Genomic DNA, 142,767 nt, shown 5'->3' with positions numbered 1-142,767 from the left:
CCAACGGTATCACCCTTGAGTCTCTAGGACTTAGGGTTCCAGAGTTATGAGCATTTGAAGTTCCCCCATATAACTGAGTTGGGAGAGTGAAAATTTTCCTGAGAGGCCAAAAATGTTCCCCCAGAAAGTGTTTAGGAGCACGTTTTCAGAGCCTTAGGAGTGGTTTGGACCCCCCTTTTTGTGGTACTTTTTGTCAAGCTGAAGTTGGTGTTAGGGTTGTGGAGTGTACAGGGCTAAGTGTGAGAGGCCAAAAGTGTTCCCCCAGAAAGTGTTTAGGAGCACGTTTCAGAGCATTAGGAGTGGTTTGGACCCCCCTTTTTGTGGTACTTTTTGTCAAGCTGAAGTTGGTGTTTAGGGTTGTGGAGTGTACAGGGCCTAAGTGTGAGAGGCCAAAAATGTTCCCCCAGAAAGTGTTTAGGAGCACGTTTCACAGCCTTAGGAGTGGTTTGGACCCCCCTTTTTGTGGTACTTTTTGTCAAGCTGAAGTTGGTGTTTAGGGTTGTTAAGAGTGTACAGGGCTTGGAGTTTTAACCATTTTGAGGCCGTTCTGAAAAATGACTTTTTTTGTCCGATTTTGACGCCTTACTATACTATGACCATTTTTATGACATTTTGAGGCCAAAAAAAATTTGACTTTTTTTGGCCGATTTTGACGCCTTACTATACTATGACCATTTTTATGACATTTTGAGGATGTGACATTTTTGACCGATCCTCAGTGAAGCAAGATAGAGACATGGGACCTTGTCCTACCCCCCCATTTGTGTGTACCCCGAGTCCAACGGTATCACCCTTGAGTCTCTAGGACTTACGGTTCTGGAGTTATGAGCATTTGAAGCTCCCCAATATAAGTGAGTTGGGAGAGTGAAAATTTGGGGTTTTAACCAGGGTCAGTTTTGACCGATCCTCATGGGAGCAAGATAGAGACATGGGACCTTGTCCTACCCCCTCCCCCCCCCCCATTTGTGGGTACCCCGAGTCCAACGGTACCACCCTTGAGTCTCTAGGACTTAGGGTTCCAGAGTTATGAGCATTTGAAGTTCCCCCATATAACTGAGTTGGGAGAGTGAAAATTTTCCTAAGTGTGAGAGGCCAAAAATGTTCCCCCAGAAAGTGTTTAGGAGCACGTTTCAGAGCATTAGGAGTGGTTTGGACCCCCCTTTTTGTGGTACTTTTTGTCAAGCTGAAGTTGGTGTTTAGGGTTGTGGAGTCTACAGGGCCTAAGTGTGAGAGGCCAAAAGTGTTCCCCCAGAAAGTGTTTAGGAGCACGTTTCAGAGCCTTAGGAGTGGTTTGGACCCCCCTTTTTGTGGTACTTTTTGTCAAGCTGAATTTGGTGTTTAGGGTTGTGGAGTGTACAGGGCCTAAGTGTGAGAGGCCAAAAATGTTCCCCCAGAAAGTGTTTAGGAGCACGTTTCAGAGCTTTAGGAGTGGTTTGGACCCCCCTTTTTGTGGTACTTTTTGTCAAGCTGAAGTTGGTGTTTAGGGTTGTGGAGTGTACAGGGCCTAAGTGTGAGAGGCCAAAAGTGTTCCCCCAGAAAGTGTTTAGGAGCACGTTTCAGAGCCTTAGGAGTGGTTTGGACCCCCCTTTTTGTGGTACTTTTTGTCAAGCTGAAGTTGGTGTTTAGGGTTGTGGAGTGTACAGGGCCTAAGTGTGAGAGGCCAAAAGTGTTCCCCCAGAAAGTGTTTAGGAGCACGTTTCAGAGCCTTAGGAGTGGTTTGGACCCCCCTTTTTGTGGTACTTTTTGTCAAGCTGAAGTTGGTGTTGAGTGTACAGGGCTTGGAGTTTTAACCATTTTGAGGCCGTTCTGAAAAATGACTTTTTTTGGCCGATTTTGACGCCTTACTATACTATGACCATTTTTATGACATTTTGAGGCCAAAAAAAATTTGACTTTTTTTGGCCGATTTTGACGCCTTACTATACTATGACCATTTTTATGACATTTTGAGGATGTGACCTTTTTGACCAATCCTCAGTGAAGCAAGATAGAGACATGGGACCTTGTTCACCCCCCCCATTTGTGTGTACCCCGAGTCCAACGGTATCACCCTTGAGTCTCTAGGACTTAGGGTTCCAGAGTTATGAGCATTTGAAGTTCCCCCATATAACTGAGTTGGGAGAGTGAAAATTTTCCTGAGAGGCCAAAAATGTTCCCCCAGAAAGTGTTTAGGAGCACGTTTCAGAGCCTTAGGAGTGGTTTGGACCCCCCTTTTTGTGGTACTTTTTGTCAAGCTGAAGTTGGTGTTTAGGGTTGTGGAGTGTACAGGGCCTAAGTGTGAGAGGCCAAAAGTGTTCCCCCAGAAAGTGTTTAGGAGCACGTTTCAGAGCATTAGGAGTGGTTTGGACCCCCCTTTTTGTGGTACTTTTTGTCAAGCTGAAGTTGGTGTTTAGGGTTGTGGAGTGTACAGGGCCTAAGTGTGAGAGGCCAAAAATGTTCCCCCAGAAAGTGTTTAGGAGCACGTTTCACAGCCTTAGGAGTGGTTTGGACCCCCCTTTTTGTGGTACTTTTTGTCAAGCTGAAGTTGGTGTTTAGGGTTGTTAAGAGTGTACAGGGCTTGGAGTTTTAACCATTTTGAGGCCGTTCTGAAAAATGACTTTTTTTGTCCGATTTTGACGCCTTACTATACTATGACCATTTTTATGACATTTTGAGGCCAAAAAAAATTTGACTTTTTTTGGCCGATTTTGACGCCTTACTATACTATGACCATTTTTATGACATTTTGAGGATGTGACATTTTTGACCGATCCTCAGTGAAGCAAGATAGAGACATGGGACCTTGTCCTACCCCCCCATTTGTGTGTACCCCGAGTCCAACGGTATCACCCTTGAGTCTCTAGGACTTACGGTTCTGGAGTTATGAGCATTTGAAGCTCCCCAATATAAGTGAGTTGGGAGAGTGAAAATTTGGGGTTTTAACCAGGGTCAGTTTTGACCGATCCTCATGGGAGCAAGATAGAGACATGGGACCTTGTCCTACCCCCCCATTTGTGGGTACCCCGAGTCCAACGGTACCACCCTTGAGTCTCTAGGACTTAGGGTTACAGAGTTATGAGCATTTGAAGTTCCCCCATATAACTGAGTTGGGAGAGTGAAAATTTTCCTAAGTGTGAGAGGCCAAAAATGTTCCCCCAGAAAGTGTTTAGGAGCACGTTTCAGAGCCTTAGGACCCCCTTGGACCCCCCTTTTTGTGGTTCTTTTTGTCAAGCTGAAGTTGGTGTTTAGGGTTGTTAAGAGTGTACAGGGCCTAAGTGTGAGAGGCCAAAAATGTTCCCCCAGAAAGTGTTTAGGAGCACGTTTCAGAGCCTTAGGAGTGGTTTGGACCCCCCTTTTTGTGGTACTTTTTGTCAAGCTGAAGTTGGTGTTTAGGGTTGTGGAGTCTACAGGGCCTAAGTGTGAGAGGCCAAAAGTGTTCCCCCAGAAAGTGTTTAGGAGCACGTTTCAGAGCCTTAGGAGTGGTTTGGACCCCCCTTTTTGTGGTACTTTTTGTCAAGCTGAAGTTGGTGTTTAGGGTTGTGGAGTGTACAGGGCCTAAGTGTGAGAGGCCAAAAGTGTTCCCCCAGAAAGTGTTTAGGAGCACGTTTCAGAGCCTTAGGAGTGGTTTGGACCCCCCTTTTTGTGGTACTTTTTGTCAAGCTGAAGTTGGTGTTGAGTGTACAGGGCTTGGAGTTTTAACCATTTTGAGGCCGTTCTGAAAAATGACTTTTTTTGGCCGATTTTGACGCCTTACTATACTATGACCATTTTTATGACATTTTGAGGCCAAAAAAAATTTGACTTTTTTTGGCCGATTTTGACGCCTTACTATACTATGACCATTTTTATGACATTTTGAGGATGTGACCTTTTTGACCAATCCTCAGTGAAGCAAGATAGAGACATGGGACCTTGTTCACCCCCCCCCCATTTGTGTGTACCCCGAGTCCAACGGTATCACCCTTGAGTCTCTAGGACTTAGGGTTCCAGAGTTATGAGCATTTGAAGTTCCCCCATATAACTGAGTTGGGAGAGTGAAAATTTTCCTGAGAGGCCAAAAATGTTCCCCCAGAAAGTGTTTAGGAGCACGTTTCAGAGCCTTAGGAGTGGTTTGGACCCCCCTTTTTGTGGTACTTTTTGTCAAGCTGAAGTTGGTGTTTAGGGTTGTGGAGTGTACAGGGCCTAAGTGTGAGAGGCCAAAAGTGTTCCCCCAGAAAGTGTTTAGGAGCACGTTTCAGAGCATTAGGAGTGGTTTGGACCCCCCTTTTTGTGGTACTTTTTGTCAAGCTGAAGTTGGTGTTTAGGGTTGTGGAGTGTACAGGGCCTAAGTGTGAGAGGCCAAAAATGTTCCCCCAGAAAGTGTTTAGGAGCACGTTTCACAGCCTTAGGAGTGGTTTGGACCCCCCTTTTTGTGGTACTTTTTGTCAAGCTGAAGTTGGTGTTTAGGGTTGTTAAGAGTGTACAGGGCTTGGAGTTTTAACCATTTTGAGGCCGTTCTGAAAAATGACTTTTTTTGTCCGATTTTGACGCCTTACTATACTATGACCATTTTTATGACATTTTGAGGCCAAAAAAAATTTGACTTTTTTTGGCCGATTTTGACGCCTTACTATACTATGACCATTTTTATGACATTTTGAGGATGTGACATTTTTGACCGATCCTCAGTGAAGCAAGATAGAGACATGGGACCTTGTCCTACCCCCCCATTTGTGTGTACCCCGAGTCCAACGGTATCACCCTTGAGTCTCTAGGACTTACGGTTCTGGAGTTATGAGCATTTGAAGCTCCCCAATATAAGTGAGTTGGGAGAGTGAAAATTTGGGGTTTTAACCAGGGTCAGTTTTGACCGATCCTCATGGGAGCAAGATAGAGACATGGGACCTTGTCCTACCCCCTCCCCCCCCCCCCATTTGTGGGTACCCCGAGTCCAACGGTACCACCCTTGAGTCTCTAGGACTTAGGGTTCCAGAGTTATGAGCATTTGAAGTTCCCCCATATAACTGAGTTGGGAGAGTGAAAATTTTCCTAAGTGTGAGAGGCCAAAAATGTTCCCCCAGAAAGTGTTTAGGAGCACGTTTCAGAGCATTAGGAGTGGTTTGGACCCCCCTTTTTGTGGTACTTTTTGTCAAGCTGAAGTTGGTGTTTAGGGTTGTGGAGTCTACAGGGCCTAAGTGTGAGAGGCCAAAAGTGTTCCCCCAGAAAGTGTTTAGGAGCACGTTTCAGAGCCTTAGGAGTGGTTTGGACCCCCCTTTTTGTGGTACTTTTTGTCAAGCTGAATTTGGTGTTTAGGGTTGTGGAGTGTACAGGGCCTAAGTGTGAGAGGCCAAAAATGTTCCCCCAGAAAGTGTTTAGGAGCACGTTTCAGAGCTTTAGGAGTGGTTTGGACCCCCCTTTTTGTGGTACTTTTTGTCAAGCTGAAGTTGGTGTTTAGGGTTGTGGAGTGTACAGGGCCTAAGTGTGAGAGGCCAAAAGTGTTCCCCCAGAAAGTGTTTAGGAGCACGTTTCAGAGCCTTAGGAGTGGTTTGGACCCCCCTTTTTGTGGTACTTTTTGTCAAGCTGAAGTTGGTGTTTAGGGTTGTGGAGTGTACAGGGCCTAAGTGTGAGAGGCCAAAAGTGTTCCCCCAGAAAGTGTTTAGGAGCACGTTTCAGAGCCTTAGGAGTGGTTTGGACCCCCCTTTTTGTGGTACTTTTTGTCAAGCTGAAGTTGGTGTTGAGTGTACAGGGCTTGGAGTTTTAACCATTTTGAGGCCGTTCTGAAAAATGACTTTTTTTGGCCGATTTTGACGCCTTACTATACTATGACCATTTTTATGACATTTTGAGGCCAAAAAAAATTTGACTTTTTTTGGCCGATTTTGACGCCTTACTATACTATGACCATTTTTATGACATTTTGAGGATGTGACCTTTTTGACCAATCCTCAGTGAAGCAAGATAGAGACATGGGACCTTGTTCACCCCCCCCATTTGTGTGTACCCCGAGTCCAACGGTATCACCCTTGAGTCTCTAGGACTTAGGGTTCCAGAGTTATGAGCATTTGAAGTTCCCCCATATAACTGAGTTGGGAGAGTGAAAATTTTCCTGAGAGGCCAAAAATGTTCCCCCAGAAAGTGTTTAGGAGCACGTTTCAGAGCCTTAGGAGTGGTTTGGACCCCCCTTTTTGTGGTACTTTTTGTCAAGCTGAAGTTGGTGTTTAGGGTTGTGGAGTGTACAGGGCCTAAGTGTGAGAGGCCAAAAGTGTTCCCCCAGAAAGTGTTTAGGAGCACGTTTCAGAGCATTAGGAGTGGTTTGGACCCCCCTTTTTGTGGTACTTTTTGTCAAGCTGAAGTTGGTGTTTAGGGTTGTGGAGTGTACAGGGCCTAAGTGTGAGAGGCCAAAAATGTTCCCCCAGAAAGTGTTTAGGAGCACGTTTCACAGCCTTAGGAGTGGTTTGGACCCCCCTTTTTGTGGTACTTTTTGTCAAGCTGAAGTTGGTGTTTAGGGTTGTTAAGAGTGTACAGGGCTTGGAGTTTTAACCATTTTGAGGCCGTTCTGAAAAATGACTTTTTTTGTCCGATTTTGACGCCTTACTATACTATGACCATTTTTATGACATTTTGAGGCCAAAAAAAATTTGACTTTTTTTGGCCGATTTTGACGCCTTACTATACTATGACCATTTTTATGACATTTTGAGGATGTGACATTTTTGACCGATCCTCAGTGAAGCAAGATAGAGACATGGGACCTTGTCCTACCCCCCCATTTGTGTGTACCCCGAGTCCAACGGTATCACCCTTGAGTCTCTAGGACTTACGGTTCTGGAGTTATGAGCATTTGAAGCTCCCCAATATAAGTGAGTTGGGAGAGTGAAAATTTGGGGTTTTAACCAGGGTCAGTTTTGACCGATCCTCATGGGAGCAAGATAGAGACATGGGACCTTGTCCTACCCCCTCCCCCCCCCCCCATTTGTGGGTACCCCGAGTCCAACGGTACCACCCTTGAGTCTCTAGGACTTAGGGTTCCAGAGTTATGAGCATTTGAAGTTCCCCCATATAACTGAGTTGGGAGAGTGAAAATTTTCCTAAGTGTGAGAGGCCAAAAATGTTCCCCCAGAAAGTGTTTAGGAGCACGTTTCAGAGCATTAGGAGTGGTTTGGACCCCCCTTTTTGTGGTACTTTTTGTCAAGCTGAATTTGGTGTTTAGGGTTGTGGAGTGTACAGGGCCTAAGTGTGAGAGGCCAAAAATGTTCCCCCAGAAAGTGTTTAGGAGCACGTTTCAGAGCTTTAGGAGTGGTTTGGACCCCCCTTTTTGTGGTACTTTTTGTCAAGCTGAAGTTGGTGTTTAGGGTTGTGGAGTGTACAGGGCCTAAGTGTGAGAGGCCAAAAGTGTTCCCCCAGAAAGTGTTTAGGAGCACGTTTCAGAGCCTTAGGAGTGGTTTGGACCCCCCTTTTTGTGGTACTTTTTGTCAAGCTGAAGTTGGTGTTTAGGGTTGTGGAGTGTACAGGGCCTAAGTGTGAGAGGCCAAAAGTGTTCCCCCAGAAAGTGTTTAGGAGCACGTTTCAGAGCCTTAGGAGTGGTTTGGACCCCCCTTTTTGTGGTACTTTTTGTCAAGCTGAAGTTGGTGTTGAGTGTACAGGGCTTGGAGTTTTAACCATTTTGAGGCCGTTCTGAAAAATGACTTTTTTTGGCCGATTTTGACGCCTTACTATACTATGACCATTTTTATGACATTTTGAGGCCAAAAAAAATTTGACTTTTTTTGGCCGATTTTGACGCCTTACTATACTATGACCATTTTTATGACATTTTGAGGATGTGACCTTTTTGACCAATCCTCAGTGAAGCAAGATAGAGACATGGGACCTTGTTCACCCCCCCCATTTGTGTGTACCCCGAGTCCAACGGTATCACCCTTGAGTCTCTAGGACTTAGGGTTCCAGAGTTATGAGCATTTGAAGTTCCCCCATATAACTGAGTTGGGAGAGTGAAAATTTTCCTGAGAGGCCAAAAATGTTCCCCCAGAAAGTGTTTAGGAGCACGTTTCAGAGCCTTAGGAGTGGTTTGGACCCCCCTTTTTGTGGTACTTTTTGTCAAGCTGAAGTTGGTGTTTAGGGTTGTGGAGTGTACAGGGCCTAAGTGTGAGAGGCCAAAAGTGTTCCCCCAGAAAGTGTTTAGGAGCACGTTTCAGAGCATTAGGAGTGGTTTGGACCCCCCTTTTTGTGGTACTTTTTGTCAAGCTGAAGTTGGTGTTTAGGGTTGTGGAGTGTACAGGGCCTAAGTGTGAGAGGCCAAAAATGTTCCCCCAGAAAGTGTTTAGGAGCACGTTTCACAGCCTTAGGAGTGGTTTGGACCCCCCTTTTTGTGGTACTTTTTGTCAAGCTGAAGTTGGTGTTTAGGGTTGTTAAGAGTGTACAGGGCTTGGAGTTTTAACCATTTTGAGGCCGTTCTGAAAAATGACTTTTTTTGTCCGATTTTGACGCCTTACTATACTATGACCATTTTTATGACATTTTGAGGCCAAAAAAAATTTGACTTTTTTTGGCCGATTTTGACGCCTTACTATACTATGACCATTTTTATGACATTTTGAGGATGTGACATTTTTGACCGATCCTCAGTGAAGCAAGATAGAGACATGGGACCTTGTCCTACCCCCCCATTTGTGTGTACCCCGAGTCCAACGGTATCACCCTTGAGTCTCTAGGACTTACGGTTCTGGAGTTATGAGCATTTGAAGCTCCCCAATATAAGTGAGTTGGGAGAGTGAAAATTTGGGGTTTTAACCAGGGTCAGTTTTGACCGATCCTCATGGGAGCAAGATAGAGACATGGGACCTTGTCCTACCCCCTCCCCCCCCCCCCATTTGTGGGTACCCCGAGTCCAACGGTACCACCCTTGAGTCTCTAGGACTTAGGGTTCCAGAGTTATGAGCATTTGAAGTTCCCCCATATAACTGAGTTGGGAGAGTGAAAATTTTCCTAAGTGTGAGAGGCCAAAAATGTTCCCCCAGAAAGTGTTTAGGAGCACGTTTCAGAGCATTAGGAGTGGTTTGGACCCCCCTTTTTGTGGTACTTTTTGTCAAGCTGAAGTTGGTGTTTAGGGTTGTGGAGTCTACAGGGCCTAAGTGTGAGAGGCCAAAAGTGTTCCCCCAGAAAGTGTTTAGGAGCACGTTTCAGAGCCTTAGGAGTGGTTTGGACCCCCCTTTTTGTGGTACTTTTTGTCAAGCTGAATTTGGTGTTTAGGGTTGTGGAGTGTACAGGGCCTAAGTGTGAGAGGCCAAAAATGTTCCCCCAGAAAGTGTTTAGGAGCACGTTTCAGAGCTTTAGGAGTGGTTTGGACCCCCCTTTTTGTGGTACTTTTTGTCAAGCTGAAGTTGGTGTTTAGGGTTGTTAAGAGTGTACAGGGCTTGGAGTTTTAACCATTTTGAGGCCGTTCTGAAAAATGACTTTTTTTGTCCGATTTTGACGCCTTACTATACTATGACCATTTTTATGACATTTTGAGGATGTGACATTTTTGACCGATCCTCAGTGAAGCAAGATAGAGACATGGGACCTTGTCCTACCCCCCCATTTGTGTGTACCCCGAGTCCAACGGTATCACCCTTGAGTCTCTAGGACTTACAGTTCTGGAGTTATGAGCATTTGAAGCTCCCCAATATAAGTGAGTTGGGAGAGTGAAAATTTGGGGTTTTAACCAGGGTCAGTTTTGACCGATCCTCATGGGAGCAAGATAGAGACATGGGACCTTGTCCTACCCCCCCATTTGTGGGTACCCCGAGTCCAACGGTACCACCCTTGAGTCTCTAGGACTTAGGGTTCCAGAGTTATGAGCATTTGAATTTCCCCCATATAACTGAGTTGGGAGAGTGAAAATTTTCCTGAGAGGCCAAAAATGTTCCCCCAGAAAGTGTTTAGGAGCACGTTTCAGAGCCTTAGGAGTGGTTTGGACCCCCCTTTTTGTGGTACTTTTTGTCAAGCTGAAGTTGGTGTTTAGGGTTGTGGAGTGTACAGGGCCTAAGTGTGAGAGGCCAAAAGTGTTCCCCCAGAAAGTGTTTAGGAGCACGTTTCAGAGCATTAGGAGTGGTTTGGACCCCCCTTTTTGTGGTACTTTTTGTCAAGCTGAAGTTGGTGTTTAGGGTTGTGGAGTCTACAGGGCCTAAGTGTGAGAGGCCAAAAATGTTCCCCCAGAAAGTGTTTAGGAGCACGTTTCACAGCCTTAGGAGTGGTTTGGACCCCCCTTTTTGTGGTACTTTTTGTCAAGCTGAAGTTGGTGTTTAGGGTTGTTAAGAGTGTACAGGGCTTGGAGTTTTAACCATTTTGAGGCCGTTCTGAAAAATGACTTTTTTTGTCCGATTTTGACGCCTTACTATACTATGACCATTTTTATGACATTTTGAGGCCAAAAAAAATTTGACTTTTTTTGGCCGATTTTGACGCCTTACTATACTATGACCATTTTTATGACATTTTGAGGATGTGACATTTTTGACCGATCCTCAGTGAAGCAAGATAGAGACATGGGACCTTGTCCTACCCCCCCATTTGTGTGTACCCCGAGTCCAACGGTATCACCCTTGAGTCTCTAGGACTTACGGTTCTGGAGTTATGAGCATTTGAAGCTCCCCAATATAAGTGAGTTGGGAGAGTGAAAATTTGGGGTTTTAACCAGGGTCAGTTTTGACCGATCCTCATGGGAGCAAGATAGAGACATGGGACCTTGTCCTACCCCCCCCCCCCCCCCCCCCCATTTGTGGGTACCCCGAGTCCAACGGTACCACCCTTGAGTCTCTAGGACTTAGGGTTCCAGAGTTATGAGCATTTGAAGTTCCCCCATATAACTGAGTTGGGAGAGTGAAAATTTTCCTAAGTGTGAGAGGCCAAAAATGTTCCCCCAGAAAGTGTTTAGGAGCACGTTTCAGAGCTTTAGGAGTGGTTTGGACCCCCCTTTTTGTGGTACTTTTTGTCAAGCTGAAGTTGGTGTTTAGGGTTGTGGAGTGTACAGGGCCTAAGTGTGAGAGGCCAAAAGTGTTCCCCCAGAAAGTGTTTAGGAGCACGTTTCAGAGCATTAGGAGTGGTTTGGACCCCCCTTTTTGTGGTACTTTTTGTCAAGCTGAAGTTGGTGTTTAGGGTTGTGGAGTGTACAGGGCCTAAGTGTGAGAGGCCAAAAATGTTCCCCCAGAAAGTGTTTAGGAGCACGTTTCAGAGCATTAGGAGTGGTTTGGACCCCCCTTTTTGTGGTACTTTTTGTCAAGCTGAAGTTGGTGTTTAGGGTTGTTAAGAGTGTACAGGGCTTGGAGTTTTAACCATTTTGAGGCCGTTCTGAAAAATGACTTTTTTTGTCCGATTTTGACGCCTTACTATACTATGACCATTTTTATGACATTTTGAGGCCAAAAAAAATTTGACTTTTTTTGGCCGATTTTGACGCCTTACTATACTATGACCATTTTTATGACATTTTGAGGATGTGACCTTTTTGACCGATCCTCAGTGAAGCAAGATAGAGACATGGGACCTTGTCCTACCCCCCCATTTGTGGGTACCCCGAGTCCAACGGTACCACCCTTGAGTCTCTAGGACTTAGGGTTCCAGAGTTATGAGCATTTGAAGTTCCCCCATATAACTGAGTTGGGAGAGTGAAAATTTTCCTAAGTGTGAGAGGCCAAAAATGTTCCCCCAGAAAGTGTTTAGGAGCACGTTTCAGAGCCTTAGGAGTGGTTTGGACGCCTTACTATACTATGACCATTTTTATGACATTTTGAGGCCAAAAAAAATTTGACTTTTTTTGGCCGATTTTGACGCCTTACTATACTATGACCATTTTTATGACATTTTGAGGATGTGACATTTTTGACCGATCCTCAGTGAAGCAAGATAGAGACATGGGAACTTGTCCTACCCCCCCATTTGTGTGTACCCCGAGTCCAACGGTATCACCCTTGAGTCTCTAGGACTTACGGTTCTGGAGTTATGAGCATTTGAAGCTCCCCAATATAAGTGAGTTGGGAGAGTGAAAATTTGGGGTTTTAACCAGGGTCAGTTTTGACCGATCCTCATGGGAGCAAGATAGAGACATGGCACCTTGTCCTACCCCCCCATTTGTGGGTACCCCGAGTCCAACGGTACCACCCTTGAGTCTCTAGGACTTAGGGTTACAGAGTTATGAGCATTTGAAGTTCCCCCATATAACTGAGTTGGGAGAGTGAAAATTTTCCTAAGTGTGAGAGGCCAAAAATGTTCCCCCAGAAAGTGTTTAGGAGCACGTTTCAGAGCCTTAGGAGTGGTTTGGACCCCCCTTTTTGTGGTACTTTTTGTCAAGCTGAAGTTGGTGTTTAGGGTTGTTATGAGTGTACAGGGCTTGGAGTTTTAACCATTTTGAGGCCGTTCTGAAAAATGACTTTTTTTGGCCGATTTTGACGCCTTACTATACTATGACCATTTTTATGACATTTTGAGGCCAAAAAAAATTTGACTTTTTTTGGCCGATTTTGACGCCTTACTATACTATGACCATTTTTATGACATTTTGAGGATGTGGCATTTTTGACCGATCCTCAGTGAAGCAAGATAGAGACATGGGACCTTGTCCTACCCCCCCATTTGTGTGTACCCCGAGTCCAACGGTATCACCCTTGAGTCTCTAGGACTTAGGGTTCCAGAGTTATGAGCATTTGAAGTTTCCCCATATAACTGAGTTGGGAGAGTGAAAATTTTCCTAAGTGTGAGAGGCCAAAAATGTTCCCCCAGAAAGTGTTTAGGAGCACGTTTCAGAGCATTAGGAGTGGTTTGGACCCCCCTTTTTGTGGTACTTTTTGTCAAGCTGAAGTTGGTGTTTAGGGTTGTGGAGTGTACAGGGCCTAAGTGTGAGAGGCCAAAAATGTTCCCCCAGAAAGTATTTAGGAGCACGTTTCAGAGCCTTAGGAGTGGTTTGGACCCCCCTTTTTGTGGTACTTTTTGTCAAGCTGAAGTTGGTGTTTAGGGTTGTTAAGAGTGTACAGGGCTTGGAGTTTTAACCATTTTGAGGCCGTTCTGAAAAATGACTTTTTTTGTCCGATTTTGACGCCTTACTATACTATGACCATTTTTATGACATTTTGAGGCCAAAAAAAATTTGACTTTTTTTGGCCGATTTTGACGCCTTACTATACTATGACCATTTTTATGACATTTTGAGGATGTGACCTTTTTGACCGATCCTCAGTGAAGCAAGATAGAGACATGGGACCTTGTCCTACCCCCCCATTTGTGGGTACCCCGAGTCCAACGGTACCACCCTTGAGTCTCTAGGACTTAGGGTTCCAGAGTTATGAGCATTTGAAGTTCCCCCATATAACTGAGTTGGGAGAGTGAAAATTTTCCTAAGTGTGAGAGGCCAAAAATGTTCCCCCAGAAAGTGTTTAGGAGCACGTTTCAGAGCCTTAGGAGTGGTTTGGACGCCTTACTATACTATGACCATTTTTATGACATTTTGAGGCCAAAAAAAATTTGACTTTTTTTGGCCGATTTTGACGCCTTACTATACTATGACCATTTTTATGACATTTTGAGGATGTGACATTTTTGACCGATCCTCAGTGAAGCAAGATAGAGACATGGGAACTTGTCCTACCCCCCCATTTGTGTGTACCCCGAGTCCAACGGTATCACCCTTGAGTCTCTAGGACTTACGGTTCTGGAGTTATGAGCATTTGAAGCTCCCCAATATAAGTGAGTTGGGAGAGTGAAAATTTGGGGTTTTAACCAGGGTCAGTTTTGACCGATCCTCATGGGAGCAAGATAGAGACATGGCACCTTGTCCTACCCCCCCATTTGTGGGTACCCCGAGTCCAACGGTACCACCCTTGAGTCTCTAGGACTTAGGGTTACAGAGTTATGAGCATTTGAAGTTCCCCCATATAACTGAGTTGGGAGAGTGAAAATTTTCCTAAGTGTGAGAGGCCAAAAATGTTCCCCCAGAAAGTGTTTAGGAGCACGTTTCAGAGCCTTAGGAGTGGTTTGGACCCCCCTTTTTGTGGTACTTTTTGTCAAGCTGAAGTTGGTGTTTAGGGTTGTTATGAGTGTACAGGGCTTGGAGTTTTAACCATTTTGAGGCCGTTCTGAAAAATGACTTTTTTTGGCCGATTTTGACGCCTTACTATACTATGACCATTTTTATGACATTTTGAGGCCAAAAAAAATTTGACTTTTTTTGGCCGATTTTGACGCCTTACTATACTATGACCATTTTTATGACATTTTGAGGATGTGGCATTTTTGACCGATCCTCAGTGAAGCAAGATAGAGACATGGGACCTTGTCCTACCCCCCCATTTGTGTGTACCCCGAGTCCAACGGTATCACCCTTGAGTCTCTAGGACTTAGGGTTCCAGAGTTATGAGCATTTGAAGTTTCCCCATATAACTGAGTTGGGAGAGTGAAAATTTTCCTAAGTGTGAGAGGCCAAAAATGTTCCCCCAGAAAGTGTTTAGGAGCACGTTTCAGAGCATTAGGAGTGGTTTGGACCCCCCTTTTTGTGGTACTTTTTGTCAAGCTGAAGTTGGTGTTTAGGGTTGTGGAGTGTACAGGGCCTAAGTGTGAGAGGCCAAAAATGTTCCCCCAGAAAGTATTTAGGAGCACGTTTCAGAGCCTTAGGAGTGGTTTGGACCCCCCTTTTTGTGGTACTTTTTGTCAAGCTGAAGTTGGTGTTTAGGGTTGTTAAGAGTGTACAGGGCTTGGAGTTTTAACCATTTTGAGACCGTTCTGAAAAATGACTTTTTTTGTCCGATTTTGACGCCTTACTATACTATGACCATTTTTATGACATTTTGAGGCCAAAAAAATTTGACTTTTTTTGGCCGATTTTGACGCCTTACTATACTATGACCATTTTTATGACATTTTGAGGATGTGACATTTTTGACCGATCCTCAGTGAAGCAAGATAGAGACATGGGACCTTGTCCTACCCCCCCATTTGTGTGTACCCCGAGTCCAACGGTATCACCCTTGAGTCTCTAGGACTTAGGGTTCCAGAGTTATGAGCATTTGAAGTTTCCCCATATAACTGAGTTGGGAGAGTGAAAATTTTCCTAAGTGTGAGAGGCCAAAAATGTTCCCCCAGAAAGTGTTTAGGAGCACGTTTCAGAGCCTTAGGAGTGGTTTGGACCCCCCTTTTTGTGGTACTTTTTGTCAAGCTGAAGTTGGTGTTTAGGGTTGTGGAGTGTACAGGGCCTAAGTGTGAGAGGCCAAAAATGTTCCCCCAGAAAGTATTTAGGAGCACGTTTCAGAGCCTTAGGAGTGGTTTGGACCCCCCTTTTTGTGGTACTTTTTGTCAAGCTGAAGTTGGTGTTTAGGGTTGTTAAGAGTGTACAGGGCTTGGAGTTTTAACCATTTTGAGACCGTTCTGAAAAATGACTTTTTTTGTCCGATTTTGACGCCTTACTATACTATGACCATTTTTATGACATTTTGAGGCCAAAAAAATTTGACTTTTTTTGGCCGATTTTGACGCCTTACTATACTATGACCATTTTTATGACATTTTGAGGATGTGACATTTTTGACCGATCCTCAGTGAAGCAAGATAGAGACATGGGACCTTGTCCTACCCCCCCATTTGTGTGTACCCCGAGTCCAACGGTATCACCCTTGAGTCTCTAGGACTTACGGTTCTGGAGTTATGAGCATTTGAAGCTCCCCAATATAAGTGAGTTGGGAGAGTGAAAATTTGGGGTTTTAACCAGGGTCAGTTTTGACCGATCCTCATGGGAGCAAGATAGAGACATGGGACCTTGTCCTACCCCCCCATTTGTGGGTACCCCGAGTCCAACGGTACCACCCTTGAGTCTCTAGGACTTAGGGTTCCAGAGTTATGAGCATTTGAAGTTCCCCCATATAACTGAGTTGGGAGAGTGAAAATTTTCCTAAGTGTGAGAGGCCAAAAATGTTCCCCCAGAAAGTGTTTAGGAGCACGTTTCAGAGCCTTAGGAGTGGTTTGGACCCCCCTTTTTGTGGTACTTTTTGTCAAGCTGAAGTTGGTGTTTAGGGTTGTGGAGTGTACAGGGCCTAAGTGTGAGAGGCCAAAAATGTTCCCCCAGAAAGTATTTAGGAGCACGTTTCAGAGCATTAGGAGTGGTTTGGACCCCCCTTTTTGTGGTACTTTTTGTCAAGCTGAAGTTGGTGTTTAGGGTTGTTAAGAGTGTACAGGGCTTGGAGTTTTAACCATTTTGAGACCGTTCTGAAAAATGACTTTTTTTGTCCGATTTTGACGCCTTACTATACTATGACCATTTTTATGACATTTTGAGGCCAAAAAAATTTGACTTTTTTTGGCCGATTTTGACGCCTTACTATACTATGACCATTTTTATGACATTTTGAGGATGTGACATTTTTGACCGATCCTCAGTGAAGCAAGATAGAGACATGGGACCTTGTCCTACCCCCCCATTTGTGTGTACCCCGAGTCCAACGGTATCACCCTTGAGTCTCTAGGACTTACGGTTCTGGAGTTATGAGCATTTGAAGCTCCCCAATATAAGTGAGTTGGGAGAGTGAAAATTTGGGGTTTTAACCAGGGTCAGTTTTGACCGATCCTCATGGGAGCAAGATAGAGACATGGGACCTTGTCCTACCCCCCCATTTGTGGGTACCCCGAGTCCAACGGTACCACCCTTGAGTCTCTAGGACTTAGGGTTCCAGAGTTATGAGCATTTGAAGTTCCCCCATATAACTGAGTTGGGAGAGTGAAAATTTTCCTAAGTGTGAGAGGCCAAAAATGTTCCCCCAGAAAGTGTTTAGGAGCACGTTTCAGAGCCTTAGGAGTGGTTTGGACCCCCCTTTTTGTGGTACTTTTTGTCAAGCTGAAGTTGGTGTTTAGGGTTGTGGAGTGTACAGGGCCTAAGTGTGAGAGGCCAAAAATGTTCCCCCAGAAAGTGTTTAGGAGCACGTTTCAGAGCCTTAGGAGTGGTTTGGACCCCCCTTTTTGTGGTACTTTTTGTCAAGCTGAAGTTGGTGTTTAGGGTTGTTAAGAGTGTACAGGGCTTGGAGTTTTAACCATTTTGAGGCCGTTCTGAAAAATGACTTTTTTTGGCCGATTTTGACGCCTTACTATACTATGACCATTTTTATGACATTTTGAGGCCAAAAAAAATTTGACTTTTTTTGGCCGATTTTGACGCCTTACTATACTATGACCATTTTTATGACATTTTGAGGATGTGACATTTTTGACCGATCCTCAGTGAAGCAAGATAGAGACATGGGACCTTGTCCTACCCCCCCATTTGTGTGTACCCCGAGTCCAACGGTATCACCCTTGAGTCTCTAGGACTTACGGTTCTGGAGTTATGAGCATTTGAAGCTCCCCAATATAAGTGAGTTGGGAGAGTGAAAATTTGGGGTTTTAACCAGGGTCAGTTTTGACCGATCCTCATGGGAGCAAGATAGAGACATGGGACCTTGTCCTACCCCCCCATTTGTGGGTACCCCGAGTCCAACGGTACCACCCTTGAGTCTCTAGGACTTAGGGTTCCAGAGTTATGAGCATTTGAATTTCCCCCATATAACTGAGTTGGGAGAGTGAAAATTTTCCTGAGAGGCCAAAAATGTTCCCCCAGAAAGTGTTTAGGAGCACGTTTCAGAGCCTTAGGAGTGGTTTGGACCCCCCTTTTTGTGGTACTTTTTGTCAAGCTGAAGTTGGTGTTTAGGGTTGTTAAGAGTGTACAGGGCTTGGAGTTTTAACCATTTTGAGGCCGTTCTGAAAAATGACTTTTTTTGTCCGATTTTGACGCCTTACTATACTATGACCATTTTTATGACATTTTGAGGCCAAAAAAATTTGACTTTTTTTGGCCGATTTTGACGCCTTACTATACTATGACCATTTTTATGACATTTTGAGGATGTGACATTTTTGACCGATCCTCAGTGAAGCAAGATAGAGACATGGGACCTTGTCCTACCCCCCCATTTGTGTGTACCCCGAGTCCAACGGTATCACCCTTGAGTCTCTAGGACTTACGGTTCTGGAGTTATGAGCATTTGAAGCTCCCCAATATAAGTGAGTTGGGAGAGTGAAAATTTGGGGTTTTAACCAGGGTCAGTTTTGACCGATCCTCATGGGAGCAAGATAGAGACATGGGACCTTGTCCTACCCCCCCATTTGTGGGTACCCCGAGTCCAACGGTACCACCCTTGAGTCTCTAGGACTTAGGGTTCCAGAGTTATGAGCATTTGAAGTTCCCCCATATAACTGAGTTGGGAGAGTGAAAATTTTCCTAAGTGTGAGAGGCCAAAAATGTTCCCCCAGAAAGTGTTTAGGAGCACGTTTCAGAGCCTTAGGAGTGGTTTGGACCCCCCTTTTTGTGGTACTTTTTGTCAAGCTGAAGTTGGTGTTTAGGGTTGTGGAGTCTACAGGGCCTAAGTGTGAGAGGCCAAAAGTGTTCCCCCAGAAAGTGTTTAGGAGCATGTTTCAGAGCCTTAGGAGTGGTTTGGACCCCCCTTTTTGTGGTACTTTTTGTCAAGCTGAAGTTGGTGTTTAGGGTTGTGGAGTGTACAGGGCCTAAGTGTGAGAGGCCAAAAATGTTCCCCCAGAAAGTGTTTAGGAGCACGTTTCAGAGCCTTAGGAGTGGTTTGGACCCCCCTTTTTGTGGTACTTTTTGTCAAGCTGAAGTTGGTGTTTAGGGTTGTGGAGTGTACAGGGCCTAAGTGTGAGAGGCCAAAAATGTTCCCCCAGAAAGTGTTTAGGAGCACGTTTCAGAGCCTTAGGAGTGGTTTGGACCCCCCTTTTTGTGGTACTTTTTGTCAAGCTGAAGTTGGTGTTTAGGGTTGTTATGAGTGTACAGGGCTTGGAGTTTTAACCATTTTGAGGCCGTTCTGAAAAATGACTTTTTTTGTCCGATTTTGACGCCTTACTATACTATGACCATTTTTATGACATTTTGAGGCCAAAAAAATTTGACTTTTTTTGGCCGATTTTGACGCCTTACTATACTATGACCATTTTTATGACATTTTGAGGATGTGACATTTTTGACCGATCCTCAGTGAAGCAAGATAGAGACATGGGACCTTGTCCTACCCCCCCATTTGTGTGTACCCCGAGTCCAACGGTATCACCCTTGAGTCTCTAGGACTTAGGGTTCCAGAGTTATGAGCATTTGAAGTTCCCCCATATAACTGAGTTGGGAGAGTGAAAATTTTCCTAAGTGTGAGAGGCCAAAAATGTTCCCCCAGAAAGTGTTTAGGAGCACGTTTCAGAGCCTTAGGAGTGGTTTGGACCCCCCTTTTTGTGGTACTTTTTGTCAAGCTGAAGTTGGTGTTTAGGGTTGTGGAGTCTACAGGGCCTAAGTGTGAGAGGCCAAAAGTGTTCCCCCAGAAAGTGTTTAGGAGCACGTTTCAGAGCCTTAGGAGTGGTTTGGACCCCCCTTTTTGTGGTACTTTTTGTCAAGCTGAAGTTGGTGTTTAGGGTTGTGGAGTGTACAGGGCCTAAGTGTGAGAGGCCAAAAATGTTCCCCCAGAAAGTATTTAGGAGCACGTTTCAGAGCCTTAGGAGTGGTTTGGACCCCCCTTTTTGTGGTACTTTTTGTCAAGCTGAAGTTGGTGTTTAGGGTTGTTAAGAGTGTACAGGGCTTGGAGTTTTAACCATTTTGAGACCGTTCTGAAAAATGACTTTTTTTGTCCGATTTTGACGCCTTACTATACTATGACCATTTTTATGACATTTTGAGGCCAAAAAAATTTGACTTTTTTTGGCCGATTTTGACGCCTTACTATACTATGACCATTTTTATGACATTTTGAGGATGTGACATTTTTGACCGATCCTCAGTGAAGCAAGATAGAGACATGGGACCTTGTCCTACCCCCCCATTTGTGTGTACCCCGAGTCCAACGGTATCACCCTTGAGTCTCTAGGACTTACGGTTCTGGAGTTATGAGCATCTGAAGCTCCCCAATATAAGTGAGTTGGGAGAGTGAAAATTTGGGGTTTTAACCAGGGTCAGTTTTGACCGATCCTCATGGGAGCAAGATAGAGACATGGGACCTTGTCCTACCCCCCCATTTGTGGGTACCCCGAGTCCAACGGTACCACCCTTGAGTCTCTAGGACTTAGGGTTCCAGAGTTATGAGCATTTGAAGTTCCCCCATATAACTGAGTTGGGAGAGTGAAAATTTTCCTAAGTGTGAGAGGCCAAAAATGTTCCCCCAGAAAGTGTTTAGGAGCACGTTTCAGAGCCTTAGGAGTGGTTTGGACCCCCCTTTTTGTGGTACTTTTTGTCAAGCTGAAGTTGGTGTTTAGGGTTGTGGAGTGTACAGGGCCTAAGTGTGAGAGGCCAAAAATGTTCCCCCAGAAAGTGTTTAGGAGCACGTTTCAGAGCCTTAGGAGTGGTTTGGTCCCCCCTTTTTGTGGTACTTTTTGTCAAGCTGAAGTTGGTGTTTAGGGTTGTTAAGAGTGTACAGGGCTTGGAGTTTTAACCATTTTGAGGCCGTTCTGAAAAATGACTTTTTTTGTCCGATTTTGACGCCTTACTATACTATGACCATTTTTATGACATTTTGAGGTCAAAAAAATTTTGACTTTTTTTGCCCGAAAAAAACGACATACTATACTATGACGTTTTTTATGACTTTTGGAGGTCGAAAAAAATTTTGACTTTTTTTGCCCGAAAAAAACGACATACTATACTATGACGTTTTTTATGACTTTTGGATGTCGAAAAAAATGTTGACTTTTTTTGCCCGAAAAAAACGCCATACTATACTATGACGTTTTTTAGGAGTTTTTATGACATTTTGAGGTCGAAAAAAATTTAGACTTTTTTTGCCCGAAAAAAACGCCATACTATACTATGACGTTTTTTAGGAGTTTTTATGACATTTTGAGGTCGAAAAAAATTTTGACTTTTTTTGCCCGAAAAAAACGACATACTATACTATGACGTTTTTTAGGAGTTTTTATGACATTTTGAGGTCGAAAAAAAATTTGACTTTTTTTGCCCGAAAAAACGCCATACTATACTATGACGTTTTTTATGACTTTTGGAGGTCGAAAAAAAATTTGACTTTTTTGCCCGAAAAAAACGCCATACTATACTATGACGTTTTTTAGGAGTTTTTATGACATTTTGAGGTCGAAAAAAAATTTGACTTTTTTTGCCCGAAAAAAACGCCATACTATACTATGACGTTTTTTATGACTTTTGGAGGTCGAAAAAAATGTTGACTTTTTTTGCCCGAAAAAAACGCCATACTATACTATGACGTTTTTTATGAGTTTTTATGACATTTTGAGGTCGAAAAAAATTTTGACTTTTTTTGCCCGAAAAAAACGACATACTATACTATGACGTTTTTTATGACTTTTGGAGGTCGAAAAAAATGTTGACTTTTTTTGCCCGAAAAAAACGCCATACTATACTATGACGTTTTTTAGGAGTTTTTATGACATTTTGAGGTCGAAAAAAATTTTGACTTTTTTTGCCCGAAAAAAACGCCATACTATACTATGACGTTTTTTATGACTTTTGGAGGTCGAAAAAAATGTTGACTTTTTTTGCCCGAAAAAAACGCCATACTATACTATGACGTTTTTTATGAGTTTTTATGACATTTTGAGGTCGAAAAAATTTTAGACTTTTTTTGCCCGAAAAAAACGACATACTATACTATGACTTTTTTTATGACTTTTGGAGGTCGAAAAAAATGTTGACTTTTTTTGCCCGAAAAAAACGCCATACTATACTATGACGTTTTTTATGACTTTTGGAGGTCGAAAAAAATGTTGACTTTTTTTGCCCGAAAAAAACGCCATACTATACTATGACGTTTTTTATGACTTTTGGAGGTCGAAAAAAATGTTGACTTTTTTTGCCCGAAAAAAACGCCATACTATACTATGACGTTTTTTATGAGTTTTTATGACATTTTGAGGTCGAAAAAAATTTTGACTTTTTTTGCCCGAAAAAAACGACATACTATACTATGACGTTTTTTAGGACTTTTGGAGGTCGAAAAAAATTTTGACTTTTTTTGCCCGAAAAAAACGACATACTATACTATGAAGTTTTTTAGGAGTTTTTATGACATTTTGAGGTCGAAAAAAAATTTGACTTTTTTTGCCCGAAAAAAACGCCATACTATACTATGATGTTTTTTATGACTTTTGGAGGTCGAAAAAAATGTTGACTTTTTTTGCCCGAAAAAAACGCCATACTATACTATGACGTTTTTTATGAGTTTTTATGACATTTTGAGGTCGAAAAAAATGTTGACTTTTTTTGCCCGAAAAAAACGCCATACTATACTATGACGTTTTTTATGACTTTTGGAGGTCGAAAAAAATGTTGACTTTTTTTGCCCGAAAAAAACGCCATACTATACTATGACGTTTTTTATGAGTTTTTATGACATTTTGAGGTCGAAAAAATTTTTGACTTTTTTTGCCCGAAAAAAACGACATACTATACTATGACGTTTTTTATGACTTTTGGAGGTCGAAAAAAATGTTGACTTTTTTTGCCCGAAAAAAACGCCATACTATACTATGACGTTTTTTATGACTTTTGGAGGTCGAAAAAATTTTTGACTTTTTTTGCCCGAAAAAAACGCCATACTATACTATGACGTTTTTTATGAGTTTTTATGACATTTTGAGGTCGAAAAAAATTTTGACTTTTTTTGCCCGAAAAAAACGACATACTATACTATGACGTTTTTTAGGACTTTTGGAGGTCGAAAAAAATGTTGACTTTTTTTGCCCGAAAAAAACGCCATACTATACTATGACGTTTTTTAGGAGTTTTTATGACATTTTGAGGTCGAAAAAAAATTTGACTTTTTTTGCCCGAAAAAAACGCCATACTATACTATGACGTTTTTTATGAGTTTTTATGACATTTTGAGGTCGAAAAAAATGTTGACTTTTTTTGCCCGAAAAAAACGCCATACTATACTATGACGTTTTTTATGACTTTTGGAGGTCGAAAAAAATGTTGACTTTTTTTGCCCGAAAAAAACGCCATACTATACTATGACGTTTTTTATGAGTTTTTATGACATTTTGAGGTTGAAAAAAATTTTGACATTTTTTGCCCGAAAAAAACGACATACTATACTATGACGTTTTTTATGACTTTTGGAGGTCGAAAAAAATGTTGACTTTTTTTGCCCGAAAAAAACGCCATACTATACTATGACGTTTTTTAGGAGTTTTTATGACATTTTGAGGTCGAAAAAAATTTAGACTTTTTTTGCCCGAAAAAAACGCCATACTATACTATGACGTTTTTTATGAGTTTTTATGACATTTTGAGGTCGAAAAAAATTTTGACTTTTTTTGCCCGAAAAAAACGCCATACTATACTATGACGTTTTTTATGACTTTTGGAGGTCGAAAAAAATGTTGACTTTTTTTGCCCGAAAAAAACGACATACTATACTATGACGTTTTTTATGACTTTTGGAGGTCGAAAAAAATGTTGACTTTTTTTGCCCGAAAAAAACGCCATACTATACTATGACGTTTTTTAGGAGTTTTTATGACATTTTGAGGTCGAAAAAATTTTTGACTTTTTTTGCCCGAAAAAAACGACATACTATACTATGACGTTTTTTATGACTTTTGGAGGTCGAAAAAAATGTTGACTTTTTTTGCCCGAAAAAAACGCCATACTATACTATGACGTTTTTTATGACTTTTGGAGGTCGAAAAAAATTTTGACTTTTTTTGCCCGAAAAAAACGCCATACTATACTATGACGTTTTTTATGAGTTTTTATGACATTTTGAGGTCGAAAAAAATTTTGACTTTTTTTGCCCGAAAAAAACGACATACTATACTATGATGTTTTTTAGGACTTTTGGAGGTCGAAAAAAATGTTGACTTTTTTTGCCCGAAAAAAACGCCATACTATACTATGACGTTTTTTAGGAGTTTTTATGACATTTTGAGGTCGAAAAAAAATTTGACTTTTTTTGCCCGAAAAAAACGCCATACTATACTATGACGTTTTTTATGACTTTTGGAGGTCGAAAAAAATGTTGACTTTTTTTGCCCGAAAAAAACGCCATACTATACTATGACGTTTTTTAGGAGTTTTTATGACATTTTGAGGTCGAAAAAAATTTTGACTTTTTTTGCCCGAAAAAAACGACATACTATACTATGAAGTTTTTTAGGAGTTTTTATGACATTTTGAGGTCGAAAAAAAATTTGACTTTTTTTGCCCGAAAAAAACGCCATACTATACTATGACGTTTTTTATGACTTTTGGAGGTCGAAAAAAATGTTGACTTTTTTTGCCCGAAAAAAACGCCATACTATACTATGACGTTTTTTATGAGTTTTTATGACATTTTGAGGTCGAAAAAAATGTTGACTTTTTTTGCCCGAAAAAAACGCCATACTATACTATGACGTTTTTTATGACTTTTGGAGGTCGAAAAAAATGTTGACTTTTTTTGCCCGAAAAAAACGCCATACTATACTATGACGTTTTTTATGAGTTTTTATGACATTTTGAGGTCGAAAAAATTTTTGACTTTTTTTGCCCGAAAAAAACGCCATACTATACTATGACGTTTTTTATGACTTTTGGAGGTCGAAAAAAATGTTGACTTTTTTTGCCCGAAAAAAACGACATACTATACTATGACGTTTTTTATGACTTTTGGAGGTCGAAAAAAATGTTGACTTTTTTTGCCCGAAAAAAACGCCATACTATACTATGACGTTTTTTAGGAGTTTTTATGACATTTTGAGGTCGAAAAAATTTTTGACTTTTTTTGCCCGAAAAAAACGACATACTATACTATGACGTTTTTTATGACTTTTGGAGGTCGAAAAAAATGTTGACTTTTTTTGCCCGAAAAAAACGCCATACTATACTATGACGTTTTTTATGACTTTTGGAGGTCGAAAAAAATTTTGACTTTTTTTGCCCGAAAAAAACGCCATACTATACTATGACGTTTTTTATGAGTTTTTATGACATTTTGAGGTCGAAAAAAATTTTGACTTTTTTTGCCCGAAAAAAACGACATACTATACTATGATGTTTTTTAGGACTTTTGGAGGTCGAAAAAAATGTTGACTTTTTTTGCCCGAAAAAAACGCCATACTATACTATGACGTTTTTTAGGAGTTTTTATGACATTTTGAGGTCGAAAAAAAATTTGACTTTTTTTGCCCGAAAAAAACGCCATACTATACTATGACGTTTTTTATGACTTTTGGAGGTCGAAAAAAATGTTGACTTTTTTTGCCCGAAAAAAACGCCATACTATACTATGACGTTTTTTAGGAGTTTTTATGACATTTTGAGGTCGAAAAAAATTTTGACTTTTTTTGCCCGAAAAAAACGACATACTATACTATGAAGTTTTTTAGGAGTTTTTATGACATTTTGAGGTCGAAAAAAAATTTGACTTTTTTTGCCCGAAAAAAACGCCATACTATACTATGACGTTTTTTATGACTTTTGGAGGTCGAAAAAAATGTTGACTTTTTTTGCCCGAAAAAAACGCCATACTATACTATGACGTTTTTTATGAGTTTTTATGACATTTTGAGGTCGAAAAAAATGTTGACTTTTTTTGCCCGAAAAAAACGCCATACTATACTATGACGTTTTTTATGACTTTTGGAGGTCGAAAAAAATGTTGACTTTTTTTGCCCGAAAAAAACGCCATACTATACTATGACGTTTTTTATGAGTTTTTATGACATTTTGAGGTCGAAAAAATTTTTGACTTTTTTTGCCCGAAAAAAACGACATACTATACTATGACGTTTTTTATGACTTTTGGAGGTCGAAAAAAATGTTGACTTTTTTTGCCCGAAAAAAACGCCATACTATACTATGACGTTTTTTATGACTTTTGGAGGTCGAAAAAATTTTTGACTTTTTTTGCCCGAAAAAAACGCCATACTATACTATGACGTTTTTTATGAGTTTTTATGACATTTTGAGGTCGAAAAAAATGTTGACTTTTTTTGCCCGAAAAAAACGACATACTATACTATGACGTTTTTTAGGACTTTTGGAGGTCGAAAAAAATGTTGACTTTTTTTGCCCGAAAAAAACGCCATACTATACTATGACGTTTTTTAGGAGTTTTTATGACATTTTGAGGTCGAAAAAAAATTTGACTTTTTTTGCCCGAAAAAAACGCCATACTATACTATGACGTTTTTTATGACTTTTGGAGGTCGAAAAAAATGTTGACTTTTTTTGCCCGAAAAAAACGCCATACTATACTATGACGTTTTTTATGAGTTTTTATGACATTTTGAGGTCGAAAAAATTTTTGACTTTTTTTGCCCGAAAAAAACGAAATACTATACTATGACGTTTTTTATGACTTTTGGAAGTCGAAAAAAATGTTGACTTTTTTTGCCCGAAAAAAACGCCATACTATACTATGACGTTTTTTATGAGTTTTTATGACATTTTGAGGTCGAAAAAATTTTTGACTTTTTTTGCCCGAAAAAAACGCCATACTATACTATGACGTTTTTTATGACTTTTGGAGGTCGAAAAAAATGTTGACTTTTTTTGCCCGAAAAAAACGACATACTATACTATGACGTTTTTTATGACTTTTGGAGGTCGAAAAAAATGTTGACTTTTTTTGCCCGAAAAAAACGCCATACTATACTATGACGTTTTTTAGGAGTTTTTATGACATTTTGAGGTCGAAAAAATTTTTGACTTTTTTTGCCCGAAAAAAACGACATACTATACTATGACGTTTTTTATGACTTTTGGAGGTCGAAAAAAATGTTGACTTTTTTTGCCCGAAAAAAACGCCATACTATACTATGACGTTTTTTATGACTTTTGGAGGTCGAAAAAAATTTTGACTTTTTTTGCCCGAAAAAAACGCCATACTATACTATGACGTTTTTTATGAGTTTTTATGACATTTTGAGGTCGAAAAAAATTTTGACTTTTTTTGCCCGAAAAAAACGACATACTATACTATGATGTTTTTTAGGACTTTTGGAGGTCGAAAAAAATGTTGACTTTTTTTGCCCGAAAAAAACGCCATACTATACTATGACGTTTTTTAGGAGTTTTTATGACATTTTGAGGTCGAAAAAAAATTTGACTTTTTTTGCCCGAAAAAAACGCCATACTATACTATGACGTTTTTTATGACTTTTGGAGGTCGAAAAAAATGTTGACTTTTTTTGCCCGAAAAAAACGCCATACTATACTATGACGTTTTTTAGGAGTTTTTATGACATTTTGAGGTCGAAAAAAATTTTGACTTTTTTTGCCCGAAAAAAACGACATACTATACTATGAAGTTTTTTAGGAGTTTTTATGACATTTTGAGGTCGAAAAAAAATTTGACTTTTTTTGCCCGAAAAAAACGCCATACTATACTATGACGTTTTTTATGACTTTTGGAGGTCGAAAAAAATGTTGACTTTTTTTGCCCGAAAAAAACGCCATACTATACTATGACGTTTTTTATGAGTTTTTATGACATTTTGAGGTCGAAAAAAATGTTGACTTTTTTTGCCCGAAAAAAACGCCATACTATACTATGACGTTTTTTATGACTTTTGGAGGTCGAAAAAAATGTTGACTTTTTTTGCCCGAAAAAAACGCCATACTATACTATGACGTTTTTTATGAGTTTTTATGACATTTTGAGGTCGAAAAAATTTTTGACTTTTTTTGCCCGAAAAAAACGACATACTATACTATGACGTTTTTTATGACTTTTGGAGGTCGAAAAAAATGTTGACTTTTTTTGCCCGAAAAAAACGCCATACTATACTATGACGTTTTTTATGACTTTTGGAGGTCGAAAAAATTTTTGACTTTTTTTGCCCGAAAAAAACGCCATACTATACTATGACGTTTTTTATGAGTTTTTATGACATTTTGAGGTCGAAAAAAATGTTGACTTTTTTTGCCCGAAAAAAACGACATACTATACTATGACGTTTTTTAGGACTTTTGGAGGTCGAAAAAAATGTTGACTTTTTTTGCCCGAAAAAAACGCCATACTATACTATGACGTTTTTTAGGAGTTTTTATGACATTTTGAGGTCGAAAAAAAATTTGACTTTTTTTGCCCGAAAAAAACGCCATACTATACTATGACGTTTTTTATGACTTTTGGAGGTCGAAAAAAATGTTGACTTTTTTTGCCCGAAAAAAACGCCATACTATACTATGACGTTTTTTATGAGTTTTTATGACATTTTGAGGTCGAAAAAATTTTTGACTTTTTTTGCCCGAAAAAAACGAAATACTATACTATGACGTTTTTTATGACTTTTGGAAGTCGAAAAAAATGTTGACTTTTTTTGCCCGAAAAAAACGCCATACTATACTATGACGTTTTTTATGAGTTTTTATGACATTTTGAGGTCGAAAAAAAATTTGACTTTTTTTGCCCGAAAAAAACGCCATACTATACTATGACGTTTTTTATGACTTTTGGAGGTCGAAAAAAATGTTGACTTTTTTTGCCCGAAAAAAACGACATACTATACTATGAAGTTTTTTAGGAGTTTTTATGACATTTTGAGGTCGAAAAAAAATTTGACTTTTTTTGCCCGAAAAAAACGACATACTATACTATGACGTTTTTTATGACTTTTGGAGGTCGAAAAAAATGTTGACTTTTTTTGCCCGAAAAAAAACGCCATACTATACTATGACGTTTTTTATGACTTTTGGAGGTCGAAAAAAATTTTGACTTTTTTTGCCCGAAAAAAACGCCATACTATACTATGACGTTTTTTATGAGTTTTTATGACATTTTGAGGTCGAAAAAAATTTTGACTTTTTTTGCCCGAAAAAAACGACATACTATACTATGACGTTTTTTAGGACTTTTGGAGGTCGAAAAAAATGTTGACTTTTTTTGCCCGAAAAAAACGCCATACTATACTATGACGTTTTTTAGGAGTTTTTATGACATTTTGAGGTCGAAAAAAAATTTGACTTTTTTTGCCCGAAAAAAACGCCATACTATACTATGACGTTTTTTATGACTTTTGGAGGTCGAAAAAAATGTTGACTTTTTTTGCCCGAAAAAAACGCCATACTATACTATGACGTTTTTTATGAGTTTTTATGACATTTTGAGGTCGAAAAAAATTTTGACTTTTTTTGCCCGAAAAAAACGACATACTATACTATGAAGTTTTTTAGGAGTTTTTATGACATTTTGAGGTCGAAAAAAAATTTGACTTTTTTTGCCCGAAAAAAACGCCATACTATACTATGATGTTTTTTATGACTTTTGGAGGTCGAAAAAAATGTTGACTTTTTTTGCCCGAAAAAAACGCCATACTATACTATGACGTTTTTTATGAGTTTTTATGACATTTTGAGGTCGAAAAAAATGTTGACTTTTTTTGCCCGAAAAAAACGCCATACTATACTATGACGTTTTTTATGACTTTTGGAGGTCGAAAAAAATGTTGACTTTTTTTGCCCGAAAAAAACGCCATACTATACTATGACGTTTTTTATGAGTTTTTATGACATTTTGAGGTCGAAAAAATTTTTGACTTTTTTTGCCCGAAAAAAACGACATACTATACTATGACGTTTTTTATGACTTTTGGAGGTCGAAAAAAATGTTGACTTTTTTTGCCCGAAAAAAACGCCATACTATACTATGACGTTTTTTATGACTTTTGGAGGTCGAAAAAATTTTTGACTTTTTTTGCCCGAAAAAAACGCCATACTATACTATGACGTTTTTTATGAGTTTTTATGACATTTTGAGGTCGAAAAAAATTTTGACTTTTTTTGCCCGAAAAAAACGACATACTATACTATGACGTTTTTTAGGACTTTTGGAGGTCGAAAAAAATGTTGACTTTTTTTGCCCGAAAAAAACGCCATACTATACTATGACGTTTTTTAGGAGTTTTTATGACATTTTGAGGTCGAAAAAAAATTTGACTTTTTTTGCCCGAAAAAAACGCCATACTATACTATGACGTTTTTTATGAGTTTTTATGACATTTTGAGGTCGAAAAAAATGTTGACTTTTTTTGCCCGAAAAAAACGCCATACTATACTATGACGTTTTTTATGACTTTTGGAGGTCGAAAAAAATGTTGACTTTTTTTGCCCGAAAAAAACGCCATACTATACTATGACGTTTTTTATGAGTTTTTATGACATTTTGAGGTTGAAAAAAATTTTGACATTTTTTGCCCGAAAAAAACGACATACTATACTATGACGTTTTTTATGACTTTTGGAGGTCGAAAAAAATGTTGACTTTTTTTGCCCGAAAAAAACGCCATACTATACTATGACGTTTTTTAGGAGTTTTTATGACATTTTGAGGTCGAAAAAAATTTAGACTTTTTTTGCCCGAAAAAAACGCCATACTATACTATGACGTTTTTTATGAGTTTTTATGACATTTTGAGGTCGAAAAAAATTTTGACTTTTTTTGCCCGAAAAAAACGCCATACTATACTATGACGTTTTTTATGACTTTTGGAGGTCGAAAAAAATGTTGACTTTTTTTGCCCGAAAAAAACGACATACTATACTATGACGTTTTTTATGACTTTTGGAGGTCGAAAAAAATGTTGACTTTTTTTGCCCGAAAAAAACGCCATACTATACTATGACGTTTTTTAGGAGTTTTTATGACTTTTGGAGGTCGAAAAAAATGTTGACTTTTTTTGCCCGAAAAAAACGCCATACTATACTATGACGTTTTTTATGACTTTTGGAGGTCGAAAAAAATTTTGACTTTTTTTGCCCGAAAAAAACGCCATACTATACTATGACGTTTTTTATGAGTTTTTATGACATTTTGAGGTCGAAAAAAATTTTGACTTTTTTTGCCCGAAAAAAACGACATACTATACTATGATGTTTTTTAGGACTTTTGGAGGTCGAAAAAAATGTTGACTTTTTTTGCCCGAAAAAAACGCCATACTATACTATGACGTTTTTTAGGAGTTTTTATGACATTTTGAGGTCGAAAAAAAATTTGACTTTTTTTGCCCGAAAAAAACGCCATACTATACTATGACGTTTTTTATGACTTTTGGAGGTCGAAAAAAATGTTGACTTTTTTTGCCCGAAAAAAACGCCATACTATACTATGACGTTTTTTAGGAGTTTTTATGACATTTTGAGGTCGAAAAAAATTTTGACTTTTTTTGCCCGAAAAAAACGACATACTATACTATGAAGTTTTTTAGGAGTTTTTATGACATTTTGAGGTCGAAAAAAAATTTGACTTTTTTTGCCCGAAAAAAACGCCATACTATACTATGACGTTTTTTATGACTTTTGGAGGTCGAAAAAAATGTTGACTTTTTTTGCCCGAAAAAAACGCCATACTATACTATGACGTTTTTTATGAGTTTTTATGACATTTTGAGGTCGAAAAAAATGTTGACTTTTTTTGCCCGAAAAAAACGCCATACTATACTATGACGTTTTTTATGACTTTTGGAGGTCGAAAAAAATGTTGACTTTTTTTGCCCGAAAAAAACGCCATACTATACTATGACGTTTTTTATGAGTTTTTATGACATTTTGAGGTCGAAAAAATTTTTGACTTTTTTTGCCCGAAAAAAACGACATACTATACTATGACGTTTTTTATGACTTTTGGAGGTCGAAAAAAATGTTGACTTTTTTTGCCCGAAAAAAACGCCATACTATACTATGACGTTTTTTATGACTTTTGGAGGTCGAAAAAATTTTTGACTTTTTTTGCCCGAAAAAAACGCCATACTATACTATGACGTTTTTTATGAGTTTTTATGACATTTTGAGGTCGAAAAAAATGTTGACTTTTTTTGCCCGAAAAAAACGACATACTATACTATGACGTTTTTTAGGACTTTTGGAGGTCGAAAAAAATGTTGACTTTTTTTGCCCGAAAAAAACGCCATACTATACTATGACGTTTTTTAGGAGTTTTTATGACATTTTGAGGTCGAAAAAAAATTTGACTTTTTTTGCCCGAAAAAAACGCCATACTATACTATGACGTTTTTTATGACTTTTGGAGGTCGAAAAAAATGTTGACTTTTTTTGCCCGAAAAAAACGCCATACTATACTATGACGTTTTTTATGAGTTTTTATGACATTTTGAGGTCGAAAAAATTTTTGACTTTTTTTGCCCGAAAAAAACGAAATACTATACTATGACGTTTTTTATGACTTTTGGAAGTCGAAAAAAATGTTGACTTTTTTTGCCCGAAAAAAACGCCATACTATACTATGACGTTTTTTATGAGTTTTTATGACATTTTGAGGTCGAAAAAAAATTTGACTTTTTTTGCCCGAAAAAAACGCCATACTATACTATGACGTTTTTTATGACTTTTGGAGGTCGAAAAAAATGTTGACTTTTTTTGCCCGAAAAAAACGACATACTATACTATGAAGTTTTTTAGGAGTTTTTATGACATTTTGAGGTCGAAAAAAAATTTGACTTTTTTTGCCCGAAAAAAACGACATACTATACTATGACGTTTTTTATGACTTTTGGAGGTCGAAAAAAATGTTGACTTTTTTTGCCCGAAAAAAACGCCATACTATACTATGACGTTTTTTATGACTTTTGGAGGTCGAAAAAAATTTTGACTTTTTTTGCCCGAAAAAAACGCCATACTATACTATGACGTTTTTTATGAGTTTTTATGACATTTTGAGGTCGAAAAAAATTTTGACTTTTTTTGCCCGAAAAAAACGACATACTATACTATGACGTTTTTTAGGACTTTTGGAGGTCGAAAAAAATGTTGACTTTTTTTGCCCGAAAAAAACGCCATACTATACTATGACGTTTTTTAGGAGTTTTTATGACATTTTGAGGTCGAAAAAAAATTTGACTTTTTTTGCCCGAAAAAAACGCCATACTATACTATGACGTTTTTTATGACTTTTGGAGGTCGAAAAAAATGTTGACTTTTTTTGCCCGAAAAAAACGCCATACTATACTATGACGTTTTTTATGAGTTTTTATGACATTTTGAGGTCGAAAAAAATTTTGACTTTTTTTGCCCGAAAAAAACGACATACTATACTATGAAGTTTTTTAGGAGTTTTTATGACATTTTGAGGTCGAAAAAAAATTTGACTTTTTTTGCCCGAAAAAAACGCCATACTATACTATGACGTTTTTTATGACTTTTGGAGGTCGAAAAAAATGTTGACTTTTTTTGCCCGAAAAAAACGCCATACTATACTATGACGTTTTTTATGAGTTTTTATGACATTTTGAGGTCGAAAAAAATGTTGACTTTTTTTGCCCGAAAAAAACGCCATACTATACTATGACGTTTTTTATGACTTTTGGAGGTCGAAAAAAATGTTGACTTTTTTTGCCCGAAAAAAACGCCATACTATACTATGACGTTTTTTATGAGTTTTTATGACATTTTGAGGTCGAAAAAATTTTTGACTTTTTTTGCCCGAAAAAAACGACATACTATACTATGACGTTTTTTATGACTTTTGGAGGTCGAAAAAAATGTTGACTTTTTTTGCCCGAAAAAAACGCCATACTATACTATGACGTTTTTTATGACTTTTGGAGGTCGAAAAAATTTTTGACTTTTTTTGCCCGAAAAAAACGCCATACTATACTATGACGTTTTTTATGAGTTTTTATGACATTTTGAGGTCGAAAAAAATTTTGACTTTTTTTGCCCGAAAAAAACGACATACTATACTATGACGTTTTTTAGGACTTTTGGAGGTCGAAAAAAATGTTGACTTTTTTTGCCCGAAAAAAACGCCATACTATACTATGACGTTTTTTAGGAGTTTTTATGACATTTTGAGGTCGAAAAAAAATTTGACTTTTTTTGCCCGAAAAAAACGCCATACTATACTATGACGTTTTTTATGAGTTTTTATGACATTTTGAGGTCGAAAAAAATGTTGACTTTTTTTGCCCGAAAAAAACGCCATACTATACTATGACGTTTTTTATGACTTTTGGAGGTCGAAAAAAATGTTGACTTTTTTTGCCCGAAAAAAACGCCATACTATACTATGACGTTTTTTATGAGTTTTTATGACATTTTGAGGTTGAAAAAAATTTTGACATTTTTTGCCCGAAAAAAACGACATACTATACTATGACGTTTTTTATGACTTTTGGAGGTCGAAAAAAATGTTGACTTTTTTTGCCCGAAAAAAACGCCATACTATACTATGACGTTTTTTAGGAGTTTTTATGACATTTTGAGGTCGAAAAAAATTTAGACTTTTTTTGCCCGAAAAAAACGCCATACTATACTATGACGTTTTTTATGAGTTTTTATGACATTTTGAGGTCGAAAAAAATTTTGACTTTTTTTGCCCGAAAAAAACGCCATACTATACTATGACGTTTTTTATGACTTTTGGAGGTCGAAAAAAATGTTGACTTTTTTTGCCCGAAAAAAACGACATACTATACTATGACGTTTTTTATGAGTTTTTATGACATTTTGAGGTCGAAAAAATTTTTGACTTTTTTTGCCCGAAAAAAACGACATACTATACTATGACGTTTTTTATGACTTTTGGAGGTCGAAAAAAATGTTGACTTTTTTTGCCCGAAAAAAACGCCATACTATACTATGACGTTTTTTAGGAGTTTTTATGACATTTTGAGGTCGAAAAAAATTTTGACTTTTTTTGCCCGAAAAAAACGCCATACTATACTATGACGTTTTTTATGAGTTTTTATGACATTTTGAGGTCGAAAAAAATTTTGACTTTTTTTGCCCGAAAAAAACGACATACTATACTATGACGTTTTTTATGACTTTTGGAGGTCGAAAAAAATGTTGACTTTTTTTGCCCGAAAAAAACGCCATACTATACTATGACGTTTTTTTAGGAGTTTTTATGACATTTTGAGGTCGAAAAAAATTTTGACTTTTTTTGCCCGAAAAAAAAGACATACTATACTATGACGTTTTTTATGACTTTTGGAGGTCGAAAAAAATTTTAACTTTTTTTGCCCGAAAAAAACGCCATACTATACTATGACGTTTTTTATGAGTTTTTATGACATTTTGAGGTCGAAAAATTTTTTGACTTTTTTTGCCCGAAAAAAACGACATACTATACTATGACGTTTTTTATGACTTTTGGAAGTCGAAAAAAATGTTGACTTTTTTTGCCCGAAAAAAACGCCATACTATACTATGACGTTTTTTATGAGTTTTTATGACATTTTGAGGTCGAAAAAAATTTTGATTTTTTTTGCCCGAAAAAAACGCCATACTATACTATGACGTTTTTTATGAGTTTTTATGACATTTTGAGGTCGAAAAAAATGTTGACTTTTTTTGCCCGAAAAAAACGCCATACTATACTATGACGTTTTTTAGGAGTTTTTATGACATTTTGAGGTCGAAAAAAATGTTGACTTTTTTTGCCCGAAAAAAACGACATACTATACTATGACGTTTTTTATGACTTTTGGAGGTCGAAAAAAATTTTGACTTTTTTTGCCCGAAAAAAACGACATACTATACTATGACGTTTTTTATGACATTTTGAGGTCGAAAAAAAATTTGACTTTTTTTGCCCGAAAAAAACGCCATACTATACTATGACGTTTTTTATGACTTTTGGAGGTCGAAAAAAATGTTGACTTTTTTTGCCCGAAAAAAACGACATACTATACTATGACGTTTTTTATGACTTTTGGAGGTCCAAAAAAATGTTGACTTTTTTTGCCCGAAAAAAATGCCATACTATACTATGACGTTTTTTAGGAGTTTTTATGACATTTTGAGGTCGAAAAAAATTTAGACTTTTTTTGCCCGAAAAAAACTACATACTATACTATGACGTTTTTTATGACTTTTGGAGTTCGAAAAAAATGTTGACTTTTTTTGCCCGAAAAAAACGCCATACTATACTATGACGTTTTTTAGGACTTTTGGAGGTCGAAAAAAATGTTGACTTTTTTTGCCCGAAAAAAACGCCATACTATACTATGACGTTTTTTATGAGTTTTTATGACATTTTGAGGTCGAAAAAAATTTTGACTTTTTTTGCCCGAAAAAAACGACATACTATACTATGACGTTTTTTAGGACTTTTGGAGGTCGAAAAAAATGTTGACTTTTTTTGCCCGAAAAAAACGCCATACTATACTATGACGTTTTTTAGGAGTTTTTATGACATTTTGAGGTCGAAAAAAAATTTGACTTTTTTTGCCCGAAAAAAACGCCATACTATACTATGACGTTTTTTATGAGTTTTTATGACATTTTGAGGTCGAAAAAAATGTTGACTTTTTTTGCCCGAAAAAAACGCCATACTATACTATGACGTTTTTTATGACTTTTGGAGGTCGAAAAAAATGTTGACTTTTTTTGCCCGAAAAAAACGCCATACTATACTATGACGTTTTTTATGAGTTTTTATGACATTTTGAGGTCGAAAAAAATGTTGATTTTTTTTGCCCGAAAAAAACGCCATACTATACTATGACGTTTTTTATGACATTTTGAGGTCGAAAAAAATTTTGACTTTTTTTGCCCGAAAAAAACGACATACTATACTATGACGTTTTTTATGACTTTTGGAGGTCGAAAAAAATTTTGACTTTTTTTGCCCGAAAAAAACGCCATACTATACTATGACGTTTTTTATGAGTTTTTATGACATTTTGAGGTCGAAAAATTTTTTGACTTTTTTTGCCCGAAAAAAACGACATACTATACTATGACGTTTTTTATGACTTTTGGAAGTCGAAAAAAATGTTGACTTTTTTTGCCCGAAAAAAACGCCATACTATACTATGACGTTTTTTATGAGTTTTTATGACATTTTGAGGTCGAAAAAAATTTTGATTTTTTTTGCCCGAAAAAAACGCCATACTATACTATGACGTTTTTTATGACATTTTGAGGTCGAAAAAAAATTTTACTTTTTTTGCCCGAAAAAAACGCCATACTATACTATGACGTTTTTTATGACTTTTGGAGGTCGAAAAAAATGTTGACTTTTTTTGCCCGAAAAAAACGACATACTATACTATGACGTTTTTTATGACTTTTGGAGGTCCAAAAAAATGTTGACTTTTTTTGCCCGAAAAAAATGCCATACTATACTATGACGTTTTTTAGGAGTTTTTATGACATTTTGAGGTCGAAAAAAATTTAGACTTTTTTTGCCCGAAAAAAACTACATACTATACTATGACGTTTTTTATGACTTTTGGAGTTCGAAAAAAATGTTGACTTTTTTTGCCCGAAAAAAACGCCATACTATACTATGACGTTTTTTAGGACTTTTGGAGGTCGAAAAAAATGTTGACTTTTTTTGCCCGAAAAAAACGACATACTATACTATGACGTTTTTTATGACTTTTGGAGGTCCAAAAAAATGTTGACTTTTTTTGCCCGAAAAAAACGCCATACTATACGATTACGTTTTTTAGGAGTTTTTATGACATTTTGAGGTCGAAAAAATTTTTGACTTTTTTTGCCCGAAAAAAACGACATACTATACTATGACGTTTTTTATGACATTTTGAGGTCGAAAAAAAATTTGACTTTTTTTGCCCGAAAAAAACGCCATACTATACTATGACGTTTTTTATGACTTTTGGAGGTCGAAAAAAATTTTGACTTTTTTTGCCCGAAAAAAACGACATACTATACTATGACGTTTTTTATGACTTTTGGAGGTCCAAAAAAATGTTGACTTTTTTTGCCCGAAAAAAATGCCATACTATACTATGACGTTTTTTAGGAGTTTTTATGACATTTTGAGGTCGAAAAAAATTTAGACTTTTTTTGCCCGAAAAAAACTACATACTATACTATGACGTTTTTTATGACTTTTGGAGGTCGAAAAAATTTTTGACTTTTTTTGCCCGAAAAAAACGCCATACTATACTATGACGTTTTTTATGAGTTTTTATGACATTTTGAGGTCGAAAAATTTTTTGACTTTTTTTGCCCGAAAAAACGACATACTATACTATGACGTTTTTTATGACTTTTGGAAGTCGAAAAAAATTTTGACTTTTTTTGCCCGAAAAAAACGCCATACTATACTATGACGTTTTTTATGAGTTTTTATGACATTTTGAGGTCGAAAAAAATTTTGATTTTTTTTGCCCGAAAAAAACGCCATACTATACTATGACGTTTTTTATGAGTTTTTATGACATTTTGAGGTCGAAAAAAATGTTGACTTTTTTTGCCCGAAAAAAACGACATACTATACTATGACGTTTTTTATGACTTTTGGAGGTCGAAAAAATTTTTGACTTTTTTTGCCCGAAAAAAACGACATACTATACTATGACGTTTTTTATGACATTTTGAGGTCGAAAAAAAATTTGACTTTTTTTGCCCGAAAAAAACGCCATACTATACTATGACGTTTTTTATGACTTTTGGAGGTCGAAAAAAATTTTGACTTTTTTTGCCCGAAAAAAACGACATACTATACTATGACGTTTTTTAGGAGTTTCTATGACATTTTGAGGTCGAAAAAAATTTTGACTTTTTTTGCCCGAAAAAAACGACATACTATACTATGACGTTTTTTTATGACTTTTGGAGGTCGAAAAAAATGTTGACTTTTTTTGCCCGAAAAAAACGCCATACTATACTATGACGTTTTTTATGACTTTTGGAGGTCGAAAAAAATGTAGACTTTTTTTGCCCGAAAAAAACGACATACTATACTATGACGTTTTTTATGACTTTTGGAGGTCGAAAAAAATGTTGACTTTTTTTGCCCGAAAAAAAACGCCATACTATACTATGACGTTTTTTAGGAGTTTTTATGACATTTTGAGGTCGAAAAAAATTTAGACATTTTTTGCCCGAAAAAAACGCCTTACTATACTATGACGTTTTTTATGAGTTTTTATGACATTTTGGAGGTCGAAAAAAATGTTGACTTTTTTTGCCCGAAAAAAACGACATACTATACTATGACGTTTTTTATGACTTTTGGAGGTCGAAAAAAAATTTGACTTTTTTTGCCCGAAAAAAACGCCATACTATACTATGACGTTTTTTATGACTTTTGGAGGTCGAAAAAAATTTTGACTTTTTTTGCCCGAAAAAAACGACATACTATACTATGACGTTTTTTAGGAGTTTTTATGACATTTTGAGGTCGAAAAAAATTTTGACTTTTTTTGCCCGAAAAAAACGACATACTATACTATGTCGTTTTTTATCACTTTTGGAGGTCGACAAAAATTTTGACTTTTTTTGCCCGAAAAAAAACGCCATACTATACTATGACGTTTTTTAGGAGTTTTTATGACATTTTGAGGTCGAAAAAAATTTAGACATTTTTTGCCCGAAAAAAACGCCTTACTATACTATGACGTTTTTTATGAGTTTTTATGACATTTTGGAGGTCGAAAAAAATGTTGACTTTTTTTGCCCGAAAAAAACGACATACTATACTATGACGTTTTTTATGACTTTTGGAGGTCGAAAAAAAATTTGACTTTTTTTGCCCGAAAAAAACGCCATACTATACTATGACGTTTTTTATGACTTTTGGAGGTCGAAAAAAATTTTGACTTTTTTTGCCCGAAAAAAACGACATACTATACTATGACGTTTTTTAGGAGTTTTTATGACATTTTGAGGTCGAAAAAAATTTTGACTTTTTTTGCCCGAAAAAAACGACATACTATACTATGTCGTTTTTTATCACTTTTGGAGGTCGACAAAAATTTTGACTTTTTTTGCCCAAAAAAAAACGCCATACTATACTATGACGTTTTTTAGGAGTTTTTATGACATTTTGAGGTCGAAAAAAATTTAGACATTTTTTGCCCGAAAAAAACGCCTTACTATACTATGACGTTTTTTATGAGTTTTTATGACATTTTGGAGGTCGAAAAAAATGTTGACTTTTTTTGCCCGAAAAAAACGACATACTATACTATGACGTTTTTTATGACTTTTGGAGGTCGAAAAAAAATTTGACTTTTTTTGCCCGAAAAAAACGACATACTATACTATGACGTTTTTTAGGAGTTTTTATGACATTTTGAGGTCGAAAAAAATTTTGACATTTTTTGCCCGAAAAAAACGCCTTACTATACTATGACGTTTTTTATGAGTTTTTATGACATTTTGGAGGTCGAAAAAAATGTTGACTTTTTTTGCCCGAAAAAAACGACATACTATACTATGACGTTTTTTATGACTTTTGGAGGTCGAAAAAAATTTTGACTTTTTTTGCCCGAAAAAAACGCCATACTATACTATGACGTTTTTTATGAGTTTTTATGACATTTTGAGGTCGAAAAATTTTTTGACTTTTTTTGCCCGAAAAAAACAACATACTATACTATGATGTTTTTTATGACTTTTGGAGGTCGAAAAAAATTTTGACTTTTTTTGCCCGAAAAAAACGCCATACTATACTATGACGTTTTTTATGAGTTTTTATGACATTTTGAGGTCGAAAAATTTTTTGACTTTTTTTGCCCGAAAAAAACACCATACTATACTATGACGTTTTTTATGACTTTTGGAAGTCGAAAAAAATTTTGACTTTTTTTGCCCGAAAAAAACGCCATACTATACTATGACGTTTTTTATGAGTTTTTATGACATTTTGAGGTCGAAAAAAATGTTGATTTTTTTTGCCCGAAAAAAACGCCATACTATACTATGACGTTTTTTATGACATTTTGAGGTCGAAAAAAATTTTGACTTTTTTTGCCCGAAAAAAACGACATACTATACTATGACGTTTTTTATGACTTTTGGAGGTCGAAAAAAATTTTGACTTTTTTTGCCCGAAAAAAACGCCATACTATACTATGACGTTTTTTATGAGTTTTTATGACATTTTGAGGTCGAAAAATTTTTTGACTTTTTTTGCCCGAAAAAAACGACATACTATACTATGACGTTTTTTATGACTTTTGGAAGTCGAAAAAAATGTTGACTTTTTTTGCCCGAAAAAAACGCCATACTATACTATGACGTTTTTTATGAGTTTTTATGACATTTTGAGGTCGAAAAAAATGTTGATTTTTTTTGCCCGAAAAAAACGCCATACTATACTATGACGTTTTTTATGACATTTTGAGGTCGAAAAAAATTTTGACTTTTTTTGCCCGAAAAAAACGACATACTATACTATGACGTTTTTTATGACTTTTGGAGGTCGAAAAAAATTTTGACTTTTTTTGCCCGAAAAAAACGCCATACTATACTATGACGTTTTTTATGAGTTTTTATGACATTTTGAGGTCGAAAAATTTTTTGACTTTTTTTGCCCGAAAAAAACGACATACTATACTATGACGTTTTTTATGACTTTTGGAAGTCGAAAAAAATGTTGACTTTTTTTGCCCGAAAAAAACGCCATACTATACTATGACGTTTTTTATGAGTTTTTATGACATTTTGAGGTCGAAAAAAATTTTGTTTTTTTTTGCCCGAAAAAAACGCCATACTATACTATGACGTTTTTTATGAGTTTTTATGACATTTTGAGGTCGAAAAAAATGTTGACTTTTTTTGCCCGAAAAAAACGCCATACTATACTATGACGTTTTTTAGGAGTTTTTATGACATTTTGAGGTCGAAAAAAATGTTGACTTTTTTTGCCCGAAAAAAACGACATACTATACTATGACGTTTTTTATGACTTTTGGAGGTCGAAAAAAATTTTGACTTTTTTTGCCCGAAAAAAACGACATACTATACTATGACGTTTTTTATGACATTTTGAGGTCGAAAAAAAATTTGACTTTTTTTGCCCGAAAAAAACGCCATACTATACTATGACGTTTTTTATGACTTTTGGAGGTCGAAAAAAATGTTGACTTTTTTTGCCCGAAAAAAACGCCATACTATACTATGACGTTTTTTATGACTTTTGGAGGTCCAAAAAAATGTTGACTTTTTTTGCCCGAAAAAAATGCCATACTATACTATGACGTTTTTTAGGAGTTTTTATGACATTTTGAGGTCGAAAAAAATTTAGACTTTTTTTGCCCGAAAAAAACTACATACTATACTATGACGTTTTTTATGACTTTTGGAGTTCGAAAAAAATGTTGACTTTTTTTGCCCGAAAAAAACGCCATACTATACTATGACGTTTTTTAGGACTTTTGGAGGTCGAAAAAAATGTTGACTTTTTTTGCCCGAAAAAAACGACATACTATACTATGACGTTTTTTATGACTTTTGGAGGTCCAAAAAAATGTTGACTTTTTTTGCCCGAAAAAAACGCCATACTATACGATTACGTTTTTTAGGAGTTTTTATGACATTTTGAGGTCGAAAAACTTTTTGACTTTTTTTGCCCGAAAAAAACGACATACTATACTATGACGTTTTTTATGACATTTTGAGGTCGAAAAAAAATTTGACTTTTTTTGCCCGAAAAAAACGCCATACTATACTATGACGTTTTTTATGACTTTTGGACGTCGAAAAAAATTTTGACTTTTTTTGCCCGAAAAAAACGACATACTATACTATGACGTTTTTTATGACTTTTGGAGGTCCAAAAAAATGTTGACTTTTTTTGCCCGAAAAAAATGCCATACTATACTATGACGTTTTTTAGGAGTTTTTATGACATTTTGAGGTCGAAAAAAATTTAGACTTTTTTTGCCCGAAAAAAACTACATACTATACTATGACGTTTTTTATGACTTTTGGAGTTCGAAAAAAATGTTGACTTTTTTTGCCCGAAAAAAACGCCATACTATACTATGACGTTTTTTAGGAGTTTTTATGACATTTTGAGGTCGAAAAAAATTTTGACTTTTTTTGCCCGAAAAAAACGCCATACTATACTATGACGTTTTTTATGACTTTTGGAGGTCGAAAAAATTTTTGACTTTTTTTGCCCGAAAAAAACGCCATACTATACTATGACGTTTTTTATGAGTTTTTATGACATTTTGAGGTCGAAAAATTTTTTGACTTTTTTTGCCCGAAAAAACGACATACTATACTATGACGTTTTTTATGACTTTTGGAAGTCGAAAAAAATTTTGACTTTTTTTGCCCGAAAAAAACGCCATACTATACTATGACGTTTTTTATGAGTTTTTATGACATTTTGAGGTCGAAAAAAATTTTGATTTTTTTTGCCCGAAAAAAACGCCATACTATACTATGACGTTTTTTATGAGTTTTTATGACATTTTGAGGTCGAAAAAAATGTTGACTTTTTTTGCCCGAAAAAAACGACATACTATACTATGACGTTTTTTATGACTTTTGGAGGTCGAAAAAATTTTTGACTTTTTTTGCCCGAAAAAAACGACATACTATACTATGACGTTTTTTATGACATTTTGAGGTCGAAAAAAAATTTGACTTTTTTTGCCCGAAAAAAACGCCATACTATACTATGACGTTTTTTATGACTTTTGGAGGTCGAAAAAAATTTTGACTTTTTTTGCCCGAAAAAAACGACATACTATACTATGACGTTTTTTATGACTTTTGGAAGTCGAAAAAAATTTTGACTTTTTTTGCCCGAAAAAAACGCCATACTATACTATGACGTTTTTTATGAGTTTTTATGACATTTTGAGGTCGAAAAAAATTTTGATTTTTTTTGCCCGAAAAAAACGCCATACTATACTATGACGTTTTTTATGAGTTTTTATGACATTTTGAGGTCGAAAAAAATGTTGACTTTTTTTGCCCGAAAAAAACGACATACTATACTATGACGTTTTTTATGACTTTTGGAGGTCGAAAAAATTTTTGACTTTTTTTGCCCGAAAAAAACGACATACTATACTATGACGTTTTTTATGACATTTTGAGGTCGAAAAAAAATTTGACTTTTTTTGCCCGAAAAAAACGCCATACTATACTATGACGTTTTTTATGACTTTTGGAGGTCGAAAAAAATTTTGACTTTTTTTGCCCGAAAAAAACGACATACTATACTATGACGTTTTTTAGGAGTTTCTATGACATTTTGAGGTCGAAAAAAATTTTGACTTTTTTTGCCCGAAAAAAACGACATACTATACTATGACGTTTTTTTTATGACTTTTGGAGGTCGAAAAAAATGTTGACTTTTTTTGCCCGAAAAAAACGCCATACTATACTATGACGTTTTTTATGACTTTTGGAGGTCGAAAAAAATGTAGACTTTTTTTGCCCGAAAAAAACGACATACTATACTATGACGTTTTTTATGACTTTTGGAGGTCGAAAAAAATGTTGACTTTTTTTGCCCGAAAAAAACGCCATACTATACTATGACGTTTTTTATGACTTTTGGAGGTCGAAAAAAATTTTGACTTTTTTTGCCCGAAAAAAACGACATACTATACTATGACGTTTTTTATGACTTTTGGAGGTCGAAAAAAATTTTGACTTTTTTTGCCCGAAAAAAACGCCATACTATACTATGACGTTTTTTATGAGTTTTTATGACATTTTGAGGTTGAAAAATTTTTTGACTTTTTTTGCCCGAAAAAAACGCCATACTATACTATGACGTTTTTTATGACTTTTGGAGGTCGAAAAAAATGTTGACTTTTTTTGCCCGAAAAAAACGCCATACTATACTATGACGTTTTTTATGACTTTTGGAGGTCGAAAAAAATTTTGACTTTTTTTGCCCGAAAAAAACGACATACTATACTATGACGTTTTTTATGACTTTTGGAGGTCGAAAAAAATTTTGACTTTTTTTGCCCGAAAAAAACGCCATACTATACTATGACGTTTTTTATGAGTTTTTATGACATTTTGAGGTCGAAAAATTTTTTGACTTTTTTTGCCCGAAAAAAACGCCATACTATACTATGACGTTTTTTATGACTTTTGGAGGTCGAAAAAAATTTTGACTTTTTTTGCCCGAAAAAAACGCCATACTATACTATGACGTTTTTTATGAGTTTTTATGACATTTTGAGGTCGAAAAAAATTTTGATTTTTTTTGCCCGAAAAAAACGCCATACTATACTATGACGTTTTTTATGAGTTTTTATGACATTTTGAGGTCGAAAAAAATGTTGACTTTTTTTGCCCGAAAAAAACGACATACTATACTATGACGTTTTTTATGACTTTTGGAGGTCGAAAAAATTTTTGACTTTTTTTGCCCGAAAAAAACGACATACTATACTATGACGTTTTTTATGACATTTTGAGGTCGAAAAAAAATTTGACTTTTTTTGCCCGAAAAAAACGCCATACTATACTATGACGTTTTTTATGACTTTTGGAGGTCGAAAAAAATTTTGACTTTTTTTGCCCGAAAAAAACGACATACTATACTATGACGTTTTTTAGGAGTTTCTATGACATTTTGAGGTCGAAAAAAATTTTGACTTTTTTTGCCCGAAAAAAACGACATACTATACTATGACGTTTTTTTATGACTTTTGGAGGTCGAAAAAAATGTTGACTTTTTTTGCCCGAAAAAAACGCCATACTATACTATGACGTTTTTTATGACTTTTGGAGGTCGAAAAAAATGTAGACTTTTTTTGCCCGAAAAAAACGACATACTATACTATGACGTTTTTTATGACTTTTGGAGGTCGAAAAAAATGTTGACTTTTTTTGCCCGAAAAAAACGCCATACTATACTATGACGTTTTTTATGACTTTTGGAGGTCGAAAAAAATTTTGACTTTTTTTGCCCGAAAAAAACGACATACTATACTATGACGTTTTTTATGACTTTTGGAGGTCGAAAAAAATTTTGACTTTTTTTGCCCGAAAAAAACGCCATACTATACTATGACGTTTTTTATGAGTTTTTATGACATTTTGAGGTCGAAAAATTTTTTGACTTTTTTTGCCCGAAAAAAACGCCATACTATACTATGACGTTTTTTATGACTTTTGGAGGTCGAAAAAAATGTTGACTTTTTTTGCCCGAAAAAAACGCCATACTATACTATGACGTTTTTTATGACTTTTGGAGGTCGAAAAAAATTTTGACTTTTTTTGCCCGAAAAAAACGACATACTATACTATGACGTTTTTTATGACTTTTGGAGGTCGAAAAAAATTTTGACTTTTTTTGCCCGAAAAAAACGCCATACTATACTATGACGTTTTTTATGAGTTTTTATGACATTTTGAGGTCGAAAAAAATGTTGACTTTTTTTGCCCGAAAAAAACGACATACTATACTATGACGTTTTTTATGACTTTTGGAGGTCGAAAAAATTTTTGACTTTTTTTGCCCGAAAAAAACGACATACTATACTATGACGTTTTTTATGACATTTTGAGGTCGAAAAAAAATTTGACTTTTTTTGCCCGAAAAAAACGCCATACTATACTATGACGTTTTTTATGACTTTTGGAGGTCGAAAAAAATTTTGACTTTTTTTGCCCGAAAAAACGACATACTATACTATGACGTTTTTTATGACTTTTGGAAGTCGAAAAAAATTTTGACTTTTTTTGCCCGAAAAAAACGCCATACTATACTATGACGTTTTTTATGAGTTTTTATGACATTTTGAGGTCGAAAAAAATTTTGATTTTTTTTGCCCGAAAAAAACGCCATACTATACTATGACGTTTTTTATGAGTTTTTATGACATTTTGAGGTCGAAAAAAATGTTGACTTTTTTTGCCCGAAAAAAACGACATACTATACTATGACGTTTTTTATGACTTTTGGAGGTCGAAAAAATTTTTGACTTTTTTTGCCCGAAAAAAACGACATACTATACTATGACGTTTTTTATGACATTTTGAGGTCGAAAAAAAATTTGACTTTTTTTGCCCGAAAAAAACGCCATACTATACTATGACGTTTTTTATGACTTTTGGAGGTCGAAAAAAATTTTGACTTTTTTTGCCCGAAAAAAACGACATACTATACTATGACGTTTTTTAGGAGTTTCTATGACATTTTGAGGTCGAAAAAAATTTTGACTTTTTTTGCCCGAAAAAAACGACATACTATACTATGACGTTTTTTTATGACTTTTGGAGGTCGAAAAAAATGTTGACTTTTTTTGCCCGAAAAAAACGCCATACTATACTATGACGTTTTTTATGACTTTTGGAGGTCGAAAAAAATGTAGACTTTTTTTGCCCGAAAAAAACGACATACTATACTATGACGTTTTTTATGACTTTTGGAGGTCGAAAAAAATGTTGACTTTTTTTGCCCGAAAAAAACGCCATACTATACTATGACGTTTTTTATGACTTTTGGAGGTCGAAAAAAATTTTGACTTTTTTTGCCCGAAAAAAACGCCATACTATACTATGACGTTTTTTATGAGTTTTTATGACATTTTGAGGTCGAAAAATTTTTTGACTTTTTTTGCCCGAAAAAAACGCCATACTATACTATGACGTTTTTTATGACTTTTGGAGGTCGAAAAAAATGTTGACTTTTTTTGCCCGAAAAAAACGCCATACTATACTATGACGTTTTTTATGACTTTTGGAGGTCGAAAAAAATTTTGACTTTTTTTGCCCGAAAAAAACGACATACTATACTATGACGTTTTTTATGACTTTTGGAGGTCGAAAAAAATTTTGACTTTTTTTGCCCGAAAAAAACGCCATACTATACTATGACGTTTTTTATGAGTTTTTATGACATTTTGAGGTCGAAAAATTTTTTGACTTTTTTTGCCCGAAAAAAACGCCATACTATACTATGACGTTTTTTATGACTTTTGGAGGTCGAAAAAAATTTTGACTTTTTTTGCCCGAAAAAAACGCCATACTATACTATGACGTTTTTTATGAGTTTTTATGACATTTTGAGGTCGAAAAAAATTTTGATTTTTTTTGCCCGAAAAAAACGCCATACTATACTATGACGTTTTTTATGAGTTTTTATGACATTTTGAGGTCGAAAAAAATGTTGACTTTTTTTGCCCGAAAAAAACGACATACTATACTATGACGTTTTTTATGACTTTTGGAGGTCGAAAAAATTTTTGACTTTTTTTGCCCGAAAAAAACGACATACTATACTATGACGTTTTTTATGACATTTTGAGGTCGAAAAAAAATTTGACTTTTTTTGCCCGAAAAAAACGCCATACTATACTATGACGTTTTTTATGACTTTTGGAGGTCGAAAAAAATTTTGACTTTTTTTGCCCGAAAAAAACGACATACTATACTATGACGTTTTTTAGGAGTTTCTATCACATTTTGAGGTCGAAAAAAATTTTGACTTTTTTTGCCCGAAAAAAACGACATACTATACTATGACGTTTTTTTATGACTTTTGGAGGTCGAAAAAAATGTTGACTTTTTTTGCCCGAAAAAAACGCCATACTATACTATGACGTTTTTTATGACTTTTGGAGGTCGAAAAAAATGTAGACTTTTTTTGCCCGAAAAAAACGACATACTATACTATGACGTTTTTTATGACTTTTGGAGGTCGAAAAAAATGTTGACTTTTTTTGCCCGAAAAAAACGCCATACTATACTATGACGTTTTTTATGACTTTTGGAGGTCGAAAAAAATTTTGACTTTTTTTGCCCGAAAAAAACGACATACTATACTATGACGTTTTTTATGACTTTTGGAGGTCGAAAAAAATTTTGACTTTTTTTGCCCGAAAAAAACGCCATACTATACTATGACGTTTTTTATGAGTTTTTATGACATTTTGAGGTCGAAAAATTTTTTGACTTTTTTTGCCCGAAAAAAACGCCATACTATACTATGACGTTTTTTATGACTTTTGGAGGTCGAAAAAAATGTTGACTTTTTTTGCCCGAAAAAAACGCCATACTATACTATGACGTTTTTTATGACTTTTGGAGGTCGAAAAAAATTTTGACTTTTTTTGCCCGAAAAAAACGACATACTATACTATGACGTTTTTTATGACTTTTGGAGGTCGAAAAAAATTTTGACTTTTTTTGCCCGAAAAAAACGCCATACTATACTATGACGTTTTTTATGAGTTTTTATGACATTTTGAGGTCGAAAAATTTTTTGACTTTTTTTGCCCGAAAAAAACGCCATACTATACTATGACGTTTTTTATGACTTTTGGAGGTCGAAAAAAATGTTGACTTTTTTTGCCCGAAAAAAAACGCCATACTATACTATGACGTTTTTTATGACTTTTGGAGGTCGAAAAAAATTTTGACTTTTTTTGCCCGAAAAAAACGACATACTATACTATGACGTTTTTTATGACTTTTGGAGGTCGAAAAAAATTTTGACTTTTTTTGCCCGAAAAAAACGCCATACTATACTATGACGTTTTTTATGAGTTTTTATGACATTTTGAGGTCGAAAAATTTTTTGACTTTTTTTGCCCGAAAAAAACGCCATACTATACTATGACGTTTTTTATGACTTTTGGAAGTCGAAAAAAAATTTGACTTTTTTTGCCCGAAAAAAAACGCCATACTATACTATGACGTTTTTTAGGAGTTTTTATGACATTTTGAGGTCGAAAAAAATTTTGACATTTTTTGCCCGAAAAAAACGCCTTACTATACTATGACGTTTTTTATGAGTTTTTATGACATTTTGAGGTCGAAAAAAATTTTGACTTTTTTTGCCCGAAAAAACGACATACTATACTATGACGTTTTTTATGACTTTTGGAGGTCAAAAAAAATTTTGACTTTTTTTGCCCGAAAAAAACGACATACTATACTATGACGTTTTTTATGACATTTTGAGGTCGAAAAAAATGTAGACTTTTTTTGCCCGAAAAAAACGACATACTATACTATGTCGTTTTTTATGACTTTTGGAGGTCGACAAAAATTTTGACTTTTTTTGCCCGAAAAAAAACGCCATACTATACTATGACGTTTTTTAGGAGTTTTTATGACATTTTGAGGTCGAAAAAAATTTAGACATTTTTTGCCCGAAAAAAACGCCTTACTATACTATGACGTTTTTTATGAGTTTTTATGACATTTTGGAGGTCGAAAAAAATGTTGACTTTTTTTGCCCGAAAAAAACGACATACTATACTATGACGTTTTTTATGACTTTTGGAGGTCGAAAAAAAATTTGACTTTTTTTGCCCGAAAAAAAACGACATACTATACTATGACGTTTTTTAGGAGTTTTTATGACATTTTGAGGTCGAAAAAAATTTTGACATTTTTTGCCCGAAAAAAACGCCTTACTATACTATGACGTTTTTTATGAGTTTTTATGACATTTTGGAGGTCGAAAAAAATGTTGACTTTTTTTGCCCGAAAAAAACGACATACTATACTATGACGTTTTTTATGACTTTTGGAGGTCGAAAAAAATTTTGACTTTTTTTGCCCGAAAAAAACGCCATACTATACTATGACGTTTTTTATGAGTTTTTATGACATTTTGAGGTCGAAAAATTTTTTGACTTTTTTTGCCCGAAAAAAACGACATACTATACTATGACGTTTTTTATGACTTTTGGAGGTCGAAAAAAATGTTGACTTTTTTTGCCCGAAAAAAACGCCATACTATACTATGACGTTTTTTATGACTTTTGGAGGTCGAAAAAAATTTTGACTTTTTTTGCCCGAAAAAAACGACATACTATACTATGACGTTTTTTATGACTTTTGGAGGTCGAAAAAAATTTTGACTTTTTTTGCCCGAAAAAAACGCCATACTATACTATGACGTTTTTTATGAGTTTTTATGACATTTTGAGGTCGAAAAATTTTTTGACTTTTTTTGCCCGAAAAAAACGCCATACTATACTATGACGTTTTTTATGACTTTTGGAGGTCGAAAAAAATGTTGACTTTTTTTGCCCGAAAAAAACGCCATACTATACTATGACGTTTTTTATGACTTTTGGAGGTCGAAAAAAATTTTGACTTTTTTTGCCCGAAAAAAACGACATACTATACTATGACGTTTTTTATGACTTTTGGAGGTCGAAAAAAATTTTGACTTTTTTTGCCCGAAAAAAACGCCATACTATACTATGACGTTTTTTATGAGTTTTTATGACATTTTGAGGTCGAAAAAAATGTTGACTTTTTTTGCCCGAAAAAAACGACATACTATACTATGACGTTTTTTATGACTTTTGGAGGTCGAAAAAATTTTTGACTTTTTTTGCCCGAAAAAAACGACATACTATACTATGACGTTTTTTATGACATTTTGAGGTCGAAAAAAAATTTGACTTTTTTTGCCCGAAAAAAACGCCATACTATACTATGACGTTTTTTATGACTTTTGGAGGTCGAAAAAAATTTTGACTTTTTTTGCCCGAAAAAACGACATACTATACTATGACGTTTTTTATGACTTTTGGAAGTCGAAAAAAATTTTGACTTTTTTTGCCCGAAAAAAACGCCATACTATACTATGACGTTTTTTATGAGTTTTTATGACATTTTGAGGTCGAAAAAAATTTTGATTTTTTTTGCCCGAAAAAAACGCCATACTATACTATGACGTTTTTTATGAGTTTTTATGACATTTTGAGGTCGAAAAAAATGTTGACTTTTTTTGCCCGAAAAAAACGACATACTATACTATGACGTTTTTTATGACTTTTGGAGGTCGAAAAAATTTTTGACTTTTTTTGCCCGAAAAAAACGACATACTATACTATGACGTTTTTTATGACATTTTGAGGTCGAAAAAAAATTTGACTTTTTTTGCCCGAAAAAAAACGCCATACTATACTATGACGTTTTTTATGACTTTTGGAGGTCGAAAAAAATTTTGACTTTTTTTGCCCGAAAAAAACGACATACTATACTATGACGTTTTTTAGGAGTTTCTATGACATTTTGAGGTCGAAAAAAATTTTGACTTTTTTTGCCCGAAAAAAACGACATACTATACTATGACGTTTTTTTATGACTTTTGGAGGTCGAAAAAAATGTTGACTTTTTTTGCCCGAAAAAAACGCCATACTATACTATGACGTTTTTTATGACTTTTGGAGGTCGAAAAAAATTTTGACTTTTTTTGCCCGAAAAAAACGACATACTATACTATGACGTTTTTTATGACTTTTGGAGGTCGAAAAAAATGTTGACTTTTTTTGCCCGAAAAAAACGCCATACTATACTATGACGTTTTTTATGACTTTTGGAGGTCGAAAAAAATTTTGACTTTTTTTGCCCGAAAAAAACGACATACTATACTATGACGTTTTTTATGACTTTTGGAGGTCGAAAAAAATTTTGACTTTTTTTGCCCGAAAAAAACGCCATACTATACTATGACGTTTTTTATGAGTTTTTATGACATTTTGAGGTCGAAAAATTTTTTGACTTTTTTTGCCCGAAAAAAACGCCATACTATACTATGACGTTTTTTATGACTTTTGGAGGTCGAAAAAAATGTTGACTTTTTTTGCCCGAAAAAAACGCCATACTATACTATGACGTTTTTTATGACTTTTGGAGGTCGAAAAAAATTTTGACTTTTTTTGCCCGAAAAAAACGACATACTATACTATGACGTTTTTTATGACTTTTGGAGGTCGAAAAAAATTTTGACTTTTTTTGCCCGAAAAAAACGCCATACTATACTATGACGTTTTTTATGAGTTTTTATGACATTTTGAGGTCGAAAAATTTTTTGACTTTTTTTGCCCGAAAAAAACGCCATACTATACTATGACGTTTTTTATGACTTTTGGAGGTCGAAAAAAATTTTGACTTTTTTTGCCCGAAAAAAACGCCATACTATACTATGACGTTTTTTATGAGTTTTTATGACATTTTGAGGTCGAAAAAAATTTTGATTTTTTTTGCCCGAAAAAAACGCCATACTATACTATGACGTTTTTTATGAGTTTTTATGACATTTTGAGGTCGAAAAAAATGTTGACTTTTTTTGCCCGAAAAAAACGACATACTATACTATGACGTTTTTTATGACTTTTGGAGGTCGAAAAAATTTTTGACTTTTTTTGCCCGAAAAAAACGACATACTATACTATGACGTTTTTTATGACATTTTGAGGTCGAAAAAAAATTTGACTTTTTTTGCCCGAAAAAAACGCCATACTATACTATGACGTTTTTTATGACTTTTGGAGGTCGAAAAAAATTTTGACTTTTTTTGCCCGAAAAAAACGACATACTATACTATGACGTTTTTTAGGAGTTTCTATCACATTTTGAGGTCGAAAAAAATTTTGACTTTTTTTGCCCGAAAAAAACGACATACTATACTATGACGTTTTTTTATGACTTTTGGAGGTCGAAAAAAATGTTGACTTTTTTTGCCCGAAAAAAACGCCATACTATACTATGACGTTTTTTATGACTTTTGGAGGTCGAAAAAAATGTAGACTTTTTTTGCCCGAAAAAAACGACATACTATACTATGACGTTTTTTATGACTTTTGGAGGTCGAAAAAAATGTTGACTTTTTTTGCCCGAAAAAAACGCCATACTATACTATGACGTTTTTTATGACTTTTGGAGGTCGAAAAAAATTTTGACTTTTTTTGCCCGAAAAAAACGACATACTATACTATGACGTTTTTTATGACTTTTGGAGGTCGAAAAAAATTTTGACTTTTTTTGCCCGAAAAAAACGCCATACTATACTATGACGTTTTTTATGAGTTTTTATGACATTTTGAGGTCGAAAAATTTTTTGACTTTTTTTGCCCGAAAAAAACGCCATACTATACTATGACGTTTTTTATGACTTTTGGAGGTCGAAAAAAATGTTGACTTTTTTTGCCCGAAAAAAACGCCATACTATACTATGACGTTTTTTATGACTTTTGGAGGTCGAAAAAAATTTTGACTTTTTTTGCCCGAAAAAAACGACATACTATACTATGACGTTTTTTATGACTTTTGGAGGTCGAAAAAAATTTTGACTTTTTTTGCCCGAAAAAAACGCCATACTATACTATGACGTTTTTTATGAGTTTTTATGACATTTTGAGGTCGAAAAATTTTTTGACTTTTTTTGCCCGAAAAAAACGCCATACTATACTATGACGTTTTTTATGACTTTTGGAGGTCGAAAAAAATGTTGACTTTTTTTGCCCGAAAAAAACGCCATACTATACTATGACGTTTTTTATGACTTTTGGAGGTCGAAAAAAATTTTGACTTTTTTTGCCCGAAAAAAACGACATACTATACTATGACGTTTTTTATGACTTTTGGAGGTCGAAAAAAATTTTGACTTTTTTTGCCCGAAAAAAACGCCATACTATACTATGACGTTTTTTATGAGTTTTTATGACATTTTGAGGTCGAAAAATTTTTTGACTTTTTTTGCCCGAAAAAAACGCCATACTATACTATGACGTTTTTTATGACTTTTGGAAGTCGAAAAAAAATTTGACTTTTTTTGCCCGAAAAAAAACGCCATACTATACTATGACGTTTTTTAGGAGTTTTTATGACATTTTGAGGTCGAAAAAAATTTTGACATTTTTTGCCCGAAAAAAACGCCTTACTATACTATGACGTTTTTTATGAGTTTTTATGACATTTTGAGGTCGAAAAAAATTTTGACTTTTTTTGCCCGAAAAAACGACATACTATACTATGACGTTTTTTATGACTTTTGGAGGTCAAAAAAAATTTTGACTTTTTTTGCCCGAAAAAAACGACATACTATACTATGACGTTTTTTATGACATTTTGAGGTCGAAAAAAATTTTGACTTTTTTTGCCCGAAAAAAACGACATACTATACTATGTCGTTTTTTATGACTTTTGGAGGTCGACAAAAATTTTGACTTTTTTTGCCCGAAAAAAAACGCCATACTATACTATGACGTTTTTTAGGAGTTTTTATGACATTTTGAGGTCGAAAAAAATTTAGACATTTTTTGCCCGAAAAAAACGCCTTACTATACTATGACGTTTTTTATGAGTTTTTATGACATTTTGAGGTCGAAAAAAATGTTGACTTTTTTTGCCCGAAAAAAACGACATACTATACTATGACGTTTTTTATGACTTTTGGAGGTCGAAAAAAAATTTGACTTTTTTTGCCCGAAAAAAACGACATACTATACTATGACGTTTTTTAGGAGTTTTTATGACATTTTGAGGTCGAAAAAAATTTAGACATTTTTTGCCCGAAAAAAACGCCTTACTATACTATGACGTTTTTTATGAGTTTTTATGACATTTTGGAGGTCGAAAAAAATGTTGACTTTTTTTGCCCGAAAAAAACGACATACTATACTATGACGTTTTTTATGACTTTTGGAGGTCGAAAAAAATTTTGACTTTTTTTGCCCGAAAAAAACGCCATACTATACTATGACGTTTTTTATGAGTTTTTATGACATTTTGAGGTCGAAAAATTTTTTGACTTTTTTTGCCCGAAAAAAACGACATACTATACTATGACGTTTTTTATGACTTTTGGAAGTCGAAAAAAATGTTGACTTTTTTTGCCCGAAAAAAACGCCATACTATACTATGACGTTTTTTATGAGTTTTTATGACATTTTGAGGTCGAAAAAAATTTTGATTTTTTTTGCCCGAAAAAAACGCCATACTATACTATGACGTTTTTTATGAGTTTTTATGACATTTTGAGGTCGAAAAAAATGTTGACTTTTTTTGCCCGAAAAAAACGCCATACTATACTATGACGTTTTTTAGGAGTTTTTATGACATTTTGAGGTCGAAAAAAATGTTGACTTTTTTTGCCCGAAAAAAACGACATACTATACTATGACGTTTTTTATGACTTTTGGAGGTCGAAAAAAATTTTGACTTTTTTTGCCCGAAAAAAACGACATACTATACTATGACGTTTTTTATGACATTTTGAGGTCGAAAAAAATTTTGACTTTTTTTGCCCGAAAAAAACGACATACTATACTATGACGTTTTTTATGACTTTTGGAGGTCGAAAAAAATTTTGACTTTTTTTGCCCGAAAAAAACGACATACTATACTATGACGTTTTTTATGACTTTTGGAGGTCGAAAAAATTTTTGACTTTTTTTGCCCGAAAAAAACGACATACTATACTATGACGTTTTTTAGGAGTTTTTATGACATTTTGAGGTCGAAAAAAATTTTGACTTTTTTTGCCCGAAAAAAACGACATACTATACTATGACGTTTTTTATGACTTTTGGAGGTCGACAAAAATTTTGACTTTTTTTGCCCGAAAAAAAACGCCATACTATACTATGACGTTTTTTAGGAGTTTTTATGACATTTTGAGGTCGAAAAAAATTTAGACATTTTTTGCCCGAAAAAAACGCCTTACTATACTATGACGTTTTTTATGAGTTTTTATGACATTTTGGAGGTCGAAAAAAATGTTGACTTTTTTTGCCCGAAAAAAACGACATACTATACTATGACGTTTTTTATGACTTTTGGAGGTCGAAAAAAATGTTGACTTTTTTTGCCCGAAAAAAACGACATACTATACTATGACGTTTTTTATGACTTTTGGAGGTCGAAAAAAATTTTGACTTTTTTTGCCCGAAAAAAACGACATACTATACTATGAAGTTTTTTAGGAGTTTTTATGATATTTTGAGGTCGAAAAAAATTTTGACTTTTTTTGCCCGAAAAAAACGACATACTATACTATGTCGTTTTTTATGACTTTTGGAGGTCGACAAAAATTTTGACTTTTTTTGCCCGAAAAAAAACGCCATACTATACTATGACGTTTTTTAGGAGTTTTTATGACATTTTGAGGTCGAAAAAAATTTAGACATTTTTTGCCCGAAAAAAACGCCTTACTATACTATGACGTTTTTTATGAGTTTTTATGACATTTTGGAGGTCGAAAAAAATGTTGACTTTTTTTGCCCGAAAAAAACGACATACTATACTATGACGTTTTTTATGACTTTTGGAGGTCGAAAAAAAATTTGACTTTTTTTGCCCGAAAAAAACGACATACTATACTATGACGTTTTTTATGACTTTTGGAGGTCGAAAAAAATTTTGACTTTTTTTGCCCGAAAAAAACGACATACTATACTATGACGTTTTTTAGGAGTTTTTATGACATTTTGAGGTCGAAAAAAATTTTGACTTTTTTTGCCCGAAAAAAACGACATACTATACTATGTCGTTTTTTATCACTTTTGGAGGTCGACAAAAATTTTGACTTTTTTTGCCCGAAAAAAAACGCCATACTATACTATGACGTTTTTTAGGAGTTTTTATGACATTTTGAGGTCGAAAAAAATTTTGACATTTTTTGCCCGAAAAAAACGCCTTACTATACTATGACGTTTTTTATGAGTTTTTATGACATTTTGGAGGTCGAAAAAAATGTTGACTTTTTTTGCCCGAAAAAAACGACATACTATACTATGACGTTTTTTATGACTTTTGGAGGTCGAAAAAAATTTTGACTTTTTTTGCCCGAAAAAAACGCCATACTATACTATGACGTTTTTTATGAGTTTTTATGACATTTTGAGGTCGAAAAATTTTTTGACTTTTTTTGCCCGAAAAAAACGACATACTATACTATGACGTTTTTTATGACTTTTGGAAGTCGAAAAAAATGTTGACTTTTTTTGCCCGAAAAAAACGCCATACTATACTATGACGTTTTTTATGAGTTTTTATGACATTTTGAGGTCGAAAAAAATTTTGATTTTTTTTGCCCGAAAAAAACGCCATACTATACTATGACGTTTTTTATGAGTTTTTATGACATTTTGAGGTCGAAAAAAATGTTGACTTTTTTTGCCCGAAAAAAACGCCATACTATACTATGACGTTTTTTAGGAGTTTTTATGACATTTTGAGGTCGAAAAAAATGTTGACTTTTTTTGCCCGAAAAAAACGACATACTATACTATGACGTTTTTTATGACTTTTGGAGGTCGAAAAAAATTTTGACTTTTTTTGCCCGAAAAAAACGACATACTATACTATGACGTTTTTTATGACATTTTGAGGTCGAAAAAAAATTTGACTTTTTTTGCCCGAAAAAAACGCCATACTATACTATGACGTTTTTTATGACTTTTGGAGGTCGAAAAAAATTTTGACTTTTTTTGCCCGAAAAAAACGACATACTATACTATGACGTTTTTTAGGAGTTTCTATGACATTTTGAGGTCGAAAAAAATTTTGACTTTTTTTGCCCGAAAAAAACGACATACTATACTATGACGTTTTTTTATGACTTTTGGAGGTCGAAAAAAATGTTGACTTTTTTTGCCCGAAAAAACGCCATACTATACTATGACGTTTTTTATGACTTTTGGAGGTCGAAAAAAATGTGGACTTTTTTTGCCCGAAAAAAACGACATACTATACTATGACGTTTTTTATGACTTTTGGAGGTCGAAAAAAATGTTGACTTTTTTTGCCCGAAAAAAATGCCATACTATACTATGACGTTTTTTAGGAGTTTTTATGACATTTTGAGGTCGAAAAAAATTTTGACATTTTTTGCCCGAAAAAAACGCCTTACTATACTATGACGTTTTTTATGAGTTTTTATGACATTTTGAGGTCGAAAAAAATTTTGACTTTTTTTGCCCGAAAAAACGACATACTATACTATGACGTTTTTTATGACTTTTGGAGGTCAAAAAAAATTTTGACTTTTTTTGCCCGAAAAAAACGACATACTATACTATGACGTTTTTTATGACATTTTGAGGTCGAAAAAAATTTTGACTTTTTTTGCCCGAAAAAAACGACATACTATACTATGTCGTTTTTTATGACTTTTGGAGGTCGACAAAAATTTTGACTTTTTTTGCCCGAAAAAAACGCCATACTATACTGTGACGTTTTTTAGGAGTTTTTATGACATTTTGAGGTCGAAAAAAAATTTGACTTTTTTTGCCCGAAAAAAACGACATACTATACTATGACGTTTTTTATGACTTTTGGAGGTCGAAAAAAATGTTGACTATTTTTGCCCGAAAAAAATGCCATACTATACTATGACGTTTTTTAGGAGTTTTTATGACATTTTGAGGTCGAAAAAAATTTTGACTTTTTTTGGTCGAAAAAAACGCCATACTATACTATGACGTTTTTTATGACATTTTGAGGCCGAAAAAATTTTGAATTTTTTTGTCCGATGTTGACGCCTTACTATACTATGACGTTTTTTATGACATTTTGAGGCCGAAAAAATTTTGAATTTTTTTGTCCGATGTTGACGCCTTACTATACTATGATGTTTTTTATGAAATTTTGAGGCCGAAAAAAATTTTGACTTTTTTTGTCCGAAAAAAACGACATACTATACTATGACGTTTTTTAGGAGTTTTTATGACATTTTGAGGTCGAAAAAAAAGTTGACTTTTTTTGCCCGAAAAAAACGACATACTGTACTATGACGTTTTTTATGACTTTTGGAGGTCGAAAAAAATGTTGACTTTTTTTGCCCGAAAAAAACGCCATACTATACTATGACGTTTTTTAGGAGTTTTTATGACATTTTGAGGTCGAAAAAAATTTTGACTTTTTTTGGTCGAAAAAAACGCCATACTATACTATGACGTTTTTTATGACATTTTGAGGCCGAAAAAATTTTGAATTTTTTTGTCCGATGTTGACGCCTTACTATACTATGACGTTTTTTAGGAGTTTTTATGACATTTTGAGGTCGAAAAAAAAGTTGACTTTTTTTGCCCGAAAAAAACGACATACTATACTATGATGTTTTTTATGAAATTTTGAGGCCGAAAAAAATTTTGACTTTTTTTGTCCGAAAAAAAACGACATACTATACTATGACGTTTTTTAGGAGTTTTTATGACATTTTGAGGTCGAAAAAAAATTTGACTTTTTTTGCCCGAAAAAAACGCCATACTATACTATGACGTTTTTTAGGAGTTTTTATGACATTTTGAGGTCGAAAAAAAAGTTGACTTTTTTTGCCCGAAAAAAACGACATACTGTACTATGACGTTTTTTATGACTTTTGGAGGTCGAAAAAAATGTTGACTTTTTTTGCCCGAAAAAAACGCCATACTATACTATGACGTTTTTTAGGAGTTTTTATGACATTTTGAGGTCGAAAAAAATTTTGACTTTTTTTGGTCGAAAAAAACGCCATACTATACTATGACGTTTTTTATGACATTTTGAGGCCGAAAAAATTTTGAATTTTTTTGTCCGATGTTGACGCCTTACTATACTATGACGTTTTTTAGGAGTTTTTATGACATTTTGAGGTCGAAAAAAAAGTTGACTTTTTTTGCCCGAAAAAAACGACATACTATACTATGATGTTTTTTATGAAATTTTGAGGCCGAAAAAAATTTTGACTTTTTTTGTCCGAAAAAAAACGACATACTATACTATGACGTTTTTTAGGAGTTTTTATGACATTTTGAGGTCGAAAAAAAATTTGACTTTTTTTGCCCGAAAAAAACGCCATACTATACTATGACGTTTTTTAGGAGTTTTTATGACATTTTGAGGTCGAAAAAAATTTTGACTTTTTTTGGTCGAAAAAAAAAACGCCATACTATACTATGACGTTTTTTATGACATTTTGAGGCCGAAAAAATTTTGAATTTTTTTGTCCGATGTTGACGCCTTACTATACTATGACGTTTTTTATGACATTTTGAGGCCGAAAAAATTTTGAATTTTTTTGTCCGATGTTGACGCCTTACTATACTATGATGTTTTTTATGAAATTTTGAGGCCGAAAAAAATTTTGACTTTTTTTGTCCGAAAAAAAACGCCATAGTATAGTATGACGTTTTGTATGAAATTTTGAGGCCGAAAAAATTTTTGACTTTTTTTACCCGAAAAAAACGCCATACTATACTATGACGTTTTTTATGACATTTTGAGGCCAAAAAATTTTTTGAGTATTTTTGGCAGATATTTACGCCTTACTATAGTATGACGTTTTTTATAATATTTTGAGGTTCAAAAAAATTTTGACTTTTTTTGGCCGATTTTGACGCCTTACTATACTATGACCATTTTTATGACATTTTGAGGCCGTTAGAATAGAAAGAGAGAATATAGAAAGAATAGAAGTGAAAATAGTGGAGGCATTGGTGCAGTTGAGTTCCTTTTATTTGGAGCCATAAATGTCTGTTTATGTTAGTGTGTCATGTGAGCTTTATAATTGAAATACATACATTATACATAGATGTGTTAACATGGAGTTGTCATGACAACTTGTGTAGATTTAGGATTTTGTGTGGATCTTCCATCATCAATTAGCAGGGCACTGCAGGGAATTGAACCCCACCCTAGTGTACTAGGTGTACCATAACCAGTGCCTTTTGCTTTTTGAAGTGATGGAAAGATAAAGCAAAATCTTCATTTCAACATTTCTTAAATATCATGTTATTAACATATCTAGTTAGAATGAGATATGGCATTCGTGGAAATGCATTTGTAATGTAGGAAAGAAAACCGTACTTTGAATAATGTATATGACATAGACATAGGTATTACTGCTATAGAATCAAAGCATGGATTTATGACATAATCTATAATGTGTTACGTATTTTTGCATTAAGTGGTGATGTACATGATTGTATATGATTTGAAATAGTTTTTAATTGTTGAGAAAGTAGAGAAAGCAAAGGCTTTGGACATGTAGAGCACACACACTAGAAATGTAGAAAATGCACCAGAGCTCTGTTGTGCTCCAGCAAAAACACAGTACATATAAATATATAAGTTCAGAAAAACAGGTAAAAAAAAAAGACTGCAACATACCTCTGTTCTGCATCACCAATAGAAACACAGTCAAAATAAGAATATAAGTAAAGGACAAATAGTAAAAATGGCACCTCTGTTGTGCATGACAAAAAAATGACAAAAAAACAGCCCCTTCACTAATCTGGTTGTTGTCACACAGGAAACTGTACAACCTGTCACCTTCCACAACAACTTTGTCCAAATCTGCAGAAGTCCACGTAAAAACACTATGATTAGCATGTGCAGCTAACCCCACCAAAGTGTTGGCCAAACGCTGCATTCCCACCATACACTATGTAGTATAAATATATATTATGTAAAAACCACACACCTCATGCTTTGGGTCTACTTGCATAACACATGCTGACACCTCCTGGGTTGGTGTGGCATCCACCTGTCACAACGCAGCACAGGAATATATATAAATAATTGCCACAGTACATATAACATCAAATTGTATGTTTTCAACAACTTACACAATGACAACCTGGACTCCGGATTTCTGATAAACACACAAGAATTTGTTTATAACACTTTTCACAAAAAATTCTTTTACTAAACTAAACGTGGCAAAAACTCTCACATAACACAATATATGCTTTTTTGTACCTTGGCAACAAATGTGCTCTCAGGAATTCCACCAAGCTCAGATGGGACAACTTGGTTCATGGCTTCTAACAAGCTGGGACTGAACTTGATGGGATTCAGAGGGATGAAGCGCTCTTTCATCACCACACGCATTGAATTTCAATTCAATTTTATTTATATAGAGCCCTCCACAATAAAAATTGTCTCAAAGCGCTTTGCAGGCATCTGTGAAAAAAAATATAACACATCATTGTATTTCACACAACACACACAAACTGCATCAAATCATAGGTCACACTACACAGTTTATTACCCTGCTGCCTCGTTTGCTGGGTTTCCTGTTGGTGGTGATCTCTTTGGAGCCACAGCTGCTGGTTTGGGTGCTGCTGTCTGCAGTAGCTGAAAATATGAACAAGAACCAAACCACATTATGTTACACAATCTTACACACACACACTTACACATAAAACTTACACATCACTTGCAGTAATGCTGCTTTACTCACTTACCATATATACAGCAGCAAACCTGGAATCCACAAGCACTGACATCCCATGATCATCAACGCTCCACAGCTTTGTTATGTCACTGCAACTGTTTTCTTACTTACCCCATCTCTGCTCCACAGACTGGTCATGGAGAAACGATCAGCAACAGGCCGATACTTCACACCGAGATATTACAGAACAAAAAAATAAGATAAGATAGACTTTATTCATCCCACAACGGGGAAATTCAATTGTTACAGCAGCATATAGAAAAAGGCAGTAACAGAAAATATAAAAATAACAATATACAATCCAAAAAACACAATGGAGAAAAACAAAGGCAAAAGTACTCAGGTTATAAATATTATATACTATATACAAAAGGTGCTTGAGTCTTTGTAGAGAAAGTGACTGGTGATGTATGTAAACATAAAAACAGAATTATGGCAGTGCAGAGCAGTAGTAATATGTAACATGGTTTCATTATGTGTTGTCATTGTACAACCTCACAACTGTTGGGATGAAGGACCTGCGGTACCTCTCCTTCTTACACCGCGGGTGTAGGAGTCTGGAGCTGAAGGAGCTGCTGAGGGACCCCACAGTGTCATGTAGGGGGTGGGAGGTGTTGTCCATGATGGATGTCAGCTTAGCCAACAATGGAGTTCGACCTCTGAGAATGTACAAACACTCTGACTTCTCATACACTCACAACGCCATGACACTCCTGTCGTCGCAGTTCCTGCAGCTCCACGGCAACATTCAGTCCACAACACACACCTGTGAGAGACACTTCATTTTAGACGCTGTTGTCCTTCAATCTGTCACACATGCAACTTCCTTTTACTTTTTACTTTACCTTCCACCACCTCCCATGGGCCCACCACCTGTGGAAGGAGCTGTAGGCTTTGTGGACCAGGTGAGCAGCAGATGATGACATAACACCTGGAATTTTAACAGGGGTTTGTAGACTTTTTATATTCAGTGTAAATAAACAGAAATAAATAATGACGAACCCTGACAGCTGTAATCTGCTGAGCACAGTATCCACTAACTGTTCTGGGATCTGAATGCTGTCCCTCTAACATCGTCCACTTCCTGCATGTCCTTCTCCTCCTCTCCTCCATCCCCAGCTGTCCTACCTTCCTCCTCTTCCTCCTCTCACCCAGCCCGGCCCTCAGCAGGAGGCTCCCCCATATGAGCCAGGTTCACAGGGAGCTGTGTCTGCTGATCTGGGGTCAGACTCTGGGTCTGTGTAAAGTTGTATAAATAACACTGAACTGAACTGAATTGAATTCATTACATAATCTGTGGAAATCCCCTGAACCTGGTGAACACGGCTCAGGCATAATTAGCAGATACAGAGGTTTAACACTGATTAGCACGATGTCCGAACACTGTCCTGAGGAATCAGACGCAGCGAAGCTGTAACGAGTCAGAACACAAACTGCATCACTCGAAAAAATATTTGTGGTTATTTTCAGAATAAAACATGTGAGCGTCAGAGACGAGCATGTGACCAGTCGCTCTGTTGTGTATATTTATGTCATCTGATGCTCTGTGCTGTGTGAATGTGTGTGTCTGTGTGTAACTGCATGGTGTCCATGGTCCCTGGAGTGCACTCCACGCATAATGTTTGTGAGTGCAACCATCAAGCCCCAGGGGACCGGTGGCTGACTGAGCTCATCACGGTCTGACGGCAGTACTGAGCGGACACTTGGGACGAGACACATGAAGGTGCTGTATTTGTAGACTCTGTGTTGACATGAGTCTACAGAGATGGGACGTGTCTATATGCTGGAGGACCGAGGGTTTTTTGTGTGACAGTGCAACTGAAGTTCCCATTGTACAACAACACAGTCAGTGTGCTTCTTCATAAAAACACACTGAAATACCTTAAATTCCCAAACGCAGCAGCTCCACAGCAGGAATGTGGAATCTGTTTGGTTTGTTTCCATCCAGCAGGAACGTCCTCTTCTCTCTGTCTGACATTTTTTTTCCTGAGGCTACGTGTTTTCATGCCCGTCTGTCGTCGGCCTGAACGAAGCCTTGTTCTCGAATTTTAAAGTTGACAACAACTTGTGATCTTGGAGCTGGAAGAAAATTATTTCAAAACTTTTCGTCTTCCTCTGTCTTCCACGTTTTTTCTTTCGACCGCGGGGTTAAAAGTCCGCGGCCGTATTCTTCGGCTAACACGAAATCATTTGCCCTCTAACTGAATTTGCTGTGTTTTCTGGGCTGTTGGAAACAGTCGCATCCATTCATGCAGCTGGTGCCCCCCAGATGCTCTCCACCTCCTCCTCCTCCTCCTCCCCACCCACCATCCTGTTTCCACGCACAAAGACAGAAAACTTTTCCATCCAAACACATACACAACACATCTACAGCAACAATGCACAGATTTCAAATTGGAATCCAGCAGACGGAGGCAGAACGTACAGCGAGACAAACAGGAAGTGACAGATCCTGTGGACAGACAGATATCAGAATAATCTGTGAGCCAACACTCTGAACAGATGGAGCGCCTTCATCAACTGGATCACCGGCAGAGCGCGCCCATGCTCTCTCTCTCTCTCTCTCACACACACACACACAGCTTGTCCTGCAGTGTTAATCCCTCCTAAGTGTATTAGCAGTGTCACTGATCGCAGTGACTCGGCGTTCTGCAGACACGTGAACTCAGCACGAGATAAACGAAGCAAATCTGCTGTAACACAAAACCTGCCGTCATTCACCTGCACACACACACACACACACACAGCATCACTTACCTGTAGCAGGTACCCTGAGTGACGTGAGGGAAAGACGTCCATCCGCTCTAAACTCTGCTTGTAGCTTCAGGTCAGAAGAAAATGTGCTACCAAACAACATATAACACTGTTGTTTGCACTGAAGTCCTTTTCAACAGCCCTCACATTCCAAACACTGTTAATACAGATTAAAAATGGTTTGTTCTTCCTCCTTCGCTTTGGTCGACTCCTGTTTTTCTTTTTGGACTGTGCATCATCTTTTTCCTCGACCTGTGTGCGCACTGTCTTCAAATTCAAACAAATCAATGAAAAAATAACTAAAGGAACAGAAACCTAAACTCAAAGCAAACGTCAGAAACAAAAGGTCAAACTAAAGCTACCAGCCAAAACTAAAAGATAAAACTAAACAAGCAGACAAAGGTTAAACTAAGGTCCAACAAAGGCAGACTAAGGGCAAAACAGCAATAGTACAGGTGAACCTAAAAAGTAGTGATGGTCCGGCAACACCGGTGCGTCGGCGCATGCGTCGAGCTCATGGCGCAAAACCCTGTGTCGGTGCGCGTATCGCTGTAAGAGTCACTGACACTGACGCGCCAAACTGTTTATAAGGAAGCGCAGATGTCAACGGGATGCATCTGCCAAAAGAATCTCTGATCTGCGGTTCATCGTCAAACTCATCAAGAATTATGAAATAAAAAAACATTTTAAAAAACAACTGATAATTCTAAAACATCTACAGGACAACTGACCTAAATGTTAGCTACATAGCTACTGCTATGTAAATAAAATAAAATAAAATATTCTCTCTGTTAATGTAACTCGACCGCTGTTGTCTCTAGCTGTCTTCCGCTGTCGCTGTTGGATCACCGGAAGTTTTGACCGGAAGTACTGGCCCACACACTCAAGTTCTAACGTCAGCGGTCGCCATATTACATTTTAATCATTCAATTTTTTTTTTTTTTTTTTTTTTTAAGTTGTCCATGAAAACGGGGTTATTGATAGGAAAATGTAGTAGCTAGCTCGCTAAAGCGGTTTACTACCGATTCTCAACCTGAACTGATTCCCATCTCCAGTTATCACGCCAGCTAAACAATTACTGCTATGTTTAATAGCACAAGCACAAGTTCTTCGATGTTTCATGTTACGATAGCTTATCCCCTTGCATCACTCTGCATTCATCGTGTGGGATTAGCAAAACTATCCAAACCACACTGACGTGTCGTGTTGATAAAGTTGGCTAGACTAGCCGATGTGGCTAACAGAGCTAACTAGCTAAACAGCGATTAGGGTTAGCGCTTGCTTGATTTAGCAGATTAGACAGTTTAGCAGATTCAGTCAGGTACAGTAAGTCAACAAATAAGTTAGCCAGCAAAGGTGAGTTTAGGACTGTGGACTTGTAACGTTACTATAACCGTTAGCTTAACGTTACCTGCGCTGCTGCTGCCAGCTCCTTCCCCGTCTTCGATAGTCGAAGGTCGCTTGGAACACTTAGCTCTTGTTGTGACGGACATGTTCCAGCATCAGAATGTCTAACGGGCCGCACTGCCTGATGGGAAATGTTCAAATATTGAGGGAAAGTGTACATGAGTCATAAACAACAGCGGAAATGTGCAGTCTCTGCTGTCGCTGTGCTGGCTGAAAGTGGTGCTGCGTTCAGGGACACAACGAACATTTCTAAAGCACTAATGTAAAATTTACTCTCAAAGAAAGAAAACCAGCATGTTAGAAACTATTTAGACAGTGTGATGTTTACATGTTGTAGATTTGTTGCATCTTTCCTCTGCGCTGTAGATGTGACTTTTTAAATTTCCCACAACACGGGAAGGCAGCAATTGACGCACATACAAGCTGTAGCTACGAATACAAAGTGTCACACAATGATCACATTAACACACATTATGAGACTTTTGACATCGCTGATCGTATATAGTACAAAGGACACAATTATTCTACAGAATATGGTAACTGTCATACACCTGGCAACGCTAACTGCTCTCTGAACACAGAGACATATAAACATGTCGAACTGCATTGTGGGAGATTGAAGTTTTCTGGCGGGCCCATCCATTCATTCATAAATGCGGGATATACAACCCACATGAATAGTCTTCACTTCAGATTAAGGGACATAACATCTGCAAATCGTTTTTATATTTTTTATGAATACCTAACAAATCATCTGTTAAACATGAATAAACAAATGGTGGAACAGTGGGTTTTTAACACATCTACACTATTTCACCAATAATTTACTAATAAGATTGATCATACTGAAAATTAGTTGATGATGAATAAATCATGTACAAACAATGTTGACCCAGCATTTTTAATAATGTCTAAATCATGTATAAATGTACAAATTTAGATATAAATGGTTTTATAATCTACTAATAGCTTATAAATGTCTTATAAAGGATCGTTATTCTAAAGTTTTACCAAAACGAACAGAGATTTAGCTTCAGAATTTGGATTCCACCACATTTACTGAGTCAAACCGAGGAAAGTTCCATCACTCCGTGTCCACATGAAGCTTGCATGTGAACTTTGACCTCAGCTGAAAATGTTTCAACAAAAAAAACAAAAAAAGATTTTAGATGAACCAGAAAAAAACTGTGGGTCCGAACCTGCAGCGAGACAAGACCATGGACGATAGTTCAGTTCTGCAAAATGTTCAGTGATGACTTTTTTTTTAAAGTTCAGTACCAGTGTTTCTACTCTTCTTGTTTCTACAATGTCTGTGCGTGGCAGCGAGATCTGTCAGGGAAGGACAGTGGACGGTTTTAACAAACTTTCCGTTCCAGGCTGTACTGAACTCCAGATTTAACACAGATTGAAAATTATTCAGAATAGAAATGAAAATATTTTGGTTAGAAAAATGCGATTATATGATGAGTCATTGTTCCACAGAGTCTGTGAATCTTCAGTCGTCCCACTGGAAATGAGAAATACAGACAAAATACACTGAGACATAACACTCTGGAAATAAGCTAGTTATTTTGTCAAACATCTTTAAAGCCTTAAAACATATGTCCTCTTCTTCTTCATCATCATCATCATCATCATCATCATCATCATCATCATCATGGACTGACATCTTCCCCTCACGCATGCAGTTCTGACACATTATTTTATCGGAGAAGGAAATGATGACCTGCCTCCTGTGAATCCAGCTGTGACGGAGGCTCAACTAAACTCTTCAGTCACTTAAAGCACAAAATAATAAATCAGGCAGTATCTTCTTTAAGCTGTGACACGACAAAGTCGACAGCAAGAAAATCAGTTAGAATTCCTCAGAAGGAAAGGGTCAAAGGTCACTGCACACCGAGCCTCTTTAACATGCATCAGATCCCAGCTGACCTTTCTCCAGATCATCATCCTCCCACATCTGCAGACAGACTGAACACGTCCTGCACGTGTGGACATGTCTGCCTACTGGAGCAGCTGTGGTGAGTTAGCATGTAGATTAAAACCATGAACTAATGCCCCGTGCTACAGCACCGACACAGCAGCCTGACTTCAAGCTGTGAGCTCAGTTTGTAGTCGGGCACATGGATGATGTTGGAAACGAACAGTGGACAATGGGCTGAAAAAGCCAAAGTGCTGCAGTGGAAGTTTAACAGAGGTCTTCTTCATCTTCTTCATCTTCTTCATCTTCTTCATCTTCTCCATCTTCTCCATCTTCTCCATCTTCTCCATCTTCTTCTTCATCTTCTTCATCTTCATCTTCTTCTTGCAGCTTCCTGTCGGGTTTGTGATGTTTGAGCTTGGACGTGTGGGTTCATTGAAATGAACACATTTTTAACAGGACATGATGTCAAACCTCTGTCCCGTAGAGTCTGAGGAGAGTGCTTCGTCCAAACTCTGTCTGAGTCTCTGGGTGGTTTTCAGGTAGGCGGGGGCCCGTTGACGTATCTCAGTGTCAGGTGGAAGTTACGTGGCATCCCGCTGCTACAATGGCACGCTGACTCTGGGACGACCCAGATCAGACAGGCCAGCAGGGCCAGAGCTGCAGCCAGGAGGAGGCAGAGGAGGGCTGGGGAGCACGGGGAGGAGGAGGAGGAGGCTCCGCTGGAGGTTACACTGTGGAGGGGGAAGAGGTGCAGGTGTTAGCGTCAGCCCTGGAGCTACTGCAGATCTGTGTGCTGCTCAGGAGCTGAGATTAAACCCCAGTTCTAGATGCAGCTGGATGCTGGTGTCATTTTAGCCTCAGCATATTTAAATGTGATGACTTTATGCCAACAAAATAAATAAAGGATTCTTATACTGGTCAGATTTTCATGTTGTGCAGTAAAATGACATCAGGTTGAAGAATCTGTCATTTCAGTTTCATAAGTTTCCCAGTTTCCTGAGAAGACGTCTGTAATTTGACAGCTCTGAGACAGTTATCTGAGTTTAGCTGAGATTACTGTTTGTTTTCAGAGGGGCTGAGGACACGCCTCCATTTAAATCCAACTTGCAGAAAATCTAAATGAGGTTACTCTTTAAATAAAATATGGAAATTCTAAATAATTAAAACATTTTAGGACCGTGGGATCCTGGGGCGTTGACTCATGAGTGGTTCCAAAATCCCAGTTATGCTGACGCTCGCTTCACCCGTGTTTTCTCACCTTTGTCCAGAGAGAGGACGCTCAGCATCTTCACAGCAGGACGGCTCCTCTTCAGCCTGAACAACAGAGAGCTGAGGACATTATTTCTTATTCAGGTTGCTGTGTGTATTATTTTCTATCAATAAGTCAATATCCCATTCATGTTTGGCACAGATGAAATCCTCTGGCAGGAACGTTTCACAGGTTCAAGCTTCAGTTAGTTTACAAACCAGGATCTGAGACTGAGTTTGTACACAGGCTGCTCTGAAACATCGGTTCAACTCGATTCTCTCCTGATTCTCTCCTGATCTCTCCTGATTCTCTCCTGATTCTCTCCTGATCTCTCCTGATCTTCTCCTGATCTCTCCTGATTCTCTCCTGATTCTCTCCTGATCTTCTCCTGATCCCTCCTGATTCTCTCCTGATTCTCTCCTGATCTTCTCCTGATCTCTCCTCATTCTCTCCTGATCTCTCCTCGATGCTCTCAGATTTGGACTTGTTGATTTGTGCTCCAGTAGTTCGGTACAGCGTCCGCATCACTGCCGACGCCACCCCAATCCGTCTGTCAATCTCCCGTTCATTAAAAGGTCTAACCTCTGACCTCTCTCATCAACCAGGTGTGTCTGTCCAAGTGTTCCTAATAAAGTGATTGGTGAGTGGGTCCACCCGCCCTCACCTCTCTATCAGTCTGCACAGCCTTGGAACAGGAAGTCGTCCTCTCTGGAGGGGCTGGGATCTGGACTCCCAGCCACGCCCTCACTCGCCCGCCATCAAAGCTGACTGTATCAAAGTCCTGTCTGTCCGGAGTTGAGGTCCCCCGCCGGTCCCCGTCCAGCCTCTTCTCCTGTTCGGGGTTCACGAACAGTGCGACAGAGTGTGAGGGAGTGTGAAACAGACAGAAACAGAGCGGGGACGGGGCGGCGATCTAGAAGAGGAGGCTCTGAATTGTGGCCCTCTGCCCTCCTCTCGTACAGCCGATTCCATTCCTGCGTCTCGCCAAAATAAAGCTCAAAGAGGAAACTCAGCTACTTAACCACTCATCCGCCATATTATCCAAACAGCTTTAAAACTAATGCTGGACACTGATGGTGGATATCTCTACAGAGGTGTACAATCAGTACATGTGAGTTTCCTTTTTGTTTCTTACTGAGAAATTTAACCACAGCCAATTAAAATCCTTGTTTCTGATTGGCTGGCAGGTATTGACGCATTGACGCTCAGGACAGCATTCTGCACTGAATCAGTATGTACAGTCAATCAATACCACACACTAACTGGTGTTCGAACCTCATTCATTTTTTGTCCACCAGGGGGCAGTGCAGCTAGCTAACCAACAGCGACGTGCTATCACCTGATCTGGTTAATATGGTAAACATGCCAGCAGATAGCCACAGTACAGAACATTAACCTGAGGCTGCAGGTAAAACCAAAACAATGAGCTGAAAGATGCTAAACTGCCCCATAGAGCTGGAGAGTCAGGGATTATTCTGTTGTTTCATCCATTCACAAGAGAGAAACTACAAAAGAAACAAACAAACAAACAAAAGAAACAAATACAGACAATAACAAATTGTCCCTCACTGATCACTGTGTCACGCTGGGACACGTCAGAGCACATGACGCTTTTCAGAATCAGAAAACTTTATTGTCTGATCGTACTGTAACACACCGTCTGCGTCGGCTCTCACTCACCCAGCCCACTTCCTGGTTTGTAATGTCACTGCTGATGTCAGTCTGAGAGCTGAGGGGCCTGAGGCAGCTCCACCTGTTCAGGTCATCTCTGTGACACAGTCCTGCAGAACACACGTGCACACAGACACACACACACAGCACACACACACAGCACACACACACAGCACACTGACTTCAGCTGATAAACGAAGGTGTGACACAAGAACAAAACCTGAAGCATCTGGAAAAAGCCTGAAGCTGCTGAAGCTGCTTGTTCATGCTCTGAAAATAAAACTGATGTTGGCAGAAAAACTGAGTGTTTATTTCTTATTTTGATTTAACCATCGGCCATCTCAGCAGAATCAGCAAACCGCTGAAGTGACCGTGGACGCAGCGAACCACACTCAGACCCGGCGGCGAGGTGGGAAACCAGCTGCTGGATGTGTGGTGATACCGCAGCAGCTGCAGAGAAACAGCTGCACAGTGAAAAGCGTTTAGGTCCTGAGCAGGTCAGAGACGTTAAGGTGGAAACCTACCTGCGCAGGCACTGAAATACGATGAGTCGCCGTCGTCACAGGAAACAGAGCGCCCGATATCAACTGAGGGGTCCCACTCCAACCCCAGGTGCTCATGGGTAGGAGAGGATGGAGAAGGAGGACGGTGCACAAGTGAAGGCAGGTGTGAGGTGAAGGCCTGGGTGGAGTTAGCTGATTGGCTGAAATCTGATGAGAGATGGAGAAACAGCTGGGTTGATTATTGAATGTCAGAACTTTATATGAATTTTTCTGATTGATTTAAATGTCTGATATGTTGCTTTACCTTTAGGACGGTTGGAAACTGCAGGGAGGTCCAGGTAAGCCTTATCAAGCGCTCCCTCGTCCTCTAACAGAGTCTCCGAAGGACAACCAGAGTCTGTGGCCTGAGACAGAGTCCAGTCCTCCTCAAACACCTGCAGGAGGAAGAGCAGGAGGATCAGCCAGGTGTGTGTGTGTGTGTGTGTGTGTGTGTGTGTGTGCGTGCGTGTGTTTACCAGCCTCATGCTGAGCAGCCGTGTGTGTGTTCGTGCGATGTTGTTGTAGACGTGGCTGCAGTAGCGCAGCAGCTCCAGCAGGCGGCTCTCTATCCGCTGAGCGTCTGCTGGCTCACAGCGTGGGATCAACATCTCGCTGCGCTGAAGGAGGGCGTTCACACGACCCGAGCTCACGCACACACACTTCTGGAAGGACTGCGCACACGCACGCACGCACGCACGCACAAAGACAGAAAGTCCATACACAGGCAGCACGTTGTGCATTTCGTGCTATAACACACTCGTACCTGCAGGTGTCTCAGCTTTTCACAGGTGTTTCCATCCAGGTGATCCACCTCAGTCAGACGGACATCCAGGTCAGCCAACCAGAGAGCCAGCTCCTCCCTCTGTGCCTCAAATCCCTCCCACTCTGAGACAAAGAGCTGAGAGAGAAACAAGAGTTTGTCCTGAGTCGCTGCGCTTCGTCACCGACCAACGGCTGCACCAGCGTCCGGTCGGCCTCTCACCTTCAGTCGTGCTATGATGGACTCCAGTTTGGCGTTCACGTCGTCCCAGCGCCGCCCGCACTCCCTAGCCGACGCCAGCAGCCGAGCCCGCGCGGCGCCCAGAAACAGCAGAGTCAGCGTTTGATTCCTCCGGGTCAGACCGTCCAGCCGGACGAGCCGAGATCCGGCCTCGCGGCGCAGCCTCTGCACAAACACAGATCATGTCTGAGGCGACGCACAACAACGACACAAACACAACCTGGTGCTTCTTTACCTGCAGCTACATGAAGCTGCTGCAGCTGTAAGAGCGGTTTGTTGTGTGTGTGTTTTTATCAGTTATAGGATAAAAAATCTCATAGAAGACGAAGCATTAAATCAGTGACAGGTCTCAGGTGAACGGGTGAACGGGTGAACAGGTGAACACATCAACAGTGTTATCAGCATGAACAGGAGCAGAGACACTGTCCGTCCTGTGTGAGCGAGGGGACCAGCCTCCCCAGCAGTGCCCGGCCTGACAGTACAGTTTAATTTAATGTCCAGCTCCTCAGGCAGAGGGGACGGGAGCTCCGCTGCACGCTCACACTTTCTGATTTAAGGTGGTAAGACGAGTGGATTCATACATAAATACTTCCTGCTTCAGCTTTACGACTGGACGCTGAGGGATATTTACACTCTGCCAGGATTATGTCTTTAACCCACAGCTGGACTTTACACTCACTTTGTCTAACCCTGCGTCTTCTCTGCTTTCAGAGCCTCACAGGACAAATACACAGATCTAAGACACGTCTGTCATTTCTGACAGTGACACAGGTGGAAAAAGAGAGACAGGTCAAAGGTGAAAGAGGAGATGTGATGAAGAGCTGCACAGCTTCAACTATGAATCAGTTCAGGTTAACTTCTCCCCTGAGAGCAGCTCAGTGTTCTGCTGGAGCACGGCGTACGTTTCATCTCTTCACCTCAAACTTCCTCAGTTCCTCCTTGGCGGTAGCGTAGGTAACGCAGGTGGAGTTCGGGGAGCCGACGGCCTGTTCGGCCAATCGCAGCCAAATGTCCAGGTGGGCGTGTTCCTCCATAAACTCGCGCCAGAGGACCCACCTCGTCTCCAACCTGGAAAGACAGAGAAAGTCAAATGGACGTGAACGTCCACGTTCTGCTCCAGAGCGTTTCGGCCGAGCTGCACCATCACAGACGAGACCACCGTCCACTTGTTGACAGGACGTCTCCACCTGCTCACTATGAATTCAAACCATAAACATTTATTGTTTATCTTCTGCTGTCCTGATGTCTCCACAAAGGACACTCACTGTCCACATCCCTGCAGGTCTCCGTCCACTCGCTTTGTGTCCTCCCCGCTCAGCTCCAGTGGAGACTCCGACAGATTCAGGAACAGCTCCATGTCCTCCACTTCCTCTCCAGGAGAAACCTCACTTCCTCCAGCGGCAGGGACGACGTGAGCACGGCACTCTGACCCCGCGCCTCCTGACATCACGTTACATTTACCTGTCGGGAGAAAGTTAGAGAGGAAGAGTTAAACTTTTTAATGCTCTCCATCACTCAAAGGTTAAAAAAAACGTAAAATTTCTGTCCACAGCCCGTCTGACACTGTCCACTTCCTGTTTGTATCATGTTTTATATGCTGCATGTCCTTCTCCTCCTCTCCTCCATTACTGTAAAGCTCTTTGAGACAATTCTGATTGTGGGAGGAGCCATGAATGCACGTGTGCTGCCCAAACACGGGGAGGTGACCCTAAAAAAAGACAGTCCTCTGTCCACACCGGGCCGCTGTTCGTCTCACCCAGAAACAGAGAGTTTCAAAAACAGCGTCCAAAGGTGGTAAACCGAAAAACACCAGCCTCAGTTTTAGTGTGGACGAGGACAAACTCCGGCTGGAGGACGGTGAAACGCACTCTGTGATCACTCGTTGCATCAGTGTTACAGAACAGATGCTGTGCTCAGCTACGATCACTCTTCCTTCTCTGGAGACTTTCTTACTAGTTTCAGTGTTTTCAGTGAACTGAGCTGGTGGTCAGCTGACACATCATCACCTCGTGAAGCTGTTAGACTGCACAGCAAACAGCTGCCGACTTCCACGTTTCCTTCTCATCATACTTCCCTCCTTCCTTCCTCCTATCGTTTATTTTCTGCGTCAGCTCCGTGCCTCTGTTTTCCTCCCTTCAGTCCTTCAGTCGTTTCCTTCCCATTTCCTCCTTTCCTAGATCAAAAGCACTTCATGAGTCAACTCAGTCACCCATCCAGAGCAAGTGTGTGTATGTGTGTGTGTGTGTGTATCTGAGTGCTTCCAGCCTCCCAGACTCCTAAATCAGGCGCTTCCTCCTGCCCCACAGGAGGCTGATCAGGCCAAGGCCTCATCAACACGTCCAGCTACGGCGGGACACATTCGTCTCTGCTCAGGAAATACACACGTCCAACGCGTCCAGCTACGGCGGGACACATTCGTCTCTGCTCAGGAAATACACACGTCCAACGCGTCCAGCTACGGCAGGACACATTCGTCTCTGCTCAGGAAATACACACGTCCAACGCGTCCAGCTACGGCGGGACACATTCGTCTCTGCTCAGGAAATACACACGTCCAACACGTCCAGCTACGGCGGGACACATTCGTCTCTGCTCAGGAAATACACACGTCCAACACGTCCAGCTACGGCGGGACACATTCGTCTCTGCTCAGGAAATACACATGTCCAACGCGTCCAGCTACGGCGGGACACATTCGTCTCTGCTCAGGAAATACACACGTCCAGCTACGGCGGGACACATTCGTCTCTGCTCAGGAAATACACACGTCCAACACGTCCAGCTACGGCAGGACACATTCGTCTCTGCTCAGGAAATACACACGTCCAGCTACGGCAGGACACATTCCTGTGAACATCTTCACCACATTCATGGTTTTAACATCTTTGAACTAAACACACACAGAACATGAACAGAACATGGCTCTGTACAGCCACCTCCACCCTTACCACCTCCGCCCGGACCACCTCCACCCTTACCACCCCCGCCGGACCACCTGGAACAAACATCAGTGAACAGAATCCAGGCAGCAGCTCTGTTTACACTACAATGTACAATGTCCACACCAGATGTCACCATGGTAACTGTGTCCCAGTCCACATTTATTCATCATACACACTCCTCTCTGACTGCTCCACCCAACAGCAGAGTACTGCACTCAGCCTCTGAGCCTGTGGATCAGTGGATCAGACAGAGAGACGGAGACGGAGAGACAGAAGGAGACAGACCTTCAGTTTCAGTTGAGATGATGAAATTTGCCACCTCAGTCTCAACAGAACCAACAATATCAACATCTGCTGAACATGTGGACACACACACACACACACACAGTCTGCTCTGAAACCTCTCTTCATTTTTCTAATCTCTTTCCTGAACAGTTTTTATTTTAAACTTTCTTTAAGCTCCGACAGAATTTGCTCTCGGTCTGATTTCTAAAGCTACTTTCAGTAAATCATCATAAATCTTTTTGCCGACACTGATGGCAGATACTTCACTGTCTGACACCAGCAGGATTCTCAGACCGTATCGTTCAGATCAGCAGGTGGGAACGAGCCGAGGCAGCTCACCTCCACCTGTTAGGATCCGTCCCTGCTGAGGTGATGAGGATAGCGGCGCTTTGCTTCGCACTGTGGAAGGACAGGAAATGAATTCAGGGTATTAAGATTAAGAAAGCGGCTTCTGTGGGACCTGGCGGTGATACGGAGCGGAGGAGGAGATGAAGATGAACGGAGGTGAAGACTCAGCTCAGACTCATTTAAATAAAGCTGGTGCCCTGAGACGGAACCTGAAACTAGCTGTTAAATAACAGAGGGCCAAGGGGCGGAGCTTAATTTACACACAGCTTTATTAGCATGGTGCTCAGAGGCGGAGTTACGCTGTTAGCTCTGAAGCATAAAGTGGAAGATGTGAGCCGTGAAGGTGAATGAGGTGAAAGGAGGCGAGCTCACGGCGTCACGGTGTGATGATGTTCCCACTGAGTATGAACTCATTCAACCCCTGGCAGCAAACGGAGGACAGAGAGCTGGAGGGTGGAGGACAGAGGGCTGGGTGGAGGGCTGAGGTGGAGGGCTGGGTTTATCGCCGTGTGCATGGAGCTGAAACACCGTGCTGAGAGGAAAGCTCTGCAGGTCGGCAGCTGCGGTTTGGAAAAGGCCGGAACGAAGCGGTGAAACGCATCACTCCCTGACGTCTGAGCGGCGGGAGGAGATGAATGGCTCCGATCAGAGCGGCGGCTTTAGAGCCAAAGTGATATTCAGCTGAGGAGGTGATAAAGGTGAGAGGAAGTTAAGACTATTAGAACCATCGTCCCCTCTGCTCCTTGGCCGAGGACGCACACACCTGAAACCTGAGCTAACATGGAGGCTGTGCGATCACCTGGACCTCTCCGGCGGGAAAGATCTGCACAACTGGGCACAGCTGTAAAAATCAGGTTTTTTCACATCTCACACATTTTCTCCACCCTTCAGCTGTCTTTGTCCGTCCAACACCTTCTGCTCCTCCTCCTCCTCTGACTCAGTCCATTGTCCTCGATGGACAAAAGGAGCCAAGCAGGAAACAAGCAGCCCCTCTGTCCTCCTCAGGAAAAGAAGGACAGGCAGAGGGAGAGGAAGGGGGAATGAGATACCCCATCTCGTTCGGGGGGGGTAAAAGGAGACATCCCTCAGCGTTTCCCACCCTCTCAGCTTAAAGCCCATTGGTTCCCACAGAAGGTGAAAACAGGTGGTCACTGCTTTTAATCAGACCAACAGGAGGGAATGTGTTGGACTATTTTCAGCAGCAGATTCATTTTCATATCACATATTAGAAGTGAAATTAGTTTCGTCCAATTATTCTCAAGATGTTTGAACAAAAAACAAAAACAAACTGAAACTTCAGGCACATTTGTCCATGACAGTATTTTGGGACGTCTCTCCATCTTCGGTGAGCTGATGTGTCTCCACACTTCACACACATTCTGTGGTGCTGTGAAATCAGCTCAATCATTTATTCCATATATTTTAGATTCAGCTTTTCATTTTTTCCACAGCCTCATTTCAGCTTTTTTTTTTTAACACTACAACTTGCACATACTTTCCCAGCACAGGTATCTCTGGCTCCGCCCACCTGCTGCTGCTTATTGTCTAAAATAAACCCAGACTCTGGGTCTCTGTGGAAGGAGCTGTATTAATAAAACTGAACTGAATTAAAAGGAAGAGAATTAATAGAGTGAGGAAGCAGAAAGTGTTTCACATCAGAAGCACCGAGCGCCGCCGTTCCTTCAGTGAAACGTGAGCCCGTTTCTTTCTCTGTGGGCTCGAAGTATCAGAACACAGACAGATTAAGGACAGGAAGTCAGATCGGGTTTATTCTTCAGCTCGTGTCCTTGTCAGAAACTCACAGCTGAGCTGAGCCGTTCATATCAGCTGCACACGAGCAAAAGCAACAACCAACGGAAACTACACATTTAGACAAACTACACAACACAACACACTGAGAACAGGGACCACACTGCAGTGTAGAGTTTCTGGGAACACGCCCATTACAAACAAGAACGTGATGTTGGACAGAATCATGAAACTGTCTCTGTCCAGTTCGCTACTCGAGTCTCGTCTGTCACGCTCAGCTAAAAGGAGCCACATGCACGTTTCCTGGCAGATTTCTCTCCAAAACACGACGCACATCACAGCAAAGACGATCAACGGTTTACAGTTCTGGTTTGTTCTTAAACATTAATGAGGCGACGATGTGTGGATTTATTAAAAAAAAAACACGTCTAACAGCTTTAATAGAGCACATACACTAACTGTTCCTTCACCTTATAAATCTTAATAATTTGAACTCAGCGGTTTAATTGTAGAGACGCACTGAGGTGCTGTTTCTCAAACTCTGACCTGAAAATAAAACTTTATACTTCGCTCTGTGAAAATGTCTGAGCCCCAAATGACTCCTGTTAAAACACCACGACAGCAGAAGAGGAGCCGGCTCACATTTCAGTTTTCAGCTCCGAGCTCAGTCATTGTGTCAAATTTGGTTTCGGGCACGACGAGACTTTGAAGTTTCTAAAGGTGTCAGAGGAGCCTTCTTCAGCACGGATCCTAATCTCATGAACCGTTAACGTTTCTCCAGAGGTTTGAATGTTAGACTAAGTGAGCAGGAAGTGGCATCGCGAGGCAGGAGAGCGCGGCGATTCATACGAACTGAAAGGAGGAAGAGTTTGAGATAACCCTTTAGATTTTCACGACCCCGTGACCTTTCCTCTCATGCCACCCTCAGGACAAACTACATTCACAGCTCCAGCACCGATCAGCCTGAGAGAGTAGGCTCAGGTGGGAACAGGGTCAAACTGATCTCCCAGCACCATCCAGTCTCTCAGGTAACTCCACCCGAAACATACACCACAGTTCAGGTGACTGTGGAACATACATGACACGGTTACAGTGTAAAAGCTTCAGGTGATCTCACCTGAGCCCAGTGACATCATTTAGGTGTCAGACACTGTAGCCCTCCGTACAGGACGTCACCTGTGCACAGAACACCTGCAGCCACCAACTGGAAAGATGAGCCCAGGGAAAAGAATGGGCCCCCCACACACACACACACACACACACACACACACACACACACACACACACACACACACACACACACTCTCACTCACTCACTCTCTCACACTCTCTCACACACACACACACACACAGTGCAGGCAGGAGTAACCACTTCCTGAACTGCTCAGTCTAACTCAGCACCGTCACCGTCTCACATCAGGCATCAACGTGTGTTTAGAATGAAAACATGGCGGAAGCTTCGGTGTCACTGACACCAAAAACACGTTTTCACGGATAAAACCAATAAAAGGACACCCAACACAGCCGCACAAACCGGAAGTCCGACTCAAAGCGAATCGAAAGTGTGTGAAGCGGGTAAAAAAGGCGATGACCTACCCGCCGGTGGGGCAGCTCATCTCGGTGGAAGAGAAAATGAGTTCGAGCCGCTGGAGAAAACACAGCTCACTTCCGGTGGCTCAGGTGAGGTCTGAGGTTCTGACCGGCCGATCGGGGCTGAGAATCAAACGCACCCGCAGCGGGAAACACTGCGACTGAGGAGCAGCTGGGAACCCGAACACACCTGCTGCAGGTAGTTCACAAACCACGCCCCCTCTGCACCTGTCCGCGCGCACAGGCACAACAACAGACAGATAAAATCATACAGTTAAAGTTAAACACAACACAATCAGAATAATGGGGGGTTGGGCACTGTCTCAAAGCTCTTTACACAGACCCAGAGTCTGACCCCAGATCAGCAGACACAGCTCCCTGTGAACCCGGCTCATATGGGAGACCCTCCTGCTGAGGGCCGGGCTGGGTGAGAGGAGGAAGAGGAGGAGGACACGCAGCACTCCCCGCAGAGTTTTCAAATTGTCCACGAAGGCCACGTGGACTGGCGGGACTGAGACGGACTCAGTGGATTCACAGTGGAAACAAGATCAGGCTCAGGGAGTTTAAAACCCAGTACACACTCACACACACACACACACACACACACACACACACACACACACACACACACAGGAACCACCAGACACAACAGATCAATTACTGGTTCGTGTGTGTGTGTCACACCGAGGACGGGTGCTGTGCTGTGAGAGAGGGCGCTGAATGAAGGATGAAGGATGAGGAGATGAAAAGATAAGAGAAACGTAAAGAGAGAGAGAGAGAGAGAGAGAGAAGGCCTGGGAGACATTACATAACGGTCCGTCCGCCCGCCCTGCTGTCTGCGCCGCCCCCTGCTGGTCAGACAGCGGCACTGCGGCTCAACCACGCCTGCAAAAACAAACCTGGCTCAGCGTAAAGAGTCACCGTGTGTCAGCTGATCTTCCTGAATTATTGAAACTGAAATTAAAGTCAGATTAATCTCGTTGTTTAGGCAAATCAAAGTACCTGAGTCTTTTCAACGCAAGTCCAGAGAGTTTAGTGAGACAGGAAGTGGGTGGAAATGCTCACCTGTGCAGGGGAGGAGCTAAGAGGTGATAAGAGGCTGCGTGTTCTCCACAGATTCCCTTTGTTCTCAGCCACGGAGCAGACGGTCTCCTTTTTATTCAGTTTAGCTGCTTGTGACTACAATACATTATGTATTCTTTTTTACAGACAATCACCCATTCATCCATCCATCCATTCATCCTTTGTACTTAACGAATAATTGAAACGGATCTTGGATCCAGTGTTTAAACGCGCACATCAGACAGACGGTCAAACCCCAAAGACAACCACACACCAACAACCACGTCCACGGAGACAGGACACGGACATACGTCTCCTCTGGCTTCATAGATAAATATAGCTGGTATCACCTGCATACACCTACATACCTGTAGGACAAAATGACACGAGCAGCAGAGAAGTATGGAAGGCCGAAGGTGCCAAAAAAGGTGGCACGTACACCTGAGAGAGGTTTGCTGCTTGGCTACAGTGAAAGACGGTGACGGAGGTCACTGACTGTGAGCTCCTGCACTTACACACCTGTCCACAGGTGAAACGTGGTCTCACTGCAGCTCAGTCCTCACATTAGTGAAGTTAGTGAAGCTGAACGTTTGACCACAGGCAAGAAATTCAGTATTAAATCACTCTGTCTCTAACGTTGGACCTCCGTCCACGTCCACCTCCTCGGTCTTCAGTCTGAGGAGGTTCGATGATTTGCTGTCGTTTCTTTTGATCCTTTCTGTGTCTGCGAACGATTGATCAGATCAGAGACAGTTCAGACACGGGACACCGATTGATCTGCTGCTAATCACCTATTGATCTTCCCTCAGAAGTTAGAGCTGAGTGATGTCACCTCGTACTCACAGGAAACTGGAGGGTGGAAACTGACTCAGGACAAGCTCATGCTCACATCTAAGGCTTTTCATGTTTGCCCTCATTTTAAGTATCTATCCCTTAGTTTAGCACTAGTTAACATTTAAATGGTAAAACAAACACAGCTGTCACACCACTGTGATGGATGGATGGATAGATGGATAGATAGATAGATAGATAGATAGAATGAGTTGAATAGAACTGAATTGAGTGAATAAGGAAATAACACTAATAAAAATTATCAAACCTGGAAAAGCAAAGACTCCTGTCCTTTACTGTCTCACTGAGACAAAGCTCCTCAGCTGCAGATCAAAGGTGCGTTCAGGTGCGCTCAGGTGCAGACACTGGTTTCACTGTCAGAATAAAAAGCACAGGCCTGTGGTGTGTAACACTTTGTGAACTGAACCATGTTTTTGTGTGTAATCTGAGAAACTGCAAAATAAAACATCACGAAGCCAGTTCGTGATGTTTTATTTTGCAGTTTCTTCCTTACGTCACTTCCTATTTGGCCGGCGTAGTGTTTTTCATTCAGACTTTGTTTCCGTGTGTTGGAGTCTGGCGACGCCTGCAGGCCACCCCCACGCACTGCAGGTTGTGAAGCTCAGCTGCTTGGATTTAAACCTGTGACAGCAGCAGGTTTGTACGTCTCCCTCATCCTGATCATTCTGACACACGAACCAAAAACATGGCGCTTCAGTGTGTTTCATGTCGTACTGGTTTCAGGAGGCGGAGCCTGTGAGATGCAAAACAAATTTAACGTTAAAGGGGAAAACAGATTTAATTTAAAATGAACATCATCTGTTTGCAACACAAACATCAGCACTTTCAAACATATTTGTTTCAGCAGGATCATTCACCTGTTAACACCGATTCACACGCATCATCACATCATCCCCGAGTTCAAAGAATCAAAGGGATCAGAGGTCAAATCAAAGTCCAGGTTTCCTCTCATGTCTGAGCATCAAACCCTGTGACGGCCTGAACCCCGGAGTCTCATTAACATGTTAAAAAGCGGGCAGGTGTTTGATGATGTTTAAAACCGGACGCTGGCGGACTCCCGGGCTCAGAGGCCGCTGGAGCAGCTCCCTGGGAACTTTCTGGATCTTGGAATTTGAATCATGGACGGAAGCCGAGTCTCCGACTTCAGCATCGAGCGCATCCTCTCCCCGCAGCTCGGACACAAGCCGCCGACGATGGAGTGTTCACCGGACGGGTATGTTCGGGGGATCCCCGGTGGCTTCAGCCTGGACTCCCGGACCCTCAGAGGTCCTGCACCGGTCCCGGTGCCGGTGCCAGGCTACCTGCAGTGCCAGGGGCTGGGCTTCGGAGAGGCGTTTTACCCGTTCGGAGTCGGTTTCCATCGCACAGACCTGAGCGGCTTCTCTCCATCCTCCGGGGTCTACGTGCCCTGCAGCAGCCCGGACTCTGCAGGTGAGTGAGCCCGTTCAGGGCTGAGCCTGAAATGTTTGTGCAACTTTTCATTTCACTTCAGACTTTTAGTTTAAAATGAGACAAAAAGTTTCATCGGACACTTCACACGCTGCGTATGTGTTTACATGATATATAATGTGATATGATGTGATGTGAATCCAGTCTCAGTGTTTCTCTGTTATACCTGTTTCACCAGATGCGCAGCCGTTGCCAGGTTACCAAGGATACCACCACGCCATCACGGTGCCCGCGCAGTCGCAGCCGCGTCAGAAGGCCCGGATGAGGACGGTGTTCACCGACAGTCAGACCAAGAGGCTCGAGGCGCTGTTCGAGCTCACCGACTACCCGGCAGCGGAGGCGCGAGCTGAGGTGGCGCGAAGCGCCGGGCTGAGCGAGGAGACGGTCAGGGTGAGTCGGGGGTGAGTCAGGTGGGAGTGAGTCCCTACGTTTCCTCTAAATGAACATGAAACTAAACCTCTTCCGTCTCTCTGGTTTCCAGGTGTGGTTCAAGAACCGCAGGGCCAGGAGGAAGAGGCAGCGGAGCGGGTCAAAGGTCAAATCCCCCTCCCCGCCCCCCTGCATCGGAGCCGAGAAGAGCCCCTTCACCTCGTTCCTCTGAACCCGACGGGCTGTCCGCCTGCCGCTCAGAGGTCAAACTCGTCCTGCACTCATCCTGCTCAGGGTAACTTCAGCAGGGGTCCGCACGCGCTGGACTCAAAGCTGCTCTGATGAGACCGATGAAGAGCAAACAGGACATGTTTTCTTATTGTGATGATGCATTCAGGTGCTGCTGGGAGAGTCGGACACCCCAGGACTCACACGCTGGGGGACAGTTTAAGGAGAGCTGTTTGGCTGAAGCAGCAGTTGGAACCTCTGCAGAGAATTATTTTGTATTTCTAAGTAATTTATTGAAATCGGTGCATTAAAGCTTGGTGCAGGATTTAAACACTGGCACCGTTTGGAGGGAAAAAAAATAAATGCAGTTACTGTGATGAGAATGTGTTCCTGTGTTGGTTTTTATTTTTACTTGGATTAACTGTATAAATGATGTTTCAGAGACGTGTATGAAAAAAGTCCCTACACCACCTGATAATGAACTTGGTGTGGTTGCAAACTATGAAAAGCCCTTTTGACGCACACTGCGATCGAAGATTTGACGGTTTGTGGGATCAGTGAAGGGGATGGAAAACAACTCTGAGGTTCTACTAAAAATCTGTGCGACTGGGCAGCTCCCAGTCTGATGTGGTATGGTACTGGAGACTGTCCTGTCTCCATCCCTGCTCACTCTGTCCACTTCTGACCGCTCTCAGGACAGAAGCTGTCCGATGGCCCTGCGGTGGGATGGGCAGGGGTCAGAGTGGAGACCCCCGGTGGATGACTCTGCGGAGTGGAGCAGCAGGAACCACCCGCTCCCTGGATGTGAAGGAGACCGAGGGGATGATGGTTGACTCTGGGAAGAGAAGAACTAAGACCAAGCCCATAAATATCATGAGGAGGGTGAGACTGTTGACAGCTGCAAGTACCTGGTGTCCACTGGAGCAGGCTGGACCCACACCGACGCTGTGCACAATGAGGGGATGAGCAGAGTTTTTCTTCGGAGGAAGCTCAGATCTTTCGGTGTAAGATGCTGGAGATCTTCTCCTGGTCTGTGGCGTCGGTGCCGGAGACGCAGACAGGATGAACAAACCGCTCTATCTGCACTTTTGTGTTGCCTATTCTACCGATGGGGAAATTCAAAACAAACTTGCATTTAAATTGAAAAACCTGAACTGAGAAACGTTCTCTGTGAGTAAAATCAGCACAGCGGAGGTAGAAAAACCACATCAAATTCTTTATTATATTCATAGAGTTGTCACTGTTGTTATCAGAAGCATTTCCATGCTGATGAGAAGAAAATACACGAACTGAAAACCCAAACCAGCCAATACTGAGAGAGAGAGAGAGAGAGAGCATGCAGTGAGTGTCTGTGGGCGAGGACGTCCGATGCCCGTTTCCTCTTCAACGTCCTTCAGCTTCACACACGTTTAAAACAGGAGTGACTCACACACATGGACAAAGTAACACACACACACAGTACAAACCCAGAGAACACAAAGTACACTTAGTGGAGTTATCAAAATATAGGCTATATACTGTGCATTTTAAGACGTATTCATGTTAAAACAACCAGTGCTGAGTTAGTTTCTATGACAACGAGTTCAACATTATATTCTCAGACAAATACACCGATCGATTACAGAGGATTCAAAGGACCAGCCACTGGTTCTGAATCATTTTCCAAATCATCCATCAATTTTTCAATTGATCTGCTTCCTCCCAGGCAGCCTTTTGGTTCAGTTCCTTCCTGTAACAGGTTCTGAGTATAACATCAACAACGTCTCTGAGAATTTCAGTTCTCACACATCTCTACATTCCTGAACGCACCATCAGGCGGAGCTGGGACAAATAATGTAAAAGCAACTAAGCTCAGGAATGGATGCAGTGTTCCTGCAGCAGCTTTCACACTGATTTCCATACGAATGAACAGGAACCACAGGCTGCCTGGACACGGTGAAGTCAGAGTAAAGACACAGCAGTTTGTAGTTTAAGAGCTAAAACAAGGAAAAGCACAGTGGGAAGAATCAAACAGAAAACGGCATGAGGAAAGCGTAGGTAATATTTAGTTTGCTGTAAGATAAATAACCAGAGAAACCACGTTTACACAGTCGTCAGAACACTATGTTCAAACCAACAGAGGCTTCACCGTACGTTTACTGTACAAAGACAAACCTCCACCATCACTGTGCTCCACTAACATCAATGTTAACCTCAGGCGGAGTCAGCAGACTGTGCCTCTGAGGAGCTTTAGCACTGAGTGGCGTGCGGCAGCAGCTTAGCTGTAGCGACACGTTTCCAGGGTGAAACTATAAAAGGATGTAAACTACGACACGTAGATTAACTTCAGCTCATGGCGCTCTTTCATTTGGGTTTGGGCTGGACGGCTGATGAAAGCAGCCAATAGCATGGACACAGGAAGGTAAAGCAGCGAGTCATCTGCATATCGCGTTAACATTTTTCAACAGATTGTCTCCCAGGACATTTTTTGGACCGTTTCAACAACCCAGAGTCTACATGACCGACGCAGGATCGTTTCACGAATGTGGAGAAAAATTAAGTTTAAGTGTGACTTCAGGGAAACCTGGATTAACCCTGGACTAACCCCGGATTAACCCTGTGGGAACCCTGAATTAACCCTGGATTCATGCTGGCTGTTCAGTGATCCGATTCAATGATCGGAGACTTTCAGCCGGCAGCACGTACAGCAGACTGTCGGGCCAAAACAACACCTCGTTCATGCCACATAAATCAGCCTACAACTCGGAGCAAAGCCGAGGAGTTGGATGACAAACCTTTAGCACGTTGTGACCTTTAGCTGATTTATTTAGCACCAAAGCTCAGGGCTAAGTTTTGAGTTGCAAAGCTTTGGATCACAGCCTGACTAAACCCTGCAGCTGATCGGAGCTAAACTGAGCGCTGTCGTTATCATCGGTATAATGTTGAAGCTGATTCCATAGGCACGAAGAGGACAGCGATCTACAGCAGTGGTGCAGGAGCGACCGAGGCTGCAGAGCACAGAGTCCCAGCCGCTGAGGTGTGAACACACCTCCACACAGGTACCTGGGCTGCAGCGGCCTCGGCCATCAGAGCGCGTTCATCTCTCTGTATTAGTGTGCTTACAGAGTGTAAAGAGACGTTAACACGGGAACCACGTCCACACAGAGATAGGCTGTTTACATATTGCTGTTTTAAGTTATGCACATACTTTGAGAGAAATTTTAAGAGTAAGCACACACGTACGTTTAGATTAAACTTGTGTTTCGTCTTTTCACTTTCACAAACAGAAACCAAATCGAGGAAAACTTTTTCAAATATCACGGACTCATGAATCAAATCGTCAGGAGAGAGGGGAGTGAGTGTGATGGAGCGGCGCAGAGCTGTACAAATGAGTAAATATTTAGCAAAAGCAGACATTAGCTTTGAATGAAACTCGTTTTCAGATGCAAACAGCGACTCACACCCATGAAGATCACATCTCTCCGGCCGAGAACATCTGGATCAGAACATTTTGGGTTTAGAATCGGAGGAAATCATCGTTTGCTGTTTTGGTTAGTGACAGATTACAGCTACAGCTCTTTGTAAGACTACATTTTGTTCTCTCACATCCTGTGAACTTTGGCCTGTTACATCTGACAGACCCGAAATATAACTGACAGTAAAGCTCTGACAAAACCCTGTTTTCAGTTTGACCTCTGACCTTAAAGACTGGATCCTGTGTAGTGACGGGTCTCAGAGCAGAGGTCCATCTCAGGGCTGCTCCCAGACATGTTCAATGTGTCCAATCAGAGGCCACGTCTGTCTCTGATATGGCCTCATTCAGCCAATCCAGCTGATTGGATTGGCTGAATGAGGCTGAGTCAGACACTCAGCTACATTGCTGTGCATGGAAACACAACCCTCTGCAGTGATTTGTGTCTCACAGGCTCACTGAGTCTCAGTCAGGGCTCAGGATTTGTCTCCCAGGACCTGTACGGTCATCGTGATATCGGCCTTATTTCTGTTTTCATGTAACAGGAGCCGTCCTTCGCCGATACACGCATTTATGGTAAATTCATCTTGCTCTCAATTCAAAATCTGGCAAGACCCAAATCTAGTAGCAGTGAAAACAAAGCATGTAGCAGCACAAACTGATGTTATGTGGTTTTTGTCATCCTTCGAGAAAGTTTACAGCTGGAAAATATCAGGCTGGGACAACGAGAGGAAAAGACGTGTGAAAGGCTAAAGAGATCGTTTTTTGGGGAATTGCTTAACAGAGTGGTTTCAGGATGTTTTGATCAGACACAAGGCACTATAGAATCTGCTATAGAACGGCTAAATTCAAAGGATTTGGGCTGAGAGTACGAGTGAGGAGGGACAAGGTTTCACTACGAGACGCGTGAGCGGCAACAGCGACACTCAGAGGAAAGCAAAAGTAAAAGATGGAGAAAAGAGAGAACAGAGAGATCGATCTGGCGGAGGAGTGGAGGAAGAAGAGGCGGGCGTGGTTAGGACTGCATCTCGGCACGCAACATCCACGGAAACCAACAGCAGAAAAGCAACCTGCAGGGGGAGGAAGAGGAGGGAGGAAGGAAGGGGACGAGATGGAGGAGGAGGCGAAGACGGACGAGGAGGAAGCATCGAGCATGGCACAGGCCAGAGGAGGTGAAGGGGACGAGGGAGAAGAAGAAAGGCAGAAGAAGAAGAGTAAAGAAATGTCACACCACAACTTGCTGCTGGTTTTTGTGTTGCAGCTGTGCTGGGATTTCTTTAACACTATGAGCAGAGGGCTACTGTCTGTTACCACGGCAAAGAAATCCAGTTTAACATGACTGAAGTTTAAACACCACTGCGAATCAAAAGTCTGAAACTGAAACACAGAACAGCAGCTTACCTGTCCCTGCACTCCGGTCCAAAGCTCAGAGGGCCGGGGTGTGTGTGTGTGCGTGTGTGTGCGTGTTCTCACCTGGATATGGAGCTCTCAGAGGTCAGGTCTTTAGGAGAACGCATCGTGTTGAAGTTCCGTTTGGGCTGAGACACTGCAGGATGCAAACAAACGGGACGTGAACAATAGATTGTTGAGTCAGGGGACAGCAGGTTCACTGTCCCCGTGTCCCCTCAATAATACTGCAGAGACAAACAGGATGATGAGCGATACTCACTGGTGACCTGGTGGACTTTCTTCACCATGGAGCCGTCGCTCTGTGAGCCGTCCTTAGGGCCCCCGATTCTGACAGAACAACAACGAAGACAGTCATGAAAAACGTTTGTACAGATTAAAAAGGAAAAAAAAAACAAAAATGTTCTGCTGTCCAGGTTTATTATGGAGCCACAGCCCCAGGCATCCACTGGCCTCACCTCTGGACGCGGGAGGGCGGAGCGAACACTCCGTATTTGGGGAGGCAGCTGAAGTAACGGACCCCAAACACAGAGCCGTCATGTTTCCCCGTCGGCTGATCCAGCTCAATCCCAAACCAGTAACCTGCAGGGGCGGGACACAAACAGCTCAGGTGTCAGCTGCTCTGCCTCTGCCGGGGTCTAATCCCCGGCTGCCACCTTTACAGAACGCTCTACTCATGTTCCTGTGGTTCTGTCTCTCTGTCGAGTTCTACACTGGGGGTTTGCTGTATTCTGTCAAAGTGAGTCGGCGGCACACAGACCTGGAGCGAAGTCCGTCTTTCCATAGAAACGGACGATGCCATGTTTCTGTCCGGCCACAAGAACCTGGTCTCCAACTTCCACGCTCACTCCCTCTGGATCCAGACCAGCTACGGACGACTTCTTCCTCTGGGCTGAGAACGCACAGGAAACACGCTCACAACCACAACACGCGTCTACTGCTCGAACACTGAGAACACACACTATGCCCGCTGTACCTTTCTCTCTCTCTTTTTCCTTCTTCTCTTTGTCCTTCTTGGTCTTTCCAGCGAGGCGGGAGGCCAGGTCCATGCGGGGGGTTCGGGGGGTGGAGGTGACAGATGAAGGTGTCTGGTCCACAGCCTTGGAAATCTTTGACACCGGGGCGAAGATCCCTTCAACACACAGGAGAAAAACATACTGAAACTTCAAACCCCGGCAGATCAATATGATGGACCCTTTGGAGGCGGGGTTTGTTTCCACCTGATCAGCCTCAGGCCAGCGTTCACTCCCCTTTCAGCTCTGGTTTGGTCTTCACCAGCTCCTGAGAAGAGCCTGGCTCAAAGGCTCGGCGGCAGCAGCTCTTACCTAGTTTAGGAGGGCAGATGAAGTAGCGGACACCGCCCACGCTGCCGTCGTTCTTTCCCTCGGGTTCGTCAAGCTCCACGCCAACCCACTGACCGCTGGCGAACTCTGTCGTCCCACAAAACCTCAGAGTGCCGGTCTGAGAGACAGACAGACAGAGACGCAGGTCTGAAGTCAGAGGGGAAATCTTTGCCACGCTTCAAACACTGACATCCTGTAGCTGGTTAGGTTGCATGGAGGCGGATAATCTGGGTGTCTGCTGCTGAGCTTTATGAGGGGGAAAGGGAGGACATGTAACTCAGCACATACATCAGAACAACAGATGAGGTGAAAGTGGACAGGTTTTAAGCTGTAATGTGACAGGAGGACAACATGTCAGCGTGGTGAGTCGAGTCAGTTAGTCTGCCGTCCAGCCGGAGCCCGGTCCAACCAACCTGTCTGAGGTTTGCAGCTGGGACGTCGTCTCTGCTCTGGTCTCTCTGGAGCTACACAGCGAGAACACACTGTTCAGAGCTCATACAGCTTTAATCTGTCCTGCAACCATGCATTCACCTCAAAGCACGAAGCACCTGACACATCATCTTCACCGTGACCTCTGAGCGTACAACTCAGGGGTCACACCTAACGACGGAGGACGCACCCTGAAACACGTCAAAGACGACCGGACCCGCCTCAGGTTCTAAAACCTGATGTGACTCCCATCCTTCTGTCTGACAGCTGAGGAGACCCAGGCGTTTACACTGTGCCATGTTTCATCCTGTCCGTACAGCACAGAGCAGGACAATGGACGCCTCTGAAATCATGCTGGTATTACTGTCACCTGACCTTTGAGTGTGGACACTTGGAACAGCTATAAAAGTTTTTGTCTTCCAGTCAAACCAGTTTGATCAGAGCCCAGTTACCCTTCGTTTCATAGGAAATCTGACCTTCATGTCGTCCAGCACAACACGGTCTCCCAGCTTCAACCCCAGTGAGGACAGCATCAGATTTCCCGGGATGTTGTCGTAGTTGGGAAGCGTGGCTCTGGGGAGGTTACAGCTCAGAGGGACGGCGTCCAGCAGCAGCTGCTTCAGCTCTTTGGCCACCATGGCTGCCTCCGCCTTGTCCAGGCTCATGTCCATTGGGTCAGGAACCACCTCCGCAGGAACCTGGCCCTTATCGTTCTGCAGAGAGATGGGGCGAGAAGGGGGGGGGGGGACGTTGGGGGGGGAGTAACACTGTGACTTTGCTCCTTGTTTGGTTCTTAGACCTGCGTCATCCTCCCTCAGGTCTCAGGCAGGACTCAGGTGTTCACGTTAAAGTGTCTTACCCGGACCGAGGGGTTGGCCCCGTGCTCCAGCAGACACTTCACTGCACCCAGACAGAGGTTGGAGGCAGCGATGTGGAGAGCTGTGCCATAGTGAAAGTCGCTGCATGTGGAGTTCATCACTGTGGGAATCACAGAAGAGTAAGAAGGAGAAATTGGAGAAAGTGTCCTGTGTGTGTGTGTGTGTGTGTGTGTGTGTGTGTGTGTGTGTGTGTGTGTGTGTGTGTGTGTGTGCGTGCGCGCGTGTGTCACCTCTGGGTTTAGCAGCCTTGAGAAGGACTCGGATCAGTTCTGGGACGTCGAAGTAAGCGGCGTAGTGCAGGGCGTTCATGTTGGTCCAGCGACTCCTGAGACTCACGTCGGCACCCAGAGAGATCAGCTGACTGGTGAGACGCAGCGCTGCTGCCGGGTCGCCTGCGCACACGTGAAGCGCATGAGGGCGAAGCTAAGAGGGCTGTGTCAGACCGAACCACTGCATCCACGTTAAACAAGTTTCTTACCGACTCCGTGGGCGCCGGCCTTACAGCTGTAGTGAAGCAGCGTCATGTCGGTCAAACCGTCGCGGTCGTTCACGTGGCAGCCGCGCTTCAGGATCTGAGACACAGACAAAAGAAGGAGTGGAGCTACAACACCAGCACACCTACACACACACAGTTCAGGTGTTAACCATGGGACGTGAACGCAGCATTAACCCACACTGTTCCTCCTTCCTGTGTCTGAATATATACATGTGTGCAAGAACACGGCTGCATGACCTTTGTATCATGTAGCATGTTTATAAGAATGTTCACCTGCCACATTCGAATGAAATGAAACGAAAGAAAAGATAAACAAAAACAACAACACCGAACAGCAGCAGCTGCTGCAGCTGCAGCGCAGTGAGGCTGACACGTCACCTCAGCTCGCTCCATCATCCTGTCTCTGCTGAGTCATGTGAGTCAGCTTCCTGCTAAGTCATGATGGAGCCTCAGTGACTCTCCCTCCCTCCGCAGCTGTTCTGACTTGGTCATTATCACAGTGGCTGTATGTGGACGTGTGTTACTGACACTGTGGGGACTCGGCATCAGATTTCAGATTCAAATTCCGCCTTTGGTTTATGGCTATGGTTATGGTCATGGTTATGGTTAGCACTGTGGTTGGGCAGGTGGAGGTTTTAGTCAAAGTTAGCGTGACATCATCTTAAACAGTTTAACTACAGCAGCTTTCAGTGCTGTGTATTCTTTTACTCAGACTTCCTCTGACACTGGAACACGAGCTCCACACTGTGCAGCTGTTTCTCTGTCTGACTGAAAACAAATATGCTTTTTTATTTCCGCACTGCTCTAACATCTGGTGTGAAAACAGTTGAGAGTCTGTGACAGTTTTGTGTGCGATCTCTGACTCCGACCACAGAGAAAACGCATTTCGACCTGTCCGCTTTCAAACTGGCTTCTAAATTCTTCTGCCTCTTTACAAAGACCCGCTCGGCCGCACAGAAGAACGCTGGACTGACGTGTTCACGCTGTATGAACATCACGTCTTTTGGTTTGATTTGCACTGAGAGACAATGAAGAAAAGAAATGACAATAAACTGTGAAAATGAAAATTACACATAAAATAAATGTCTGACCGTAGCTGAAGAATGTCAGATAACTGTGTGAACAAAGAACAGTGGGGTGCTTCGGTGTTTCAGTGTGTTGGTATTTGTGCGCTCTCACCTCGTTGCCAATGACGTCGATCTTGTGCTGCACCTGGGGAACCCACTGACGCACAATGGCGAACAGCTCCGGGATGGTGGTCGAAGGATCCATGAGGATCTCCAAGCAGGCGGGGTCGTTCGGGTCGAAGAAGGTGAAGGCTGGAGACACGGGGAGAGAGAGAGAGGAATTTAACAGAAAAGAAAAGGAAGGAAAAAGAAAAGGACAGTGGAACAGATCAGGTGGCGATGACGAGACGCTTCTGTCAGCCTCAGCAAATCAGAGGCGACCTGTGAGTTCAGCAGTTCGTCTGCGGGCCGAGCCCAGGGTCACATTTCATTTCACTGAGTGACTGAAATCAGCTTCGCCACAAACCGACTCCTCACCCCAACATCCTTCACACACAACTGGGACGGGAAGCAGCGGCGATCAATTGATCGATCGAGGTTTGATCGAGGTGATGTTTGTGTGTGCGGGGAGATTTGTTTGCTGCTTTGAGTTTTTACTTCTGGTCTCAGGTAAAGCAAAACTTTACTTTTCCAAGTTGTGAAGAAAGATACTGGAGATCCAGCTTTAAGTGGGTCCCAGTTAAATGAGGTTCTGGGAATCTGAGCTGCTCCTTGGCCGGACACGTAAGAGCCAACAAGCTCCTTTCTACACAAAGCACAGCCGTCTCCAGAGCCCTGTTCACACACACACACACACAGTAGCTGGCTCTGAAGCCTGTGTGTGTGTGTGTGTGTGTGAACATAGTGTGAATCACTCGTCTCCACTCTCAGCTCTGGTTGGACACTTTTCTGTCCTTCCCACTGATCTGTCGTTCGATTCTTCCTCAGGTGAACACGACTCCGGACAGAAGCATCTGTCAAATGAGTACATGTGACTGTAGATGAAACCAACAGGAAGAAAAACAAAATCTAATCTTATGATTTGGACAATTATCAGAAGAAATGGAATAAAACTGGAAACTGAAGAAGAAATTTAACAGTTTCAGTTTTTGACAGAACAGAAAAATTCTGTGTCAGGACGATGAGGAGGATCAGGAGCACTGTGCATTCACTGCTGGACAGACACACACACACACACACACACACACACACACACACACACACACACACACACACAGGCTGTGTAATGGAGTTGGCCTGTGTGAGTGTGATGAATATCAATGAGCCTGTCGTCCATACAGCAATTAGCTGCTGTCAGAGATACAGACCGTGTGTGTATCAGAGACAGCGTATTTACAGTGGCAGGACACAGTGTTGTCTCCGTACAGCAGCGACTGGACATGTGTAGTATTAAAGGTGGTATGACTGTGTGCATTCAGGGTGTTGTGACAGTTTAAGGTGGTATGACGTACTGTAGTCCTTCGGCAGCGGCGCCTGGGCAGACGGGTGCACCATAGCTCGGCGGCGCGGCTCATAAACGGGGCTCTGGTGCTCGGACACCGACAGCGGCTCCGGCTCGGCCTCGGGCTCCTGACCGGCCAGCGGATCCTCCTCTTCCTCCCTCTCCTCTCTGTCCTCCCGCTGCTCCTCCTCCTGCTCGTCGTCATCCTCATCTTCCACCTCTGCCCTCTCCTCCCCCTCCCTCTCCTCCCCCAGCTCATATTCCTCCTCTTCCTCCTCGTCTTCTTCCTCCTCCTCCTCTTCGGTCAGGGCCTCCTCCTCCTCTCTCTGAACCCTCCCCTCCTCCTGCTCCTCCCGATCGTGCCTCTCCTTCTCCTGCACCTCCAGGTTCTCCTCCTTAGTCATGATGCTGCAGCCTGTGAGAGAGGAGGCAGGACACTGTGAATAAAGTCAAAGCTTTTCATTCTTACCTCATTTCATTTTTCTCTGATGATCACATCTTTAGGTCGTCAGAGGGCCCACCATCAGACTTATTCTGTCTGAACCAGGTCCCGTCCCCATGAACCACAGACTGGTTCCAGTAAGAGGACGTGGCTGGGATTCATGGGGACTGGATTCTAGCTGCCTAAGTCTGCTTTGGTCTGGTCTGGTCTGGTCTGCCTCCGTATCTGTTCTCTATCACCATCGTCGACTGCGATGTTTAGCTCAGGAGTGTGTGTGTGTGTGTGTGTGTGTGTGAGAGAGAGAAAACAAGGAGAAAGCATGCTAATTGACCCTCTGCATCGTACTGATAATGGAAGTGGCTAAAAAGGCTAATGCTAACGCTCCCTGTCCATCACTAGCTGTTGACGGGCGGACTGGATTAAATCTACTCTCCACTTTAGCAAATGGACGAGACGCTGAAATCCATCCAGCAGCCACTCCCTCCATCACCGAACCATCCATCTTCTCCTCCGCTATCAGTATCGAGTAAGACAGGAAGGAAGGAAGGAAGGAAGGAGGAGTGGAAAGTGGAAAGTAAACATTCGCTTGATTTCACGTCACAGCTGATAAATTCACCAAAGTTTCCAGGATGAGTCAGAGTTTAAACTGAAAGATGAAACTTTCCCTTCACAGATCTGTTCACTGATGAAGGTTCAAACTCAGAGAAATCCCTGACGTCAGCACAGCAACGAATCAATACACCGAACGTGTCACTGGTCACAGTGAGCGGAAATGACAACACAGACAAACCAACGTGTTTATCCTGATCTCAGAGCTGATATTTGTGATCACAACACTTATGCGTAGATCACAAAACGGTAGCACGGTGATCACGTGACACGTATCGTTTCTGAAACCTTCCTGCCGATGGGATTTCTGGATGTGCTCTGTGCGACCCGTGGTCTCAGCCGGGCCGTTCCTGCCCGAGCAGACCGGCCATCACTGTCTGCACGGGGCGGAGAGCAGGGCTCAGCTGAGGCTACGAGTTACACACCGCCGCCATCTGAGTCTGCGTGGAAACAGTAAAGTGTGCGCACACAGAGGACGTGTGCACAATCATCACAGTAAATCAACCTGAAAAATAAAAATCCCTGCTGCTTGACACTGACTCTACTGATTATTGATTTCTGATGGATTTCAGTGAGCAGGACGGAAAACGGTGAGGACGAGGGACTGTTGGCGATCAGTGGGGCTATCCATCCCGAACAAGACATCTGATCCCGTGCATTTTACAAACAGCTCTAATGTTCACACGCACATTTCCATTAACCTTCTGCCAGTTTCCCCTAAATAAAAATATTTTTTATCGATCACAGACTGTGCTGCAGTGATACACAGGCTGTAGAGTTATTATTCTTATAAATGACCTTGTGTTGAATCAGTGCAACAGTCCTATGATCACAGCGGATCGGCGCTTGCCACCGTGCAAACCGACAATCCGCTCATTTCAAACGCATTCACACTAAATGACCGTTCGGTGCGTGTGTTGAGAATTATCTGAAGGGTGTAGGGATACCATGTGATGTGTACCAGCAGGCTGTGGGAGGAGGAGGAGGCCATGGCAGCATCCTCCTCCTCCTCCTCCATCCATCCATCCATCCTCCATTTTACAGCAAACCAAACCACAAACATAATATACCGCTAAAATATACCCAGCTGAGCCGGACAGTGTCACGCACAGCCACGTCCACGCTCCACAGCCACAAACAGCAGCGCCAGCCTCGGTTCGTGCTTTTGGGCCAATGTGCGTAGTAACAGAAGCATCAGGAAAAAACGCCCTCGCCCTCCAACAACAATAAAAACACGCGCACACGCTAAAAAAAAGACACGAGGCCGCGAATCTGAATTCACCCTGATTTTAAAATCAGACAGAGCTCGTTCAGAAGGAGCTCGTGCGGACTGTCAGTGCTCGTATGTGACGAGCAGCTGATTTAATTCAGGGCCTTTGTTTTGAACAGCGCCCCTCTCCCTGTCTGCATCTTCACCGCGCGAGGACGCAGAGGAATAACACGAGACACAACAGACTGATGATGATCAATGAGTCAGACATCATAAAGGACAAGCACGTGCGACTAACACCTGCAGCTGAACGCGTCTTTACCTGAAAACAAGCCGCTGGTTGTTCGGTGATGATCCTCCGATCGCGGCTCACACGGCTCTGATGCTCCGCTCTCTCTCCCGCTGCCTGTCTACCTCTCTCCACCCCTCTCCGCTCTCTCTCTGCCCCTCCCTCTCTGATTGAATTCTCAGGGATCGATTAAAAAAACAAAAAGACTCTAAGTCACAAACAGCTCCTGACAGGCTGCGGAACGTTATGACACTATTTCACGTTGAAGAGGAAAGTGTCACAATATCTCATTATAAAAAAACAATCTTTAATTTAACTGTTTAACTAAAAAATAAATCAGCTCACTGTCAAACCCACTGTCTAAAAACACCCCACTTTCATTTCCAAAACATTCTCACTCTCTGAAATGTCTCCATTTTCTCATTCAGGTCCTTACTTTTCTAAAAACGTGAGGTTGTCCAGACGAAGCTGGTCCTGGTACAGGTGCAGAGGACGAGTCTGTCTGTCCATTTTGCTGTCAGGAGATGGCCCTGAGACAAAGAGACGGACAGCAGATGAAAAACAACAGCAGCTGCGTGTGAACAGCCCACTCTGACTCTGCACTTCACTCCAGTGAATGTTGTGCTATTACAGGCTGGTAGACTGAGAATCAAAGCCGGTGTTTGACCAAGGACATAAAGCAGAGGCCACTGCACAAAGACACGTCCAGTTTTGGTCCTCTGAAGGTCCCATTTCAGAAGGTTCCAATTCATTGTCCTATAGCTTTGACTGTCTCGGCAGCAGGTTTAAACTGGAAACGCATACAAAGGTGCGATGCATTCCCAGTTCCCTGCCGCTGAGCCAACGAAGCTACAGGAAAATGAACTGGTACAGGAAACGGGACCTTCACCTTTTGGAAACACAGAGGACTACAGTTATACACAGAGGTTTACAATAAACCACAGTTCAACCCCCACTCATTTATTTCCATCTTTATTGTTGTTAATCACCGGCACAGACATGTCACTGATAAATCACACAGCCTGCCTCGCTTGGGTCTGTATCACAACTAATATACAACAATAGAAATGTAAAACAATAAAAATTAAAGTGCTGAACTGAATGTGATTTGAGGTAAAATCCAACCAGAGCCAGTTTTACTGAATACAGAAGAGAAGACGACATTCTCCACAGTGGATAATCAGTCCTGAGTGACTGCTGTGTGTCCTCCACCTCCACATGAAGTCCTCTGTGGCGGTGTCATCAATTTTCATCACTCTACACGAGTAGAAAAAGACAATTTATTAGAAATATGCAAAGGCAGTCTGCAGTCACACTGTGCTGCTCTCACCGCGCGTACACTTACGCACAAATACGGTGACTATATAAATACACAAATACCTTAAACAACAGGACGTTACAGAGACGAAGTCCTGAAACTCTCTGTGTGGTGTCAGGCTAACAACCTCATCCTGAACACCACAAAGACCAAGGAAAGACAGAGCAGACCCACCCCCACTCTACATCAGTGGCTTCACCTTCCTGGGCACCACCATCTCAGCTGACCTCACTCGGATCATCAACACCAAGACCGTCATTAAGGAGGCACAGCAGCGCCTGTACTTCCTGAGAGGGCTCAGGTAACCTTCTACCGCTCAACCATCGAGAGCATCCTGTCTTACTGCATCACAGTGTGGTTTTCCCACTGCACTGAAGCAGAGCGGCTGGTATCACCAGCGACTGCACCCACCCCACCTTCCCCCTGTTTGACCTGCCGCCGTCTGGCAGGTGGTACAGGTCTATAAGAACCAGGACAAACAGACTCAGGAACAGCTTCTTTCTTCAAGCCGTCACCATCCTGACCACACACATACACTAATCACACCCCACTTCTAACTGGACATACACACACCTCAACGCACTGCACTATGCAGCTGAACTCCACTGTCTCTATGTGCAATGACAACAATCAATATTTATATTAGCTCTGTCTTTCTTGCACTATTTTTTCTACTGCAGCACCTTTGTATTCTATTCTATTTAAGTATTATTCTGTCTCCATTTTTATTTTTATTTATACTACTTGTACATACTTTTTTATTTATTTAGATTTGGAGTAACACCACTTCCAGGCTGCTATAATTTCGTTGTATTCTGGTACAATGAAAATAAACGCAAAATGTAAAGCGGCTAGCAAACAAACTCTACTAAACAATGCTAACAACACAACAATAAACATACCACTTTGAAAACTACACACACACTACTCACAGACTGTGATGTTCCCTGGCTGAAGCGTGTGCGATCACATGAACCAACTTCACGAGCCCATCTCTGTGTTACTGACCGAACTCACTGACTGAAGCAGCGGAGCGGCAAAGATTCGAACTGGAATAATAACAGAAAGAGCGCTCACTCTGTCGCCGTTTCGAGAAACTAAGAAAAGTACAGAACGCTCACTCTGATACAACTTCCATAAACCAAAGGAAAATACACATTTTACATCGTCACCACCTGCCTATATCTTCGTGGCTCGCTAGCATGTAAAAAGCATGTTCCCTGCCAGGAGGGAGCCGCTAGATATAAAGTTCGCAGCTTGCTCTTTTCGCTAGCTTAGCGAATTTAGCTTAGGCTAGCTACCAGCCTAGCTCTGGTTAGTGAGCAGTGACTTAGCGACCAAACAATGCTTGTTCACGTTAAAGCTTCAGCTAACGTTAATATTTTTTAGGCGTTTTCAAAAGTAATTCCAATTCCGTTTTTACTATGGCCAGTGTTTAGCTAACGTTAGCCGATGGGATGACATGCAAATTGTAGCCACAGCAGGTCTAGGTTAATTTAAAACAACAAAGCTAAAACAGCGAACACCATAAATACATAAATGAATATAAAATGAACAAATATGACCGAACTTACTTTCAACTTAGTGGAAAACGGTGGTTTTTTGATGTACGCTGAACAGAGCCGAGAGGCCACTTGCGTCCACAGAGATGAAATCAGAAACGGCTGACGAAATTCGAAGAATCGCGCCAAAAGCTCGGCGTGTTGCCTCGGCCAATCAGAGTGCCGTTTACTGGTTGGTTTATGACGATGTGCTGCCTCAGCCAATCAGAGTGGCGTTGACTGGTTGCAATCGTAAGAGTTATAAAATCAAGGCTCATCTGTTTCATGAAATTATTTTCTGAAGCCTAATTTCCAACAAGTTGCATTTCCAAAGAAATAAATGAATAAAAACATAAACAAATAATAAATAAATAAATAATTACAACAAATAATGTTTAATCACAAATAATCTATATTCGTATTTATTAATCATGTCGATAACAACAATGTTGATATTTGTCATTAAAAAATTACATTCATTAATAATGTCAATTTCCTGCACCTGTCTTAGACGTCCAGGTGGGGTCGTGGTTACACGTTGTGTAAATGTCCAGAAGTGGTCATGGACCGAGGGACGCAATATGATCTGCACGTCCATCAGACGTTTAATGTTGAGTGGGACAGGCAGTGTCACTGGGCCGTCCCACATCCCACTTCATTTACCTGACCTACATTAGCAGCTTAGAAATAAACAGGAATTATTTCATTATTATATATGTGTAACAGAAACTCTCAAGTCCCAGATAAAAAAAAGAATATTTTATTTTCACATAATCCGTTTTTTTTTTTTTTTTAAATAATTTTTGTCTAAAATTTCTATAGATGTAAGAGGTGGATGTGATCATCTGTGTGCGGGCAGTGATCAGCAGGACAAACTGAACCTGAGCGCTTCTGAATTTCACCTTTTTTTTATCATCAGACTGATGAAATAGGCACAGAGCAAAGCGCTTAAACGCAGAAATCCAGCCCACGTTTTCCTCTTTGCTTTTACAAGTGTGACTCTTCTTCTCAGGACGTTATCTGTGTTGACAGATGAATACAGGGATCATACAGTATAAAGCACTACATGTCAGTTGTTTCTGCAGGTGTTGCACAAAAAAACAGAATAAACTTTACACTTTGAACAAACAAAAAATCCTGTAAGACGTCTGTCGTCTGACGACTGAAGCTTGCCACAGACTGAAATTTGTTTTCTTTGTGAAATGCACTGTGGGACAACAGTCAAGCACCAGGCTTAAAAATCATGTAGATGTAGTATAAAGTCATCACACGTCTTTGTGCATACAGACTTTTGAGACTTAACATCCTCTAACATCAGGCTGACATTTTTGTTTTTAGTGAAATCCAGTCATTGGACTGTCATGAAATTTCTTCAGCCTTCTTTCAGAGGGAGGGTTTCCATCTTTGAGCATAAGAGGTTCAGACTTTGACTGGGTTCAGGGGACTCTGGTCTTTCCTGGATCCTAATATTAACACAACATGGACAGGAGAAGAACAATGCAGATGAAGATGGAAATATCTGCAGTCCAGATGGTGGAAAATTCATTTTTACAGCTAAATGTGCTTTTCCGTATCTATCAATCCAGCATGTCATCTGTGTCCTGAACACGTCTGACGGGAAAAAAAGATCTTTATAATAATCTTTGGACAACTGCATCTGACTGAATAAAGGTTAGATCCATAACTACTAAAGGAGGGGCAAGAGGCGGGCTACAGGCAGGCTGGTGTTAGCTGTATGTCAGCGTGTATCATCCTGGATGTGACAATAAATGTAAATACACTGAGAGTCAAACTCCTTGTAATATAGTTGGATAATAACGATGATGCTTATGTTAAACATATGCTACAGTGGAATTAATGCCTCATTTTTTTTTCTTAGAGATCAGCTTTTTATTTATATTCCCTGTATTAATATGTACAGGTGTTGTGTTTACGTCTGAAGATGTTTTTTTCCCACAGTTACTCAGTACAGGTGATATAACCAAAGATACAACAGATCAGACCTTTTGCCTTCAACCATCATGGCAGTTTCATGCTGCAATCGAAGGTCAGACTCACTCCGGCTGACGATTGGACCAAAAGCACAAGGCTCCGCCCATCTCCGGCTACACGTGGGTTCTCGCTGCTCAGGTTGCGCCTCTTGCCTGCCACTCAAGTAACCCGAGCCAATCGGACGCTTTTGTCCTTCTGACTAGCGTCACACACGTTCGCCGGCAGCTAGTGCTACTATCCAAGATGTCGGCTACGTCTGTGTTCCCCATGTGTGTGCGAGCGAGCCGGGGCCTGCTGAGGCTCAGGAGCGGGGCAGCGGCCGCCTCCTCCACAGCTGTGGTGGGCATCGTGCGGACACTCTGCAGGGACAAGCCGCCGGTCGGAGCGGGCGGCGCCACAGGCGGACTGGCTCAGGCTATCCTCCAGGAGAGGCTCCAGCAGCAGCAGCAGCAGAGTCAGGTGGGGCAGTAAGCCCTTGTAGGTGCGCTTGATTTCATAATCAGTAGACAGCGATGTTGACGGGGAGCGCGAATAGCGCAGCATGTGGGTTCGAACGCGAAACCCCGCCCACACGAGCTGCGCGTGTGAATGAAATCGGAACCACTTCTCTGACATTTCCAACCTCTGCTTAGGCTGAACGCTAGCTTACACTCACAGATGTAGCTGACAGACAGAGTGACGGGCGGAACTGAATAACTGCTGTGCTTAATTTGCTTTGGATAAATGTCAGCTCGAGAACTGTTGGACTTCTGCTCCACCGCCCCTCTCGGTCTCTGCAGTTCGCTGTATGAATGAACCCGAGGCTAACGTAGCTAACAGGTTAGCTGGCTAATGTTAGCTCGCGGTTCTACTGGGACGGGTATGTTGTCCATCCCTCTATGACGCCTGTAGGAGACACGTTATTTTAACAGTAGGTTCCCTCTCCCAACAAAAACAGTCCACACATCTGTATGTGTGTGTTCATGCTCTGGCCAGCTGTGACAATAAGCACGCAGCTAGCATAAAGCCTGCGGTGCTAACCTGTGCCTCAGTAATAATACTGTGGATCCTGCGTGTATCATCACACACACACACACACACACACACTGAACTAACCGAGCCTGATCATTTATCTGTTGGAGCTGTGAGATAAAGCGTTGACAGCCAAGGTTTGTTTGGTTTGTTTGGTTTGAAGGTCAGAGCAGACACCCGCCCCTCTGTCCTCCGCTGTGGGCTGCACACACACACACACACCACATGTGACTGACATGTTGCTGCATCTGAATCTTCCGTTAGCCCTGATCAGACTGTGCAGTGGGAGAGATGAGAGACCTGTGTGTGAGCCGCCCAATTAGCTCAGTTGGTAAAGCACAAGACTCAGTCTCCTGAGGTCGTGGGTTTGAGTCCCACTCCGGACGGCGCCACCTCCCATGGGCTTCACCACCTGTGGGAGGTGTTGTTTAATAAACATCAATGATGACTGGTCTGAATTAAATTTTTTTTTGTGTATGTCTAGGGCCAGCCTCCTCCTCCTGACGGAAGGGAGGGTGAGCAGGAGGGAGAACAGGCAGAGGACAAGAAGCAGAAGGAGAACACTGCCTATGCTAAGAAGATGGTGCTACGGTTGGCGGGGCTCATGGGGCTGGGTGGGGCGGTCGGCATAGTCTACATATTCGGTGAGTGTGTGTATGTATTCACATCTCATTCTTCAGTGTTGGTTCAAAGTTCTGTGGATTATTTTGAGAAACTAGGAATTTGTTTCTGTCTCTTATGAGTTCATCATTTTTTTTACCACTACATGCATGTTCTGTTCCCGTCTGTTGTCAAGGAGACTCAGGAGTCTGAGCGGTGGAGACTCCTGAAGTCGCCAGTGAAACGTGCTGATGGAAAAAATGTTTTTTTTGCACGTCATATTTTTCAGGAAAACAAGTTTTGTATCTTTATTTGTTTTTGCAGCTGACCTTTGTCGTCATTATCTATCTGTCCGTTGGCTGTTTTGTGATTAGTGGATCTAGATGTAGTCTCTTCCTTTTTTTTAATGAGAAAACACATCTCTTGAGACGTCTCAAAGCCCAGGGTCTATGTCTTTGGACGTCCAAAGCAAAGCAGGGGGGTACCTAATAAACTGACAACTGGGTTGGAAGAAGTGACTGAGTCTCAGAATCTGATCAGAAAACTGTTGTGTTTGTCTTTTTTTTTTTAGGCACCAATTCGGTGGACGAACACGGAAACACGGTAAGTTTTAATGTCACACGCACATAATTCCTCCAGGTGTGATCCTGCACACATGACCAGCAGTACCTGTCAGCGCCTGACCTTTCAGGTGATTGCGGTTGGAGAGACCTCGTGTCCACACGGCGAGGACACACTTACCCGTCACGTTGGACATTTGTGTGGGCATGCTTTAGCATGCTGCTGTTACATTTAGCCAGTGTCTTCTTTGGTTGGTGGGGCTTTGTTCACCTCACAGGTAGGAGGTCCTCTTCCTGTTGTACAGGATGCTAAAGGGCACACTTCACAGGTCTCTGTGACGTGCGTCTGCCTGACAGAGCTGTAAACATGCACAGGCAGGGACCATCATGCAGATGAGTGAGGGAGCGGTCAGAGGTGTCAGTGTGGGAAAGGGAGGGAGCACACTTATCTCACCTTCAGCATCACCCTTTTGTCAAACTGTAAAATGAGGGGTAACGTGGCTGGAGGCGGCACACTCCACAGGTAGCTGAGACATCATGTCACACACACACACACACACAAACTCTCAGCTTGTATTTCTTATGTTCTGCTCACATCCCATGTGCGGTCTCAAGTTGTCCGTGGTCCTGGCCTCAGAGGCCGTCTCTCAGCTCTCAGACAGGATCTGCTGGCGGAGGTGTTGGTCTGTGAGGACGAGCCACTTCAAAAGGCACACTTCTCTCACAGTGTTGGTACCAAAGAGACAAATGTCCCAGGACGGCTTCATGCTAAGAGCCCTTTGTCTGTGGGTCTTTGAAGCTGTCAGGGTGGGAAAGTCGAGTCATCCGGAGGGACACTGTATTTATTGTCTTTATTCAACCTCCTACAGCAGAGAGCCAGTAGAATTACCTGTGACTGGAGTGTTACTCCACCATGATGAGTATTTGATTTCATTTTCATTCATCACTAGAGTCATTAAAACTTTTATAAACGACATATACAAACTCATCATTTCTGTCTGAAGATGCAGGAAATGGAAATCAGATTTACCAGTGACTGGAAAGAACCAGTGTCCCAGCTCTGTGCTGTTTGGAATTTAGCAGTTTGGAATTTTTTCCGCCATCTTTCACCGAGTTTGGGCCAAACGAGAAGCAGCTGTGATGCCTGAGGAGGTGTGGATGTGGGAGTGACGGCGTCTTTTGTCTCCGCTCGGTTGACTTCCTTACAGCTGGGCAGGATTGCGCCCTTCAAAGAGCACACTTATCTCACCTGGACGACACACTCCTCGCGTCGGTGCGACGCCATCTTGTGCTGCTCGTCAGAGCCTTCAGAGGGCACACTTATCTCACCTCCTCGTCCCAGACGTCTCTCCCGTCTTCAGAGGACTTTTGCTAACAGGACTGTGATGTGTGGCGTGTGCCAGCGCCGGGACTCTGTGTGTGGTCTCAGGCATGTTGGTAATAAAGTTAGTCCACTTATGAAAAGACTTTGTGGGATGCTGAAGTCAGGTGGTGCAGTAGCTGTTGCCACTGTGCCGTTAGAGCAGCTTCAGGCAGGAAACTGATGAGCACAGGGCTGCAAGTGATGAGGACTTTCAAAGCTGAACGTGCTGCGATATCAGGGCCGTCATTCCGTTTCCCTCAGAAGTTCGGTGCGGGTGCGGGAACCAGGACCTGTTGTAAAGACCTATCCTCCCCGTTGTTGCGCGTTATAAACTCGTTGGCTGTATCCTGTCTGGCCAACAGGCACGTGGAGTCACTTCAAAGCTCAGGCACACTTCTCCCACCCTCGTACCGGCCCGCCCCACGTCCCAGCTGTGAGAGGTGAGACTGTGAGAACAGCTGATTTAAAGGGGCACAGATAAGACAGATGTTCTGATAAACAGTATATCCCTGCAGCTGTTGCTGCTGTTGATGTTCAGAGTTGATATGCAGCTCACCGTGGGAGGGGCTGAGGAGGCCGCACACTTGTCTCACCCTCCTGTCTCAGACTCGGAGCTGTTTTCTGTCCTTCGGTGAATCAGATGTGTGTCAGAACCGGACATTTGTTCTCCTGGTTCTCTGCGTCGGAGTTCACACACTTGTGTCGGGGAGGTGCGGTGAAGTGTGCCGGCCACCAAGCTGCTGCAGAGCTCAGCACATTGTCTCTCACAGCGTCTTCTGACGGTCAGAGCCGTCCAGTCCAGGACGCTATGATCCGACAGTGGACCTGAAAGGAGCGAAGAATGTGTTTTACGATGAGGGATGAACTGAAAGAAAGACAGATTCATACACACTTTGCTCTGTGCTGTTGACACTCAGCATTACGGCACACAGACGGTGGTCAGCTGCTGCAGCCAGCTCTGTGGACAGGCTGTGGACGGTGTGGACGGTGCTGCGTCCTCAGGAGGGTTTTGTGAGGGAACTGCCACAGAGAGGGAAAAATGCTCATGTTCCCAGAGGGAAAAATTAAAAACTCTGTCTGATCGGCATCCGACTACCCATGATCCTCGCTGTTGTTATTACAGGAAGCAAACACTGAACAAGCACCAGTATGTTTATAAAACCCATCAGCTGTCTATGGTCTAACTGCAGCATCACTACCTCAGGCCTCCTCTAGGTGGCAGTGACAGATTATAGGGTGGAGGGAAATGAACTGAGCTGCAGAAACAGGAAAACTGAGAAGATCAGAGCTGTTTGTTTGTTTACCTCTGTTTGTTTGTTTATTGGAATGTAATCTGATATTGTGTTTGTGCAGAGCAGCATCCTTCCTTCACCACAAGCTCATCTGCTTTCTGTCAGAAGAGTCTTTTGTCAGTTTATGGCTGTTTTACATTAATGTGGCTGAACCTCCTGCGTCGAACTCTGTGCTGGAGTACGTGGTTTGTTTCCTCGTCACTCTGTGGGAACCTGTTGCCTCCCTGCTCTCCCACACACCGCAGGCCTGCAGTCACGCTGAGGTGTCGATGGGCTTTTAACAGCCTGCTTCACACCTCCACCCGCACTGACCCCCACCTCCACCAGTGTGACCAGTCACAAAGGTGTGACCTACGTACAGTCTCCATGTGTCGCAGTGTGGATGGTGTGTTTTCTGTGAGGTGGTTGAATCCTTCTGTTTTTGATCGGACCTCATCGCCTCAGAGACGCAGAGAAAACACACTGGTTTAGGAAGCAGGTGAAAGTTCAGCGAGCAGGAGGTCAGTGATAGTAGCTGTGTGTTGAAGGGTCAGAGGTCAGAGGTCACTGTGACCCTGGAGTAGTGGAGTTTTGTCGTCAAGTTTGGTGTCAGTGCAGCGTGTCCATCGGGGGGAGTCCTCAACCATAGCCGTGTCCCAGAGTCCAGACCAACCCTGCACTGTCTGTCTCCTCCCTCGCCCGTCTCTTTCCTCCTCCTCCTCCTCCACTACCCCCCTTCTCCTTTTACTCTTCTCGATCTTTCGTTTCCTCATCATCCTTTTCTTCCATTCCCTCCTCCATTTTCTTATTCTCCTCCTGTTTCTCCATATTTTTTTAACCCTTATCCTTCCTCCAGTTCTTGTTAATTCCACTTCTTCATCTCCGATTTGTCCTCCTTTCTCTTCAGCTGTTATTTTTTTCCATCTCCTCTTCTTCTCTGTTCATTCTAACTCTTCTTTTCTTCCTTCTCCCGTTCCCATTTTGTTTTCTTTGTACTTTCTGCGCCCCCCCCCTCGTCCTCTCTCACACTCACATCGGCTGCACTGATTGGTCCTAAGGTGATGCACTGAGCGATGGACACTCAGGTTTTAATGGTTTTTCTCTGCTTTCTCTCTCTGACAGATTCCAGATGAGTTCGACAGAGGTGAGTGTGAACGCACAGACGCTCCATGAACCCAACAGCACATCCACTAATCAGCAAGATAAACTCATTAGCTGAACACTCAGTCTGCCCGGAAACAGCTGATGTCATCTTTGAAGCTGAGAGACGTGGGCTATGTGTTCGGTCCAGAGGAGTCCTCCTCCACCTTCTGCTTGTGTGTGTGTGAATGATGGATCACTTCACAGAGCATCAGTGGCACTGCCAACTGCTCCCTGCCCGTCTGACCGCCCACAGCACAACACACACACACACACACACGTCCTCTGAGTGAGTTCTGATCACCTGCCGCTGATAATCACTTCATCAATAACTCTGTGTGTGTGTCCTGCCTCACATGTCCCTCGTAATGATTCCACCCTCCCTCCATCATAAAATACTCCCCAGAGTCCACTCTGTCCTCTTCATCCCGCCCTGTGTGTCTGTAACTTTATCACCATCTCTCCTCTCTTTGTGTCTTTTTGGCTTTGTCTCTGTCTGTCTCTGTCCTGGTCTCCGAGGTTTGTGTCAGTGACTGTGACAGTATGAAACACTCCTCTCTGTGGGGAGCAGACACACCAAGGCAACAAAACTCAGAGAACAGTGAGTACTGTGAGGAATCAAATTAAAACAGTCCCACAGCTGTCCACCCGCCCAGACGCAGTGTAGATGTCCCCCTGGACAGTAGGTCTCTGCCTGGCTGTAGGTTGGTAGTCCGAGGCTTCCCCCCTCTCGCACCGTGCGTCCATGGCGTGACGGCGGCCCTGGACCCACACGTGGCAGCGGGTCCAGGGGTGCTGGCCCGGCTCTGCCCGCGTCCACCGACACAGGGAACAGACAGACTTCCCACCACCACACACACACTCACACTTAGTCACCCTGTGACATTGACAGCTCATAAATTGAACGTATTGTTTGTAGCGGCTTGTTTGTTTTGACAGAGGCTGAACTAAAACTGAACAAAAAGTGAATGAAGTCTGGTCAGGACGCACAGACCAGAGGATGGAAGTGATGGCTGGATGTGTGGATGGATGGTTGGACAGACCGGTGGACACACCGATTGATTGATTGATCGATTGATTGATGAACAGAAGGAGTGATGTGTGTGTGGGCACGGCTGGGCCTCGGGGGAGACGGAGGTATTGATGAAGAGATTACTGGTATCAGTAGGTGATCAGAATCCGTTTAGCTGGAGAGCTCCTGAGCCACGCTGTCGCTCCGGGTGACAGGTTTCACCGTGCACACGCACACACACACACACACACTGTCCTGCTACCCCGTATACAACATTACGTTGACTCTTCAGAAACACTCACGCAGCAGCGTCGGGTCGTTCTCTTGAGTTAAACTGAGCCTGTTGGACGCAGCCGTCAGCGGGGGAATGATCCAAACGCTCCCCTGCACATTTCCCATCAGCCCCTTTTCAGAGCAATGAGGGCCAATCATGACCTCAGGGACCTCACAGGGACCTCACAGGGACCTCGGGGACCAGGGCCAAATCATCCCTGATGAGCTTAGGGACTGGGGTAATAGTTCATGATCCCTCAGGGAGGAGAGGTGGATAAGCTCTGCACCTTCATCTCCTCCATCCTCTCCTCCATCCCATCCTCACCATGTCCACCTTTCTTCTTCCTCCCCCTCTTCCTCCTCCTCTGGGAGCAGCAGAAGGTGAGCAGAGGGATGGACGATGGAGGGATGAATGAATGAATGAATAGGTCTTGTGGGACGCGTTTGGCTACAGACTCTGTTTATGTGCCAAGTGTGTGTAGAGCGTTGGATACCATGGCAACCAGGAACACCTCGTACACACACACAAGCATAAGACGTTTCCACCACTCGTCTGTGGCCCATGCTCCTCAGCGTCCTCCATCATGTGAGGCGTCCTCTCAGTACCCAGTGCTACTCTAACATGAACACACACTCTTTCTGTCCAGTAGATCCCCAGAGGCCTGTCTCACACACACACACACACACACACACACACACACACACACACATACAGGAAAGAGGCTGGGCCACACTGCCGTTTGTCACCCTGAGAGAAAAGTAATGATTGACGGAGGAGGAGGAGGGAGGAGGAGGTGTTGTGGTGCAGCAGATGCTGGGCCTGACCACGGCTTTTGTTTGGGACGGAGCCCCCCCCCCTCCATCCATCTCTCCACTTCTCCTTCTTTACCTCTCTCTTCATCCCTCATTCCTCTGGGGCATAATGTTTTCCTCCCTTTCTTTTCTCCCTCCTTCCTCCCTCTACCTCTTCTCTTCCTGTTTTTCTCCATCACTCCTTTCATCCTTTCTTCTTTCCTTCTTTCTTTTCAATCTTTAGTATCTCCCTCTTTCACTCTCTTCTTTCTTTCTTCTCTTTCTTTTCTGGCCTTCCCTCCTTCGATTCTTCCTCACCTCCCCTTTTATTTGACCCTCCATCCTTTTTTCCTTTCTTTTTTCTCCTCCCATATTCATGTTTTTCATGCTCTTCTGTTACTTTTGTTTTTGTTCCCTTTTCTCCTTTTCCTTCCTCCTCTTTCCTCCTTTCTCTCCCCTCCCTTTCCCTCAGCCCCTCCCCTCCTCATCGTGTTCTTCACCGACTCTTTCTGTTTATTTTTCCATTTCTTTCTTTTCATCTTTTCTCTCATTACTTTTGGTCAGCCCCTCCCTCCATCATGTTTTCCCCTCTCCCTCTCTCTTGATTGGTTAGGGTTAGCTTGTTTTCTCCCCCTCCCTCTCTGTTTATCTCCACTCTCTTTTTTCCGTGCCCGTCATTTGCAGCCTGTTTCTGCTTTAAAAGGAAATGTTTTCCCATAATTCCTCCCTTCGCTGGAGTCGTTCCAGTTACATATTCCAACACGCATACAGTAAATACTCACATGCATGTGAAAGCGTATGCGCCCGCTCAGCGTGTCTTCACAGCAGGACCGTGGCAGATGGCTTCTGCTTCCTGCTTCAGCACGCTGCTATGAACTCTGGGGGACGGAGTCCCCTGAGACCAGAGTGCTAGCTGCAGCGCGTGTGTTTAGACGTGGAGATGGAGGGATGGAGTAATGAGCCCACGGCCCCATGGGAAACAGAGTCTTAATTTTTATCACTCGTCAGCGTGCTGGCAGCCGGAGGTGTTGTTAGCAGGACTCAGCTAGCTCGCTTATCGGCGTGTCGTCAGCAGGTCAGACCGCATGACTCCTCGTGTCATCGTCCAGACCAATCAGAGCTCATCCAGCTCCACTCTGTTCCTGTCCAGGTGTCAGCGAGTGGTCCTGGGACGTGAGGACGTGTAGTCGTCTGGACCCATTAGGTCTCTTTGTACTGAAGGGGGTCCGAGCTGCAGACCCTGAAAGGTCCAAAGACTTGTCTTGACGTTTGTTCCCGTTCTTCCTTTCAGACCCTCCTGTCGTCCAGCAGCTGAAAAGAACCTTCAAATACTTCCAGGACTACAGACAGGTGAGTGAGGCCAGGTGTTATAAAAACCATGCAGTTGGCTGATACCAGGATATGATGTGTTTAGACTCAGTGCCTCCACATCTGACTATTGTTAGTACTCGTTTTCTGTATTTTACTTTCACTTTCACTCGTTTGTTCCACTTATAGAAAATCTGACTGTCGCCACCCGTGAGACGCTTAATGCTCGGACATTCGGTTCTCTTTGGAAATGAGAAACTCGCTTGTAGGATTATTATTATTATTATTATAAATGTGGATCTTCTTCAGAGAAGCTGTGGAGTAAAGATTTTCCGTTCTGAATGTGCTGACTGTACCAACAGTAGTTTCAGTATGTGTAATGTCGGCCTGTGCTGGGCACGTCCCGTCTTCCTCTTTGGGTTTCCAGGGTGGTGACATGAGCTGGTTCAGCCTTTATCTGCTCCCAGCATGTAGGAGGAGCATGAAAGGAAACGTGGGCTGGATTTTCCCATCTGAAGCCAGAACTTCCAGTAGTTTCCAGATTTGCCAGCTTGATGAGTAAAATATGTTCATGGTTACTGTGCATTGATTGTGTGTGTGTGGATCATTCTAGATGATCATTGAGCCGACAAGCCCAAAGCTGCTGCCCGACCCCCTGAAGGAGCCGTATTACCAGCCTCCCTACACTCTGGTGCTGGAGCTCACCGACGTCCTGCTGCACCCGGAGTGGTCGGTACGTGTCCTCGCAGTCTCTGCTCCTCTTGGTCTCTCGGAATGTCCTTCATACGTGCTGTTGGGTTTAAAATAGAGAGCTTGAGGGAGAAGTACAAAGCTTCGTATCATCAGTTTCTATCTATACGTTGAACCTCGCCGCTGCAGTTCCTCTACCAGACCTCTGCCTCGGAGCTTCAGGGTCCTATGCAGCATCTTAGCTGTCCCTAGGACGGCACCCCTCTGGACAGAGACCTCGGAGGCTGTCCCGACCCGAGTTCTGCTGGACTCCCAGCCTTGGGTGTTCCCTGGTCACAGGAAGTAGGAGTATGCGTTGTGCCCCATCACGATGTCCTGCATCTCCAGCGCCCGTCTCCAGCTCCATCACAGCTAGTTCTGGCCTGTGTCCTCTCTGTAGCCTCTGATTCACGTCCTCTGCCTCTCTGTCCTCCACCACACCTCCCAGCTCCTTCTCTACGTCCTCTTTGTTATATTTACGTCTTTATTCCTGATTGTGGCGGTACACACAAACATGAAACTGTCTTTATGCTCTGTTTCTCTGGGGGGGAGGGGACCGGGGTTAATGGTTTAATGGGACAGGTGGACGATGGTATGTGTGTGTTGGAGGTGTGTCCCACCACCTGCCGACACGTTGTTCGACACTTCCCTTTTTACACCCGTGCACGTGCACACGCAGTCTGTCTGCTTACCTGACAGGTGCGCAGCAGCCGTAACTTGACACCTGACACCTGTTAGAGCAGATGAAGTGGCACACTGCCACACCACTTGAACTTTCCCTCCTGTTTCACACACACACACACACACGTACGTACGACAGCCCTCAGGACGTTAATGTCACGTTGAACTCAAGCAGCAGCAAACAGGAGCAGACCTGCGTGGAAGAGGTCACGACCTCTGAGCGTCCGACCGTAACCAAACAGCGGCTGTTCCACCGCCACAGCTACGCACAGACACGCAAACGGACACACCTGACAGCGCCCCCCCACCACCACCACCACCACCTACCAAAGCTCTGTTTTCACTGTCCCCAGCTGTCCACGGGGTGGCGGTTTAAGAAACGTCCAGGCATCGATTACCTGTTCCAGCAGCTTGCACCGCTCTACGAGATCGTCATCTTCACTGCAGAGACCGGCATGGTGAGACACACACACACACACACACACACACACACACACACACACACACACACACACACTCTCTGACACCGGCCTGCAGCTAACTCAGTTGTGTTTATCAGTAAACAAGCCGGCGGAGGCTTCACTGTCATGCTGATGCGAGCTGACTGCTGTCTGATCACATCTGTTAAGTGTGTGTGTGTGTGTGTGTGTGTGTGTGTGTGTGTGTGTGTGTGTGTGTGTGTTGTCACAGCATCTGCTCGGCTGTGGTTCAGTGTGAGCTGCCTCAGGACGCACGCACGCACGCACACACACAGTCTGGTGTTCATTCAACTTTCAGCTGCTTTCCTCAAACTGTCGAAGTTTGTTGGACGAGTCAGTGAAGGTGAAACTCAGCAGCAGCTTCTCAGATGTGGGTGAACGTAAAGCCGTGCTCAGGCTCCGTCTGTGGCCCCGCCGCTCCGTCTGATCCTTTGAGATGCAAACAGAGTCGTCAGTCGGGTCTCTGCTGTGTTTGTGTGTCAGAGTTGACGCTCCTGTGAGGCCCGGACACACACACAAACACAACTCACACACATACACAGCGAGTGACGTCGTCCTCGCAGACCCGCTCGGGTAACAGCGCGTCCACGGGTTCCACTGATCCGCAGATCACGCAGCCGGTTGAAGCTGTGACATGTAAGATGGCGGTTCGTTTGGTTGAGCTGAGCTGTGTCGCGGCCGCTGTCGCTGATGACTGTTTGTGTTTGTGTGTTCAGACGGCGTATCCTCTGATTGACAGCATCGATCCTCAGGGCTTCGTCATGTATCGTCTCTTCAGGGACGCAACACGCTACATGGAGGGACATCACGTGAAGGTACTGTGTGTGTGTGTGTCCGTCCCTCCCACCCCTCACCTCCCCTTCCTTCCCTTCTTCCTTCTCTCCTCTCATTCCTTTTGCTCCCTCCCTCCCCTCCTCCTCCCCCTCCTCCCCCTCTTCCTCCTCCTTCTGTCTGCTCTCAACTGTCATCTCTCCTGTGTTTTACGGAGCAACAGGCTGGAGCTGGTTAACCTAGTTATCCAAGAAAGACTTCACGCCTGAATGCAACAGATGCTCAGGGAGAGTTATTAATGCTCCATCTGCCGAGGCAGAGTCACTAACACTGCACCAGGAGAAAGTTTGGAAAGTTGAAATAGGTGTTTACGCGCGCGCGTCATTTTCTGCCGTTTCTAGTTGAAATTTAAACAGAAAAATGTTTTTAATCACGCTATAAAACTGAAACACGTGCGTGTAGCGTGAGGCTGCAATCTCCTGTTCCCATTCATTCATTCCTTCTCCCCCTCTCCTCCATTCCTAGCTGTCCCATCTTCCTCCTCTTCCTCCTTTCACCCAGCCCGGCCCTCAGCAGGAGGGTCCCCCATCTGAGCCAGGTTCTGCTCGAGGTTTCCTCCTGTTCAAAGGGAGTTTTTCTTGCCACTGTCGCCTTCAGTGCTGATCTGGGGTCAGACTCTGGGTCTCTGTAAAGCGCTTTGAGACCATTTTGATTGTGGAAGGTGCTATATAAATAAAATTGAATTGAATTGAAATTGAATTCATTCATTCAGATGACACAGCTCTCTGCAGACACAGCAACATGTCGGCACAAAGACACGAGGCTCACACTGCGAACTGAGCCCAGCTGAGCCTGACAGAGCAGGCACATCAGTGGCACCTGTGGCACACACCTGGCCAGGGGCGGAGCCAGACGTTGTGAGGCAAAACTGAGACAAAGACAGAGACTTCTAAATGTGAGACTGTCAGTAGATTCACAGTGGGACTGCAGAGATGGACGGTGTGTTTAGAGGGAGGTTCGTGTTTTACTGCTCACAGTCACAGTTAACCAGCCTTCATGGATGGAATTAGCCTGTTAGCAACAACAGCTAACTACTTCACTCAGTGCAGTGAAGGTAACGCGTCAGCTCCGACAGCATCATGACTGAACGTTATAAACACACAGCTCGTAACGCAGCACCTCCGCTGCTCCATCCCTCCCCACCCTCTGCTCAGCTGCTCCGCTCGGCTTCTCTCTGTGTCTCGGCCTCAGCGGTCACAGCTCTGGGCAAACCGTCCGTGACTGCGCGGCGGTTTATGTCGGTACCGAACGAAGATCTCGTATGAACAGTAAGAGGTCTCACTCCTGCGATTATGCAGACTCCAATGAGCAAAGCGATCAGCAGAGAGTGGGACGTCGGCCTTTTACGGGATCTTTGAGCTGCCCTCACGCAAACTGTTCATTTCATTGTTTCGGGAATAAATTCTGTCAAAATACAAACTATCATCACACGACTCAGACACAGGGAGGTAAACTACGGCAGCCTGGATGTGCCAGCCTGCTGGAGAGTCTGATGCATGTCAGTGGTGGGGAACAGGACAGTGTCTCACATCAGCTGACAGTAAGGGCACGTCACAGGTGCGCAGGCTGGTGGTTTCACACCTGAACCAGTCAAACTGTGGTGACGCAGGGCTCGGCTCTGAACATGAATGGGCCTCTGAGCAGCACGAGGACGTTCACGGAGACAGAGCGTGTGTGAGATCCTCCGACTGTGTGGCAGCCCCTTTATGTGGGAGGGGCCGTAAACCAGTTTAACACCTAAACCAGTGGTGACCGGCCTGAACCGTGAGCGTGGGTTTGATTCCTCGCTGATTTTTTTTTTTGACGCCATGTTAATCTGTCTTGACTCTCACTGTGTTAAATCTCTGCACCGTCTCCATGCTGGGCCATGTCAGGTGTTTCTTCATGCCTGTACCTGTGTCTCTCGTCTCTTTCAGGACGTGTCGTGTCTGAACAGAGACACCAGTAAGGTGATCGTGGTGGACTGTAAGCGGGAGGCGTTCAGCCTGCAGCCCTTTAATGGCATGGCTCTGAAGAAGTGGGACGGCAACTCAGAGGACCGAACGCTCTATGACCTCGCCAACTTCCTCAAGAGTAAGACGCAGAGCGAGGCGTTCAGGGGCCTGCCCCCTCCGTCTGATTTTACATTTCTTTTTGTCGTCTGCTTTGGGTATAAAGCCAAAGCAGACCTCAGTACCTCAGAACCTGATGTGATCTGCAGGAAGAGGCTGAAAAGTCCTCAGTGATGAAGTTGGCAGATGAGTTTGTGGTTGTTTGTTTTGTCCTCTGTTTGACCTCTGCTGTCCTCCGGCAGCCATCGCTCTGAGCGGAGTGGAGGACGTCCGCTCGGTGTTGGAGAACTATGCCCTGGAGGACGACCCCATCGAGGCCTTCAAACGCAGGCAGGCCCAGCTGGCTCAGGTAGGAGCAGAGATGGAATGCACCCTGGTGCCACCTGTCCAGGTGTCCTTTGATTTGACTGATTTCATTCCCTGATCTCTGTCTGTCTCTCTGTCAGGAGGAGGAGCAGCGTCTGGTGGAGCTCTCCCAGCAGAAGACACAGGGACTCTCTCTTAGCTCCATCACCTCGCGGTTCTGGCGCTCCAAACAGCAGTGAGCCCCGCCCCCTTTCACATTTCCACCAGTCGCGGCCCGGCTCTCTGCCAGCGTCCACGTGAGGGGGGAGGCCAGAGGAGAGTGGGGGCGGGGCGGGCTTGTATACTGTAGCTGGAAGGCCCCTGTTGTCACAATCAACCAATCACATCTCAGTGGGCTGGTCTGCAGTGCTGGAACGGAGCAAGGACATTGGCTGGCACCTGCAGCAATGAGAGGCACTTGTTTGTTTTTGGAGGCAGGGCGTAGGGCCCCCCTCCCCCCTCCCCTGCTAATGGTTTACAAACGAGCTGGAGAAAATCCAGATCAGGTTCAGACTCTGGCTGCTGGTGGTCGAAGGCAGATCTGAGACCAGCACAGTGAATGCCGCTCTGGTCCTGGTCAGCCCCACCCCCGGCTCCCAGGATCTGACATGAGATCAGCGGTGCTCTGTCCTGGGGGGTGAGGGTGGGTGAGGGTTACAGTCTTCAGGATGTGTGTAATGTTGTGTTCCTCTGTGTGTCTGAGGCTGTGCCGACGGGGCTGATGTCAAATCGTGCTTTGTTTCTAACGAATAAAAATCAACCACGCGCAGTTTTCAGAATTTTCAGAGAGTTCCTTCAGTGTCAGACTGTCGCTCAGCGGCAGCGTGGACTTTCACGAGGACCGGAGCAGCAGCTGAGCCAGCGGCGGAGAGACGGAAGACGAGACGGCTCGCCTGGTGTCCTGCCCTCATCCTGATCTTTCACATCATTTAACAGATTCATCTGGTTTGATCTGGTCTCAGCTGGTCTCTGGTCTCTGCTGGTCTCTGGTCTCACCTGGTGTCCTGTCCTGTCTCATGCTGATTGCAGGTTTGTGTTGGTTTGAACCAATAAAGGAAACAAATCACTGCTGCACATGTGGATTTTATCGAAATGACATTAATGTAATGAATTTCTCTGATTTTCCACCAGTTTCCTCAAAAACAACCGAACTTTGACGGAGTTTGAGTTTGAACAGTGTAACCTCAGGCTCTAACTCACGTCTTTCAGTGTCAATTTGAACAGTTTCTGATGAGCGTTAAAGAGAACATGCTATGCTCACGTGTGTTTACTGGGCCCTGATTCCAATCAAACCTCAGGAATCAGGAATCCTTCAGATCCCGGGCCGTAGAGCAGGAACCCTGTGGTGCCCTGAAGCTGTAAATCTGTTTTTCTTTTCCTCTCTCTGCTGGATTCCTGCTTCACAACCACCCATTTTTAATTCCTGTGAAGGTGTCAGGTCTGTTATCGCCTCTGAAACACCGAAGCCCCCCCCTGCCGCCTGGCTTCAAGAGACTGGCACGGGAACGAGTCCGACGCCAGAGGGGAATGATGGGAAACAGCGAATCTGCTGTCGGAACAAAAATCCGAACGTGAGCAGCGGGAGGCTTCGTCGGCTCCAGCAGCAGCAGCTCTGCTTTCAGGTGTGAGGTGAAGGTCCAGCTACCAGCAGAAACCTTAGTTTGTGTCTCACTGCCTGGACTGTTGTATTTTGTATTTTGTATTTCATCTTTTTTTTTACTCTGGTGTTTGATCAGGTTCAGTTTTAGTCCCAGGGCTGAACCACAGGGGACAGCTGGGCTGGACCACAGGGGACAGCTGAGCCGAGTCTCACGAAGACACTTCCACATTCAGAGCAAATAAAGATCCAAACGTTCACCGCCCCAAGTGAAAACACTGAACAGTTTTGCCAAACTTTTCACTGAAAATCTATTAAAGACAATAAAACTTTATTGCAACCTCGTAAACGGTGTTTTGCAAAGACAGAGGAGGCGGCTCCCCTCAGGCGAGTTCTTTCCCTCAGAGCCGTGGAGCATGAACCCAGGTTCCTCCATCTGAAGCCCAGCCGGGTTTCAGATTTAAACTGAGGGTTTGAGAGCTTTTCACAGATCAACAGCAGAGATCCATTCCTGTTGAACTTCTGATACAGTGACCAACGACGAAACGCTCGGAGTTAGATTCAAGGCTGGTCGGTGTTGTGCCCATCACAATGTGATCTCAGCGTCATTTCAGCGGGCAGCGTTACAGAAGCAGGACAGGAAGTCATCATGCTCATCGTCCCCCGAGCAGCGAGCCTGGTCCACATTCTGTTGGTCTTCACTCCGGCGTCGTTGCCTCTGAGGTTACATGTGAGCGAATGTCCAAACATATCAACAGGAAACGGGCTTAAAGGGTTTTTCACAGTACGTACAGGTGAACTGAAAACTCTCACGCAGGTGTTGGCACCTGAGTAACTGGACTCAGTTACTTTAATATATGCGTATGTGTGTTAATGTATGTGTGAGTGTGTGTCCTGCCTTTAAGTCACGGTAACTACATGGTTTGACAGGCGCACCTGAAGGAGCAAGTGGTGTGAGGAGGGGGGCGGGGCTCACACCTACCAGCCAAATGTCTTTCAGGTGAAAAAAGCAGTGCGAGGACCCCCCCCCTCCCTCCACGGACACACGTGTGTGTCTGTGTGTGTGTTTGTGGTTTGTTTGGCAGTGAACCAACAAATTTCTTTTTTTTGTACATAATAATCTAAATACGTCAAAGATCCAGCTTCACCTGGACCAGGTGCTGCAAACACCTTCAATCAAACCATCCACACTGATTTTCCAGAAGTTAAAACAGTTAAACCAGTTAAACCAGTCTGCTCTGGGCTCCAGGTTCTGTGGAGGTGTGAACGTGGGATCCCTGAGCCCCTGTGAAGGTTTATGAGTCCGACCATCTGCATCATTCCAGCAGCTCCCATGTTGTTAACAGCAGGTTAGCCGAGCTGAGAAGTAGCACCTTCAGGACCCCGCCCCCTCCCCCTCCCACCCCCACCCCCCGTTTGGCTGCGGGTCACATGTCTGCTCAGGTGTCGCTCTTGCCATGTCCTTAAGCCCCCCCCGCACATTTATGAGCGTGGTTGGTGACACCTCAGCAGACTGTCCCACTTTCCCACAGTCTCTGTCTCTGCCCCCCCCCTCCCCCACACACACACACCCCACGCGTGCGGTTTCTCACCTCAACAAAAGTTCTTTCTGCCCCTTTTCAGAGCATTTGTGCGCGTGCTGGGACTATGGACGGATGATGGACAGATGGATGTTATCAGAGGAACAGAATTAAATCCATAGAAACGCGCGTGACGGGTCGATCCTTCCACGGGGGCACGCGCACCTGCCCAACCAGAGGAGCGCGTGGCGTGCCTGTCTCCTGAGAGAGAGGAGTGTGTGTGTGTGTGTGTGTGTGTGTGTGTGTGTGTGTGGTGGGGGGCGGGGGCACGCGTCCCCTGCCTCTCCAGGGACAGGGAGAGGACGCTGCCACGTGCTGAGCAGGTATTGTTCAGACCGTGTGTGGCGTGCACGGGCGCGCGTGCGTCGCCGTCTCAGACATCAGTAACTTCCATTTTCTACGTCACTGAGGGAAACAGAGAGACCAGAGAGAGACAGGCACAGGACGACGGGACAGAAAGGACACAGTTAATAATAAAGGATAAGACATGTGAGAGTGGGTCTGAGGAGACAGAGAAGAGAGCAGAGGATCATGGGAAGTCCCCCAGCAGCCTAGGCCTATAGCAGCATAACTCAGGGATGGTTCAGTTGCTTTGAGTGTTATTCATCTGTGTGACGCTTTTGTCTCGAGCGACCACAGGACACACGCGCGACAACATGAATCTTGTCATGTGTGTGCAGATGAAGCGTGCCTCGTGCCGTGGGTGTGGTTTGGATTTGGAGGTTGGGGGGGTTAAAGTCAGGGCCAGTGGAGGCACGCGCTGCCCTCATTACTATAACAATAAAGGGTGAGGTTGGTCGCGAGCGCCAGAAAAGCAACGAAGCCACACACACACACACACACACACACACACACACACACACACACACACACACACACACACACACACACAGAGTCCTCTGTCCTCTCAAAGTTAATTGTTGTTCGCGCGTTAGAAAACTGTGTGCTCGCGCTTGTTTTGGTGTATGGACGGCACGCGACGCGAGGAAAGGGTTCAGTGTGTGTGTGTGTGTGTGTGTGTGTGTGTGTGTGTGTGAGAACGCTCTCGGGTCAGTCACCGGGGACAGGAGGTAAAAGGCAGCGTTTGGCCGCTCGGCCCGCCGCTGCCGCCGCTCCCGCTCCCTGACTGTTTGTTTTATTGCCCCACAGTAACTGCCCCCCCTCAGTGGTGAAAGCTTCGTGTCCGTGCACGTTTGTGTCGTGAACACGAACAGAAACCAACAACTGCCTGGAAAAGCTCGCGGAGCTGAGCGGCGATGAGAAGCGGCGGCAGCTCCGCTCCTCATTGGTCGCGAGCTGTGCGGTTGTTAGCCCGCGGGCGCGTGTCACTGCTCTTGTTTGACAAGAACTTGGAGTCGTATGATTTTTTTTTTCTTTCCGGGGACAGAGGATTTACTGTGGAGAGGTTTCGGTTTGAATGAACCGCAGCAGCAGCAGAGGAGGAGGAGGAGGAGGAGGACTCGTTCTCCAGGTGAAGGACACTCCTCCCCGCCCCCCCGTCGCCCCCCGTCCCTGTTCCGTATAAAGCCGAGGTGTAACCGCAGCTGCCGCAGACCAGAGTTCAGCAGCTCAGCGGATCTTTACTCTCCGCTGCCGCACAGCCTGCCCGCTGCCCTGACTTTAAACCCGCTTCGTTCCTTCCCGGAGTGTTTTTACTTTTTATTTCTTCACCTAACACCCCCCCCCACCCCCCGACCCCCGCCTCCTCCGGACCCCTTTGGATTTTACGCAGTTATTAACCCACCCCGGACCCCCAGCGCCTTCTGCCCTGGACGCTCCGTACGGCCATGGCGCGTTTGTTCCTGTGGTGTCTCCTGCTGCTTGTATCAGCACAGAGGGTGAGTAGCGCTGACAGCGCCCAGGTGACTGCAGCTTATTTTTCACCTCAGAGTCGCGGTGGTTTGGTTCTGCTGGTTCCTGGAGACCGAGGGAGGTTTGCAGCCGTGCGCCTTTACGCGCAGCGTGCCGCGTTGTCTGCTGTGTTGGTTTGATTTGTGGACACGCAGCAGACAGACGATGCAGCGCAGAGAGTCGCGCATATCACGGTGATTTTCTGCTCTGCATCAGCTTCTGTTTCGCCCCCAGTGTCTGACCCCTGCTCTCTGCCCTGCAGACTCTCTGCTCCGGAGTCTTCGAGCTGAAGATCGACTCCTTCACCAGCTCCCGCGGCGTCTGTCGCTACCAGTCCCGGGACTGCCAGGTCTTTTTCCGCGTGTGCCTGAAGCACTCGCAGGACGTCATCAGCCCGGAGCCGCCGTGCACGTATGGCACCGCTCTCACCGCGATCCTCGACGCAGACTCCAACTCCATTTCCGAGAGCGCGCCCATCAGGGTGCCGTTTCATTTCAAGTGGCCGGTAAGTGACGGACACCACACGAGCCCTCTCTGCACGGGCACCCCGCGCGTTTCACACTGATCTGACGAAGCACGCGAGCCGGTGACAGCTTTCAGGTACTCCGGCACGTGCACGTCAGCGGGCTGCTATTGTGGATGTGTGTTAACCCTGTTAGGCATGAATGAAGTGGACGGCTGTGCTCACCGACCCTCTCCATCCGTTTCAGGGAACTTTCTCTCTGATCATCGAAGCCTGGAACGCGGAGTCTTCAGAGCTGGAGTCCACAGGTACGCTACAGCTGCAGCGCCGCGGCTCCACCGCCAGGCGGCGACAGCGGCGCTGTTTCCCACCGAAAACACACATGAAGAAAGTTTGATTTCAGGAAACGCAGCTTTGCCTCAGAAGTCACAGCAGAAGCTGTGGAGACTGATGTTAGGTCATAGGTCAGATTACAGAGGAACCGCTGAGCCGCCACGTCACGGCGAAGCTGTTCTTGATCCTGTTCCACAGCTGATAAACATTCAGTGTCTGTAGGAAGATTATAGAATGTTCTGGATAAATAACTTAGTTTGGAATATGGCCAGTTATATAACAACGCTCCTTCCCTCGTTCATCCAGAGAACCAGAACAACCTCATCAGCCGGCTGGCCACCCGGCGCAGGCTGACCGTTGGAGAGGAATGGTCCCAGGACGTGCACTTTGGCAACCAGAGCGAGCTCCGATACTCCTACCACGTGGTGTGCAATGAGTACTACCACGGTGAGGCCTGCTCCGCCTACTGCCGACCCCGGAACGACACCTTCGGCCACTACACCTGCGACGACAAGGGGAACCGCCACTGCCTGAAGGGCTGGAGCGGCGAATACTGCTCTGACCGTGAGTACGAACGGCTCTTTAAGGCATCATCCTGTTACAGTGTTATGTTTGTCTGAGGGGTATTTAATGTGAGGGGTATTTAATCTGCTGTCGTTTTTGAATCCTGTCCAGGCTTATTAGGGTTAAGAGCTTGTGATATTTTCAGAGGAAATGAGAGTGAATCTACTCTCACTGTGACACTTTGCTTCTGACTGGCTGAGAAACTGGAGTTAACACTGTTTCTGTACAGTTGTGTGACTCCTCCTCCTGTTCTCTGGGGCGGTATTGGGGGGTGTGGGGGTATGGGGGGGGGTTGTTGTCCAGCAGCCTTGAAATTGTTTAGTCAAGCAGTTGTCAACGCCGTCGTCGGCCCCGAGGACAAAAAAAAGATCTTAGAGCTTCTGTCGTTTCCAGTGTGTGTGTGTGTGTGTTGGCTCTGAGGTCTGCTCCTTTTGTTTTGAGCTCAACAATGGGCCCCTGCTCGGCCCCTCCTCGGCCCCCGGCCTGCCCTCTGTAACAGGGACACACGCTGCAGCTTAATGTGCGTCGCCGTGCGTGAAAGGAGACGGCATGTGTTGCTTTTGTTGTGTGGACCAGCTGCTTCACTCAGTACTTAACAAGCACTTGTAGGGGAGGTGTGTGTGTGTGTGTGTGTGTGAGAAGCTCGGGGGGGTGGGGGGGTTGTTTTGTGATTCTAACGGAGGATGTGAGACACACATGCACTCAGTAACATTCTCTCCTCCTTCTTCCTCCCCCTTTCTCCCTTTCCCTCTTTTCCTCTGACCCCCCCTCCCTCTCTCCCCGCATTTCCCTCTGCTCCTCCCATCAGCCATCTGTGCCACAGGGTGCAGTAAGAACGGTTTCTGCGAGTCTCCCGGGGAGTGCGTGTGCCGGCAGGGCTGGCAGGGCGAGCGCTGCGACGAGTGCGCCCGGCACCCGGGCTGCCTCCACGGGACCTGCCAGCAGCCCTGGCAGTGCACCTGCAAGGAAGGATGGGGGGGCCTGTACTGCGACCAAGGTGGGTGCCGCGGCCCGGCCAATCAGGTCCTCACACTGTCCACACACCGACCCACAAACGATGCGTCGCTGTAGAGTAACCGACCGCCAACAGCTCTGACTAACAGGAGCTGTAGATGGCGGAAAAGTCAAAGGATCCTTCGACGCTTTTGTTTTCATCTTTTGCGACCGTCAGATTTTTTTTTGATGTTATTGATCGGGGTATGTTTTCCAGAGCCAGGCCGTCTCCATCTGACGGTTCTAATACCAGAAAATTCACACAATCGTTATCAACGTTCAGTCTAATCCCATTTCAATCCCAGTGAAATGGGATTATACTGAATGCTGCTTCAAAGCTCTTTGAAACACTTAGAAATAATCTTTATACATTTGGAACCTTGTTATTTTGCAGATATATTTTTATTACTGGTTTTTATTCCCATGTTATAACACTATTTACAGAGTATTTACAGGGATGAAGGACGGCAGCTGCAGGTAAACAGGTTAAAGCAAAGCGCTGTAGTTGGGGACGTGAGCTCGTACTCAGGTACAGGGCACGGGTTCAGATTTTTGCAGCTGCTTGTCTGTAGATGAAAAAGTTGTGTTAACATTATGGTGTAAAAATAAAACAGAAGTTTCCGGATTCTGAAACTTTTTATCATATGAGCGAATATGAAAAATACGTTTCCCAAAACCAGCATCACTGGATCTGTTTCACTGCAGAGGGGCGTGGCTCTGGTTCACCTGGCCTGTAGCTTCACCTGAAATGTTCAATGTTAATGCCAGTTTCTGATGACATCACCACCCAAATAGAAACAGGTGGCCCTTGATGAACACATCTGCCCAGATGTCTGGCCGTGCGCCACCAGGGCTCTGTCCTCAGTCCTCTTCCATCTTCATTCTTTTCTTTACGCGGTGAACGAGTTACCTATCTGACCACGTTGTGCTGATGAGTCACATGTTTCCCCGTCTGTCTCCAGTTTCTACGGTCTGACAGCTTTCACAGTGTTTAAAGAACTTTGGAAGGGAAATAAAATCTGACACGCAAACAAACCAAAGCGTGTTCAGCTTTACCCCTGTAAATCTGTCCGATTCAGATTCAGACCTTCACGACCCAAAGCAAAGAAAAAAGTCAGTTTGGTTCATCAGCCTAACTTTGCTGTTACTCTCTCCTGTCCTCGCCCCAGACCTGAACTACTGCACCAACCACAAGCCGTGCCAGAACGGCGCCTCGTGCACCAACACCGGCCAGGGTAGCTACACCTGCACCTGCCGACCCGGGTTCACCGGTAAGAACTGCGAGGTCGAGACCAACGACTGCGACAGCAACCCCTGCACGAATGGCGGCAGCTGCAAAGTAAGTCGGCACGCCCACGGTGCCAGCGCAGCATGTTTTGATAATCATCCTACATTTGTGTTCTGCCTGACCTGAGATCTGTGCCCGGACTGACGCCTGGTTCTCTCCTCTCGTCTTTCCCTCAGGATTTGGTGAACGACTATTTGTGTGCGTGCCCGCAGGGCTTCTACGGGAAGAACTGCGAGATCAGCGCCATGACGTGCGCAGAGGGGCCGTGTTTCAACAGCGGGACCTGCGTGGAGAACGGCGCTGGAGGCTACAGCTGCCACTGCCCGCCCGACTACACGGGCTCCAACTGCGAGAAGAGGATCGACAAATGCAGCAGCAACCCCTGTGCTAATGGTACGCGCCACCTGTAACCTGCTTCATTTCCTTTTTTATGTAACGCCACAAAGACCGCTCACGGTTTGCTGTTAGCTGAAGGCTGAGTTAGTTGCAGAAATGTACCAGTTTGTCTGTGGCTTGTGTGACTGGTTTGTGTGGCTGGTTAAACACGATTAAAAACACGGAGCTGTGTGGCATCGTGCGTCTCAGGGATGTGATTTCAGAAACACTCATATCTGAACCAGCGAGCCTCTGACTGTGGAGCTGACCTGATGCAGCTCGCAGGAGTTCGGTCACCGAGCAGAGGTTCAGACATGCGATCGCTTCCTCCTTTGTTCCTGGGGAAGTGGCTCCAGATGATTTTGCTTTGTAGGTTTGTGATATACTGTGATGTTCTGTCCAAGAACAGGAGGATCTGAAAGTTTGATTCATGTCCCGTCTTAGCTCGTCGCTGCCTCGTCACATTTGATGGATGAGGCGGAAACACGGTTCTGTGTTTTTAGTTCGAAGCTTCTTCGCCGCTGTCCTACCAGGACCAACCAAAGAGCCTCAGGTGTCAGCGGCTCACTTTGGACGATGAGTTCTCTGATCACTGGGTCGGTGCAGTTTAAACCGCGGCCAGGAGCCAAAGCTTTACCGCTCGTGTTGTATCGCTTCATCTGCATAGATCTAAACTCTCACTGACTGGATCCACCTGTTGCAGGTTGTTTGCAGAGTTCAGATTATCAGGTACATCTGAATGCACAGTTCACGAGCACACTCACCTGTGAACTCCAAAATATTTACAACCATTGCTCCATAACAGAAACCTGATCTGGTTTTTCCTCAGATACAGAGCTGCAGCTTAGTGCAGACTCAGTCTCTGAGATCCTTTTGAGGATCAGTCCTCAGGTTACAGCCACGCTCCGTCCACAGACGGAGGCAGTGAAGCTTTCACACCATTCTCATCTTCTTTTGCATGAAGGTGAGTGTCAGCGTCTGTTTGTGAAGAAGTGAGTGGAGACGCTGAGGAGAGGACACGTCTGGCTTCCTGTCTCTGACATTGATTAAAGGGACATTTCCCCAAAGTTCAGGTTTTCTGCCGAAAATTTATTTGTCGAATGGATCAAATTCAGTTTTTATCTAAAAGTTAAAATCACCATAAACACACCAGAGATGAACTCATGATGTTTGGCTTTACAGCCGTACATCAGACATCTGTGTGTGTGTGTCAGATTGGCGTGTAGGAGCCCGTGAGCGTGTCTGAGCAGCTGATAACACGATAACACAAACATCTCCCTCCTCGCTGTGCCGTGTCCTGAGCTCTCGGCTCTCGGGCCTGACGGAGCGGGCGGCACCGGGCTGGTGCACGGCTCATTTCTGTCCGATTGCGTCCCAGAGTTTTACGAGATAACGCAGCCAGCAGCGTGTCGCTGGCACGCAACATGTGTGTGTGTGTGTGTTGCCAGAGGAGCGCTGGCCTGCTGCCTCTGCATGTGTAACTCATTTACTTCAGATTGCATAGTGTTTGCATCACAGCTGAACATGGTCCAAAACATACCATCAGTCATTAGGTTGATTTCCCTTGTTCTTGGCAGCTGATGCTTGCTGCAGAGAGAGAGTCCATCAGTCCATCAGTCAGCACAGAGCGGAGGGGGACTTTGAGTCTAAAGCAGTTTTGGTTAAAAACTGATTATAAAAACAAAGAAAGGTGATTTCAGGTCTCTGCCGGTTGATTTGGCAGCAACGTGAAATGAGCTGTAACCAGCGGCTGAGTGAACACAGCGACATGTGAAGGGTTCGTAGCAGACTGCATTAATAACCACAGAGTGAGTGGGAGTGAGGAGTTTGTTGAAGACGACATTTTCACAGGAGCAGACAGATAATCAGGGTCAGATGGCTCCAATGGAGAGCTGAAAAATTAAAGCTGTATCAGGTACAGTTAGCGTGCAGTTATCGTCAGCCTGCTGCGTGGAGCCGTCTCCGACCTTCAGTCCTCCCTCAGGTCCTCATTAAACGTGTGGAGACGGCTGCCTGCTTATCTCGGATCTGGGACCGTTCCTGCTTCTCAGTGAGCCTGACGGAGGAAAACAAGACTGGTGGTGCCCAGTTGTTTCAGCTGTGCTCTGTTAGCGCCGCACAGAGCTGCCAAACAGGGAGCTGCGTTGCCGTGGTTACGCTGCGGCTCAAGCTTCAGCGCGTGGCACAGAGCCAGAGACGAGTGTCCACAGGTCCTCTCTTCTCTCACGTCCTTCTCAGTAACTGCACCTCTCCTTTATTCACACATGTCCTCGGTGTTCTCAGGCAGGTCACGTGACGTCCTGGCAGACGTTGCTCTCCTGATGTGCAGCGTCTGTCCACCTTCCCTTCTGTCCAGTCAGAGTCTTCTGTTCAAATCTAAGACAGTTTACACTCCTGTCACTCAGCAATGTCCGCCACATCGATAACCACCAAGAGACAGTGTCCACCATCTTGGCGTCTCTCAGGTGTGCTCCCCATCCTGTCAGTAGCCATCTTGTTTCTTTTCCGCCGTCTCTCCTTCAGTGTTTGTCGGACACTGGGACTCTGTCTCGTTTCCAGGTGAAGTTTGTATTGCAGTCATGCACAGAAGGGGGAAAACGCGTCCTCTGTCCCGCCGTCTGTCTTCTTCCATCTGTCTGTGTTAGTAACTAAGACCTTCCTGTCTCTGTTGTCCTGCAGGTGCTCAGTGTTTGGACCTTGGCGACCGCTTCATGTGCCGCTGTCGACCGGGCTTCACCGGATCTCACTGCGAGACCAACATCGATGACTGCGCAGGAAACCCTTGCCGCAACGCCGGCACCTGCATCGACGGCGTCAATGACTTCACCTGCACGTGCACACTGGGCTTCACCAGTAAGGACTGCTCCGTGCGCACCAGCCCCTGCGACCAGTTCCCCTGCGACAACGGCGGCACATGTTACACCCACTTCACCGGCCCGGTGTGTCAGTGTCCGCTGGGCTTCATGGGCGCACGGTGCGAGTTCTCTGTGAGGACCAGCACGCCGACCGCGAGACCGCCCGGGAACGGCGACTCCCCTCCGGCGCTCATTGCCGCCGTCGCCCTGGGCCTGGTGACGCTGACTCTGCTGGTGTGCGCCGCCATCCACATTCTGCGCCAGCTCCGCCGGGCCAGGGCGCTGACCGCCATTTCCATGTCGGTGAAGAACGACCTGGAGGCTGTGAACAACCGCAACGCTGTGATCGGTGGAGGCGGGCCCAATAACGGGGGCTTACCGGGAGCACCGCTGTGCAGCTTGAGGGAGAAGGAGGCCTTCCTCATCCCTGGAGGACAACTCAAAGTGTCCAATAAGGATGCAGCGCTGGTGGAGAACGGCAACGACAACGTGGGCATTTTCAAAAACAAAATGGCGGACCGAAACCTGGCGAAAGAGGAGCAGCACCTGAACAAGAACAAGTTTGACCTGTAAGAACCTGATAATGGTTTGATAGCTGTGTGTGTGTGTGTGTGTGTGTGTGTGTATGAAGGCAGGTCGCAGCGTGTTTGTTTGTCGTCTTGTTATCTGATTGGTCCGCCGTTCACACGCATTCGCCGAGTATTTCTGTCGTTGTTGTTGCCGCCGTACCAACCCCGCCTCCCCCCTCTCTCTCTCTCACCCACTGACAGGAAGAAGTGTGAGCCGTCCATCATCGTCTCCCCTCTCACCTTTGCGAAGGACAGTCTGTGTCGCCCAGTCTTCATCATTCCAGAGCAGATGGAGCAGTGTGTGTTTGCTACTGAGGTAAGGACACACCCACCAACGCAAACCCTGCCCTCTTCCGTTCTGTTCTGTTATCTTGTGGAGGAAGCGGTGACAGTGAATCCGAGGCTGTGCAGTGAGAAGCGAGTCCGAACATGTTCACAGATCAGAAACTGACTCCTGTATAAAGTTTATTCAAAGTTTAGAAAGGCTGCGTCAGACCTCGGTCGTGTTAAAGACAGTGATCTACCATCACGTCCTCTGGCTTTTGTATAGTTACATCACTGATAGATTATTGATCAGCTCTCCAGTGGTGGCCACACTGCAAACAGTGTAAACAGTTTTTTTATTAATGAGTTAGTAGGCGGTGGAAAATGTCCACGTACGTGAAACTATAGAAAAAGTTAGAACAACAAGCAATAGAAGTGATAGTTATAAGGTTGTGACGTAAAACTCTTCATCTTTAAAAATAAGAGCATTTGCATCAAAACTCATACATTATCTGTGAAATTTCATTTTTTCAGGTTGATTATTGATAATTTGTTGGCTTCGTTTCACATTTAGCTTCAATTTCAGGAACTAAAATTTGCCAAATCTAAACCACACGTCTAAACCAAGAGTCAGCAGATACACTGAAAGTGACTTGTGTGCCTATAACAGGCAGTTTACACTGTATATCTATATGGTATATATTCATTTATGCCTGTACTGCCTTAAACTTGATCATTATCAGTTTAGTTTTTTGTTGTAACATTGCAGTATTTTCTCAGTATTTAAGTGTATTGTTTTCTTTTGTTTTATCTATTTCTTGCCTGGTTATTCTATTTTTTAAAAATTTGTTTATTTTGTTTTTGTATGTTTTTGTTTATTTGGCTCGGGGGGGCACGCTTTTAAATTTGACCAATGTGACGTGATCACATACGCCGACGACTAACCTCTGTTTCTCTGTCTCGTCTTTAGGTATAACCTTCGGTTTCAAACCACAGACGGAGGAACTTTTATGCTGAAGGCCTGAAGCACGTCCTGTCCAGGACAGTTCACCCAGAGGGTCGATCGTACACACATTATTTTATTTAATATTTATTGCAGCTGCTCAGTGGAAAGGAACAAAAAGAAAAGACTTGTTTTTTTTATTATATTCTGCTTTGATACGGAAAGTGTTCAGATGACAATGTTTTGGAAAAGAACGAAAGAAAGAGCAGTGGAGGTGGAGAGAAAAGAGGAAAGACTGAATGTCTGGCGTCATTTGCACTATTTATCTTTTTTATACTTTAAATATTAATATAATTTTCCTGTCTGTATATTTGAATTTTCTTCGGATCAAACGTGAATAAGAGATGCGAAGAGTTGAACCTGTCCACCGCTCAGAAAGACTGGTGCCTTAGCTATGCTTCCTGTTCATCAGGGCGTCCATTTCCTGTACAATTTCACAATAAGACGTCAATCAAATCGCCAAAGGACCTGCTTACAGGAACGGAGGACATAAAGAGAAAGACTCTGGACTTTTCCACCAGTCGTTTCTGTCTGAAAGCTGAACTGGACACTTTCTATCATCACTCCGTCCATTTGATTTTCTTTCCTGTTGGAAGTGAAGCATCACATTGTGTCCTGTTAGGGGACGAGGGACACCAGCCTTACAATCACCGTCCAAGCTACGAACTTTTAAGTGCCTCTTCTTATAAAAACAAACAAACAGGAAAAGGAACACGCCTTAAAGCCAAAATTCAGAACAAGTAGAATTTATTTCCTCTTCTAACGTGTGAGGGTTTTTATTTGTATCTCATATTCAAACTCTTTCTTTACAAGCCAAGAAAACCCGCCTGGAATCGGCCCCGCAAACTGCCAACATTTAAATCTGTGCTTTTCCAGTCCCTGAAAGTCAAACCTGTCCAGCCGAGCTGGATTCATCCTACAAATCAGTGCCGAGGTTTGTCTTTCTGTGACTGTACCTGTTTTTAGAAATGTATTTTTAAGTGAATCAAAAAGCAGAAAGCCTGCTGCCTTAGGTAAACGGCAGCATCCCAGAGACTGCTCACAGTCGTTTTTCTGAAAGGCCTCCAAAGAGAAGGTTCTTTATTCTGGCTTTTTTTTTTTTTTTTAACCTAATCCATTTGATACCAAAAATATGTGTTTTCCTGTGTAGTCTTGTCTTTGTACTGTCTTCATTAATTTAAGAAAACAATGCAATGTGTACATATCCTCCAGGAGATAGTTTTCCTATTTAATTTTGCCCTTTGTAAATAATTTTGTATTTATGGAAGAGAATTGTATATACGTCTATGTTAACGTGCCTGACGTCTCCGCTCAGAATCAAGAAATATATTTTTTCATAAATAAATTAGAAAATAACCTGAATGCTGCCGGATGTTTCTGTGTTTCCTTCTGTGTGTGTGTGTCCGGGTTTTCGCTCTGTCCTCGTCTCACAGGCTTTTATTTTCAGATTAAACGTGTTTTGTTACCTTCAAGTGGAACCGGGCTAGCTGTGCTAAGCTAAGCTAAGCTAACTGGCCGTAGCTTTGTATTGAGCCTGCAGGTGTGAGAGTGGGAGCACGAACAGCTGATCTGCTGAGATCTTATGAAGCTTTTATTTATGAGTGACTTTACAGTTTTTATTGGCTGATAACAGAGTGTTTACGGTGTGAACAGGACGAGTCGGTTCTGGGTTTAACCGTTTTCCCATCGGTCAGAGCAGAGGTGAACTTCTCCCGCTCTTTCTTCTTTTCTCACGTCTCCCTCCTTTTCTTCTCGTTCCCTCTCTAAACTGTTTTCTTTTGCTTTCCCTCCTCAGGTTAGAGTTTCACTGATGCAGTGTCTCCTTGTTAATGAGTAGCTACACACACACACGCCCCCCCCCACACACACACACACACACACAGCTTGTGAGAACTTTGGACTCTGGCTCACCTGCACTTCCCCTGGCTGTCTTTGTCCCTAACAAACACACACACACACGCCTGGGAGGTGAATTCGTGCCCCCCCAGCTCAGCTTCCTGTCAGCTGGTTAAAGGAAACGGCTCCAAAGACACAGATTTCTGTTCAGAGCAATGAAAAAGGGTGGAGGGTGGAGAGGGGGTGGAGATCAGACCATCTCCAACAACAGGGAAATAAAAATGTCAGCTACATTCACCGTTGGGCTCAGAGCCAGGACGAGAGTCAGGAATCCAAACAGAGGGACCGGGGCTGAGTTTCTGTTGTGGGGCAGGGGGAGGGGGCAGTATGGACTCACTGTGGTTCTGGTTTCTGCGTTTCCTGTGTGTTCTGCCCTCATGTGTCGGTTTAACCCGTCGTTGTCTCGCCTGAGTTTGTTCCTGTCTCTGGCTTTTGTGTGTTTTGTGTTGCTGAGTGTTTTTCTCTCTGTTGTGGATGAGCCCTGTTTGCTGGCTGCCTGGACTTTCAACAGATTTGGGGGCTGTTGCTGTGACGCTCGAGGCTCAGGGTTTTTTTTCGAGAGGCAAAAGGCAAAAGTGCACAAAGAGCAACACAAGGAACAAACGCTGGAACAACCTGGCACAGACAAAGGGACAGAGGAGACTTAAATAAACTAGGGGGCGGGGAGAACAATCAAACCCAGGTGAAACCCATAAAGGCGGGGCAGGTAATCAGAACTGGAGGGAAAACTCCAGAGGGCAGGAAGTGAATCTGGAACTAAACAGGCAGGAAAAGATTTCAAAATAAGACATGAACCAAACATGAAAGGCAACACGAGGAAACCAGACCTAAGGGCGAGACATGACCCTCTGCTCCACCCCCAGGTGAGTGAGCATCCACCTGTTTATTGACCCTGGTCTGTGCTGCCTGATGTTTGTATGTTTGATGAAGGCGTGACGTTTGTTTGGGCACAGTGCAGAGTCCAGTCCAGTCCAGCTCTCTTCCCTCTCTTCTCTTATTGTTGCTGTTTTTATTGACAAACAGCAGCGTCGCAAACATTCAGGCCACGTCCCGTTTTCAGGCCGTGTCCTTCAACTACTGGACGGACGGGCACGAACTTTCCTACAGACGTTTGTTGGAACGACACTGTGAAAGGTGATTACTAAAAGCCTTTGGTGCCAGTTGTGTGAGTGAAACCCTGAGACGACAACAGACAGAGTGAAGAACACACACAGATGAACACACACACCTGTCACAGCTCCATCACCACCCCCCGACCTCTGACCTCTCCTCCTCCTCCCGCTCTCATTCCCACCTTGTTTTGGATACACACACAGTCTGTCTGTCGTCAATCCTGCATGACATGGCATGCAGTGTGTGTGTGTGTGAGAAAGTTGTGAGGAGGAAACAGGAACAGGAAGGATAAAGACGAGAACATGAATCAAGTCTTATTCTCACACACACACTGTCCATGGGAACGTCAGTGTGTGTGTGCATGTTCTTTCATGGCGGACAGCCGTGAGCCTCAGGTTTCTGCCTCTCTGTGAGGTCACCGTGTGTCACCGTGGTAACGACGAGGTAAAGCGGGACGTACGCTCTGTGGCGGAAGCAGACGGCCGCCCACCATGAGCCGGGCGCTGTCCCAGCCTCTCTGTGGATCACGTCACACAGAGTTGGGCTCTGAAGCTGCTCTGTATGAAGCGCGACACACATCAGGGTGATGTTCACTGTGCGTGGCGCCGTGGATCAGTCGGTCAGACGAGTGAAGGCGAGATTCGAACACTGGACTGATTTTTGAATTGAATTGAACTGAAGTGAGATCAGGTGCTGTGACCCGGGGAGGTCAGAGGTCATTCAGGGAGGAAATGACAGAGCAACAGACAGAGACAGACAGACCAGGACGGCTCTCCTCAGACGTCTGGTTAAAAAAAAAAACACAACAACATAACGACACAGGTGATTCTTACAGTGTCCACACTAAGCTGTGTGCAGTGAAGGGTCAGAGGTCAGTGAAGCTCAGGCCTGTTGCTCCTCCTCAGTTCTGAATATAAAGGTATAGGTTGTTTGTTGACAGTGGACGACCTGCTGCAGCATGTTTTTCACAGACGGGTCACGGGTGGAGACGGACTCTGACGTGTCTCATGGTTTTATACAACATGAGACACGTGAACATAGTATAACATGGTGCGTCCTCCTGTCCTCCCCCGTCTTCCTCCTTCCTTCCTCTCTATGCTCTCCTCTTCCTTCAGCGAGCCGCACACTTCTGAGGTCAGGAACCAGAGACCAACACACACACCACGCACACATACACACACACACACACACACACACACACACACACACACACACACACACACACCAACACACATGTTGCGTGTTGGTGTGTGTGTGTGTTGCGGACCTCGTGCTCCTGCTGCACCTAAAGTTTTACTTTGAATGAAATGGACGACTCTCACTGTGTCTCAGTAAACACCCCCAGCCCAAACCCGGTCCCCCCCCCCCCCCCCCCAACATCCACTGAGGTGCTGACCTTTGACCCCACCCTCCGTGGGAACGTCTTCAGGAGGATGAGCTGGCGTGACGACCAGGAGGACATTACCACGGCGTTGATGAGTCTAACAGAACCCCCAGCACCTGTCTGACCCCCCTCCTCCTAACAACACACACACACACACACACAGTTTTCACACCGTACAATTTTTGCACCTGAACAAAAAAAAACCTCTTTTCAAACAAACATGCTCATTAATGCAATAAACAACAACAAAAATGTCCTACCCACTGATGCTGTGGACTTCCCGCAGCCTTCACGCACACGTCCCAAGGACAGGATAAGACAAGACACGAGCAGGCAGTGGGAGCATCTTTACGTTTAAGAACTTCTCCCTTTAGTTTCTGTGGAAAACCGTGATTCGAAACCTGGTCACGCGTGTTCACGGACACATCAGGTTTCACCTTCGCTGTTTATTAAAAGTGTTATTTTTTGTGACGCTTGAGAAAAAAATAAGCCCCAACAACATCTGAACAACCTGCCTCCGTCACCGGGTCGAGGAGTGAGCGAGGACAGAGACACGGACTCACAGGTCGTTTACACATCAAAGGTTTTCATCTCTGTTTTACGCAGTCGATTTTCAGTAGAACCTGTTTTTACCTGTTCTGAATGGATGCAAACGCACGGTTCACCTTGTACAGGTGGAGCTCATCAGGTTCATCCGCTCCATTTTACCCCCAACTATCCACAGGTCACACCTGCGTGTGTGTCAGTGAGCTCTACACGTGAGTTTCAGGTCTTTATGCTAAGCTAGGCTAACCTGCTCTGAACTGAACAGCTTCACTTGAACCACGTGGTGAACACGTGAAACCATGAATAAAGTTGATGGTGTTCATGTGTGTCAGGCGGTGTGAGCACACACGGATCACACAGCTGATTCCTCGAGGGGAGGCTCTGATTTACGGACGTTGTTTGTTTGTTTATGGTTTAGTGAGGAATGCTGTGGGAACTGTCTGTCTCACTCTGTCTCTCGTTCATTCATTCACTCTGAGGTTTTAGCGTGTGACAGCGGTTGTGCCGCGCTGCGTTGTTGTGCGATGTGGTGATTGTGTTGTTTGAGGAAGCGTCGGCTGGAGCCGATAAATTTAGCCGTGAACTGCAGATTTCCAGGAACGCGTGCTCAGCAGAGCGGCCGCCAGAGGAAGCCGCTCCTCCCTCCGCTGTCCCTTCACTCGGCCGCGCTGATAACCTCAGGCCTGCGCTGCACCCACACTCATCACATCTGAGCTAACCTCCACATTCAGAGGATGGATTGTGAAATATGGCAAAGGTGTCTGGGACAGAATCCAAGGGAAGCTTGTGTGGGTGGAATCTGATAAGACAAGAGACGAGAGGGAGCAACGAACAGGGTCTGAGCAGGCAGAGACAGGAACCGAGTGAGGACAGAGACACACACACACAGACACACACACACACACACAGGTTCAGGTTCTGAGTCCAACACATCGTTTCACTGTTTCACTGAACATGTTAAAGACGCCTCGGCTCAGTCAGCACAACACAACACTAACTCACACTGACCCACAAACACACAACGTCTTTTTATTCTTCCTCCTTTTCGAAACCTGCCGGTGGCTAATTACAGCACTTGAGGACATTTGTCAGACTTAAAAGACAGGACGGACTTTGTCCCCTTTGACGACCGGAGGAGACAGATCGTCGAACCTTCAGACTAACAGTGAGTAAGCTCATTCATGAAACATGGTCACATGACGTCCTCCTGCTCGGATCTCAGGAGTTTCCTCGGGAAACGTCGCAGCAGCTCCGAGAGCAGGAGAAGAAGAAGAAGAAGTAGAAGAAGCCCTCTGAAGCTTTGAGCTGTGCACGGTCCGCTGCCACGGGAAAACTCATATTGTGTGTGTTTGAAAGTCAGAGCCGCCTCGTTAGTTAAACAATGATTAATTAATCACACAACATGTCACGTTTCCTGATTGACAGGCGAGCTGTGAGCTGTGAGCACGACGGCCGAGGCCCTGTGAGAAAAGAGGAAGAGGAAGAAGGTGTTGCTGTTGTTGAAGGCTGATAAAGATCGGCCGGGTCCTTTCCCAGGAGCAGGGGGCACTGTGTGTGTGTGTGTGTGTGTGTGTGTGTGTGTGTGTTTGTGTGTGTGTGTCTTCCTCTTGTTGTGTGAGTAACGTGAGTTGAGAGAAAGTTTAAATGAAATCTCATAGCAGGTTTCCAGGATTTCAGATGGTCATTTCCTCTATTTATTTATTTATTTATCAGTTAACTGACAAACTAATTCGTAGACTAACTTCCACCGTGAACCACGAACGTGTCAGTCGCTCGGAAGTTCAGTTTAAATGACGCGATGGTTTCAGATCAGCTGCTTCGTGCTGAGATGAGGAGAAATGTTCTGTTAACACGACGTCTCTGTTTTCTAAGCACTGAAGACTGTTTCACATCATGAAAGAGAACCAAAGAGTCTTAGTTATGTCTCTTCTGTCCACCAGCTGCAGCTCTGAGGGAGGAGGGCGTCCTGCGTCATCACCAGCTTTATTAGGTTTGTATCAAAGGCCTTTTCCTGTAAATAAATCAGGCTGTTTTCATTAATCTACCTCATCATTGGCCACTGGGCAGATTTCCCAGCATCTGTTCACTGTGCACCTTTAACATTCTTCTATAACCAACTATAAACATATATTCATCCGCTGCTGAAAATAGACCCATAACAAATGGACTGTTTCCTTCTGAGTATCTGACTAAAAACCACAGTGTTCAGCTGTTTTCGAGGAAGAGCCTTTTGACAAACAAAATCAAACCTTCGTGAGGTGTTCCTAAAGATTTGCACCTTCAGGAGGAAGCGACGGCTCAGAGCCGAGAGCCACAGACAGGAGACGATGAAAGTAAGAGTCTGTTTGGACCAGCAGCAACAGCTTTTCCTTCAAGTGCTTCCTGATGTTCTTAATGCTAACGTTGCTCTTTCACTACTCCACATTCCACGTGTGACAGGAAACATATTACTGATTCATTTTGCTGGGCAACAGGCTCCAGTTTGGCTGACCTCAGAGTGCATTGTATGTATCTGGATGACAGATTGTTCTGCTGCTGGGTTTCCTGTCAGACAGCAGCTATTGTCCAGCAGCCTTCAGACTCCTCTTATTTTCTGTTCCCCCTGAAGAAGAACTTTAACTTGTTGCTGCGCGGCATCGTTTGCTCTTCGCGTGATCCTCAGCCTGTAACCGGACGTTTACCGAACGGGCCGAGGGTACTCCTCCGTTTATAAACTGATGTTTCTTCCTTCCTGTTATTTAACTGTGAAACAATCATTATTATTTCATATTGATAAAATATATTAAAACATTAAAATTATTATTGTTATCATTGCCATTATTATTAATGATTAAAAAAATAGCGACCATAAACCGTCAATGAAGTCGTGCCAGCGGCAAAATATGCTAACATGCTAATTAGCGCAAACATTCAGGTAAAAAAGTGAGAAATCTACTTAAAGCTGCAACACAGACTCCTTCGACGGTCGGTTAGTACAGTCTACACTACAACAAGCCATACTGTCGCAGAAACCTATCCGAACATTGGCAAACAAACACGGACACTGCAGCCCCTGTCAACCGCTGGAGGTAGCCGAAGGCCTCTGGATGTAGCCGCCTAGCCCAGCCGATGCTTTAGCAAAGAGCTAACTGCCAGTGCCTGTCTATGGGGCTGTAAGAATTTTAATTCCCCACCCCCTACCCCCACAGTGTTCACGGAGGAAACTATCAATAGAGACCAAAAACAAAAAATGTACCAGGCTATAAATCTGTTTTTTAGCCTGTAAAGTTGGTTATTTTAACATGTGGGTCAATGGAGGATTGCTCCCTTCTGGGGCCAGCCCCCAGCGGCAGCTGAGAAGTGATCCTCACTGCTGAAACCTACAACTCCCCCCTCATCTGTTGTACTCTGGGCATTACAAGGAGTTTTATAGTATGTATATGTTGCAACACGAGTGGCTGGGAGTTGTTTGTGGGGGATTGTACAGTGTATTTTATGTTTTTACACTGTGGATAAATTGTCTGACTACAATTTCTGAACAAAAAAACAAAAAGAAAAAGAAAACGTGAACAAAATCAGCCTCAGCGACGAGAAGGACTGAACAAGGAGCGAAAAGCAAAGAAGAAGCAAAGCAACAAATAAACAGAACCTGAGCAGGGATACCATGACAAGAGACAAGAGACAAGACAAGAGGCATGAGACAAGGCGAACTGAACCTGAACAAAGGGAGATGCAGACAATATATACACTCAAGGTAATAGGCAACAGGTGACACCAATTAGGGCGGGGCAGACAATCACAAAGGCGGGAAACAAGACAAAGACAGGCAGTAGAACAAGACAAGATATACAGGGGCTGCGGTTTCAAAATAAAACAGGAACTATAAACAAAACTTAAACTAAACAAGACTGAAAAGGTCCCAGTGTCCACAGAAGAGTCCGAATCATAACAAACGTGTTCAGAAAAACAGGCCCTGAGGGTTGGTGACGAGCAGCAGCAGTTTATTCTCCCATGATTCACCTGCTGACTGATGTAAACACTTACTGACCTGCTGAATCACACAGTTTGGACGTATTTGCTCTGGAAACAGGGACTTCAGAGGGTCCAGCTCTAGGTCTGGGGACTGGGATTGACTGGACTGGTGTGACTGGTCAAAGCTCAGTGTGTAGCTTTAGCATTGTGTGGTTCCAGGGTTCGGGTGAGAGGTAAAGTTATGGAAGTTTCCAGCTGCAAACAGAAGTAAAAACATTCAAAGGTTAATGAAGGGAGGGAACATTATCAGAGTGTGTGTGTGTGAGAGAGAGAGAGAGAATGTTGTTTATGTGAAGTTTTGTAAATCCACTTACCTGCCAGATGTGCTGCAGAGCTTTATATGAAGTGTTCCTGCTTCATTCCCTCGGACATTTCATCACACAAACTTCGGCTCTGACGCTTTTTCTTCTTAAATCTGCTGCAGCGAAGACAAAACTCGAGCTGTGACGGAACCAACAAACGAAACCTGAGAACAAGAGCCGCTGTTGGTTAAGCGCTCCATCAGGCAGGTTTTATTAGCACACTTTATCAGCTTGAGTGCAGGTTATTGCAGTTCAAAGTGCACTGTGGCCGAATGATCTCATTTTATTCTGGTACAAATTTACAGTTTGATGTTCCAGATCGGCCTGAGTCAGCAGCTCTGCGCCACCGGCTGCTTTCTACACGCGTCCAGCAAACAAGAACACGTTTAACACTCAGCCAAGTGTAACACACTAAATACACAATTATATGAATAAATATAAATATACAAATTAAAAAAGATTATCAGCAAAATCCAGGATGAAGAGCTTTAATTTTATTTTATTCATTCTACACCTCGAGGTGTAAAAGCTAAAGTCTGCCTCACTGAGAGGAGCTGCCTTCTCACAGTGGATCCACCATCACACGTTCTGTCAGTTTCATGATGTATGAGATGATTATGTGTTTGTTTACAGCTGACTGTGTAAGAGCAGAGGATGATGGGAGCAGCTCAGAGCTTCCCGCGTCACTTTATTTGATGATAAACTGTGTGTTCATTAAATCTGTGTGTGTGTGTGTGCTCTGACCTCAGAAGCTTCCCACTGTGATTTCTATGAAATGCGACTCCGACCAACATGTACACACACACACACATACACACACACACATACAGCCCTGCAGCTGTGGCACACGGGGTTTTACCGGCTCAGAGCGTGATCGGCCGGTTTCTGTCAGACCGGGAAACGACAGCGACCCAGGGGCTTTTCTACATGTGACATTTTGATGTTTGAAAACAGACAAAACATTGTTGATTCTCGTCTTAAAGCAGGCGAAGGTCAACGCTAACGTGACTTAATGACAGTTACCTGTACAGGAAGTCACACCTGAGTGGGATGAGGTGGAACCACAGCAAACGTGTGTGTGAGGTAAACAAAGGTTACAGGAAGCCTGCCTGAAAACGCCTGCTGTTATTCAGAATCCACTGTGGGTGTTGGAAGGACTTTCCCTGTGCACTGAGCTCGTGTCTAATGTCCCATTAATCAGGTGGACCTACCAGTTCCACCGCAGCACACTGGCCTCAGGCTGAGAGCAGGAGCAGGAGCAGGAGCAGGTGTGACGTTCAGGTGTTGTGTCGCTTCAGTATACGCCATCACCTGATATAAACCTGGTCCAGTTGAGCTCCACACAGAGAAAAGGAAAAATAGGACATGCCACCATCATTCGGTGGACACTTTTGTCCACAGGGACTCACAGTGCTTCAGCAGATGGATGCTCCTCCTTCTCAAACGGGCGCAGTGTTCAGAGCGCTGCAGGGCGGCGGCAGGTAGAAGTCCCTTCCACTCCAAGTCCTCAAACCCGCGTCACCTTTTGACCTTTCGCCACAGGCAAATTAGAGTGAAGCACCGACCACAGACAGCTCAGAGAGGTTACACACAAAACCACACGTACAGTAAACCACGGCGGGGCGGGCGCCAGAAACTCCGTCTGTTCCCCCTGTTAACAGGAAGCAGAATCGTGTGTCACAGCTGCTGAGCTGAAACTTCAAAGACGAGCTGAGGCTGAGAGAAACCACAGACACGTGACTGAAACGAGAGAATCAGATAAAAAGGTGTGTTTTCTGTTTGTTTCGTTCTGGGTTTGTGTTTGTCCCCTCGGCTTCTTCAGAATCAGAACATGTCGGGGTCTGGTTCCTTCCTGGGAAACCGGTGACGCGCTCATGCTATGCTGATGGGAAGAAGCCCAGGGCTGAAAGCTGAAAGGCAATAATTGTGTGTGTGTGTGTGTGTGTGTGTGCACTGACACTTTAATCCCTGTCATGACGTATTGTCTATATCAGAGTGGAATGTGTTGCTTAGTCACCCTGCTCCATTAGGAGACGCTTATCTTGGCACTCCTTATTTGGAAGCTTTCATTTCTTCTTTTGTTGTTCAGAGCTGAATTGTGCAGTGTGTGTGTGTGTGTGTGTGTGTTTAGATCTCAGCTACAGCTGAGAATTTTCTGGTGAGTCTGTAAATTGTGTTTCCATGTCCATGAATAAATGTTTGTAAAACTGCTTAAAGATCATGAAGAAGAAAAAAGGAAAACTCCAGCTCTTCCCTCGTTTTCTTCCCGTTCAGACACTGCGCTTATCAGAAGTTCTCCAGGCGACTGTCTGTGACTCGTGGCCCGGGAAACTGTCCGTCAGTGCGGACTTCAGTCTTCATCTGTGTGCGTTTGAAAACCTGGGATGTAAAAAAAAAATAAACAAAAAAACTTCATAAAGCTTTTTTTTCTCGAGTGTGTCGTCAATATTTCTGAGAGTCACATGGAGCAATGATGATAATAAATATTAGTCTTTGATAAAAAGAATGAAAACTGAGCAAAAACAACCAAAAGCTGAAAGGAACAAATAACTTCAACGAAGGTTTCTCTGTTGAAAGTCTTATTTCTTCATACAGACTCTGATCCGCTTCTGATCTTAATCTGTTTTACTTGAACAAACATTTTCCTCAGAAATAAAACCTAAGACATGATTGATGGTTTATCAGGAGCTTTCACAACATCTCTGAACCGTGGTGAAAGCTCCAGCGAACACCGGCTCCGGTCCTTTCCAGTCGATTTTGTTGTTCACACCATTAAACGTGTGGCTCAGCGCTCTGTGCGTCATTTTCTTCTTCAGATGCAGATACGGAGGGAGATGAGATCAGAGCTGTGCTCAGGGAGTTTCTCCACATTTACACCTGCACTGTGCGACACCTGAGTTTGGCAGTTAGCGAGTGACTGGCTGGAGGTGAGCGTGTGGGATTGTGATTGGACGAAGGCAGGAGAGAGGTGATGGAGCTGGACTAAGAAGGCACGTGCACGTGCCCAGGTGTAGTGTTCCTGACTGAACTCTCCCCCCATCCGGCTGACTTCGGGACAGCTCGTCATCGTCCATTTCCTGTGTGAGGTCGGTGTTTTTCCATGAGCGTGTGACTGCGGTGGTGCGGTAAAAGATGGAGGACACACAGGTGGTTCTGTCAGAGTAACCACACCTGGGCATCACCTGTCCTCCCCTCAGGTACGGGGCGCTCCGTCTCTGTGGAAATGCTGGACCTACGACGCCGCAGGTTAAACCAGCCCGACTCCAGTGTGACTCACAGTTTGAGTGACAGACGCAGGAGATGCCGATCAATCAAAGAGCAATATGGTGGATGTGTCAGGAGACCACTGAGAAAACGATTACACCCCCCCACCCCCACCCCACCAGCCCCTTCCTCCCTCCTCCCTCCTCATCAGTGACCTCTG

The 142,767-nt window shown here is 43.0% G+C and overlaps 5 protein-coding genes and 1 long non-coding RNA gene across 11 annotated transcripts; 3 read left to right on the top strand and 3 right to left on the bottom strand.

The window, feature by feature from the left end:
* Window positions 1-67,622: 67,622 nt before the first annotated feature.
* On the bottom strand, window positions 67,623-80,265 carry si:ch211-137a8.2 (uncharacterized protein LOC777613 homolog). Of its 2 annotated transcripts, XM_041047353.1 has the most exons (12): window positions 80,044-80,265; window positions 74,389-74,584; window positions 74,041-74,191; window positions 73,106-73,288; window positions 72,887-73,021; window positions 72,600-72,794; window positions 72,389-72,518; window positions 72,106-72,291; window positions 71,591-71,691; window positions 70,575-70,742; window positions 69,920-69,975; window positions 67,623-69,392 (listed from the first exon to the last, which is right to left on the bottom strand). In XM_041047353.1, the coding sequence occupies exons 2-12, from the start codon at window positions 74,568-74,570 to the stop codon at window positions 69,197-69,199; spliced, it is 1,683 nt and encodes a 560-aa protein (XP_040903287.1). In that variant the 5' UTR covers window positions 74,571-74,584; window positions 80,044-80,265; the 3' UTR covers window positions 67,623-69,196. The 2 variants fall into 2 exon arrangements, with proteins under 2 accessions (XP_040903287.1, XP_040903288.1); XM_041047354.1 differs by lacking the exon at window positions 72,600-72,794.
* A 2,739-nt stretch (window positions 80,266-83,004) lies between these two features.
* On the top strand, window positions 83,005-84,375 carry dharma. The gene is made up of 3 exons (XM_041046865.1): window positions 83,005-83,382; window positions 83,579-83,790; window positions 83,882-84,375. The coding sequence occupies exons 1-3, from the start codon at window positions 83,070-83,072 to the stop codon at window positions 83,999-84,001; spliced, it is 645 nt and encodes a 214-aa protein (XP_040902799.1). The 5' UTR covers window positions 83,005-83,069; the 3' UTR covers window positions 84,002-84,375.
* Window positions 84,376-84,970: 595 nt separating this feature from the next.
* clip3 (CAP-GLY domain containing linker protein 3) lies at window positions 84,971-97,173 on the bottom strand. Of its 3 annotated transcripts, none has more exons than XM_041047041.1 (15): window positions 97,093-97,173; window positions 94,520-94,924; window positions 93,181-93,320; window positions 91,984-92,077; window positions 91,736-91,897; window positions 91,487-91,605; window positions 91,104-91,340; window positions 90,612-90,662; window positions 90,181-90,316; window positions 89,832-89,987; window positions 89,616-89,747; window positions 89,314-89,437; window positions 89,118-89,185; window positions 88,922-88,994; window positions 84,971-85,309 (listed from the first exon to the last, which is right to left on the bottom strand). In XM_041047041.1, exons 2-15 carry the CDS (start codon window positions 94,911-94,913, stop codon window positions 84,988-84,990), a joined length of 2,208 nt encoding a protein of 735 aa, XP_040902975.1. In that variant the 5' UTR covers window positions 94,914-94,924; window positions 97,093-97,173; the 3' UTR covers window positions 84,971-84,987. The 3 variants fall into 3 exon arrangements, with proteins under 3 accessions (XP_040902975.1, XP_040902976.1, XP_040902977.1); XM_041047042.1 differs by having other exon boundaries at window positions 85,195-88,518; XM_041047043.1 differs by lacking the exon at window positions 90,612-90,662 and having other exon boundaries at window positions 85,195-88,518.
* Window positions 97,174-102,128: 4,955 nt separating this feature from the next.
* Window positions 102,129-117,417, top strand: timm50 (translocase of inner mitochondrial membrane 50 homolog (S. cerevisiae)). 2 transcript variants are annotated; one of them, XM_041047156.1, is made up of 11 exons: window positions 102,129-102,369; window positions 103,406-103,565; window positions 104,093-104,124; window positions 107,838-107,859; window positions 111,224-111,282; window positions 111,854-111,973; window positions 113,004-113,108; window positions 113,846-113,944; window positions 115,877-116,033; window positions 116,254-116,360; window positions 116,458-117,417. In XM_041047156.1, exons 1-11 carry the CDS (start codon window positions 102,154-102,156, stop codon window positions 116,554-116,556), a joined length of 1,176 nt encoding a protein of 391 aa, XP_040903090.1. In that variant the 5' UTR covers window positions 102,129-102,153; the 3' UTR covers window positions 116,557-117,417. The 2 variants fall into 2 exon arrangements, with proteins under 2 accessions (XP_040903090.1, XP_040903091.1); XM_041047157.1 differs by lacking the exon at window positions 102,129-102,369 and adding an exon at window positions 102,470-102,769.
* A 3,657-nt stretch (window positions 117,418-121,074) lies between these two features.
* On the top strand, window positions 121,075-131,453 carry dlc (deltaC). The gene is made up of 10 exons (XM_041045931.1): window positions 121,075-121,371; window positions 121,647-121,889; window positions 122,095-122,155; window positions 122,487-122,744; window positions 123,553-123,741; window positions 124,907-125,076; window positions 125,202-125,418; window positions 128,080-128,824; window positions 129,026-129,140; window positions 130,059-131,453. The coding sequence occupies exons 1-10, from the start codon at window positions 121,321-121,323 to the stop codon at window positions 130,062-130,064; spliced, it is 2,055 nt and encodes a 684-aa protein (XP_040901865.1). The 5' UTR covers window positions 121,075-121,320; the 3' UTR covers window positions 130,065-131,453.
* A 5,009-nt stretch (window positions 131,454-136,462) lies between these two features.
* LOC121187365 lies at window positions 136,463-141,276 on the bottom strand. 2 transcript variants are annotated; one of them, XR_005894586.1, is made up of 4 exons: window positions 140,753-141,276; window positions 139,356-139,507; window positions 139,058-139,236; window positions 136,463-137,761 (listed from the first exon to the last, which is right to left on the bottom strand). It is a non-coding gene; the product is annotated as an uncharacterized LOC121187365 (long non-coding RNA). The 2 variants fall into 2 exon arrangements; XR_005894585.1 differs by lacking the exon at window positions 136,463-137,761 and having other exon boundaries at window positions 138,237-139,236.
* Window positions 141,277-142,767: the final 1,491 nt, after the last annotated feature.

Source organism: Toxotes jaculatrix, chromosome 9, assembly GCF_017976425.1.
Source record: "Toxotes jaculatrix isolate fToxJac2 chromosome 9, fToxJac2.pri, whole genome shotgun sequence".
NCBI classification, from domain to species: Eukaryota; Metazoa; Chordata; class Actinopteri; family Toxotidae; genus Toxotes; species Toxotes jaculatrix.
Note: the sequence above shows the minus strand (reverse complement) of the source record. Positions and strands in the feature narration are given on the sequence as shown.

Coding starts and splice junctions, on each gene's coding strand:
- si:ch211-137a8.2 (XM_041047353.1), bottom strand. CDS start 74,570: ATGTCAGGAGGCGCGGGGTCAGAGTGCCGTGCTCACGTCGTCCCTGCC. Junction 72,795..72,886: donor AAAAGCTGAGACACCTGCAG/GTACGAGTGTGT, acceptor GCGTGTGCGCAG/TCCTTCCAGAAGTGTGTGTG. Junction 69,393..69,919: donor CGTCCTCTCTCTGGACAAAG/GTGAGAAAACAC, acceptor CCCCCTCCACAG/TGTAACCTCCAGCGGAGCCT.
- dharma (XM_041046865.1), top strand. CDS start 83,070: ATGGACGGAAGCCGAGTCTCCGACTTCAGCATCGAGCGCATCCTCTCC. Junction 83,383..83,578: donor CAGCAGCCCGGACTCTGCAG/GTGAGTGAGCCC, acceptor CTGTTTCACCAG/ATGCGCAGCCGTTGCCAGGT. Junction 83,791..83,881: donor TGAGCGAGGAGACGGTCAGG/GTGAGTCGGGGG, acceptor TCTGGTTTCCAG/GTGTGGTTCAAGAACCGCAG.
- clip3 (XM_041047041.1), bottom strand. CDS start 94,913: ATGACTAAGGAGGAGAACCTGGAGGTGCAGGAGAAGGAGAGGCACGAT. Junction 90,317..90,611: donor CAGCTGCAAACCTCAGACAG/GTTGGTTGGACC, acceptor TCTGTCTCTCAG/ACCGGCACTCTGAGGTTTTG. Junction 89,748..89,831: donor GGAAAAAGAGAGAGAGAAAG/GTACAGCGGGCA, acceptor GTGCGTTCTCAG/CCCAGAGGAAGAAGTCGTCC.
- timm50 (XM_041047156.1), top strand. CDS start 102,154: ATGTCGGCTACGTCTGTGTTCCCCATGTGTGTGCGAGCGAGCCGGGGC. Junction 103,566..104,092: donor CGGCATAGTCTACATATTCG/GTGAGTGTGTGT, acceptor TTTTTTTTTTAG/GCACCAATTCGGTGGACGAA. Junction 113,109..113,845: donor TCACTGCAGAGACCGGCATG/GTGAGACACACA, acceptor TTGTGTGTTCAG/ACGGCGTATCCTCTGATTGA.
- dlc (XM_041045931.1), top strand. CDS start 121,321: ATGGCGCGTTTGTTCCTGTGGTGTCTCCTGCTGCTTGTATCAGCACAG. Junction 121,372..121,646: donor TGCTTGTATCAGCACAGAGG/GTGAGTAGCGCT, acceptor TCTGCCCTGCAG/ACTCTCTGCTCCGGAGTCTT. Junction 128,825..129,025: donor AACAAGAACAAGTTTGACCT/GTAAGAACCTGA, acceptor ACCCACTGACAG/GAAGAAGTGTGAGCCGTCCA.